Genomic DNA, 121896 nt, shown 5'->3' on the forward strand with positions numbered 1-121896 from the left:
TACAGGCACATGCCACCATGTCCGGCTAATTTTTGTATTTTTAGTAGAGATGGGGTTTCACCATGCTGACCAAGCTGGTCTTGAACTCCGACCTTATGTGATCCATCCACCTGGGGCACCCAAAATGCTGGGATTACAGGTGTGAGCCACCGTGCCTGGCTGCATGTGTTTCAAGCTATTGATTTTGGAGGGTTGTTTGTTCCCACTGTGTATTTCAACCTATCCTGATAATCCCATTTTATGGATGAGGAAACTTAGGCACAGGGAGGTTAAGTCACTTGTCGAGTCGCACAACTAGTAGCTGGTGAAGCCGGGATTTAAACTCATTCATTTATTAATCCATGCTCTCTAGATCCTTAAAACAACTCAGGTTTCCAACTTTTCTAAGGCCTGGGGCTTCAACTTCCCCACCCCTGTACCAGTGGTTCTCAGCTGGAAGTGACTTTAGCCTCTCCCACTTCCAGGAGACATTTGGCAATGTCTGGGAGACATTTTTGGTTGTCATAACTTGGAGGGGGAGGGGAGTCATCCTGCTGCTATCTCATGGATAGAAGCCAGAGAGGCTGCTAAACATCCCACCATGCACGGGACAGACCACCCTCCACCAAAACAAATAATTATCCAGCTTCAAATGCTATTAGTACTGCTGTTGAGAGGTCTGACTTAAGCTAAATTCCTCTGTTGCTTAAGTTAGCAACAGCTGATTTGTTTTGCTTGCCACCAGTCAGTTGGGTTATGATGAGTTAGTTAATTGATTAATTGAGAGCGGTGGGGTGTCGGTGCTGGGCCTGGTCTTATTTGACATTTGCCTAACTGATCTGGAGGTGTAAGTGGTAAGAGCTCCACATTTGCTGATGACACTTTGCTGTGCCAGGTAGTGAAATACCAAGCCGCTGGTGATAAGCCGCAGGAAGATCTCACCAGGCTGTGTGAGTGGGCAGAGGAGTTGCCAAGGACGAGCTTCAGTGTGGGTAAGTGTAAGGTGGCGCGCTTGGCAAAAATAATCCAAGCTATACATAGAGGTTCGAAGAGGATGGAACAGGATACAAGAAAATGAATAAGAATTAAAAGAACTCCAGAGTGATCCCCAACACTACCTGATTATAAGACTCACCTGAGCTCTAGCTAACGGCCCAAGTGCATAAGCTCTTGCCCTGGAGCTACTTGGTCAGAAGTCTGTGCCTTACTTCTCAGGCCTGCTTTTAATTTCCTGTGGGGATACAGAGCCAGCTTTTACAGATTTCCTGATTTTTGAAGAGAAGCCACAAATCCTGACTTTTATGTGTGTGTTCCCATTTTCTCTCATTTTTGGTCACTTTTAATTTTGATATAATTTGAATCTATAGAAAAAACTGCAAGAATGGTTATAAACAGCTTCCATATACCATTTACCCAGATTCACCAATTGCTAACATTTTGCCCCATTTTCTGCATCATTGTAAGTTTCTAAATTTTAAAATCACACTACGGATCAAGCTAAAAATGAAAAGGAAGGATTTTTTTTCCTTCTTGTGACAGGGTCTCACTCTGTCATCCAGGCTGAAGTGCAGTGGTGCAATCATAGCTCACTGCAGCCTTGACTTCCCTGGGCTCAAGCGATCCTCTCACCTTAGCCTCCCAAGTAACTGGGCCTATAGGTGCATGCCACAATGCTGGGCTAATGTTTTGTGGAGATGGAGTTTTACCATTTTGCCTAGGCTGGTCTTGAACTCCTGGGCTCAAGTGATCCGCCTACCTCAGGCTCCCAAAGTGCTGAGATTACGAGCATGAGCCACTGGGTCACTGCACCTTTCCTCACCAAGAGTTGGTGAGGAAAGTCCTCTCTCAGGATTGACTTGTCCAGCTCAGATATGAAGGATGAGAAGGGGCCAGTCATGTAAAGAGACTGAAGACATTTCAATCAGTAGAAATGGCAGGTGCAAAGGCCCTGGGGCTTGACCAAGGAACTGATAAAAGAAAGACAGCCTGACTGGAGTGTAGGTAGCAAGATGGAAGTATTAGGTTGGTGTAAAAATAATTGCAGTCTTTGCCATTGAAAGTAATGGCACAAAATAAAGTTACTTTTGCACCAACTTAATGGCACAGAATAAAGATTTTTTTTTTTTTAAAGAGATGAGGTCTCGCTATGTTACTCAGGCTGGTCTCAAACTCTTGGGTTCAAGCAATCCTCCCACCCCAGCCTCCTGAGTTGCTGGGACTACAGGTGCCCACAGCCATGCGTGGTTGTGAATGAAATTTATTCCTCACACTATCAATTAGTGACTTCTGAAGCCCAGTCTTACATCAGACTAATTAACTACGGATCTCTAGGGTGGAGACTGGACATTTGTATTTTTAAAGAATTCCCTCTTGGTGATGCTAACGTACAGCAAGGGCTGAGAACCACTGGTGCTGGTCCCCGATGGTAATTTTATTCCCCTTATTGGTGACTGCTTTAGGAATGAGCACATGACCCAACACTGTCCAGTGAGAATAAGGAGTCTAATGGTGTGCTTCTGTGAAAGCTTTTCCCACTCTTAAAGACAACTTTCTGCTGGATGTTGTATCTTGATACAATGGGATATTGCATTTAGATATGATGGTATACTGGCCTAAGCATGGAAGTGTGGAAAATAAAAAGACTTTGGGTCCTTGAGTTTCTTTGAGCTGCGGAAGTAGCTAACCCTGGGACCCCTTTACCTTGAGATTTCTTTTTATGGAGCAGACATTTTTCTTATTTAGGTTATATGGCAGACACCTGCCAAAGATTTGTGCACACTTTATATAATATAAAATTATTATTTGGAAGCAATTTTCCAGACATGGATGACATTTTCAGCATTCCTTCTCCTGGAATTTAGATGGAACTATGTGATTCATTCTCACCAGTGGATTGTGACATAAAGTGGGTTACCTCTGGGCCAAGGTTGTTATGTTTAGGTGCATGATCCTTCACATTCTTACCACCACTTCTTTTCTCTTCCCTCCATTTATCAGGAGGATGACACCAGGATAGCCCTGAAGCCACAATATGGTAGAACTACAAGACAGAAGCAGCTTGGGTCCCTGAGTCGCTATGTGGAGTGGAGCCATCTAGGAGTGTTACTCAGCCAGGAGTGCCTGCCTTGGTCTTTAGTAAGAAATAAAGGTTTCTTCTGTTAAGCAATTGAGATTTTAGGATTTATTTTGTTATGACAGATGGCCTAGTCTACCTGATTAATACGGGGTAGTTAAGTTGGAGTTAGGTGTTACTTGCAGGCAAAAGCATCTTACCTAAAGCATTAGAGAAGGACCCATAATTCCAGATTACCATCTCAAAACTGGTTTTTTGTTTGTTTGACTTGTTTATTATTTACAAAAATAAAGCTATTAACATACCATGAATTTTATATAATATCCAGGAATTCTTGTTTTCAACTTGGTGACTTGGCCTTGCCATTGCCTTTATGAGGTCTTTTTAGACTGATGCTTTACTAAACCCTCAGGCCTGACCACTTGTTTTCTGGTTACTGGTTCTCTCTCAGTCTTGACTCTTTCTGAGCTGAACTTGCTTTGAGGTTCTGATCTCTCTTCAACAAACATCCTGACTAAATACCATTCTGGCATGGCTTTTCTGTCTCTAAAGGGACTCTCAGCTATCCCCCTATAATTGAGTGTTCCTCAGTTCTGGAGACACAGCTTCTGACTAGTGTTCATTTGGTAACCCACTCAGGCTGGCTCAAGAAAAGGGAGGATTGTTGAAGGAATGTAGAAAAAGTGACCCAGGGATCTGAGGATGGCAACTCAAATTGAGATGGGCCTTGAGGAAACGGGACAGGGAAGCTATTAGAAATAAAGAAGAGGCCAGGAATGGTGGCTCATGCCTGTAATCCCAACACTTATGGAGCCTGATGCGGGAAGATCACTTGAGCCCAGGAGTTTGAGACTAGCCTGGGTAATATAGTGAGACCCCATCTCTATAAAAAAATAAAAAAAATAGCTGGGTGTGATGGCACACCTGTAGTCCTAGTTACTTGGGAGGCTGACGTGAGAGGATCACTTGAGCCCAGGAGGTTGAGGCTACAGTGAGCTGTGATCACATCACTGCACTCCAGCCTGAGTGACAAGGAAGCCACTCTCTTCCTCTCCCTTGAGATGTTCCTGCTTTCCTCTAAACAGTTCTTAATGCATTCTCCTTCCTTCTTCCTTCACTCAGGTATCTGAGCACCTACCACGTGAACAGCTCCATGTTAAGCATGGAGGATACGGTCAAGGACCTTGCTCTCATAAAATGTGTGTTCTCGTAGGGAAATCTATGCAAATAAATAAACAAATACAAAATAAAACATTACAAAATTTTGAGCTCTCAGGGGAATAAGGATGAACTTGAGTACAGAATAAGAGGTGATCTACTTTAGAGAGTTGGTGAGGAAAGTCCTCTCTCAGGATTGACTTGTCCAGCTCAGATATGAAGGATGAGAAGGGGCCAGTCATGGAAAGAGACTGAAGACATTTCAATCAGTAGAAATGGCAGGTGCAAAGGCCCTGAGGCTTGACCAAGGAACTGATAAAAGAAAGACAGCCTGACTGGAGTGTAGGTAGCAAGATGGAAGTATTAGGTTGGTGTAAAAATAATTGCAGTCTTCGCCATTGAAAGTAATGGCACAAAATAAAGTTACTTTTGCACCAACTTAATGGCACAGAATAAAGTTGAATAGGTCAGCATGCTCCTGATAATACAAGAACTTGGAGATCCTAGCAAATTTTTTTTTTTTTTTTTTTAAGATGGAGTCTTGCTTGGTCACCCAGGCTGGAGTGCAGTGTCATGATCTCAGCTCACTGCAACCTCCACCTCCCAGGTTCAAGCAATTCCCCTGTTTCAGCCTCTTGGGTAGCTGGGACTACAGGTGCCCGCCACCATGACTGGCTAATTTTTTTGTATTTTAGGTAGAGACGAGGTTTCACCATATTGATCAGGCTGGTCTTGAACTCCTGACCTCAGGTGATCCACCCACCTCGGCCTCCCAAAGTGCTGAGATTACAGGCGTGAGCCACCATGCCCGGCCAAAAATTTGAATTTTATTTAAGTACAATGAGAAGCCCTTAGAGAGTTGTCTTCTCTTTACCAAGCAGTTTTTTTGGTATAACTCTAACCTGCATTTGGCTGACTGTTGCAGCCCTATCCTCATGGGTCTCTCATATCCTCTCTGTTTTGCTCCTTGTAGCCAATTAGCAATTGGCTTCTGTGACTCTTAGTTAAAAGTCTCATAGAGATCATCTGATTGGACCAGCTGGCCTTTTGGAGTCTAGTTACAAATCCTAGACCACTGGGCATCCTATGACTGGATTGGCTGGCCTTGTATCAAGTGCAATCTTTGATCCAGTCAGCTGTGACCAAGGACAGGGTTATGCCTTCCTACCAGGGACTGTAGATAAAGCAGGCAATGATACTCCAGAGATAAGATCTAGGAAACTAGCATTTCACTGGGTGCCTAACTTATTAAACTTCTGAAAATACATGTTAGGTGGTGTCTAATGTATTCCTGATTAAAAATGTCAAATGGCTTCTCAATGCACTTAGGGTCAAAACTCAACATCCTTAGCATGCCCTTAATGCTGCTTTCTCTGGACCTAGCTTTATTTTTTGTTCTCACCAGTGCTACTCTTCCTACACCTTACTGGCCTGTCTTGTTGTTGTTGTTGTTGTTGTTTGATTGGTTGGTTGTTTTTTGTTTGTTTGTTTGTTTTTGGTCTCTCCAGTCTCAGGACATTGCACATGCTGGTTTTCTTCCCCTAGACACTATTTATTCCCTTTACTCGAAAAACTCTCAATCTTGCTTTTGCTCTGATCCTAAATGTCTTTTCCTCTTCTTTGACCTCCCCTCCACCAGCTAAATTAGAGGTCCCTGTTTATTTATTTATTATTTTATTTTATTTTGTTTTATTTTTTTGAGATAGAGTCTGGCTCTGTCACCCAGGCTGGAGGGTAGTGGCACAATCTTGGCTCACTGCAACCTCCGCCTCCCGGGTTCAAGTGATTCTCCTGCCTCAGCCTCCTGAGCAGCTGGGATTACAGGTGTGTGCCACCACATCTGGTTAATTTTTGTATTTTTAGTAGAGGTAGGGTTTCACCATGTTGGCCAGGCTGGTCTCGTACTCCTGACCTCAAGTGATCCACCTGCCTCGGCCTCCCAAAGTGCTGGGATTATAGGTGTGAGCCACCACACCTGGCCAGAAATCCCCATTTATATTTATATTTTTTGCATTACATTTTCCCTTCATGGTATAGATCACAATTTTGAATGATGTTGATGTGTATGTTCATTGTTCAGTGCTTATCTCCTCTACTAGACTGAGAGTTCCATGAGGAGAGTGGTCATATCTTTTGGGATTATTACTCCTTCTGGCTGTCTTAGTCTGTTTTGTGTTGCCGTGAAGGAATCTCTGAGGCTGGGTAATTTATATATAACAGAGGTTTATTTGGCTCACGGTTCTGCAGGCTGTACAAGAAACATGGTGCCAGCATCTGTTCTGATGAGGGCTCAGGAAGCTTTTACTCACAGCAGAAGGCAAGGGGAGCCGGCGTATGCAGAGATTACATGGCAAGAGAGGAAGCAAGAGACAGAGGGGAGGTGTCAGGCTGTTTTAAACAACCAGCTCATGCGAATGAATCCAGTAAGAATCCACTCATTCCCAAGGGAGGGCATTAATCTATGCATAAGGGATCCACCTCTATGACCCGTCTGCTTCTCATCAGGCTCCACCTTCAGCATCAGGGATCAAATTTCAACATGAGGTTTCATGGGGGTCAAGCATCCAAACGATAGCCCCAGCACACAGTAAGTGCTGTATAAATAAATGAATGAATAAATGGATGAATGCCCAGAAGTTAGAGATTGTGTGACCCAAGGAGTCACAAAAGACTGCATGGTGCTGGGTGCAGTGGGTCATGCCTGTAATCCCAACACTTTGGAAGGCCGAGGTGGGCAGATCACTTGAGGTCAGGAGTTTGAGGCCAGCCAACACGGCAAAACTCCATCCTTAATAAAATATAAAAATTAGCTGGGAGTTTTAGTGTACGCCTGTAATCCCAGCTACTTGGGAGAGTAAGGCATGGGAATTGCTTGAATCTGGGAGGTGGAGGTTGCAGTGAGCTGAGATAGTGCCACCACACTCCAGCCTGGGCAACAGAGTGAGACTCTATCTCAAAAAAACAAAAAAAAGACTTCATGGAAAGCATGAGGCTTGACCTTGGCCTTGAAGGATGGATAGGATTTAGAGAGGGCAAGTGAAAACATTTCAGGTAGGGATAACATTTATCAGGAAAGGCAGAGAATTGGGAGAAAGCCTGAGCTAGCCCAGGGTATAGTGTGGACACCAGCCTGATTAGCGCAGAGGCCTGAGCAGACAAGATCTGGAAAAGAAGATTGTCTAGGCAGAAAAGCACCCAAATGGGAAAAATGTAAATAAGTGAACTATATTAAATCACAATAGCTGACATCTATATGGTACTTAACAGTGTTTCAAGTTCTTTTCTAAGTGCATTATGAAGGTAAGCTCATTTAATCCTCACCATGAACTTCCGGAGTAAGTACTATATTTGTGCCCATATGATGGACGGCGAAGCTGAGGCAGAGGGCGACGATCTTGTCAAAGGTCTGTGGGTTGATAAATACAGAGTTGGGATCCAAAGTCATTGGATTCAAAGTCAAAGGAATCCAACTCTGCAACTGTCCGGATCCAGTTGCAGAGTTTGTGTGCTTGAATGTTGTGCAAGCTGCCTCTCTGTTCTCAAACGGCAGAGGCATAACGTGGCAAAAAGTCAGTTCCAGGGACCACACAGTAAAGCAGCAGCAAAGAGAAACTCAAGGGTTCTGGTCTTGAGCTTGGTAGAGGGATCTGCTAGTCCAGAAATGAGTCAGTCGGGAAAGGGAGCTGCATTTGAGGGAGAAGGAGATGGAGAACTCAGCAATGGAGCAAGAGATTTGAGCAGCATGGCCAGGAATGCTTAGTGAGGGTCTGCTGTATGGGCTTTCAAGTCAGGCAGACGTGGGTTTGTATATCGGCTTTGCTATCTACTTGTAAGTTTCACTATCTACACAATGGATTTAACAATCATACCTGCCACAAATACGAGGATTCAATGGGACAAGATGAGTGAAGTTCACGGCACAGCGTCTGACACTCAGGGTGGTGGCTTAGTGAATGGAAATACTCTTCCAATGGATTTGGATGGCAAGGATTGGCCTGAATCCTGGCTGCAACCCAGAAGTGGTAATATTAATATTTATCTGATGCCAGCCAGCGGGGTTCAACTGAGCAGCCTTCAAGCAAAGGTATCCCGAGGCTCCTGTGCCAAAGCTTTTCAGGGAGCAAACCTAGATGGTGTGGTGGGGAGGGATGTGGGGTAGAGGGGGAGTCCTTCCGGGGGTCACATGGCCGTTTCTCTCCTCTAGCACTCTGGCCTTTGCAGAAGGACTTTATTCGTGACTACCAGGGAAGATACCCTGCTAGTTAAGGCCCTGGGGCCTTTCTCTCCATCCCAGATCCACTTCCCAGATGCCCTGCTTTTGCACACTCCCTTCCGGGGTACCTGGATGCTGCTGCTTCCCCTTCACAGTGTTCTTCACCTGTTTGCTCCAGTTCTCAGATCCTTCCCTCTCCAAGGGTGGCTGGAGTCACTTGTCCCCAAGAGTAGGAGGAGATGCATGGCCCCTGAGCAAAGATGAATGCAAATTCATCTAGCATTCCATAGTTTTAAATAGCTAATGCATTCAGGGCTTAAGACCTAGATGATGGGTTGCTAGGTGCAACAAACCACTGTGGCACACGTCTACCTAGGTAACAAATCTACACATTCTGCACTTGTATCCCGAACTTAAAGTAAACTAATAATAATAAAAAATTACTTCAGTTAACATTCCCAAATATTTTTCACATACTTCAAAATAAAATCTACCTCGTCCTTCATCTTTAAAAAAATTTTTTTAAAGTAAAGTGCTCTGTAGCCTTCCATGAAAACAAGATTAGGAGATGATTTGATATGTTGCATGGCTGCAGTATCACAGAGCATCGAATCACAAGTGGGAAGGGTACTCCCTTTTGACTTCTCCTTTGCTCCTTCTGAGTCAACCAAGGGAAGCATCTTCTTTTGGTGCCAGAATATCCTTTAACACCTCTCTAACACTTTGGTTATATCCTTTTCACAAAGAACAGGTAGCGGGCAGCCGACCTTCAGCCGAACTCAGGAAGGTGGAGGTTGCAGTGAGCTGAGCTAGCAACAGCTAAAATACAGCATGATTGTTTTTGTTTGCATTGTATTTATTTTCCCAGTTACCATTTGATTATGGCAAGGAATTTCAGTTTTCTCTTTATAGTAGTGATATAAAGTTCCTTTTCGAAATATATGTATTAAAGGATTGAAAGCGAGTAGGCTTGAAGAAAGACATTAGGTAAACAGTTGTTGATGTGGGATGTGGATATAAAAAACTTCCTAGGAGTGGCACTCAAATGACTGAGCTTGGAAAATGCTGGAATACTGGGGAAGCCACGCAACGTAGGAAGCAGAGGCTTAGATACAAATGTCGCTCTGCTCATTAGCACCCAAGACACTTACTTTCTTTGAGCCTCTATTTCCTTACCTGCCAAAATGGAGATGATAATTCCTACTACACGTCGTTCTTTGGAGGACTAAATGAGATAATTTAATGTATATGCATGCCATTTGCATGCAATGACTCAAGTGTTGAACAAAATGAATTGTCCCTAGGTGCACTTTACAATGAAATTCACTGTGTGAGTTTGGCAAGGTACTAGTTTCCCAGTACTTCTGTCCCATAGTGGGAATAAAATTTGGGCAAGTCACAGCACTTCTCTTTCCTCAGTTTCTTCATTGGTAAAGTGGAGATTTTGGGAGGTATTTTCTTCATGGGATTACTGGAAGGATGAAATGATTTTGTATGGGTATGGCAGCAGAACACAGCCTGGTACCCACAGTATCTGCTAGGTGTGAGCTCTCAAGCCTGCAACCCTGCCTCCTAGCTTGCTGGAGTCCAAAGTGGGAAGGCTCCTCAGAAGTGTGAAGACCTGGGTGTATACCAAAAATTCTCAAGGAAATCACTGTGGGCATAGGTGACATATTTCTCGTACTTTTTTGTTTTCTTTTTTCAGACAGCATCTCACTCTGTCACCCAGGCTGGAGTGCAGTGGCATGATCACGGCTCACTGCAGCCTCCACCTCCCTGAGTTCAGGTGATCCTTCCATGTCAGCCTTTCAAGTAGCTGGGACTACAGGCATGTGCCACCATGTCCATCTAATTTTTGTATTTTTTTGTAGAGACAGGGTTTCATTGTGTTGCCCAGGCTGATCTTGAATTCCTGGCTTGGCCAAGTGATCTGCCCACGTTGGCCTCCCAAAGTGTTGGGATTGCAGAAGTGAGCCACCATGCCCGGTCAACATATTTCTTGTGCTTTCTAACATCAAATATTTAAAATATTCAAATCCTTCCATTCTCTCTTCCCAGAGCCCTCAGAGCCTGTGCGTATACTCTCTCTCTTATATAAATTAACTTCCATTTGGCTTTTATCTTGCTACAGTAACACTTGCTGTGGCCTGAACTGTTTCTCCATCCACCTTCCCATTCCCTCAAAATGCATATGTTGAATCCCTAATGCCCAGTGTGATGGTATTTGGAGATGAGATCTTTGGGAGATAATTAGGGTGAGATGAGATCACGGGGGTGGGACCCGTGGGACCCACACTGTGGGATCTGTGGCTTTATGAAAAGAGAAACTGAGAGAGAGAGAGAGATTACTTTCTTTCTATCATGTGAGGACACAGCAAGAAGGCTGCTGTCTGTAAGTCAGGAAGAGGAGCCCTGAGCAGAAACTGAGTTACTTAGCCTCCAGAACTTTGAGAAGTAAATGTCTGTTGTTTAAGTTACCAGTCTTCGATTTTTTTATTTTTAAGAGCTGGGGTCTCAGCTAGACTTGAACTGTTTAACTCCTGGGCTCAAGTGATCCTCTGGTTTCAGCCTCCAAGGCTGTAGTCCCATGAGCTGGGACTACAAGCTCATGCCACCTCTTCCGGCCCATTTTGATATTTTGTTGTCACAGCACAAGCAGATCAACACATGCTTACTCTGCCTAAAATCTACCCAAAACATTGAAAAATATGTATTGATTGTTTACAATGTGCTAATCATTTTACACACAATGTTTTATTTAAACCTCACAACTCTGGAGGAGAGTGCTATTATCATGTTCCATTTTACAGATGAGGAGACTGAGGCTTGAGGCTTAGGTGACTTGCCCAAGGTCATAGAGCTATTGCGTGCCAGATTTACATCTTGAAAACCAGCATTCACTCACCCACCCCCAGGTAGCCTCCAGGAATTCAAGCAGAAGGGCGTACTGATTCGGACATTTGTGGGAATACCTTACTAGCTTCCAAAGTTACAAGGTGAGCCTTCGTAGTGGCTCAAGTGTGGATGAGTAAAGTTCAGCTTCCAAGATGGACGTGAGCCAGTTTGGAGGCAGGGGAGTGAGTTTGTGTAGGAAACACCCAAAAGAAACAAAACACCCTCCGGCTCCTTTGGTTACGACAAGGCAAAACCTTTAATAACATGAGTGCTTATTACATTAGCTGCTTCGGGGCTCTGACATCTTCGATTTCTGGTCATGTTTTTCTAACACATAAAGGTGAATGCCTCCCTCAGGCCACCTGGGTGGTGGTTGGTTTCCTGAGGATTCGTGTGGGTAGACAATGGGGACAACTATGAACGCCTGATGGAGATTCGGAAATCCCCCCTGGCCACCACCCGTGACTTTTAGTAAAGTCCTCTTCCAAGGAGGGAAGAATGTGGAGGTCCTTCCAGTAAAGAAGGAAGAAAGGAAAACATCTGGCACAGATACACAGAGAGAGAAATGACATTAAGGGATTGGCTTGAAAAGTTAGGGAGGATGGAGGGGTTAGGACTTGGAGGGCGAGGGGCAAATGTGGGAGAGGGCTGAGTCCATTTGGTTTCATTCTTTGTAAAAAGTAATACCATCACGAGGACCATGCCATGCAACCTCAGAGACATCTCTGTACACTTCCCCAAGGCTGTGCTGGGCGTGGGGCAGAGGTCAGAGGTCAGTTCAGACGGGCGTGGTGCGCCTGTTGGCCGGATTATTATGCAGTGACTCTTTGAACTCTTTGGGTGTGGAATTGTGGAACTGTAGAAAAGCGTGGTCCCGGTCGGAGTTGAGGAGGGTCCCCATGGTGATCTTTGAGGGGTCCCGGGAGAGGGTGAACATCGAGATGTCAGTGGAAGGGATGGTGTGGAAGCCTTTGCTGATGGGGGACAGGTCTCGGGATCTGGGCTCGGTGGAGCGAGAACTTGACCGCCTCCGGAATCGATACCTGTAGGGTGGGAGGCGGGCAAAAGTAGATTTCTTCAGGAACTCCGAGTGAGATTTGGCTCGTAACTGCTGATGTTTTTCAATATAGATGTGCACGGCAACCACTCCTACAATTTCTGCGATGATGAAAGAGAAGGCTCCGAAATAAAAGGACCAACCATAGGAGTAACTTTTTTTGGAGTCACGCTGCCCGGGGTCTCCAGCGTTGGCTGATATATAAACTATGATGCCAATGATGTTGCTTAACCCTAAGAGAAGGGGAAAAGAAAAATACATCCTTTATAAACCTCAGCGAGAACTGTCACTTTCCATCTTAAAATATTAATGGGGAGAGAGGATAATGGATTATAGCTGGGAACTCCAACCACTGAGATCTTCTTGCATGGTCTGTCACTTGGGAAAGGAAGAATTCTGCTGCTCAGTTCCAGGCAATGTGTATTCAGCTAAAGAATACACCCTACTCCTACAGCAAGTACAGAAGAACTCAGAATGCACTTATTTTTCCCCATAGAAGCAATTCATCTCATCAACAATTAATCTTTGGCACTAAGTCATGAAGATTGTAAAACGAACAAGATACACGCCCCTGCCCTTGGATTCTTTACCATTAGTAGCAAAGACTGACATGTAAATGCAATTACAGGAAAATACAGTAAGGGTTCTACCGGAGACAGATAAAAATGATTCAGGAAGAGAAGGAGAAAGAAAGACTAAGAACCTGGCACTGAAGATGAGGTGACATTTGAGCCAGATCTGAAAATTCAACAGGGGTGAGCCAGGAGATGAAAGACTGTTGACGATGGCATGTGAGAGAAGGCAATGAGAATAACTTACTAGGGTTCTAACTTGGGTGCTTGGGAGGCTGGTGGCATTTTGAGCTCAAATAAGAGGCAACAGAGAATCCAGGTTTCGATAAAAGAGGAGGTTTGAACACATTAAGTTGGAAGTGCTTATGGAAAGTCCAAATGGAGCCGCTCAGTGGAAATGTATGGGTCTGGAGCTGAAATTTGGGACAATAAATAAACCCATGGGGAAGAGGTGGGAGCTTACCAAGTCTTTTTATCTGCACAGGATATGATAATGCTTCAGATCAGCTGTTGTTTGAGCACGAGGACACCAGGACTTGGGGAACGGGAAGCTGTTACCTCCAACAGGCAAGGCTTGCAGACTTAGCTTCCCAGAGTGCCAAAATTGTTGGAAATAGCTGCTTAGCCCACAGGAGAGGAATCAAATTCCTAGGTAGTGGTCAGTAGGAGCAGGAGATTTGTGGGGCTGAGCACATCTCTGCCTACCTTTCTCATGTTCTTACTCCGAAGGGGATATGTCTCTTTTTGTCCCTTTGTTTCAAGGGCCTCATCCAGGGCTTGGTGCCAACAATGACTCATGGAGGTTGTTGGTACACCAGCTGCCATCTCTTTGCCTCCAAATTTAGGCTACCTGTAGGGTGGTGCTAAATGGAGGTTGTCCCTCATTATAGTTTCCGACAACAGTTGGTGAGTAACCATTTCCAGGAGCCTCCTGAATTCTCTCTCTGTTCCTTGGATGTTCCATACTCTTTGTGGGCATCCCCAAGATCTCCCTACAGTCCAGCAACCAAAGGGTTAAAGCTTGGTAGAGCAGGAGACACAGGACTGGGCTCCAGTGCCACCCTTCTGATTAGCTGGTGCACATCCAGTAGGATTATTTGTTTTTGTTTTTGTTATTGTTGTTGTGTTTTAGAGATGGGGTCTTGCTCTGTTGTTACCCAGGCTGGAGTACAGTGGAACAATTATAGCTCACTGTAACCTCAACCTTCTGGGCTAAAGGCACCCTCCCTCCTCAGCCTCCGGAATAGCTGGGACTACAGGTATGTGTCACCAAGCACAGCTATTTTAATTTTATTTTTTTAGAGATGGGGTCTTGCTATGTTGCCCAGTCTGGTTTTGAACTCCTGACCTCAAGTGATCCTCCCACCTTGGCCTCTCAAAGTGTTGGGATTACAGACATGAGCCATCATGCCCAGCCTCAATATTTTGAATAGGACTTCTGATTATATTTCATCTAAAACTTGTCTCCAGAGTACATGGCTAAAATCTGCTGCTTCTCTCCTGCCTCCTCTTGGCTCTACCCAGCACAGACATTCAGCAGGTAGGCAGCAAGTTCTCATCACTGAGCTATTTCTTATGATGGGGGCTGACACATCCAGCTCTGTGTCAGGCTGCAAGAAACCACAGGGTGACAAACGGCTCCTCTTCCTGGAGCGTCAATTTGGCTTGAAGATGAGTAGGGAAGACATATTCTTTTATATTAAAATGAACATGGATATAATAAGGAGATGGCAGAATTCACATGAATTTTTAAGTCAAATGGGAGTCAGACTTCAAAGACGTCTCAGCTCAATGAAGGTGGCTTCTATTGATGTCCCCTGACTCCCCCGGGCCATGTTTTTTCTCTCCTCTGCCATGAGGAATATTTTGGTGGCAAAGTTTGGAAAGTCCCCAAAGAAGGTCTTTCTGGCAGCAACGCGGTGGGTAGGGGGGAGTGGGGGAAGGAAAGAAAGAAGTTCAAAGAGAGGCTCAGATGTTAGACTGGGCTGATAGGAAGCCAAGTGAGTTGCCAATGATTTACAGGGCACTTACCATGTGCCAGGCACTGTGTGAAATCTTGATATGCATCCTACCTATTAATCATTGCAGCAGGGCCACTTAAAAAATGCTTTCCCTTTTACAGATGGGGAAACAGACACAGAGAAGGTAAGTAACTTCCCATGTCGAGCACAGCTATTAAATTAAAAGTAATTGCAAAAACCACAATTATTTTTGCATCAACCTAATAGAAAATGGTTGAAATGAGATTTGAATCCAGAGCTCTTAGCCATGGTGGATTTAGATTTCAGTAACAAGGCTTAGGGAAAACAAGACGTGAGTAGGCAATTGCTTTGTCCTACTTTCAGACTGTAAACTCCCTGAGGGCAGGGACTAGGCTTATCTCCTTCATTGCTATGGCCTTAACTCCCAGCCCAGAGTCTGATTCACAGCAAGAGGGCAACACATATTGAATGAGTGAGTGAGTGGAGTTGATACGAGAATTAAATGGTACATTGTATGTGATAATAGCTACTATGTGTTGAACGCATACTGGATGATAGGCACCACTCTGCACACTTTATCGCTACCAACTCATTTAATCCTCTTAACAGCTTCAAGAGGTGAGGCCATTATGATTCTCATTTTTCAGATGGGGAAATAAATGGAAGCACAGAAAGGTTAAGTGACTTGCCCAAGGTCACACAACAGGAAAGTAGTAGAGCTAGATTTGCACCAGGCAGCCTGACCTCAGAGCTTACGCTCTTGGGCATTCTGCATAGTATCTGACACATAGTAGGTGCTCAAGAAAGGATTGTTTTCTCTTTTTTCCCCCCAGCACTCTTATTTACTGATTTCAAAGATTGTTAATTGCTTGCCTCAAATGATCAACCTTAGCGTAGATGAGCAAAGAAGAGCCTTCGAGAGTAGTGAATCCTCCAGTCCTTTCATTTTAGAGGTGGAAAAACAAGATCTTCAGGTTCTTTGGGGAGATCAGTGGAAGGGTCTGGGATTAGACCCCAAGCCTCTGCCTTCCCATCAGGCTTCCTCCACAGACTCACACGCTTTCTAGTTCCTACATGTCTAATTTACCTGCTATCCCTCACAATACCTCTTGTGAGAAGAAAGTTGCTGGTGACACACTCTTCCCTAACGATCCCCTTGGGGGACAAAATAATGATCTTCTCTTGTTCTCAGGAAACTGTCACATCAGCATGACACTGGAACTGATCCCCTGGATCGGCCAAGACCAAGCGCCTGGGAGGTCTGGACGGGGCCACCAGTGACAGGAGCGTGCCTCGAGACAAAACAAGTCCCTGGATTTGCCAGATGCTAATATCTGTCCACACAGAGCAAGGTAGGGGCCACTGCCACCTGTGGGCTGATCTCATTCCCCTGGGGCAAGATGGCAGTTTTCTTTCTGGTCTGTTGCTTGAATCAGTTCTCAGAGACTCAGCTTTAGATAGTCTCCCTTTCTCATCTTACGGAGGGGGAAGCAGTGCGGAAGGAATTCGCGCAAGATCTTGTGGGGCTCCAGATTTTGGAACTGTGTTGTTGCTGCTTTTCTAATGCTGGAAAATCATATTGTGCTTTCTCTGTACAGTCTCTGATATGGTTTGGCTCTCTGTCCCCACCCAAATCTCACTTTGAATTTTAATAATCCTCATGTGTAAGGGTGGGGCCAGGTGGAGATAATTGAATCAAAGGAGGAGTTTTCCCCATACTGTTCTTGTGATAATGAATAAGTCTCATGAGAGCTGATGGCTTTTTGTTTTGTTTTGTTTTTGTTGCTTGTTTTTGTTTTCATTTAGATGGAGTCTCACTCTGTCACCAGGCTGGAGTGCAGTGGCACGATCTTGGCTCACTGCAACCTCTGCCTCCTGGGTTCAAGCGATTTTCCTGCCTCAGCCTCCCAAGTAACTGGGACTACAGGTGTGCACCACCACGCCCAGCTAATTTTTGTATTTTTAGTAGAGACAGGTTTCACCATGTTGGCCAGGTTGGCCTTGAGCTCCTGACCTCAGGATCCACCCACCTCAGCCTTCCAAAGTGCTGGGATTACAGAGGTGATCTGATAATTTTATAAAGGGGAGTTCTCCTGCACGAGCTGTCTTGCCTGCTGCCATGTTAAGACGTGACTTTGCTCCTCCTTCGCCTCCCACCGTCATTGTGAGGCCTCCCCAACCATGTGGAACTGTGAGTTAATTAAAGTTCTTTCCTTTATAAATTACCCAGTCTCGGGTATGTCTTTATTAGGCAGTGTGAGAACAAACTAATACAGTCTCCTTCCAGCAAAGCCCATGCAGCTGGTACTATCATCATTATGATTATGACTATTTGGAGACAGAGTCTTGCTCTGTCACCCAGGCTGGAGTGCAGTGGTGTGATCATGGCTTACTACAGCCTTAACCTCCCAGGCTCTAGCAATCCTCCGACCGCAACCTCCTGACTAGCTGGAACTATAGGCACCCACCACCACGCCTAGCTAATTTTTAAACTTTTGTGCAGATCGGGTCTCACAATGTTGGCCAGGCTGGTCTTGAAGACCTATGCTCAAGTGATTCTTCTGCCTCGGCCTTCCAAAGTGCTGGGATTACAGGCACGAGCCACCAAGCCCAGCTGCAGTTGGTACTATTATTATTTGCCATGTTATAGTCAAGGAAACCAAATTACAGAGAGATGATCACATTTCCCAAGGCCTGATTGGTGGATCCAGGATTGAAATCCAGGGGGGTTACAAGCCACTCTTCCTCACCATTCTATGCTGTCCACCACTGTCCCCATCCCAATCAGTACTCTGCCATCACCTTGCAAAGTTTGAAAGTCATCACCAGAGTCCAGCCCGGTCTTCCTCCATCCCTGCCCTGTTCTTGGCTTCTCTAAAGCATTTCATCCAGATGGCACTGATCCACCCCAAGAGGAGTGGGGTAGGAAGAGATGTGAAGGGATGAAAGCAAGGATGAAGGATGAAAACCCAGAGGGAAGCAAGGAAGACAGGACAGCAGTGAAGGGATGGAGGTGGAGGGAGGTGAGAAAAGGCAGAGAATAGGACCCTTTTCTGAAGGTTGTCTCTCAGCGTCCTTGCCACCCTGTGCCTTCTTCTGGTCAGGGCTGCTATTGACTAGAGCATCTCGGGCTGCTAGTCTTTACCTTGTTCCCAGAGATGCATGGAATAATAAGAGAATTTGAGTACTCAAAAGCTGGATGGGGCTGGACTCTCGTGATGACTTTCAAGCTTTGCAGGGTGATGGCAGAGTATTGATTGGCCTAGGAACAGTGGAGGAGAGTATAAAATGGTGAGTAAGAGAGGCTTGAACAATAATTAGCTGGCAAACACATATCTCGAAGGGCCAGAGATAGTACATGAACATGCCCAAGTGAACACAAAAATGCACCTCTATATTTTTACATTTACTGATTTATTTTTTAGAGATGAGACCTCACTTTGTCACCCAGACTACAGTGGAGTGGCAAGGTCTTGGCTCACTGTAGCCTTGATGTCCTGGGCTCAAGCAATCCTCCCACCTCAGCTTCCTGAGAAGCTGGGACTACAGGTGTGCATCACCACACCCAGCTAATTTTTTAATTCAAATTGTTTTTTGTAGAGATGAGGGTCTCACTATGCTGCCCAGGCTGGTCTCGAACTCCTGGACTCAAACAATCCTCCTGTTTTAGTCTCCCCAATCAGTTCATACGTACCACATATGCAAGCAGCAAGCATGTATGTACACTCTTATAAATCTCTCTCTCCTTCTCTCTTTCTCTCTTCTGCCCCTTTCTTCTTCCCTCTCTCTGTTTCAATCTCAGCTGATCCTGCCATGCTGTTTCCTCCCCGTTTTTCCTTCATGCTGGCTTTAGCTAGAATTTTGGCATCTTTGGTTCTAATGAAATTCTTTGAGTTCTCATCCTTAGCACAACTGGAGCATTTTCTTGCTCCTTCCCTGGAGGGAGCCCTGAATAGCATTGCTTCCTCCATGTGGCCCTGGCTTCGGTTTGGTATCTGTGACGATCTCAGGGCTGGGGCCAGACACTCACCTGCAGAGACAAAAAAGATGCCCGCGCTGAGAATGACATTGTGTCTGCTGCGGTGGAACTCGCTGGCTGCCACGCAGAGCCCGCCGAAGAACAGCAGCGTGACACTGAGGATGGGGAAGACACTGGAGGCCCTCACAGCTCCTGCGGAGAGAAGGAGAGAGGCTTCTGCCTGTACCCAGCCAGCCCCTGGGGTCCTCCCACTGCAAGCGTAGGGATGCCTGAGAGGAAGGCAGCACAGGAGGAGAACAGAGCCCATGTCTAACATGAGCATGAGACCAGGCACTCAGGGCCTGTGCTTAGAAGGAGTCTTAGCACTTGGGGTTGATGCTCTGCAGTCACCATCCTGAGAGTCTTAACAATTTTATAATCGAATGTGTGTTTTATAAGTGAAGTCGGATGGGACAATGACACACGCGCTGGGGCTTGGAGACTTGACTTATGTGGAACCCCACTCCCCACCTCCCCACCTATCACCAGCACCTTCCCACCTCCCTGCCTCCCTGGAAAAGGCTCTCAAACACCCATTCTCCCTCCTCAGCCCAGCGACTACTGCTCCTGCTTTGCCCTTGGTGGGAGCCCAGGCACAGACACAGGGAGAGTCAGAGTTGGGTGCAAGCCCTAGGTCCCTGGGAGGGTTTGCACTCACCAGGAGAGTGTCCCCACACCCAAAGAGAGTGATATTAAATGGCAAATAGAAAACACCATGATAGATTGAGAGAGATCACAGAAAAAATGAAAAGTTTTTTGTTTTGTTTTGTTTTTTTGTCTGAGGTTTTTTGAGATGGTGCTTATTCTGTCACTCTGGCTGGAGTGCAGTGGTGCAATCATGGCTCACTGTAGCCTCACCTTCCAGGCTCAGGCAATCCTCCTGCCTCAGCCTGTCAAGTAGCTGGGACTACAGGCATGTACCACCATGCCTGGCTGATTTTTGTAGTTTCTGTAGAGATGGGGTCTCGCTAAGTTACCCAGGCTGGTCTAGAACTCCTGGCCTCAAGCAATCTTCCCGCCTCAACTTCCCAAACTGCTGGGATGACAGGCATGAGCGCCTGGCCTAAGTGCACAGGATTTTCATTTCACACTAGAACCTGCAAATGACGCAGCCAGCCCTGTATACAGGGACTCCCATCAGACCACATGCTGCTCATTAAAATGCAGAATCTTTCCCTGCACGCATCTACATTTGCATAGTAGAGAGTGTGACAACACCCATTGAATACCCATTTAGTCACGAATGAACAAATGAATTTGCTTATTCATTCGACAAATATTTCCTGAGCACCTAATAGATGCTAGGTGCTGTGGCGGGTGCTGCAGTCATAGCTGACATGTTTAAGCACCGCAAGGGTGCAGGCACTGCCCTTCAGAAGGGACACCGGCTGAGGAGTCGAAGCAGAGTCCTGGAGGTCCCTGTGTCAGCTTCTTACTAAATACTTTCTGGATCATGGAAGGCCCTAAGGTACTGGGAGAGGGGCCCCATGTGGTTGGGGTCCCAGTATTTACCCATCCAGTATAAGAGTATTTTCTGGTGGATCCAGGCCAGAACACATCAGCTGAATAAATTCTGTGCTCATTGGTTTACCAAGGAGCCAGGGGTCCTGTTCTCATGGGGCTTATGCTCTAGTAGCAATGACAGGCAGGACCAGCTACATAATTTACAGGGCCTTGTGCAACACAAAAATGTGAGGCCTAGCTGGGCATGGTGGCTCAGGCCTATAATCCCAACACTTGGGAGGCAGAGGTGGGTGGATCGCCTGAGGTCAGGAGTTCAAGACCAGCCTGGCCAACATGGTGAAACCTGTCTCTACTAAAAACACAAAAATCAGCTGGGCATGGTGGAGGGCACCTGTAATCCCAGCTACTTGGGAAGCTGAGGGAGGAGAACTGCTTGAACCCAGGAAGTGGAGGTTGCAGTGAGCCGAGATTGTGCCATTACACTCCAGCCTGGGTGACAGAGCAAGTCTCTGTCTCAAAAGAAACAAACAAACAAAAAATAGTGAGGCCTCTTGTTTCAGAATTGTTAAGAATTTCAAGATAGTGACAGCAAAGCACAGAACCAAGGGTGGGGCCCTTCTGAGGTCCAAGCCCTGTGTAACAGGTAGGACCACAAGAATCCTACGCCTGTAATTCCAGCACTTTGGGAGGCTGAGGCGGATGGATCACCTGAGGTCAGGCATTTGAGATCAGCCTGGGCAACATGGCAAAACCCCATCTCTACTAAAAAATAAAAAATTAGCCAGGCATGGTGGTGTGCGCTTGTGTTCTCAGCTGCTTGGGGGGCTGAGGTGGGAGGATGACTTGAGCCCAGGAGGCGGAGGCTGCAGTGAGCCAAGATTGTACCACCGCACTCCAGCCTGGGCAATAGAGTGAGACCTTGTCTCAAACAAACAAACAAACAACAACAACAACAACAAAAACCCCATAACCCAGACAAGAGCCCTTCATAGCTTGGACTTGGGGGTAGCCCTGAGGTGGTAAGATGTGGCCAGATTCAGGGTGTACTTTATATTTTGAAAGTAAAGCCAACAGAATTCGCTGATGGATTGGCCGTGGGCTGCTGGTTGTGTTTGGTCTTAGGTGCTGAGCGAATGGAGGAGCTTCTCCTGACCAACGACACATGCGAGGTATGTGGGCCAGGGAGGGACACGAGTTTATTTTGGCTCAGGGGTTCAAAGCTTAGTTCACATTAGTCAGTGTTCAAGCCTTTAACCTCTATATTCACTAGGTGTTTTTCTGCCTGTTTAGCTCTGGTCATTTTCATTTGCTACTGCACTTTCATTCGTTTGTTTGTTTGTGTTTTCAGTTTTCTGAAAATTTGGTAACTTATTTAACCTGTGGGCCTAGGAGGGATGAAGGGGGAGGCCTGAAGTGAGGGGCTGAAGGCATACAGGTGTGAGGAGGTCAGGAGATTGAGACCATCCTGGCTAACACGGTGAAACCCCATCTCTACTAAAAATACAAAAAATTAGCCAGGGGAGGTATCGGGTGCCTGTATTCCCAGCTACTCGGGAGACTGAGGCAGGAGAATGGCGTGAACCCCGGAGGTGGAGCTTGCAGTGAGCCGAGATCGCGCCGGTGCACTCCAGCCTGGGCTACAGAGCAAGACTCTGTCTCAAAAAAAAAAAGAGAAGATGGAAGGGATTTTGCTTTGGTTTTGAAACTGCCCAATCCTTCTTTCTTTCTTTCCTTCCTTCCTTCCTTCCTTCCTTCCTTCCTTCCTTCCTTCCTTCCTTCCCTCCTTCCCTTCTTTCTTTTTCTTTCTTTCTTTCTTTCTTTCTTTCTTTCTTTCTCTTTCTTTCTTTCTTTTTCTCTTTTCTTTCTTGCTTTCTTTTTCTCTTTTCTTTCTTTCTTTCTTTCTCTTTCTTTCTTCCTCTTTCTTTCTTTCTTTCTTTCTTTCTTTCTTTCTTTCTCTCTTTCTCTTCTCTTCTCTTCTCTTTCTTCTCTTCTCTTCTCTTCTCTTCTTCATGGAATTTCCCTCTGTCACCCAGGCTAGAGTGCAGTAGTGTGATCTCGGCTCACGGCAACCTCCGCCGCCCGGGTTCAAGCAATTCTCCTGTCTCAACTTCCCGAGTAGCTGGGACTACAGGCGCATGCCACCATGTCACCCTAATTTTTGTATTTTTAGTTGAGACTGGGTTTCACCATATTGGTCAGGTTAGTCTCGAACTCCTGACCTCATGTGATCCACCCACTTTGGCCTCCCAAAGTGCTGGGGTTACAGGCGTGAGCAGGCATGTAACCATGCCTGGCTGAAACTGGCCCAATTTTCTAATAGGCTGGATGCCCATGAACTGAAGCTTGAGAAACTTACATGTGTAAGTTTCAGTGAAATGAAATGTACCTGCTGCCTGTTGCCCAAATCCTATTCCTTAACCCTCCTGTTTTCCTTCCTAGCTATATCAACCCTTAACTTTAATTAGGCACGATTAGTGTCCTTGCTGAGTTCTGGTCTGCTGCAAAGTCCTGCAGTTCTGTTATGCAGGCTCGCAGGAGGCAGAGCTGGCTCCTGGTTCCTTTAGCTCCCAGATCAAGGGGGCCATCCCAGGGAGTGAGCTCTGGGGTTCTGTATGTGAGTGTAGCTTATTTTTAATGGGCCCAGCTGTGGGCACAACTTATTTATAATTTGTAAAAATGTACACATATGATCCATGGGTTTCCAGTTGGATTCTTGCCTTGGGCCCTTGCAAATATTAGGGGCAGGTCTCCTCCAGTGGTTTCAAGCACCTGTTTGGGACTTGTGGACTAACTTTTAAAGGGATCATTTGCATTGCATATTGACAAGAATTGCTTGAATATTCAATGTAATGAGTGTAATTAATAAAAAGTGAATACCTTTTAAAAAATCAAAGGATGGCCGGGCGCGGTGGCTCAAGCCTGTAATCCCAGCACTTGGGAGGCCGAGACGGGCGGATCACAAGGTCAGGAGATCGAGACCATCCTGGCTAACACGGTGAAACCCCGTCTCTACTAAAAATACAAAAACTAGTCGGGTGAGGTGGCGGGCGCCTGTTGTCCCAGCTACTTGGGAGGCTGAGGCAGGAGAATGGCGTAAACTCGGGAGGCGGAGCTTGCAGTGAGCTGAGATCGGGCCACTGCACTCCAGTCCGGGTGACAGAGTGAGACTCCGCCTCAAAAAAAAAAAAAAAATCAAAGGATGATTAACCTTTGATGTGTGCCCTAAGAAAATGATCTGAATGTTTGAAGCTATTGAACTGTGTTGGTTCCACAAAAGTGGATATTTGGGCCTGCCACAGTGGCTCATGCCTGTAATCTCAGCACTTTGGGAGGCAAAGGCAGATGGATCGTTTGAGGACAGGAGTTTGAGACCAGCCTGGGCAAGGCATAGGGGGACCCCAACTCTACAAAAAATGTAAAAAGAAATTAGCCAGACATGGTGGTGGTGGGTGCCTGTAGTCCCAGCTACTCAGGAGGCTTGAGTCTAGGAATTTGAGGGTGCAGTGAGATATGATCGTGCCACTGCACTCCAGCCTGAATGACAGAGCAAGACCCCATCTCAAAAAAAAAAAAAAAGTTTATGTTTGAAACATGTGGATAGGAGATATGTGAATGTGACTGTTTCCCAAGTGGTGCAATCATCATTTGGGAACTCATTGGTGGGGAGACCTCACTCTTTGTCCCACAGATGAGATGCAAGCAGATCCTGTCAATTCTGGCTATAAGTGTCTGCCTCAGACAGGAAATTTTCTGCTGCCATTTTCTCCTAAGTCAGTGGAAGTCCACCTTGCATTTGTTTTAGCCCAGTGGATACATGGCGACTTCAGATCAAAGAGGTTTTTACTGTCCTCCTTCCCTGTTTCTCCTTCCCAAACTATATGGAGCTAAGTTAAGGTCTTAAGGGTGGGGACATAAGCTTGTTCTAGTGTAGCCCCACCACTGGAGTCTGAGTAGGACTTTCTGAGTCCAGTGCTGTGTTGTGAGAGTCTCTAGTCAACAGAACCCGTGGGTTTTGAACCTTCTGCTGTAAGAGGCGCTGGAAACAGAGTGACTCCATCTTGAATAAGGGCTGGGTAAAATGAGGCTGAGATCTGCTGGGCTGCGTTCCCAAGCACAGGATGAGATGGGGGTCAACACAAGATATAGGTCACAAAGGCTCTGCCGTAAAACAGGACGCAGTAAAGAAGCCAGCCCAAACCCGCCAAAACCAAGATGGTGATGAAAGTGACCTCTGGCTGTCCTCACTGCTCATTATATGCTATTATAATACATTAGCATGTGAAGAGACACTCCCACCAGCACCATGATACTTTACAGATGCCATGGCAATGTTAGAAGTTACCCTATGGTCTGAAATGAGGAGGAACCCTCAGTTCCTGGAATCGCCTGCCCCTTTCCTGGAAAACTCATGAATAATTCGCCTCCTATTTACCATTAATCAAGAAATAACTATAATATACTAGGTCAAGTGGTCCATGCCACTGCTCTGTTGATGGAGTAGCCATTCTTTTGCTTCTTTACTTCTTGAGTAAACTTGCTTTCACTCTATTTTGTGGACTCACCCTGAATCTTTCTTGTGTGAGATCCAAGAACCCTGTTTTGGGGTCTGGATCTGGACCCCTTTCCAGTAACGCTGCTATGGGTTTATGCTGTAGCCTACCCCAAAGAGCACAGGAGAAAGAGGAAACAGCAGAAAAGAATCCCAGTCCCACCAGGGTTGTGGGTCAGGACAGGGAATGGCAGAGTGAATACCAGTGCAGGGAGAACCCTGCGGGAATGTGCTCCCAGCCCTACGTGGCTGGATCAGGCTGGGTCAGGAATTCCAAAACTCTCAGCAGGAAATCTGTGTGCTCATTAAGTCCTCTCCTTAACCTTAGCCAAATTCTGCTGCTACTGGTGAAGCTTAGGTGGACCCTGGGCTAGTGGTGAGGAGAGAGGAAGAGACATCTTCCCAGACCAGAGAAAAATACTTTGTCAGAAAAGCTATGGGCCTCTCTGAAGAACTTAAAATCAGCTATACAAGTTGTGAAGTAGAAGTCACAGTTCTGTTTAGTCTCTGACAGGGCAAGCGTCAAAATGTTTTATGAACATAGGAAAGAAAAACAAAGACGATAGGCCGGGCGCAGTGGCTCAAGCCTGTAATCCCAGCACTTTGGGAGGCCAAGACAGGCGGATCACGAGGTCAGGAGATCAAGACCATCCTGGCTAACACGGTGAAATTCCATCTCTACTAAAACATACAAAAAACTAGCCAGGCGAGGTGGCGGGCGCCTATAGTCCCAGCTACTTGGGAGGCTGAGGCAGGAGAATGGCGTAAACCCGGGAGGCGGAGCTTGCAGTGAGCTGAGATCCGGCCACTGCACTCTAGCCTGGGCAACAGAGCCAGACTCCGTCTCAAAAAAAAAAAAAAGAAAAACAAAGAAAATATATGGGCACTCTGGTAAAACCCCACTGGTGACTAACACCATTCTCTGTTGAGAAGATGCAAGTAATCTGTGTCATCTCTCAAAATTTGGTCAAGCTACATCTCTAAGTGTGGCTAATTTTGCTCTCCACACTGAATCTTTTTGAGCTGCTGATGTGAGGGGTGAGAAAAGAAAACAGCGTTTATCTGAGTAATGCAAGTCCTTTTAACGATCAGGCCCAGAGAGACATTAAAATGAGGCAGTATCACGTCCTTCCCTCCTCTTTGAGCTGCATGCTGATCTCTTGAAATTGCTTGCTTTTGCCACAAGTAGCATAAATTAACCTAATAATGCTGCATCTGACACTATCCTCCACACCTTATAGCCAATCACTAATCAATATTATTGATTAGTGCAAAGGCACGATCATGGCTCACTGCAGCCTCAGCTTCCTGGGCTAAAGCAATCCTCCCACCTCAGCCTCCCGAGTAGCTGGGACTAAAGGTGTGCACTACCATGCCTGGATAATTAAAAAAAAAAAAAATTATGTAGAGTTGGTGACTTGCTATGTTGCCTAGACTGGTCTTGAACTCCTGGCTTCAAGTGATCCCCTCATCTTGGCCTCCTAAAGTGCTGGGATTACAGGTGTGAGCCATTGCACTTGGCCTCATTATCCTTTTGAGTGAACTCAACACACATTCTTGCTGAAGAAATTACACTGAAATCCCAAATCAGGTTCTCTCTGTCCCTTGACCAATAGAAGGCTCATCTCTGCAGTGAATTTTGCTATTGCTAATCCCATGCAAGAAATGGGAGATAATGCATATTGTCTCCTGACTGTGTGTTGGGCCCTAAGCTAAGTGTAATATGCGTTAGTTTACTTAATTTTCATGACCCTGTCAGGTGGATGGCATTATAACCTCCATTTCAGAAAAAAATGAAGGAAGTTAGGAACTAGAGAGGTAAAGCCACTTGCCCCAGGTCCAACCCAGCTAGTAAAGTCAAACAAGGGTCAAAGCCCAGATTCCAGAGGCCTTGGCTCCAAGCCACCACACTCTCTTGGCTCCTACATGCTGTAGTTGTGACAGTTCATGTCATATCCAGGTTACCGACTTTGGAAAAATCCTACAGAGACATTGGCCCTATCCCAGGAGGATTGAAACTGGAGGGAAGTCAAAGGAAAGGTGAACTTGGGTTTGTATTTATTCTCCTAGGCATTGCCCCTTGGGGCCTCACACATTAGCATCTCACCTCACCCATTAGCACTCTGCCATTAGCACCTCCAATCCCCTCCTGGGAAGGTGAAAACCTGCATTCAAGTTGGAGAAAGTTCCTTAGATTTTTCTCCTAAACTGACTAAAAAGAACTTTTCAGTTTTGACTCACCTACTTTTTGGGCTCTTTTCCTTCCTCCCTCCCTCCCTCCTTCCCTTCCTGCCTTCCTCCCTTCTCTTTCTTTTCCTCTCTCTTTCTCTTTTTCTTTCTCTTTCTCCTTTTCTTTCTCCTCCTCTTTCTTTTCAGAGACAGGGTCTCACTCAGTCACACAGGCTGGATAGCAGTGGTATGATCATAGCTCACTGCAGCCTCAGTCCCCTGGGCTCAAATGATCCTCCCACTTCAGCCTCCTGAGTAGCTAGGAGTACAGGTATGTGTCACCACAAGCAGCTAATTTTTTAATTTTTTGTAGAGATGGGGTCCTGCTATATTGCCCAGGCTGATCTCGACCTCCTGAACTCAAGAAATCTTTTCTGGCCTCTGCCTCCCAGAGTGCTGGGAATACAGGCATGAACAATTCCCCACCCCACTCCCTGCTTCTTCTTTCTGTTTCTAATTCATTGAAACTAAAGGGGCTTAGCTCTCAGAACCACATGAATGTCTCTGTGTACTGGCACATGGGGCTTCTTTGCACTTGTCCATCTCTAGGGATGGATGCTGAGGAACCTCCAACTCAGAGGCAGCTGGGTGGTGGCAGGGGCCCATCCCTTCCTCCCAGAGAGACTCCAAAAGCCGGGAACTTACGCAGGAGATACTCAGCTGTGTCCTGTTCGTAGTCAGCATCTTCAGGGAAGTGATCGATTTTCTTGCACACACCTCGGAAAGCCCCTGTGGAAACAGATAAGGGTTCTGAGCCTGGGGGAGGAGACAGAGCTCCGGGGGCCCAACCTGGGTCCTTACCGCTACGTGCAGATCCTTTCTCTGGTTGTTGGGGGCGCTAGGGTTGTTGGGCTGGTAGGCCCAAGAGCACCTTTATTTTTTATTAGAGACAGGGTATCATTCTGTGGCCCAGATTGGAGTGCAGTGGTACAATCATGGCTCACTGCAGTCTTGAACTCTTGGGCTCAAGTGATCCTCTCACCCCAGCCTCCCAAGTAGCTGGGACTATAGGCGTGTGCCACTATGCCAGGCTAATTAAACATTTTTTGACAGTGAGAACAAAAGGTCTCACTATCTTGCCCAGGCTGGCCTTAAACTCCTGACCACAAGTGATCCTCCTGCCTCAGCCTCCCAAAGTGCTAGGATTACAGGCATGAGCCAGTGGGATCAGTCACCAACAGCATGCTTCTTTTTTTTTTTTTTTTTTTTGTGAGACGGAGTCTTGCTCTGCCACCCAGGCTGGAGTGCAGTGGCCGGATCTCAGCTCACTGCAAGCTCCGCCTCCCGGGTTTACGCCATTCTCCTGCCTCAGCCTCCCGAGTCGCTGGGACTACAGGCGCCCGCCTCGTCACCGGGCTAGTTTTTTGTATTTTTAAGTAGAGACAGGGTTTCACCGTATTAGCCAGGATGGTCTCGATCTCCTGACCTCGTGATCCGCCCGTCTCGGCCTCCCAAAGTGCTGGGATTACAGGCTTGAGCCACCGCGCCTGGCCAGCATGCTTCTTTAGGGCACAAAAAAGAGATGAGTGGAGGCCAAAGATAAACAGTACCAAGTGCGAGATGGAAATGTGCTGCTTTTTAGATTTTGCAGGATGTTGGGATCCACTTTACAGGGCGAAAACACCATGAAACATAAACACTAATTATGAGGACTATCTTATCTTTCCTCTCTCCTCCAGTCAGTGAAGGTAAAAGCAGGTAGAATTCAAGTACATCATTTTTTTTCTGCTCATTTTACCAACGAGGAAACAGGGCTTAAGAAATGTTCTTCAAATCACTCTGATAAGTAGTTATTTAGGTTGATGCAGAAGTAATTGTGCAATTACTTTAGTTATTCAGGTTGGTGCAAAAGTAATTGTGCAATTAGAGATGGGGTTTCACCATGTTAGCCAGGATGATCTTGATCTCCTTGTGCAACTGTGCAATTACTTTTGCACCAACCTAAATAGAACCGGCATTCCAACCAAGACCTGAATCCAGGCATTCCAGAATAGTCCTCTCTCCCCAGCGATGTTCATATCTGACCACAGGACCCTCCCTTTCCTTCTCTGCCCTCCCAAAGGATCACAGCTTACTGTCCCTCGCTATGAGTTTCACCCCTTCAGGAGCCTCAGATTTGCTGAACGTGCATCTTGAACATTTGTCCACATTTGCTGACTGTTTTGTTTTGTTTTGTTTGAGACGGAATTTTGCTCTTGTCACCCAGGTTGGAGTGCAGTGGCACGATCTCGGCTTACTGCAACCTCTGCCTCCCAGGTTCAAGAGATTCTCCTGCCTCAGCCTCCAGAGTAGCTGGGATTACAGGCACCTGGCACCACACCTGGCTAATTTTTGTATTTTTAGTAGAGATGGGGTTTCACCATGTTGACCAGGCTGGTCTCGAACTCCTGACCTCAGGTGATCCACCCACCTCGGCCTCCCAAAGTGCTGGGATTACAAGCATAAGCCACATTGCCCAGCCGAGGTGTGGATGTTTAATCATCATTTTGGGTATTGGTTAACTAGACAGTTAACCAGTCTCTGGGGGCAGTTAATAGCTCTGCCAGTTCTTTTAAAGGAAAACAAATTTTCCAGAAATTATGCATTCTTGTCCCTGTCCCCTGTCTGTGTAGCTGGAGTGGAATGTGGCAGGGTTGGGGGGGCGGGCGGGCATTGTGATGTCGTGGAAAATGGACAAGGTTCAGAATCAGACAGAGCTGCGTTGGTATTTCAGAGCCATTATTGTAAGAATGAAATAAGGCTATACATGAACATGAGATAATTTTTGCAAAGCTCTAGGCATGTCTTAATAATGGCTGCCACTTATTAAGTGCTTCCGATTGGCCAGACACATAGCTGAAACCTTATATCCCTTATCTCATTCACCCTGTTTACCACCCCAGGAGGTAGAGGCTATTAATATTAACTTTTGGTAATGAGACAATGGAAAATCACAGAGGAGATGGTGTCACAGCTGGTGAGTGACGGAATTGATTTTTGGAGCCAGGTTTCAAAGGCTGTGGTTTCACCATTACACTATGAATAGTAGTCATTATTATTATGGCTACTATCATGATGTCTATTATGATCTCATAAAAATGAGTGTCATATATTTAATTTCTTCTATAAGTAGGCTCCAGGCCAGAGCCATTTCACAATAAATGCCTTGGAATATGTAGAACATCTCCTTGGTTCTGATTCTCTGCTCACCAGGCAAAGAATAGACTCAGAACCAGGAAGGAGGTTCAGGAAAGAAGACTCAAGGAAATTCCTAGAAAAAAGACAGACCCATAATTTCTTCCCTGATACTGAAAAAAAAAGACCTTATTTATGCTTGTTCATAGTTTAGAGTTTCATTTATATATTCCCGTTTGGTTTTACGCCCCATCCCCTTCCAGTTGACTGGATAAGAAATCATAATAAGTAACACACGTGTGCACCTACTATATACCAGGTGCCATTCTAAGCATTTATGGTTTTTTTTTTTTTCTGAGACTGAGTCTCGCTCTATTGCCCAGGCTGGAGTGCAGTGGCACGATCTCAACTTGCTGCAATCTCCTCCTCCCAGGTTCAAGTGATTCTTGTACCTCGGCCTCCCAAGTAGTTGGGGTTACCGGCGCCCGCCACCACGCCTGGCTAATTTTTGTATTTTTAGTAGAGACGGGGTTTCGCCATGTTGGCCAGGCTGGTCTTGAACCCCTGACCTCAGGTGAACCACCCACCTCAGCCTCCCAAAGTGCTGGGATTACAGGTGGGAGTCACTGTGCCCAGCCACATTTACGTGTTTTATCCTCTTTAGCTATATCTAAATGACTTTACGAGGTGCCTAATGTTATTTTTTATTTTTTTATTTTTTGGTTTTTTTTTTTGAGACAGAGTCTCGCTCTGTTGCCCAGGCTGGAGTACAGTGGCGCAATCTTGGCTCACTGCAAGCTCCGCCTCCTGGGTTCACGCCATTCTCCTGCCTCAGCCTCCCAAGTAGCTGGGACTACAAGCGCCCGCTACCACGTCCAGCTAATTTTGGTTTTGTATTTTTAGTAGAGACGGGGTTTCACCGTGTTAGCCAGGATGGTCTCAATCTCCTGACCTTGTGATCTGCCCATCTTGGCCTCCCAAAGTGCTGGGATTATAGGCATGAGCCACCGTACCCGGCCTGAGGTGCCTAATGTTATAATGAGGCAAGGTTATTAATACAAGGAGGAAATTGAAGCTTAGCCAAGTCACTGATTTACTCAAGGACACAGTTAGACATTTACTAGCTGACCCCAAAGATAAGTTCCTAACTATTATTATGAATTGCAGTCTCTTCAACAAGTCTCAGTGTTGTGAGCTAAGTTCTTTGCCTGGCGGCTTCATGATCATTTTATAGCCCACCCCCTACTATTGATATTAGCAATGAACTGGACCAGTGGCTTTTCCATTAACTATGCTTCCCCATGGCACGTTCCCGGGGCGCCTGGGCAGGGGAGGGGTGTTCATAGTGACACCATCCATTGTTAGTTGATTTCCATACTCCTCGTTATTTGCTGTTTTCCATACTTGAATTCCAAGAAAGATTTCAAAGGAAGAAAGTGTTCAGGTGAAGATGGAATGGGAACACTACCGAATACAGACCAGTCAAAATTATTGAGGGAATTAGGAACTACATACGTGTGGGCATCTGCTTGCAAAATGGGCCTATTCATGGTGCCTTCAGGCAGCTTGAGACTAAGACTTAGAACCAGCAAATACCAGTAACTCCTGGAGACACAGTCACTAGTTTTGTTGTTGTTGTTGTTTGTTTGTCTTTTAGGCAGAGTTTCGCTCTTGTCACCGAGGCTGGAGTGCAGTGGTGTAATTTCAGCTCGCTGCAACCTCCACCTTCCCAGTTCAAGTGACTCTCCTGCCTCAGCCTCCCGAGTAGCTGGGACTACAGGCATGCGCCACTATGCCCAGCTAATTTTGCATTTTTAGTAGAGACACCGTTTTGCCATGTTGTCCAGGCTGGTCTTGAACTCCTGGCCTCAGCTGATCCACCTGCCTCAGCCTCCTAAAGTGCTGGGATTACAGGCATGAGCCACTGCGCCTGGCCTGCAGTCACCAGTTTTTAATGTTCTAAAGCAGCTTACTACTACCCATGTTTGTACGGCCCGTGAGCTAAGAATGGTTTTTGCATATTTAGATGGTTGAAAAAAAAAATCAAAAGAAGAATATTATTTGTGACCTGTAAAAAAATGTGAAATTCAGATTTCAGCCTCAGAAAACAAAGTTTTATTGAAACACAATCATGCCCATTTGTTTATATTGCTTCAATTTCCTGATTATAACATTAGGCTCCTCATGAAGCCATTTTGAGAACTAAAGAGAATAAAACATGTTGATGCCACTATAACAGAGTTCAGTATTTGCCACAGAGACAGCAAAGCTGAAAATATTTACTCTCTGGCTCTTTAAGAACAATTTTGCTGGTCCCTGGTTTAAAGATTTCTGTCCCAAGAAGGAAAAAGTGGAAAGCAAAGTGGAGTTTGGGCCTTCCTGGGATAGAAGACATAATCTAGACTGGTGTTTCTAAAGTAGATAATACTGGCTTCTGGGGCAAATCTGGGTTGCAGACTGTTTCATTTTATGGTTTTATCCGTGTGTGTTTGTTTCACCTGCAATACTCTTTTACATATTTTATTTTTAAAAATTAAGCTTCTGCATTTTATTTTATTTTATTTTGAGACGGAGTCTTGCTCTGTCACCCAGGCTGGAGTGCAGTGGTGTGATCTCAGCTTACTGCAATCTCCACCTCCTGGGTTCAAGTGATTCTCCTGCCTCAACCTCCTGAGTAGCTGGGATTACAGGTGCGTGCCACTACGCCCGGCTAATTTTTGTATTTTTAGTAGAGACAGGGTTTCACCATGTTGGCCAGGCTGGTCTTGAACTCTTGACCTCAGGTAATCTGCCTGCCTGGGTCTCCCAAAGCGCTGGGAGGACAGGCGTGAGCCACCGCCCCGGCCTATGCTGCTGCAATTTAAAATTCTGAATATTTCACGTTAAAAACTGATTCGCAGTTTCTCTTCAAAAATGGGGACCTCTGTCTCACATTTCCATGCGGGAGTAATGAATCCCTGGATGGCGTAGCTGATATCAGCAGCCCTCTTTAGACTGGGTATAAACTCTCCAGTTGGCCAAAGTCCCCACCTAGCTCTATATTCTTGCCTGGCCCTGTAGATATTCGAGTTTGCAACCCCTGAACCAAATGTATTTAGTAGGAGCCCAGTCTCTGGTGTCCCACGTGGGCATGAATCCTGACTCAGCCACTTACTAGTTGTGGTACCTGTGGCAAATTACCTCTTCAAACCTCAGTTGCTTCTTCTACAGAATGAAGATAATAATAGTAACTTCATGGAGTTGCCATGAGAATCAGTTGAGGCAGTAATAGCAGTTATTACGCCAGTTGCTGTTCTCAGCACTTTACACATAAATCTTTTAATTAGGCAATGACATAAAGCACTTAGTACAGTTCCTGGAGCATGGTAGGAACTTGATATATTACAGCTATTATTACCGTTGGTTTTGGTAGGTATTTTAGGATCGCAAGAGACACATTGGTGCCATGGTGAGATTTTAAGAAGCAATACAGAAGGAAAAGGAATCAAGAATTTTCCCCAAGGAAGACTCCACACTGAAAATGAATCTGCTGGCACCCCATGTCATACATGCATCACAAAGTGAGCTTGGACATTCATGTAAGTAGCATATTGCTGGCTCCCAGAAATAACCACTATTTAGCATTTTTGTATATTTCCTTCCAGGCTCTTTTTCCCCTGTGCTTTCGCACACAAATGGCTTTACAAAACTGGGATCGTGCTGTTCTTCTCACTTATATTTTCTTAGGAGTATCTTCCCATATCAGTAAATCTGAGAAAAGTAGAATGAGATTGGACTTGTCCACCCACTGTAGAAGATGGAACCAAGAGAAATGGTGAAGACATGTAGACTGTAAGGATGAAGTCAGGATGCAGAGAGGAGCACTACCCTGGCACAGCTTTAAGCTCAGGCATTGGAGCAGAGAGAAGTAGAAGCTAAAGCAGGAAGAGGATCAATGGCGTTTGGTCCAGGGGCCGGATCCTGTGGTTACAGGTGAGGGAGGACAGGAGCCCAGCGAAGGGCATGTGTGAGAGCTGGGCCCTGAGAATTCATAGACCCCAGGAGCCCGGGAAGAGGTTTGGAGTGAAAGACAGAGCCAAAAGAGATTTCCGGAGGTGCTGAAGTACAGTTGCAGAGACCAGCTTTTTGGTGGCTACAGCCTCATCCTGGGGAAAGAAGATCGTACCAATGGTTTATCTCTGGTTCGGACAATGGAAAAGTACTTCCTTCACATGAGGAGGGGTGCTGTCCTTAAGCGGACACTTTTTTTGTTTTTCTGCTCCTTTTTAGTTGACATGTAACAATCGTACGTATTTATGGGATACAGAGTGATACTTTGATATGTGTATATAACGAATAATGATCAAATCAAGATAATTGGCAAATCTATCTCTTTTAGCTTTTGGAAAAGATACACTAAATTATTTTATTTATTTATTTATTTTGAGATGGGGTCTCACTCTGTTGCCCAGTCTGGGGAGCAGTGTCATGCTTATGGCTCACTGCAGTCTCGACAGTTTGGGCTCTAGTGACCCTCCCACATCAGCCTCCTGTAGCTGGATCTACAGGTATGCACCGCCACACCTAGGCTAATTTTTATATTTTTTGTAGAGATGGGGTCTCATCATGTTGACCAGGCTGATCTTGAACTCCTGGGTTCAAGTGATCCTCCCACCTCAGCCTCCCACGTAGCTGGGACTACAGGTGTGCACCATCACACCCAGCTAACTTTTATATTTTTTGTAGAGATGGGGTCTTGCCATGTTGCTCAGGCAGATCTTGAACTCCTGGACTCAAGCAATCCTCCCACCTAGGCCTCCCAAAGAGCTGGGATTACAGGTGTGAACCGCCACGCCTGGCCACACTAAGTTATTGTTAACCATATTCACCCTACAGTGCTAAAGGACATTAGAACACATTCCTCCCCTCTAGCTGTAACTTCTGACACTTTTTCTCAAAGGTTAAACCCTAGAAATTTTCCTACTGAAATCAGCACTGAGATAAGAATGCTCACCATTGCCTCAATTATTTGTTATGGTTCTATATATTCTAGCACAAGAAGAAATAAAACAGAATTAAGAGTTACAAGCAACAGAAAAAATTTAAAAAAAGGAATAAAATTACAATTTTTCCAGGTCATAGAATTAGCCTACTTAAGAAACTGAAAGTAGACCGGGTACAGGGGCTCACGCCTGTAATTCTAGCACTTTGGGAGGCTGAGGCGGGTGGATCACCTGAGGTCTGGCGTTCGAGGCCAGCCTGGCCAGCATGGTGAAACCCTGTCTCTACTAAAAATACAAAAATTAACTAGGCGTGGTGGCGGGCACCTATAGTCCCCGCTACTCGGGGTGCTGAAGCAGGAGAATCTCTCTAACCTGGGAGGCGTAGATTGCAGTGAGCTGAGATGGCACCACCACACTCCAGCCTGAGTGAGACAGTGAGACTCCATCTCAAAAAAAAAAGGAAGACGCAGCTGAAGGCAATTAGCTGAAAAAACACAGTAGAATGAATGAAAGAGCTCAGTGAGGTGGTTTCTTACACGATACTAAGCCATACAATAAAGCTGTAATAATTAAGTCATTGTGGTACTGGTACTGGCATTTTAAAATCACATTTACCAGGATATTTTTTCAGTACAGAGAAATAATACAAACAAAACAAGAAACAGTCCATTACCCTTTATTCGGTTAATCCCTTTTAAATTAAAAAGAAATAGATGTACGTAGAGAATTAAAACAGTGTGGAAGGGATTAAACGTGCTTTCTCCACCACCAAAAATTCTCTCACCTGATAACTCAGCAGAAGAATTTTTTGTTAACTGCATGTGGAGTGAAATTACGTCTAAGCTGAGAGCTGAAGGTTAATTAGAAGTTAATCAGAGGAAGGGAGGTGTGTTTCTCGAAGCAGAGGGAATAGCATGTGTGACGATGAGAGAATGAACAAGAGAAAAACTCATTTGGGAGCTCAAAGTAGCTCAAGGTGTTTAGAGGATGAATGGTCTGGAGGACAGATCCAGTGGGTACAGGTGAGAGGAGAGGGGTGATGGGAACCGGGGAAGGTAAGTGTGAGAACTGGGTTGTGAAGATTGATTTTAGGTCCTAGGGATTCCCTAATGCCCAAGACAGATGGTCTTGATCCTCGGAACTTGCATTCTCATTGAGGAGAAAGACTATAGACAGTATATCCGAGCTTTGAAAGATACAAAACACTGGGGCTGGGCACGGAGGCTCATGCCTGTGATCCTAGCACTTTGGGAGGCTGAGGCAGGCAGATCACTTGAGATCAAGAGTTCGAGACCAGCCTGACCAACTTAGTAAAACCCTGTCTCTACCAAAAAAAAAAAATAATAATCCAAAAATTAGCTGGGCATGATGGTGCGTGCCTGTAATCCCAGCTACTCAGGAGGCTGAGGCAGGAGAATAACTTGAACCCAGGAGGTGGAGGTTGCAGTGAACCGAGATCTTGCCACTGCACTCCAGCCTGGGTGACAGAGCGAGACTCTGTCTCAAAAAAACAAAGAATAAAAAACAAAAAACCAAGAAAGATACAAAACAGGATGATGTGATGGCAACTCTTCATTGGGTGGGGGCAAGTGGAGGGCAACACTGGATAGGGTTGTTGCAGAACGGACACGAGCTCAGACCTGAAAAAAAGGAGCCAGTTATATGAAGAGTCCCGGAAAGAGCTTTCCAGGTAGAAGGAAATGGAAATGCAACAACCCTGGGGTGGGAGTGCACTTGGTGAGTTTGAGGAATGGAAGAGAGGCTAGTAGGAAAAAAGAGGGCATATTGCAGTCGTTTCACTGGGTCCATCAGCTGCCCTTCCAGCTGTGTTTTCAGCACTGGGATGTCTGTGTCCATCAGCTGCCCTTCTAGCTGTCCCTTCAGCACTGGGATCTCTGGAAAATCTAGGAGGTTGAGTTGCACATGGACATGGACCAAGGTCAGCCCCAGCTCTTTCTTAGGGTAGGGAGTAACCTTGAGGCCACCAGATTTGGGGTAACTGAAGGAACTGACCTGGTTCTGGGTGGCCTCTAAACATGCAGGAATGGGGAGGGAATCTAGAAATGGGATGTTTGTATTTTTAACTCTTTTTTAATTTAAAAATTATTATTATTATTATTAAACATGGGGTCTCACTACATTGCCCAGGCAGGTCTCCGGCTCAAGCTATACTCTCCGGCTCAAGCTATACTCCCGCCTCTGCCTCCCTAAGAGCTGGGGTTACAGACGTGAGCCACCACACCGAACCTGTATGTTTAACTCTTAAAGCCCTTTTCGTCTATCTCTGGGGAAAGTGGTGCTTCCCAGGTATTTGAGCTGAATAGGGGCTCAGAGTCCTCATTTTGAGTATTTCCTCTCAGATCTCAGCAGTGTGGGCTCCAGCCTGATCCTGGGAAGTGGTCATCAGCAATCACAAAGGGGTATGAGGCTGCTTGTCTGTGGATTTTTACAAATAAGTCATATGGTTGCAATCTGGGGGAGAAATCGGCTGCCTCTTCTTCAGCAGGTGCCTATCTGACCTCTAGAGAGGTAGTGTGGTGTACTGGTAGGAACACAAGCTTTCAGTTTGAATCCTTGCCCAGCCACTGAGTTACTAACTGTATGGCTTTGTGCAATGGACTGAATGCTCACTTCCTCTCAAAATTCCTATCTTGAAATCCTAATGCCTGCAGGGCATGGTAGCTCACACCTGTAATCTCAGCACTTTTGGAGGCCAAGGCAGGAGGATCTGTTGGGCCCAGGAGTTCAAGAGTAGCCTAAGCAACATGGCAAGGCCCCTCTCTACAAAAAGTTTAGAAATTAACTGGACATGGTGGCACACACCTAGAGTCCCAGATGCTCAGAAGGCCAAGGTGGGAGGATCGCTTGCGTCTGGGAGATTGAGGCTGCAGTGAGCTATGACTGCACCACTACACTCCAGCTTAGGTGACAGAGGAAGACAAAGGAAATCCTAATGCCTAGGATGATGGTATTAGGAGTGGGGTCCACTGGGACATGATTAGGTCATGAGGGTGGGGCCCTCATGAATGGAATTAGTGCCCTTATAAAAGAAACTCCAGAGAGCTCTCTTGTTCTCTTTCTGCCATGTGGAGACACAGTGAAAGACAGCCATCTGCAACCTGGAAGAGGGCCCTCACCAGTACCCCACCATGCAGGCACCCTGATCTCAGACTTCCATCCTCCAGAACCATGAGAAACAAATTTCTGTTATTTGCAAGCCACCCATCCTACGGTGCTTTGTTATAGCAGCCCAAATGGACTAAGACACCTTCTTCCCCTCGGCCTTGATCTCTTCATTTTAGTTTTTCTTTTTTTAATTTTAATTTTATTTTTTCAAGGTAGAGATGGGATCTTGCTATATTGCCCAGGCTGCTCTTGAATTCCTGGCCTTACACTATCCTGCCACCTTGGCATCCCAAAGTACTAGGATTATAGGTATGAGTCACAGTGCCTGGAGCTGATCTCCTCAGTTAGAAAATGTTAATGATTGACCAGGTGCGGTGGCTTATGCCTGTAATCCCAGCACTTTGGGAGGCTAAGGCAGGCGGAGCATGAGGTCAGGAGATCGAGACCATCCTGGCTAACACCGTGAAACCCCATCTCTACAAAAATACAAAAACAAAATTAGCTGGGTGTGGTGGTGGGTGCCTGTAGTCCCTGCTACTCAGGAGGCTGAGGTGGGAGAATGGCATGAACCCGGGAAGCAGAGCTTGCAGTGAGCCAAGATCACGCCATTGCACTCAGCCTGGGAGACAGAGCGAGAATCCATCTCAAAAAAAAAAAAAAAAAAAAGCCAATGATCTCCAGATTGCTGCAGTTTCTTTCTCTGTTTTTATTTTTGTTTTTGTTTTTGTTTTGAGACAGAGTGTCACTCTGCCGCCCAGGCTGGAGTGCAGTGGTGCAATCTCGGCTCACTGCAACCTCTGCCTCCCGGGTCAAGCGATTCTCCTGCCTCTGCCTCCCAAGTAGCTGGGACTACAGGTGCATGCCACTAAAATTGCAAGAGTTCAGGGTTAGACAGACCTTGCTTTTATGACTCAGTTTCCCCTTCTATAAAATTATGTATTGGGCTGGGCACAGTGGCTCATGCCTGTTATCCCAGCACTTTGGGAGGCCGAGGCAGGCAGATTTTTTTTTTTTTTTTTTTTTTTTTTTTTGTATTTTTAGTAGAGACAAGGTTTCACCATGCTGGCTAGGCTGGTCTCCAACTCCTGGCCTCAAGTGATCTGCCTGCTTTGACCTCTCGAAGTCTGAGGTTACAAGGATGAACCACTGCACCCAGCCTGTTGGGGGTTTCAAAAGAAATCATCATAGTATCAAATGTTTGTTGAGATATGCTCTACCAGGCCTTGGGTAAGGGCTCTTTGGGTATTCCCCACAATCCCATGAAGCAGGCACTGTTGTTGGTCATAGGATGGGCTGAGGAGCATGAATTTTGGAGTCAGAATGAGCGGGTTTGAACCCCAGCTCGGCAAGTTGCTTAACTTACAAGTGCCTCAGTTTCCTCCTTTGAAAGCTGAGAGTAACAATAGGAATAGAAGAGTCAGCATTCGTCAAGTGCATTGGAGCAGTGCTTAGCACATGGGAAGTGTTATGTTTGTGGATGTCAATTCAATAAATGTTTATTTTATTTTATGTATGTATGTATGTATGTATGTATGTATTTGAGATGGAGTCTCGCTCTATCACCCAGGATGCAGTGCAGTGGTGCGATCTTGGCTCACTGCAACTTCTGCCTCCCAGGTTCAAGCGATTCTCGTGCCTCAGCCTCCTGAGTAGCTGAGATTACAGGTGCCCACCACCACGCCCAGCTAATTTTTGTATTTTTAGTAGAGACAGGGTTTCACTATGTTGGCCAGGCTGGTCTTGAACTCTTGACCTCAGGTGATCCGCCTGCCTCGGCCTCCCAAAGTGCTGAGGTTACAGGTGTGAGCCACTGTGCCCGGTCCAATAAATACTTTTATAGAAGGGGAAGCCGAGTCATAAAACCAAGGTCTGCCTAACCCTAGACCCTGAGCTCTTGCAAAATCCTCTAAATAGCACTAACATAGTGCCGAGCACTGGGAAGAGGGTTAACAGGGGGCAGCTATTAATATCATTATCTCTATTTTGGGCATGGGGGTGAGAGGAAACCAATGGAAAACTGGAGGGTATGGTCTTCTTCATCCTGCCCTCACCCAGACATGGGTACACATGTGCCGACCTGTGCATGTGGGTGCATGCATGTGTGTGTATTCCCACAGAGCGCTAACTCAGGCAGGGAGCCCCAGGAACCATCACTCTCGGGAGGGAATAGACCTAGACCAACCTGCTATGCCAATTTTGGCCAAAGGCCAGACAGAGCTTTCTGGATCGTTGAAAGACAGCTCTGAATTTAGTGGGTTTGACTTCAAGTCAAGAAATACTGGATCCAGAGCAGAGAGGCCTGGGGAGGTGAGACTGTCATCCAAGGCCCAATCTTTCCAAGTTTGCAGTCCTGAAGGGAGATCCTAAATGGGGAGTGGAGACAGGTTTCCCCAGGATGTCCCCCTCCAGTGAAAGAAGAGGATATCAGTAGAGCCTCTCGATGGGCTTCTCACACCCATCTCCTCTGCACGGCCCACACAGAGGGTCCTGGGGCAGATTTTGGTGGCTGTGAATCCATGAATCTAAGAGAGAGACATCACTTCTGAGCAGGCTCTGGACAGTCATGATGTGCTCAGAGTGAGGGCTGGCACTCCTCACCAGTCCACCTAGCCCAGCGACAGTGCCCGGAACCTGCTCAAACCCATAAACAGGGCCAATTCTGTAGCCAGAGCTTGACATCCATCTCAGCATGAGTCCAGCCAGTGCAACCACATTCCAGGGGCCCCCAAAAGCCCAGCGTAGAGCTCAAAACAGAGGCCAACAGGAACCCAGGGTCCAGCGTTGTAGGTCTTTTGCTAGAACTCCTTTGTGAAGATTTTTGCTTCATGATCTCAGGAAGGAAGAGCAAATACCATGTGTGTTTATGCTTCCTGAGTACTTGGGTTAAGCCCTTGATTAAGAATGTTTGGGCTCCTGGTGCTACAGCAGATCTTTATTATCTGAGAATAAGGATGCCTTACAGCAGTGATTGTCAACATCGGTTCACATTGGAATTACCTTGGGAAGGGAGGCTGGAAAAACGCTGAGGCTGGGGTTCTACTCCCAGGGATTCTTTATCTGGGCATCTGAATTCCTCTCCTCTCCTGTCCTCTCCTGTCCTTTCCTCTCCTCTCCCCTTCTTTTCTTTTTGAGAGATAGGGTCTTGCTCTGTCACCAGGCTGGAGTGCAGTGGTGCAATCATAGCTCACTGAAGCCTTAAACTACTGGGCTCCAGCAATCCTCCTGCCTTAGCCTCCTGAGTAGCTAGGACTGCAGGTGCACGCCACCATACCTGTCTAATTTTTAAGGTTTTTTTTTTTGGTAGAGATAGGGTCTTGCTATATTGCCCAGGCTGTGGATTTTTCAAAGCTCCCTGGGTGATTCTAACTGTGCAGTTAAAATCAAGGACCACACCTTCAGGTGAGTCCACTCAAAAATAGGAACTAAAGCCTCTTTCTAGATGAAAATGGGCACTGTCGATCATAGTGTCTGAAAATTGTCAGTGGCTAAATTGAAACACAGGTTATGCTTCCATAACAGTGTATGTATTGCAGTGGGGACAATGAGACCTGTAACATTTTGAAAATTTTTTTAAAAACATAAAATAAAATAAAATAAAATAAACCCGGGGACTCCTATTCCATAGTAAACAATCGAATCCAAAAACGTGCTTCCAACTTGATCTGAAAATGAAATTATAATTCAGGAAAACATGCCGATTTTTTCTGATCTTCTTCATGCACTAGGGTGAACAAAAAAAGTAAGCTTTGTTGATTTCAGAACAGCAGGGGTGGGGCATGCATAATTTTTCTGATAAAATCACGTGATCCAGTATGAAATCTTTGCCTTCCCTGACAAGATCATGAAGTTTGACTTTCACAGCAGGATCATAAAATGGGTCATTTTTGCAAGAAATATTTGAGCATGTCATCAGTTTTCCTAAGGGCTCCTGTTAATCCTTTGATATTCAAATCATTGGATGTGTCTATCACATCATCATTCTTGTCAATTTTCTCTTCTTCCATTGTTAGCTTGTGTCCCTCCAGCAGGCTTTGTCTACCCATGGTTAACACATCACGTTTTGCCTCCTATTTTCGTTGTATTGTCACGTGTTGACAAGAGCTGGCAATCGGAAAGAGGCTGCCGGACAAAAACCGGGAACTGCAGAGTGTTAAATGGGGCAGGGGTGTGGAGTGGAGTGGGAAGGGGATGCCTGTGTAGAGAACGATTTTGTAACTGGTCTGGTCGCGAATGCACATATTCATATTAAGACAGAGTTTACTTGCCTGTCCGTGCAACCTTGCATACACAGGGATTTGGATATTGAATTCATAGTAACAAGGACCCTGAGCTAAACTTGGCCCCTGATCAAGATGAAGCACTTAGGGTATAACAATTACAAATTACCACTTCTCATAAGAGAACCACGAGTCAGTTTCTGAGAAATAACTATTTTCTTCTGGTGTACAGAACTGTGGTTGGTGCATATCCTGATTTATTCTTTTCTCATTCTTTTTTTTTCTTTTTTCTTTTTTTGAGACAGAGTCTTGCTCTGTTGCCCAGGCTGAAGTGCAGTGGCACAATCATGGCTCACTGCAGCTACCATCTCCCAGGCTCAGGTGATCCTCCCACCTCAGCCCACCAAGTAGCTGGGACTGCAGGTGCATGCCACCACCCCTGGCTAATCTTTTTATTTTATTTTTGTAGAGATGGGGTCTCACTATGTTGTCCAGACTGGTCTCAAACTTCCGGCCTCAATCGATCTGCCACCTCAGCCCCCCAAAGTGCTGCGATTACAGGCATGAGCCATTGCACCCGATCCCTGATTCATTCTTTTGTTCAACAGATATCCGGAGAGGCACCTACGTTACTTGCGTTAAGCACTGTTTCTAGCACTTGAGATTTATCAGTGAATAAAACAGAGCAGGCTGTTATATTCTAGTGGAGAGAGATCTAGAGTAAACAAAGAAATAAATGAAACAAATGCATCACTAAAAAGGAAAAGGTAATTTCAGTGCTAAGCTCCATGAAAAGAATAAACCCTGGAGAGAATGTGATTGGGATGGGAAAGGACAGTCGTGAGATTGGGTGGACAGAAAGGACCTATCTGAGCAGGCAACCTGAGTGAGAAGAGGAAGTCACCCATGGGAAGATTTGAGGGAAGAGCCTTCCAGGCAGAGTAAACTGCAAGTGTCAAAGCCTTGAGGAAGGATGACACTTAGTGTGTTTCTAGAACCAAGACAAGCTCAGGGCAACTGGAGCAGGGTGAGTGAGGGGGAAAGTGGGATGAGATCAGGCCCATGAAGGAGCAGGCACAGATCATGGAGCTTCTTACAGTCCAGGGTCCAGAAGTGAGACGGAGCATACACAGTCCAGGCTTTGGAAGGTTTTCAGCACATGAGAAACACAATCTGATTTATAGTGTAAAAGATCTCTTTGCCTGCTAGGAACTTGTGGAGGAACAGAAATGAAAGTGCATCTTAGAGGAATCATTGAAAGCCACCTTGGGCTTTTTGGAGAAGCCACTGGTGATGGGAGTGGAACAGTTATCAAGCCAGAGTCCACAGAGCTACACCTCATTGAGAGAGGGTCCTACCTTAAAACCAAGTATGGGGAACTTAATGAGGAACGACTGTCCATGCTACCTGTCATTTTTTGCAGGCAGTGAATAGGCTTGCTTCATTTCTAAAGAGCCTGGTTTTGAGCTCTTTGCTTGATCAGCCCATTGAATGGGTTTAGGAGGTTTAGAGTGAACTGTTTTCCTTGGTCCTTCATTATTGGGTTATTGAGGGTTTTGATTCAGGTCAGTCATGGAGCTCAGAGCCAAGTGCCCAGCCCTTCCTAGCCTAGACCACAGGGCATGTTCACCAACACAATACCTTGAAACTTTGTAGACGCTGCTGTAGGAGTCACCAATTAGGTAGAATAGTCATGTGTTTGGGGTACCAGCAAAGCAGGGGTACAGAGAGGCAGAGAGAAAGAGAGAATGACAACTATAAATTATTTGATATTTGACATTTACAAAAAGCATTGAAATGCTACGGAAAAGAACCAGATGTGTGTTGATCTTCCTTATTTAATAGCTTAGTGTTACTAACACTGGAGATGTATGAGGGTAGGGTGGCCACCCTGACCATTTCAATGCTTAGAGTGTCTGAAAGTCTTATTACTGCCTTGGCAGGCATTAAAAAGCATGCAGAACTCATCCTGTTTCCAAACCACAGAGGCTTCTGGGGTCTTTAGCAGGGATTCTGGGGAGAAGGGTTGAAGAGAGCAAGGGTCATAGATGTGGCTCCTGGGTCTTAGATGCTTTTTAACTGGTGACATCTCTCTTTCAGAGGTGCCTGGAAAAATTGGGTCCACCTGCATGAGAATCACCTGGGTTCTTCCTAAAACAAACAAACAAACAAAACAAGTGCATTCCTGGACACCTCCGCAATGCCCTGAATTACAGACTTTGACAACCTGTGTTTTTGAACAGGTTTCTCCAAGATTCTGAGGCTAGCAGAGTCTGAGAGCGGTGCTGTGACCTCAGGAGGTGCTCCAGCCTCTGTCATCAGATGGACACATACTGTCATCACATCACAACAAACTTGCCCTCAGGGAGTATTTGAGACCCTGCCTGGAGGATAGACAAGATAGGTTTGGGGGTGTGGAAGGTCTGTGGGGAGGGTTATTTCCTCTTAGAAGATTTGGGATTAAGGCCTTCTGAGACTGAACTGAGGTCTCCCTACAAACAAGCATTACAGCCATGGTGAGTCCTGAGTTCCTGACTGCAGCTGTGAGTGCAGAGCTGGTCCACACCTTGGACTTGTGTTTCCCTTTCATGGGACAAGAGAGTTTGACATCGTTCCCTAATGCACACGGTCACTGGGATGCTCCAACGGACTTGAGAGATGCTCATTGTGTGCCATTTAACTTATGCCCCATTACCAGATACTACTGGTTGTTTTCTTTTCTTTTCTTTTTCTTTCTTTCTTTTTTTTTTTTATTTTCTTTCTTTCTTTTTCTTTCTTTCTTTCTTTCTTTCTTTCTTTCTTTCTTTCTTTCTTAGACAGAATCTCACTCTGTTGCCCAGGCTGGAGTGCAGTAACTCAACCTCAGCTCACTGCAACCTCCATCTCCTGTGGTTCAAGAGATTCTCGTGCCTCAGCCTCCCAAGTAGCTGGAATTACAGGTGCATGCCACCATGCCCAGCTCATTTTTGTATTTTTAAAGTAGAGACAGGTTTCACCATGTTGGCTAGGCTGGTCTCAAACTCCTGACCTCAAGTAATCCACCTGCCTTGGCCTCCCAAAGTGCTGGGATCACAGGCATGAGCCACCGTGGCCCAGCCACTGTCAGTTGTTTTCTAATCCTGTAAGCAGCATGTAAATAGCACAATGACAGTATAATGTGTTGAGGTTCAGAGTTTAAAAGATTATTTTTGAGTCTAATTTGGCACTTTCTTCATTTAAAAAGGTAATACAGGAAGAGTTAAAAACAAAAACAAAAAAAAGTGACGTCTCAACTCCTCAGAGACCTGAGCTTAGATTTCTGTTCCCTGCAAACTCCATAAACATGTGCAGAATCAAACCCACAAAACTGGAGCCTATGTTTAACTGTCTGTATAAAGAGCCACGCTTTTTGACATTTTGTGAAATGTTAGCATTCTGACTATGCTAAGCTGAGAAAGAGAAGAGAGCCTCCTGGATCTGTCTCCAGCTACCCTGGACTGCTCATTTCAACCTTCACTGGTCAGCTCTGCCCAGCGCTAACAGATTTGCTCCCAAGCAAATCCATCCCGGTCCCTGACATTTATCCTGGGTGTCTTTTACTCTCTTCTATTCATTAAGCATGGGCGGTTGCCACGGCAACCATTAACTGCACCTGACATCCAGGAATAGTTCTGGCGTTTTGAGCAAACACCACACTGGGATTTAGTTCTGCAAGGTAAAGACCTGGACGCCTCCCTCCAACTTGCATGGACGTCCTGGTGGTTCCCACACCCCTGCTCGAATCTGAGCTATCCGCAGGCCTCTTGGCTGGAGAAGGGAACGAGGGTGGTGTCTCCTCCCCCAGATCCCCATTCTCCCTGCCCACTCAGCTCTCAGGATTTTTGCTAGTTGCCACATGATGGGGGAGTGGCGGGGGCTGTCTCTGAGTGGGGTGAGTCTACGGAAGGGTGTATGTGTGTGTGTGATGAAGTTGGGGTGAGAGTGGGGGCCATCCCAGGTTATCAGAGGTGGACGCAGACACATTTTGGAAGAGCAAGGAATGTAAATGGGCACACAATCCGCGTGTGAATGTGACTCTGTGTGGGTGCACTGGTGAGTACATGTCTTACGGCTGCCAGGCCTTTGCAGCTGATGCTCTTTCTGCCTGGACCACTTTCTCCCAGCCCTTCATGGAGCCGTCAGTTCCCCACCTCACTTGAACATCTCCAGTCACTTTCTTTGTCAAGCTTACGACGATCTGTGAGTGTGCTAAATATCTTGTTATATTTATTTCCTAGTTTATTTTCTGACTTCTTATTCCCTTGAATATAAACACCACTGAATCCCAAATGTCTTGCACCCAACCTGGTACACAGTAGGTGCTTTATAACTGTGCCCTGAACACAGTCTGTCTTTTGTATATGTCTGCAGGGATCTTGGGCAACTTTTTGTTGGACGGTGACAAAAATCCTTAACCTGGCCTACGAGATCCTGTGTGATGTGGCCCCAGCCCATCTCCAGATCCTTCTCACCCAAGTCCTGCCGCACAGGCTTGGTTTTATCTTTCCTGCCTCAGGGCCTTTGCACGAGCACCCTCAGCCCCCAGATATTCTTCCCTTTCCATCCTGCATTTGAGAATTTCTATCTGGGCTTCAGATCTTACCATAAGTATGTCCCCAGGCTGATGCCATCCAATAACCTGCCCTCACAGCACCCTGTGCTTCTCTTTCAGGCACATATTACAAATAATTATTTATGAGCTTAAAGATGTGTCTGCTTATTCCTCTCCACTGTAAATCCCAAGAAAGCATCTCTGTCTTGCTCACTGCTGTCTTCCCAGGACCTGGCACATAGTAGGTTGTTAAATAAACAAGTGGACAAATGAATGTATGGGATGAGTATTGAGTATTTCCTCCATGTCTGAATTGTTTTTATTTTGTTTGTTTTCTGAGACAAGGTCTTGCTGTGACACTCAGGAGTGCAGTGGCGTGATCATAGCTTAGTGCAGCCTCAAATTCCTGGGCTCAAGTGATTTTCCTGCCTCAGCCTCCCATGTAGCTGGGACTACAGGTGCCCACCACTATGCCCCATTACTGTTTTCATCTTTTGTAGAGATGGGGTCTCACTATGTTGCCCAGCCTGGTCTTGAACTCTCGGACTCATGCGATCCTTCTGTCTCAGTCCCCCAAAGCATTGGGATTACAGACATGAGCCACTGCACCCTGCCTGTTCTTTTTTTTTTTTTAGACAGGTTCTCACTCTGTCACTGAGGCTGGAGTGCAGTGGTACAATCATAGCTCACTGCAGCCTTGAACTCCTGAGCTCAAACGATACCCCCAACCTCAGCCCTCACACTGACTGGGAATACAAGCACATGCCACCGCACCCAGTTAATTAAAAAAAAAAAAAATATATATATATATATATTCATAGAAACAGGGTCTTATTTTCTTTATACACACACACACATATATACACACACATATATACGTATATACACATATATATACATATATATGTGTGTGTGTGTGTGTGTATATATATATATATTTGTAGAAACAGGGTCTTCTTATTTTGCTCAGGCTGGTCTCGAACTCCTGGTGGGTAGTTCGAAGTGAGGGCTCAAGTGATCCTCTCACTTTGGCCTCCCAAAGTGCTGGGATTACAGGCATCAGCCACGGCACCCGGCCTGGATGAACTGTCCATTAAGCTTTGTTTATTAGCATCTCATCACTGCCTGAGTCTCTCCTTTCATTCCAGAGCCTCTCTGAACCCGAGTCTTCTTTTCCTCTTCCTTCTCTCATTGCTATGACTTTTTTTTTTTTTTTTTAATTGGGGTCCCTGCCTTGGCTACTCCTTAGAGACTTAGGACTTCCCCTCTGTGCACGAGGAGGAAGCCAGGCTATCATCACATTGGCCGCCACCTCCTTCATCCCCGTCACCTGCTGCCATTAGCAGGGAGAGGGCAGCCTCTGTTTCTGGCCTGAGCCTTGAGGCTGGAGCCTCCAGTTAGGTGTCATTAGCTAGACCGGTTCAGGATCAGGTGGCAGGGGAGAGAGATCATGGAGTGTTTCTCTGTGATGGTCAAGGGGCTGAGGTTACTGGTCTGTGCCAGGCATCTGGAGGGAACATCTGTTTTAGCTGCCAGAGGAGCTTCCATTCTCCCTTCCACTGGTAAGGCTACCCTCATTCCACTGTAGGGAATGCCTTCTCTCCCACTTCAGCCTGTGCAGAGAGTGAGGTGAGCATAGGGCGACTCCATTGTCAGTTTCAGAGGTGGACATGTGATTCAGTCCTGGCCAATCAGAATTCTAAATTCTCCTGGCTACAGTGGTTGGCTAAGAGGGTGAGCACACAACCTAGATCTGGCCAATCAACATGCCTCACCACCCTGATTGGAGTGATTGGTTCAGGGGAGGGCAAGTGACCAAGTTTATCCAGTGAAGATAGTCTTGGAACCTTGGTTAGATATGTTGAGAAAGAAAAATGTTATTTTCCATTGAGTGGCTAAGCTAGTGGGCTGGGGCTACAGTTGCCAAGCCCTCCACCCCCTACCCTTGGAGACAGCAAGCTTGAGGGTGAAATCAAAGCAGAAAACACACAGCTGAGAGGTGGTGATGGTCTGAATCTTGCTAACATCATTTAAGCCCCTTGCTCCAGCCATGCTTGAAACAGGTAAACCTTGGGTATTTCAGTTCCATCAGCCAATAGCTTATGTGGCTGCTTAAGCTTATTTGAAATGAGTTTCTGTACTTTGCAACTGAGAGTCCTCACAGACTGAGAGTCCTCACCTGTTTGGAATAGCAGCACCTACCATTTATTAAGCTCTAACTATGTAATAGTCTCCCAGTCCCAGCTTTGCCTCCATGCCTGCTCTGCAAATCTGAGCAACTCCCATTACCATTTCTGATCTTGGTTTCCACAGTTGTGAAAAGAAGCTCATAAACTCTACTTTTCCTGCCTGTCGGGCTTGTTGTGAGCATCAAAGTGATGGGTATGAGGCGGCTCAGAAACTGTGAATCACCAGCCTGTGCTGCAGAACAATACTGAGCACCTTCTCCCAGCAGCAGAGCTCGGTGGGATTGGCGGGGCTTGCGCTTAGCAATGCATTCTAGCTGTTGTGCGCTATCCCTGGGGTCTGGCTCCTAGGACTTGGGAAAGGGAGCTCCCAGGGTCCTGAGTGGTCCTGGTTTCAGGAGTGTGAGAGAATAGAGTGGGCTAAAGATTGATGGTGGGTGACTGCTGAATGCTAACTGATGTCCCCCCAACCCTTGTTCCCATGTACCTGATGATGTTTCTTTCGTCCCAGGGAATGAGGACATCTCAGCAGATGCTGTCATGGATCAATGATCCAGACCAGATGTACCCACCTCTGCTGTCCCCCAGAATTTAGACACCCCTCAAGGGAAGGAATTGGCTGAGATTAAAGAATTGGTTGATATTAAATTCCTGCCCTCTTCCCCCAGCAGACACAGAACTCATAACAGAAATTCATTCACTCATTTCACTCAATAAATAGCTGCCACATGCCTGGCATCCCTGCAGGCACTGTGGCTCTGGGGGCATGACATAGAGCAGTCTTGGATCCTCCAAGGGGACAGGGAGGACAATGGAACAAATGACCTCCAACAGCAATCGGAGCTAAGAACACCCTCAAGATAAGGGGCTCGGAGTAACTGAGGGTGATGAGGCAGGGAGGGGTTCTCTGAGGGGACTGTGTGGCCTGAGAGCTGAAAGGGGAAAGAAACAGCCTCCTTGCAAATCAGGCCAAGTAATGCAGGCAGAGGGAAGAGGAAGGGCTGGCCCTGTAGCAGCATGAGCTGGTACATGGAGGGACAGAAGATACCCAATAGGGAACGGCAGAGTAGAGGGAGAAGGTGGGAAAGGCTGAGAGAAGGCTGAGGCCACGGGAGAGAGAGCACATGGGCCACTGAGGAGCATTTATTCCAAATGGGGGTTTCAGCGAGGGGGGTTAAGCAGGAGAGTAATATGATAGGATATGCATTTTGTTAATGGTCCCTCAGGCTGCCAGATGGAGAATGATCTGGGGTGGGGGCAATGGTGATTTGAGCTAAACTGGCAGCTGCGGAAGTGGGAGAAGCTGTTGCCTTTGGCTACGATGATATTTTTGAAGGCAGAGCCAATGAAACTTGGTGTGTTGGATATGGGGAGTGGGGAAAACAGGCACTGATGATGTCTATGCTTTTGACCTGTGTATGACTGGGGTAAGTAATGGTACTAGGAAATGAGGTGGAAAAACTAGGCAAGAGGCAGGTTTAGCAAGGAAATTAAGAAACAAAGTTCACTTGCAGAAAAATAAAGTTATATTCACACACACCTGGGTTTGTGGACTGAACTCTGTATCCATTAGAAATACAAGCAAGGCAGATGACGGTTCAAATCCCAGCTCCACCACTTCCTGTGTGACACTGGGACTTTACCTTTATCGAACTTCAGTTTTTTATACACAGGGATGGCAGTGTCTTTCAAACAGGCTTTACTGTTGTCTGGCTCTTTGAGAATTCAATGAAATAATGTATATAAGAAATTTAGTGGCCGGGTACATTATCTCACACCTGTAATCCCAACACTTTGGGAGACCGAGGCGGGCAGAGCACCTGGGGTCAGGAGTTTGAGACCAGCCTGGTCAACATGTTGAAACCCTGTCTCTACTAAAAATACACAAATTAGCTGGGTATGGTGGCGTGCACCTGTAATCCCAGCTCCTTGGGAGACTGAGGCAGGAGAATTGCTTGAACCTGGGAGGCAGAGGTTGCAGTGAGCCGAGATCTCACCACTGCACTCCAGCCTGGGCCACAGAGTGAGACTGCCTCAAAAAAAAAAAAAAAAAAAAGACGTTTGGTAAGGTGCTATACACATTCTGAGTGCTAAGTAGAAGTTAGTTTTATTCTTCTTCCGTCTGCCCTTCCAGGCAAGGGTAATGACTCCATTTGTGTATTGATATTTATTAGTATCAAACTGTGGGAATGATGATCTTGACTTACTGAGAGTGGCTGTGATCCAACCTCAGTATCAACGGCTTTATATAAACATGAAGTCAAACCGACCTGGGATTGCATCCTGGTACTACCTCGTAGTAACTGCCCCCCTGAGCTAGTTATTCTACCTTTCTGAGCTTCAGTTTTCTTTGTTTAAAATAGGCCTAATGCTGCTATCCTCAAAAGACTGCTATGAGTATTAAAAGGCCACTGTAAAAATCAAAAAGCTTGGGAACGTCTTAGATAATCTTTATTAGGGGAAGGATCAGATTCACTAAGGTCCATCCATACTAGGGTCTAGAATAGGCAGCAGTCATGAAGAATGAAGAAGCTCTGACCATATGCTGACCCGGAAAGATGTCCATATGGAAGGCCTCATCTCTTTCTCTCTCTCTCTCTTTTTCTTTCTTTCTTTCTTTCTTTTTTTTTGTTTTTTGTTTTCTTTGGAGTCCTGCTCTTTGGCCCAGGCCGAATGCAGTGGTTCAATTATGGCTCACTGTAGCCTCAACCTCCCAGGCTCAAGTGATCCTCCCAGCTCAGCTTCCTGAGTAGCTGGGACTACAGGCATTTGCCAGCATGCACAGCTAGTTAAAGTTTTTTTGTAGAAACAGGCTCTTGCCATGTTAGCCAGGCTGCTCTCAAATTCCTAAGTGCAAGTAATCCTCCCACCTCAACCTCCCAACGTACTAGGATTACAGGTGTGAGTCACCACACCTGGCCTTCATCTCATTTTGGAAGGCAAAAAATATATGTGAGTGGATTGCAAGGCTGATTATGTGAATGGTGGCCCTGGGAGTTGAGCAGTGCACCACCTGAGCAACTGTATGGAGGTATTTTGTGGCTTGATGGCAAAATAGGTAGATATTGATTTAGATTATAGACATAATCATAGATAAAGACATGAGTATAGATATGTCTCAATATGCACATGGAATGATTGAGAAAGTTACTTTAAGGAACCTCTGTGGGTTGGGGAGGGGGTAGAATTTGAGAAGCAGAAGGGGAAAGACTTGCTTCTTACACTCTCTTCTTAAAAGGGTTTTAGGAGGGAGTTTTACCTTTTTTTTCCTTTTTGGCTCCATTTTCCTGTATTTTTCAAATGTAAAAGTCTTCTAAAAACAGAGCTAATGCATAAGAAAATGTTTAGCTAAGCACTGCCTGGCACAAGATTTGTTTGTTCAATAAAAATGGCAACTGAAGAGAAAAAAGTGTGTGTTTAGTGGGGAGGGGGCAGAGGAGAAGACTAAGAGAAACTGGCTGTGAAGCATCCAGCTTCTCTTGGCAGCTTGTGGCAGGTACCCAAGGGTGGCCGGCGTTCCTTTGAGGTGCTAATGACCTGGTAAGAGTCATTCACAGGCACTGGCTGGGCGGTGTTCTCTGGGGCATCTGGAGACGGTGCTCCTTCCTCACCTAACAGAAGGAATGATGCTGATTTGAGCGTGTCAATCCAAATAGGAGAGTGAGAGTCATCAGCGGGGCACAGGGTGGGGGTGAGGGTGGCTATGTCTGAGTTCCAGGCTCTTCACTACTCTCCTCCCACCTGTCTGGTTTCCAATTCAGGTTCCCCCATTGAATTAGCTGTATAACTTTGGCAAGTGACTTAACTGCTTGAGGCCTCAGTTTCCTCATCTGATAAATGGGTATACAGTAGTCCCTTCTCATCCACACGGGATACATTCCAAGACCCCCAGTGGATGTCTGAAACTGCAGATAGTACCAAATCCTATTTATACTGATTTTTCTTCTACATACCCACCTATGACAATATTAATTTATCAATTTGGCACAGTAAGAGAGTAACAACAGTAACTAATAAAACAGCACAATTATAACAGTATATCATAAAAGTTATCACTCACTGTGGCCATAACTCTTGCAGTTTGAGATGTGACAGCAAAACTTGCCTGGATTTACTTTTCACAATTTCATGGATAGGAGATTCCTGCCCTAGATCTTAGCAACCTCAATAGATGATTTTCTTTTCTTTCCTAAGTCGAGGATTTTCACTTTTTCACTTAAAGGAATCACTTGACAGCTTCTCTTTGGCATATTCGAATGTCAAGCATCACTACTCTTGCGCGCTGGGGATACTATTAAGTAAAACTAGGGTTACTTAAACACAAGCACTGTAATACTAACACAATTAGTAACAGAGACAATGCTGATAACCAAGACAATTCTTTTAATTTTTATTTCATATTTATTTATTTATTTATTTTTCAGACAGAGTCTCACTCTGTTGCTCAGACTGGAGTGCAGTGGTGAGATCTCAGTTCACTGCCACCTCCGCCTCCCGGGTTCAAGCAATTCTCCTGCCTCAGCCTCCTGAGGAGCTGGGATTACAGGCACATGCCACCACACCCAGCTAATTTTTGTATTTTTAGTAGAAACGGGATTTCACCATTTTGGCCTCAAGTGATCCTCCCCCCTCAGCCTCCCAAAGTGCTGGGATTACAGGCATGAGCCACTGTGCCCAAAGTGCTGGGATCACAGGCATGAGCCACTGCGTCAGGCCTGATAACCAAGCCAATGGTTAAGGGACTAACAGGCCGTTAGCATGTACAGTGTGGATACTTGGGACAAGGGAGGATTCACACCCCGGGTGGGACAGAGCAAGATTTCATCACACTACTCAGAACAGTGTACAGTTTAAAACTCATGAATTGGGCCAGGTGCATTGGCTCACACCTGTAATCTCAGCACTTTGGGAGGCTCAGGTGGGAGGATCACTCAAGGCCAGGAGTTTGAGACCAACCTGGGCAACATAGTGAGACCCTTTTTCTACCAAAAATGAAAAAGAAATTAGTTGGGCATAGTGGTGCCTGCCTGTGGTCCCAGCTACTCAGGAGACTGAGGCAGGAAGATTGCTCGTGCCTAAGAGGTTGAGCCTGCAGTGAGGTGTGATCATGCCACTGCATTCCAGCCTGGGCTACAGAGCAAGACTGCATCCCTAAAACAATAAAATAAAATAAGAAAAACGTATGAATTGTTTCTTTCTGGAATTTTCCATTTAATATTTTCGAACCTCAGTTGACCATAGGTAACTGAAAACAAGGAAAGTGAAGCACAGAACACAGTAAAAGGCTCATTAACTTTCAGCTAGGATTAGTATTAGTCCTAATACTATATTAATAATATAGTATTAGTATATTAGTATTAGCATTATTTCTTTTTTCTTTTTCTTTTTCTTTTTTTTGAGATGGAGTCTCGCTCTGTCGCCCGGGCTGGAGTGCAGTGACCTCAGCTCACTGCAAGCTCCGCCTCCCGGGTTTATGCCATTCTCCCGCCTCAGCCTCCCGAGTAGCTGGGACTACAGGCGCCCGCCACCTCGCCCGGCTAGTTTTTTGTATTTTTTTTAGTAGAGACAGGGTTTCACCCTGTTAGCCAGGATGGTCTCGATCTCCTGACCTCGTGATCCACCTGTCTCAGCCTCCCAAAGTGCTGGGATTACAGGCTTGAGCCACCGCGCCCAGCCAGCATTATTTCTAAGACCCACAATCCCTTATCCAAGCTCCTGAAATCCAAAAAACTCTGAAAAAATAAAAGTTCCTTGGAGTTCATACAGCAGCAAACTGTGAGGTCGTCACATGGACTTACTTGGGAGCAAAATCTGACCTGAGCTGACTTGGGAAAGTATTCATGGTCTTCATTTATTTCACTTGCTATGATTATTTCTAAGTTTTGCTGCAGAGCAATGAATGCATTTGACAGCAGGGTGCTGCCCCAGGGGTGTTAAGTTATCTGTGGTAAATGAACCCTCATACCTTTGTCAAATCCTAAACATTTGAATTTCTGAAACACGTCTGAGTATGAGACTGTGGGCCTATTCCGTAATGGGTACAGCAGACCACACATTCCCCAGTTTTTATACTTTTCTCCATATATTTATGTCACATGCTTTAATATTTATGTTACATTTCTCTTGTGAAAGTTGTCAGAATAAAAATGGAGTCACTTGTGTTACAAACCCTGACAATCCCAGCACTTTCAGAGGCCAAGGCAGGCAGATCACTTGAGGTTAGGAGTTCAAGATCAGCCTGGCCAACATGGTGAAACCCCATCTCTATTAAAAATACAAAAATTAGCGGGGCATGGTGGTGTGCACCTGTAGTCACAGCTCCTTGGGAGGCTGAGGCAGGAGAATTCCTTGAACCCAGGAGGTGGAGGTTGCAATGAGCAGAGACTGCGCCACTGCACTCCAGCCTGGAGCAACAGAGTGAGACTCTGTTTAAAAGCAAAACAAAACAAACGAAAAACCCTGACAAGTCTGGGCATGATGACTCATGCCTGTAATCCCAGAATTTTGGGAGATTGAGGCAGAAGGATTGCTTGAGGCCGAGAGCTCAAGACCAGCCTGGGCAACACAGCAAGACTCTATCTCTACCGGAAAAAAAAAAAAAAAAAAAAAGCCAGGCATGGCGCATGCCTGTAGTCTCTGCTATTGCTTGAGGCCAGGAGGTCAAGTGTGCAGTAAGCCATGATCACACCACTGCACTCCAGCCTGGGAGACAAAGCAAGACCTCTTCTTTTGCAAAAACCATAACTTTGCGCAAAGACCACTGTAACCTTACACAAAAAAATACTTCTACAAGGACATCTTCCCAGCAACTGCTTGTCCAGCCTCGAACTGGCACCACCCTTGTTATTCATCCTTGTAGCCAAGGATAATTATCTCAAAACAATTACAGAATCCTCCTGATTTTTCCTTTAAAAACCTTCGTCTTCCTTTACCTCCCTGCCTAAATATGCACATAGTTCACTATGCCACCTGTATTCCCATTGCAATGCCTATTCCCTAATAAACGTCATTTTCTTTTGAAGCATTTTCCTCTCCGTTCGTCATTTAGGTTGACACTCTTTAAATCAACCCGGCTTTTTTTAACTTAAATTTATTTTCAAAGGAAACTTTATAACCCAACTGTAAATGGAAAGTGAGTATCTCTGGCTGTAAATAGAAGGCCACTGTAAAAATAAACACAATGAAAACAAAATGATGTTATTAAATTCCAGCTAGATACCGTGAATTGAAAAGGAAATAGCTTTCTCACCATGTGGTGAGATCTTATTTAATGCCTTGTCTGGATACCACATAGCAGCCTTGGTAGATGCTACCTGCAGCCAGGGAGCCTCGTACTGGTGGGGTTGCCTTCCTGGTAGAAGGAAGGCGCTAGTTAGCCCCCGACCCCTTCAACCTGAGGTGGGTAGCATGGATATTCCATGCTTCGAGGAACAGCATTAACAACTGCCCTTCCTCTGGTTAGAGCACCCGGAATATGCCCAAAGCCACTCGGTAACATATGCACCCACCTGCAACAGAAAATGTCCTTATGAACTCTAATCACAATGACATTTATTATCATTGAGCCAATACTGCTGGAAGGTGCCATAGTATGACCAGAGAGTGGTGAGCCTAGTAGCTTGTTTTGGCTGGAAGTGAGACCCCAGGGTCTGGGCACTAGGCAAGAAGCTGCTGTTTTTTCATTCATTCATTTGAAAAAGGATATACTGGCGGGGTGCGGTAGTTCATATCTGTAATCTCAGCATTTTTGGAGGCTGAAGTGGGAGGATCACCTGAGGTCAGGAGTTTGAGATCAGCCTGGCCAGCATGGTGAAATCCCATTTCTACTAAAAATACAAAACTTAGCCAGTTGTGGCGGTGTATGCCTTTAGTCCCAGCTACCTGGGAGGCTGAGGTAGGAGAATGGCTTGAACCTGGGAGGCAGAGGTTGCAGTGAGCTGAGACTGTGCCACTGCACTCCAGCCTGGGTGACAGAGTGCGACTCCATCTCAAGAAAAATGAAAAATAAAAACAAATTTGCAAAAGGATATATTGAGTGCCTCCTATGTGCTAAGCACCATACCTGACTCTAGGGATGCTGAGGGACAAAGCTCCTGCCTTTGTGGATATGCGAGAGATGGAGAAGGATCACACGAAGGAAATAAACACGGAGGCAGAATAGCCTGTCACAGCTGGAGGTTAGGGAAGCCTCTCAGAGAAGGGGCATCTGGGCTGAGAGCAAATGCCAAGCATGAGCAGCCACACTAAGATGAGCGGGAGAGTATCCTGGCTGGGTGGCCAGCAAGCACACAGGCCCAGAGGCCAGAATTCTCACCTCTCATTGCCCCATCTTCAAGGAAGCACTCACTTCTCAAGCTTCAGGGGGTGCAGAATCCCTGGGAGTGGGGGTCAGAGGGGGGTTGGCTTAAGATTTCTGGGCCATAGCTGGACAGACTCTGATTCAACAGGTCTGGGGTGGGGCCTGAGGTTCAGCATTTCTTTTTTCTTTTTTCTTCCTTCCTCCCTCCCTCCCTCCCTCCTTCCTTCCTTCCTTCCTTCCTTCTTCTCTCTTTCCTTCTTCTTTCTTTCTTTCTTTCTTTCTTTTTTCTTTCTTTCTTTTTTCCTTCCTTCCTTCCTTCCTTCCTTCCTTCCTTCCTTCCTTCCTTCCTTCCTTCCTTCTTTCTTTCTCTCTTACTGGAGTACTGGAGACAGAATCTCCCTCTGTCACCCAAGCTGGAGGCAGTGGCTTGATCTCAGCTCACTGCAACCTCTGCCTTCTGGGCTCAGGCAATTCTTGTGCCTCAGTCTCCTGAGTAGCTGGGATTACAGGTATGCACCATCACACCTCGATAATTTTGTATTTTTTAGTAGAGATGGAGTTTCACCGTGTTGACCAGGCTGGTCTCAAACTCCTGACCTCAAGTGATCCGCCCATCTTGGCCTCTCGAAGTGCTGGGATTACAGGTGGGAGCCACTGAGTCTGGCCTTCTTCTACACCTTCTTACCCATGTAACCTTGTTTGAATTTCTCAACATCTCTAAGCTTCAGTTTCCTCAACTGGAAAACTGGAATGGCCAATTACATGAGATAATATAAAGCACCTAGCATGTCCCTGAGACATGGGATGTGTGAGCAATAATGATGATGATGGTTATTATGTAGCCTGGCGGGTCACTCGTGGGACTCTTTCATTCACAGGAGTTCCCTACGTAGGAAACCAGTGTCATGATACCTCTGTCCCAGGTACTATACTAGACTTTCTCCATACTATGTGAGTCCCTGTGCATTCTAATCCATATTTCACTGGCAAGGACACTAATACTCAGGGAAGATAAATTATTTAAGGGTGACCCAGCCAAACAGCGAGGCTGGAATTTGAACAAAGATCTTTTTGAAATATGCTGTTAGTTTGGAATTTCTACCAGGTCTGTTTGTTTCCACACCACATGGAGCCACTGTGTCAGGAACTTGGGAGAAGCCAGATTAACTGGGCCGAACTGTGTCACTCACTCCCAGGAACCAAGGGCTGGGAAGGAACAGCCTGGGTCAGTCTGGGTCTGGTCAGAGGCCCTAAGGTCTTTGGGGAGTGCAGTGGAGTCTGGGGGTGTCTTAGCTGGGGCTGCTGTGAGGAGGACTGGGGAGGTGACCAGAGCACCGGGAAGCCACAGATGAATCAATCAGTTGATGCCCCAGTAAGCAACATGGTGCCTACGCCATGCTGGCTCTGTGGGGGACACAGAAAAGCAGGCCATGTCCTTCCCGCAGGAGCTTTGTCTCACTGGGGAGAAAGAACACAGACTCACAAAGACAGAGTCGACTTTAGAGCAGGCAGAGAATGCTCTCAGGGTGCCAAGCATTTGGGTGGGGCTTGAAGGACAGGCCAAGCCTGGTCCTCAGTGAGGGTGCCGCCCTGGGAAGGCGTGGGGGCATGTTTCAGGAGATGGCATAGCTCCGACAATGGGGAGGGCTCCTGCCACGGGTTGGAAGAGGAGGTGAGAAAGGATAGCTGTGCCTGCTCTTGATGCCCTGCATGATGGATGAAGTCCAGATGGTTCCTGAGAGCCTCCCAAAGCAGAGATATTAAAGTGATGGCAATAGCCTGGCTCCCAGGCTGTGTGATCTTGGACAACTTGCTTACACTCTCTGAACCTCAGCTTCCTCCTCTGTGAAATAGGGATAATAATAGTATGAGCTCTCTACTTTTGCTGTAGCATTAAATGGAACAATGTCTGTGAAGTGCCTGACATGCTGCCTGGCACACAGTATATGCTCAATAAGTGTTATTAATTAAGATGATGGGCCGGGCACACTGGCTCACACCTGTAATCCCAGCACTTTGGGAGACCAAGGCAGGTGGATCACCTGAGGTCAGAAATTCAAGACCAGCCAGATCAACTTGGTGCAACCCCATCTCTACCAAAAACACAAAAATTAGCTGGGCATGGTAGTGGATGCCTGTAATCCCAGCTACTTGGGAGACTGAGGAAGGAGAATTGCTTGAACCTGGGAAGAGGTGAAGGTTGCAGTGAGCCGAGATCATGCCACTGCATTCCAGCCTCAGCAACAGGGTGAGACTGTTAAAAGAAAAAAAAAAAAAAGAAAAAGAAAAAGAAAGAAAGAGAGAACGAGAGAGAGAGAGAGAGAGAGAGAGAAAGGAAGAGAGAGAAAAAGAGAAAGAAAGGAAAGAAAGAGAGAGAAAGAAAAAGGAACGGAGGGAGGGAGGAAGGAAGGAAGAAGGAAGAAGGAAGGAAGGAAGGGAGGGAGGGAGGGAGGGAGGAAGGAAGGAAGAAGGAAGAAGGAAGGAAGGAAGGAGGAAGGAAGGAAGGAAGGAAGGAAAGAAGGAAGGAAGGAAGGAAGGAAGGAAGGAAGGAAGGAAGGAAGGAAGGAAGGAAGGAAAGAAGGAAGGAAGGAAGGAAGGAAAGAAGGAAGGCAGGCAATGATGGTGAGGCTGAGGGTGGTAATCAGAGTAGGAAGAAGTGATGTGATAGGTGTGTTCTGGCAGCTTGGGAAGTAAACCACAGGAGTCCAAACATCCCTTCCTAGGATTTGGAGAAGACCTTTCCCCCTGCCGAATGTCTGGGTGAGATGCAGAGATGGGTAAACTTTGGTGAAAGGTGCAAAGCCAGTCAGCAGTAGAACAATCTGGTCCGCCTCCCAGATATATCATTCAGTGAATACTTGTTGATTTAATAGATTTCCAAAAACAATTCTGAGAGGCATTGCGAAGGCACCAGGGCTGCTAATGTCAGAGAAGTGGCAGCACCAGCCACTGGCTGGTCATTGTTCCCTGCTAGAACCAAGTCCTTTTGACTGTCAGGTGGGCAAGACGCCTCCACGTTCCAGGAGCCTCCTGAAGAACCCAGGTGGAGAATAAAACTATCTTGCACAAGCTCGCAGCTTCTTTATGCAGTGGCCCAAGGGACTCACAGCCTTGCAAGCTCAGGGACTCTGGTTTTTCAATCATCACAATGCTCAGAGCCTGCAGCCCCTATTTTCCATCCTCCCATCACCCACTTGGGTTTCCTGATTGTGTGGGACTCCTGGAAGGCATGAAAATGAAGGAGAGTAGGTGGAGGTTGGAGGAGGAGGAGGAGGAGGAGGAGGCGGCAGCGGCGAGAGTCCTAGGAGAATTTGCCAGGCTTCAAAATGAAGCTGCCACATGTCTGCTGGGAGTCGGTGGAAACACAGGGACATATATATCTATACCGTGAGGGCTGTGGCAGCCCACACATGCAGAACATTTTGATGGTTAATAAATCTTAGGGGAAAGAACTGGGCTTTGGTTCAGTTGTGCTGGAGACTAGGGAAGGGCCTGCTGTCCAGATTCATCCACGAGGACAAGTCTTCCTTCCTAACTTTTTCATATCAAGGGGCATTGGGCTAAAGGTCAAGGCTGCTCACAGCCCTTAGACAGCTGACCTGGAGTTCGATCACCTGTGGCTGCTGGACTGCCCCAAGGGCCAAGGGGATTCTTACTTCTGCGTAAGAAGCTGTGACTTCTGCCTGACTAGTCATGCGAGGTCCCACACTGAGAAGAGTCTCTGCTTCATTTAGTGCTCTACTGTCTGTTACTGTCTTGAAATTCTTAATATTTGTTTGAACCACGGGCTTCCCATTTTCATTTTGCTCTGGACCCCATAAATTATGTACTGGTCCTGCTCAGCACACCAGTAACCCATGACAAGCATACCTTGAGGAAAACTGTTTCGGCACGTGAAAAACTTGCTAGATCTGTCTTTTTGGCCAGTTTCATTCTTTCATTTATCCTGAAGGGTGTAGAAAAGTAAAGGTTTTTAAAAACATAAGGTCGGGTGTGGTGAGCACTTTGGGAATCCCAGCACTTTGGGAAGCTGAGGCGAGTGGATGACTTGAGGCCAGGAGTTCAAGACCACCCTGGCCAACATGGTGAAACTCCATCTCTACTAAAAATACAAAAATTAGCTGGGCGTGGTGGCGCACACCTGTAATCCCAGCTACTTGGGAGGCTGAGGCAGGAAAATCACTTGAACCTGGGAGATGGGGATTGCAGTGAGCTGAGATCGTACCACTGCACTCCAGCCTGGGCGACAGAACCAGATTGCATCTCAATAAACAAACAAACAAACAAACATAAAAGTCACTTTGGGAGGCTGAGGCAGAAGCACCATTTGAAGTCAGGAGTTTGAGACCAGCCTGGACAAAATAATAAGATCTTGTCTGTATATAAGTTAGCTGGGTGTGGTGGCATGTGCCTGTAGTTCTTGTTACTCAGGAGGCTGAGGCAGGAGAATCACTTGAGGAGGTTGAGGATGTACTGAGCTGTGATCGTGCCAGTGCAGTTCAGCCTGGGCCACAGAGTAAGATACTGTCTCTGAAAACAAATAATAAATAAGTAAAAAATCAAAAAATCAAAAATGTGAAAGTGCCAAAAGGAACTCTTGAGACAACTTAGTGTAGGGTTTACGAGCTTTGACTCTGGAGCCAAAAGGCCCAAGTTTAAATCCCAACTGTATGACTTCAAGCTGTGTGACTTCAAGCATGTTGTTTGGCCTTTCTGAGTTTCATTTTCCTCTTCTGTAAATTGGAGCTAATAATAGGATTTATCTCAGAGGGTTGTTTTGAGAAATAAAGGCGTTCACTATAAAAAGGTCTTGGAATAGTGAATGTTTTAATGAATATGTTCTAGCTACTGTTATTTTTTTAAAAGACTAATGGCTATACACATTAATTGCTGTTTATTCAGTGCTTACTGGATGACAGAAGCTTTATTTTCTTTCTTTCTTTTTTCTTTTCTCCTTCCTTCCTTCTTTCTTTTCCTTTTCGCCTGCCTTCCTTCCTTCCTCCCTCCCTTTTTCTCTCTCTCTCCTTCCTTTCTTCCTTTCTTTCCTTTCCTTTCCTTTTTTCTTTTCTTTCTTCTTTCTTTCTTTCTTTCTTTCTTTTCTTTTCTTTCTTTTCTTTCTTTTCTTTTCTTTCTTTCTTTCTTTCTTTCTTTCTTTCTTTCTTTCTCTTTTCTTTCTTTCTTTTCTTTGTTTCTTTCTCTTTCTTTCTTTCTGTCTTTCTCTCTTTCTTTCTCTCTTTCTCTCTTTCACCCTGCCCTGCCTTTTTTCAGAAAAGATCTCACTCTATGGTCCAGGGCTGGAGTGCAGTGGTGTGATCATAGCTCACTGCAGCCTTGAACTCCAGGGCTCAAGTGATTCTTCTGCCTCAGTCTCCCAAGTAGCTGGAACTGCAGGTGTGTGCCACAGTGTCTGGCTAATTAAAAAAATTTTTTTAAGAGACAGAGTCTCGGTATGTTTACCAGGCTGGTCTCAAATTCCTGGCCTCAAGCTGTCCTCCTGCTTTAACCTCCCAGGGTGCTGGGATTATAGGTGTGAGCCGCCATGCCTGGTCAGAAGCATAGTTTCATTTAGTCCTCACAACAGCTCCAGAAGATAACTATTATTATCACCCTTTTTTTTTTTTACAGTTGAGAAAACAGGCACAGAGAGGGTAAGGAACTTATGCTAGGAAGCATAGCTAACAAGTGACAAAGCTGGGTTTAGAACCCAGGTAATCTGACTTTGGACTTCATACTCTTTGTATTTCTTTTCATTATGCAATTCACCAAATCAGGAAAAGGAGCATAGACGGGGAGGATAGATGGGACAGGAGGAGATGCTCGGCTCAGTTATGACAGGAAGAGTTGGAGGGACTTGTGGAATAGCAGAGTGGAGACATCCAGTGGTCTGGGTTCTCACTCAGATCCATGTTAGACCTACAGCTTCCCCACCAGCATACTGTGAACCAAGCACAAACCACATTTCTTCACTGCTTAGTGCTGTTCAGCCTCAGCCACAAATGTTTGGCTCCACCACTCCTTCTCATTGACTCTGATTCCATATTGAGAGCAGACTGGTGCAGGCTGACTTTAACATTTTCTCAAATCAAATAGGGACAGACATGATGACTGATCATGACCAGAAATACCCTGGTCTGTGGACAGTAGTCCTGGCTTAGAGAAGCACCATCTCTTTCCTTTGTGCCCTTACCCTCCACCACTTAATTTTATTTATTTAGTTAGTTAGTTTTTGAGACGGAGTCTTGCTCTGTCGCCCAGGCTGGAGTGCAGTGGCACAATATTGGCTCACCTCTGCCTCCTGGGTTCAAGTGATTCTCCTGCCTCAGCCTCCCAAATAGCTGGGATTACAGGCACGTGCCACCACGCCCAGCTAATTTTTGTATTTCTAGTAGAGATGGGGTTTCACCATGTTGGCCAGGCTGGTCTTGAACTCCTGATCTCAGGTGATCTGCCTGCCTCAGCCTCCCAAAGTGTTGGGATTACAAGTGTGAGCTACCACGCCAGGCCCATTTAATTTCTTTATCACGTACTGTAAAAGCTTTTAGAATGTACTTGGTATTTTTTTTTTTTTTTTTTTTTGAAATGGAGTCTTGTTCTGTCACCCAGGCTGCAGTGCAGTGGCACAATCTCGGCTCACTACAACTTCTGCCTCCCAGGTTCAAGTGATTCTACTGCCTCAGCCTCCCGAGTAGCCAGGACTACAGGTGGCACCGCCATGCCGGCTAATTTTTGTATTTTTAGTAGAAATGGGGTTTCACCATGTTGGCCAGGCTGGTCTCGAACTCCTGACCTCAGGTGATCCACCCTCCTCGGCCTCCCAAAGTGCTGGGATTACAGGTGCGAGCCACCGCGCTTGGTACTTTTTAATGGCACCTTACACACACTAACTCATAATAACCCCATGGGATATTAACACTGTCCCCGTTTCACCGATGAGAAAATTGGGACACACACAGATCTTGTTAATGGCCTTGGATCTATCTGCAGAGCTTTTGCTCTTAACTTTTGCCTCACGCTGTGGCTAATGAAGGCAACCCAAGTGCCCCTGGGCTGGTTTCCTGCTTCCCAACGTGGAAACGGGTACAGGGACATTGTCTAGACTGTGTCCTGGAGGAATGTTTGCCTCCATTGGACCTCAGACATCTTCAGCAAGTAGCTCCCCGGAGCCAATTTGTGTATATTGCCTGAAAGGCTTAGGGAAGGATGCAGGGAGCCTGGAAAACTTCCTGTTTCATGAACATTGCTCTTTGGGGAGAATACAGAGTGAAATTCCGGTGTATAGACTCTAGAGGCAAACTATCCGGATTCACATCCCAGCAGCACCCCCTACCAGGTATGCGACTTTGGGTGAGCCACTTAACCACTCTGTGCCTCAATTTCCTTAATCTGTAAAATGGGGTTAACAACAATACCTATTTTACAGGGGCTTTGTGAGGACTAAATGAGGTAATACATGTTAAGTGATTAGAACAGTGTCAGGCATGTCATAAACAATATTTTGTGTTTGTTTGTTTGTTTTTGAAATGGAGTCTCACTCTGTCACCCAGGCTGGAGTGTAGTGGTACAATCTCGACTCACTATAACCTCCACCTCTTGGGCTCAAGAGATTCTCTTGCCTCAGCCTCCCAAGTAGCTGGGATTACATGTACACACCACCACACCTAAAATTTTTGTATTTTTAGTAGAGAGGGTTTTGTCATGTTGGCCAGGCTGGTCTTGAACTCCTGACCTCAAGTGGTATGCCCACCTTGGCCTCCCAAAGTGCTGGGATTACAGGCATGAGCCACTGTGCCCAGCCTAACACTGTTTAAATAAGAGCTATTTTCATTGCTGACTCACTCCGAAGAGTTTTCTTGGTATCTTTTCTCTGACTTTCAAACACTGAATTTGTCCACAGAGTCTGTCAACTCAATCTACAAAACATAGTCTCTCTTTGGAATCCTTCCCTTCCTCATGCTGGTCCAAGCCATCACCATCCCTTACCTGGATGGCCCCAGCAATCTCCCTTGTGATCACTCTGCTTCTGGTCTTGCTCATTTCTTTCTCATAGTGACATTTCACACACGCACACACAAAGCCACCTCACATGACTCCATGGCTTTAAAGCCCTCTAGTGGCTTTTTGTCCTATTTAAAATTACGTCTGAAGTTCCTGCGATGTAGCGTGACACCCTCCATGATCCAGCTCCTGTCCACTGTCCAGCCCTCATCTGGATCCCCTTGGTCACACTCAGGCTCCTTACTATCCCAGGGTCTTAGCATGTGCCATGCCCACTGCCTGGAATCCATCTCCTCCTCTGTATTCCCACTCAGGTCTCAGTTCAAAATGTCACCTCTTCAGAGAGGCCCTCTCTGCCATCCCATGGCAGGACATGATCTGATTTACTCTGTAAAAAGGTTATTCTTACTGCTTTGTGGAGAAATCATCACTTACACAGCATGTCCGTGCACTGTTTCTACCAAATCCCACCAGGCACCAGGCACCCTTGCATGAAAATACGTGAATTGTAATTCATCTGCTCACTCAGTAGGCATTGTGCTTGGAACTGCGTGCAAAACCAAGACAAATGAGTCATGTGGCAGCCTGCCAGGAGGTCACAACCTGAGCTAGAAGCTTATGTGGTGGTTCTCTTATGCTGGAAACATTCTGTGGCTCATAGCTTTTTGTAAAGAGTGAAGTGACTCTGACAGGTGCCAGGAAGCCTGCATTAGAATCCTGGCTCTGGTGCTTACTGTGATGACCTTGGGCAAGTTACTTAACCTCTCTGAGCCTCCCTTATCTCATAGCACAGCTGTTGGAAGTAAAAGACATAAAGTATGGGATGCACCTGGTGCATATTAGGCAGTAGATATTGTTTATTTGCTGCCTTCTTTTTCTATTCTGCATACTCATTAGTCCTTACCTCTGTTCAAATGCCTTAACTTTGTGCGCATTGGAGAGATAATCGAGCAGTAGTTAAGTGCCTGCACTCAAAGCCAGCTGCCACTGCTTTCTTAGCTGTGTAACCTCAGGCAGGTTGCTTGACACATCTGTGTCTTAGTTCCTACAACTGCAAAATGAGAATAACTATGGATAGAGCTGCTGTGAAGGTTAAGTGAGCCAATTTAAGAAATGTAGCCAGGCCAGTGGCACATAGTAAATATTGTTAAATTGTTCACTTTTACTAATGATAGTATTAATTCATTATCTTTTTTTTTTTTTTGAGACAGGGTCTCACTCCATCACCCAGGCTGGACACAGTGACGAGATCAGCACTCACTGCAGCTTTGAACTCCTGGGCTCAAGCAGTCCTCCCACCTCAGTCTCCTAAGTAGCTGGGAGGCACGTGCCAACATGACTGGCTAATTTTTAAATCTTTTGTAGAGATGGGGTTGCCCAGGCTGGTTTTGAATTCCTGAGCACAAGCAATCCTCCCACCTTGGCCTCCCGAAGTGCTGGGATTACAGGTGTGAGCCCCGACACCTGGCCTGATAATATTAATTAAGTACTTACAATGGGTTCAGGCCTGCACAAGAAGATGTAAGAATATAGAAGCAGGTAAATACTGTCCAGCTGCAAGAACAGCTTGCAGAGGTGATGGATGGAACCCAGCAGCACAAAGTTGCACAATTTCTACAGATTCTCAAGCACAGGGGAGGGAAATGGGAGTGCCCACCACATCTTGGATTGCTGCAGGAACTAGAAGAGCAGGCAGCTTCTGGAACAGGAAGCAATGAGGACTGGACCGGGTGCTTCCGCCAGGAGCACAGGCAACTCTCCTCAATAATATGGTGAGTGACCTAGGAGTGACCCACCAAGCGTGGTCATTCCACCATTAATAGACTTTTTCCCAGGTCCCCGCTCATCTCTTCATTCAACCAATGTTTTCTGAGTATCCACAGTCAAAGATCCTGTTTTTTGCTCAGGAGCTGGCTCCACACATCAACAGTTCAGAGTGCCGTGGGAGAGTCAGCCGTATCGGCAAACCCATTGCTCACTCAGATACATATGAGAGAGCACAGATCTTGCACCATTGGACCAAAAAAGATTCTTCTATTGCAAGCCCTGGGCTGCTGGAGGGACAATGGCCACCCCCGCCCACCTCATCTTGGGAGATACCACCAACCCCAAGAAGTAGAGTTATGAATCAGAAATGCAAAGGATGCAATGATGCAATGAAATTACCCACCAGGCAGGATTTCTTCCCTGGTCCCATGTTTCAGGCCACCATTCTGTTATGCATGGGGACCTCCAGTTCTTCCATGGGTGCACAGAGAAATGGAGGGGCTTGAGTGGCTCTGTTCGTCATCCGTGTGTTGGGTGCATGATGGAGAGAGCCGTGGTAGAGTTTACAGTGGAGCATACTTTAGTGTGTGGGTGACTGTTGTCTTAGATTGTGTCCCCAGAATACACACTCTAGGACAGAGATTTGCGTACTAGAGGTTTTTTGGGATGGATTCTTGGGAAGAACCCCCATGTTGTGGGCAGGGGGGAGCAGGACCAGACAGAGGGAGAGGAAGATCTGTGATGCGGCTGTCAGTTGTCACAGTGGGCTCAGCCAGTCCTGTGGGGACTCGAGTCAAGATGGCATTTGGAAGCTGGGTGAAGTGGCTCACGTCTGTAATCTCAGCACTTTGGGAGGCTGAGGTGGGCAGAGCACTTGAGGTCAGGAGTTCAAGATCAACCTGGCCAACATGGTGAAACCCCATCTCCACTAAAAGTACAAAAATTACCTGGGTATGGCGGTGTGTGCCTGTAATCCCAGCTACTTGGGAGGCTGGGGTAGGAGAATCGCTTGAACCTGGGAGGCAGAGGTTGCAGTGAGCTGAGATTGCACCACTGCACTCCAGCCTGTCTCAAAACAAAACAACAACAACAAGAACAACAACAAAGATGGCATTTGGAGACGTCCGGAACGAAGGCAAGCTAGATGAACCGCTATACTCCATATTGCCCAGCTATTGGATGTGGGAGGCCTCTAGGAAGCAGGTGCGACCTTGGCTGAGGCAGCTGCTTTGAGCTGAGACAGTTACCGGAGCGGCACTCAGCTGCGAACCAGTTGTGTCGGATAAGAACGGTGTTGCCCCCACATCTGCCCTCCGTGTCAAACAGACTAAGGGGCCAGTCTTGGTCTCTTACTAGCTGAGAGACCGGGGGCCAGTCAACTTTCTAGATCCTCACTTTCCCCATCTGTAAAATGGGGGTGAGGTCAGGAGGGGCTTCATGGGCTGGAGTGGGGGTGCTGAATGAGGAGCTGTAAGTGAATCTCTAGCAGGGCAGTGCAGGCAGAGGTTATTATTATTGCGCCCGGGATAGTGCAGAGTATCCTGCCTGATGCAAACTGTGGGTTATGTGTATGTGTTTGGATAAGGGTGGGCAGGAATTTGGCGTGGGGTGGAGAGTGTCCAAGAAGGCTTCTGTCAACTGGGGACAGTTGTACATTAAAGAAATTGTGGGCTGGGCGCGGTCGCTTAAACCTGTAATCCCAGCACTTTGGGAGGCCGAGACGGGCGGATCATGAGATCAGGAGATCCAGACCATCCTGGCTAACACGGTGAAACCCCGTCTCTACTAAAAATACAAAAAACTAGCCGGGCGAGGTGGCGGGCGCCTGTAGTCCCAGCTACTCCGGAGGCTGAGGCAGGAGAATGGCGTAAACCCGGGAGGCGGAGCTTGCAGTGAGCTGAGATCCGGCCACTGCACTCCAGCCCGGGCGACAGAGCAAGACTCCGTCTCAAAACAAACAAAAAAAGAAATTGTGGTACCTGGTGTTAGAGGCAAAGAAGTGGGCGAGGAAGATACCAAATGAGTGGAAGGAATCTTTATTAGTCCAGAGGTGGGAAAGAGCCCCTAACTGCCAGGTGTTCCCCGTCTTTTGGGGTCAGTGCCAGAACTCCCCTCTTTGTTACTCCATACTCTTGCACAGGAAACTATAGCTTAGCAGCTTTCTACTCCTGAAGCCGCTGTTCAGCCTTTTCACCTCGTTCAGTGTGGTCACTTCAGCAGCCAGGCGGGAAAAGACGAAAAGCCCGGAAGGAAGAATAGAAACCCTGAGGTTCCAATGGGCTGAATATAAGCTGCAGTCAAATGCAAATAAATCCAAAGGGCAGTAACCACACGGTGGCTTCAAGAAAAACCCACTGGTGTGACACGTCCCACTAATCTGTGGAGAGTTGTGGTGTAGCTGGGTGAATGTCACCGGAGGAAGAAAGCTCACCTGGTGGCTTCCATCAGGGCGCTCAGACCAGCCACAGCTGCTAAATGTACCTGTCAGTTGCCTTGGCTCTAAAGGAGGCTGAGGTCAGCTCTGAGGCCATCACTTAAACGTGTCTATATTATATACACAGGCCAGGCACAGTGGCTCAATGCAATCCCAGCACTTTGGGAGGCAGAGGGCAGAGAATTGCTTAAGGCCAGGAGTTCCAGACCCCAGCATGGGTAACAAAGCAAGACCTCATCTCTATAAAATAATTTTTTTCCTTCTTTTTAAAATTCTTTTTAAAATTTTACTGTAAGCTCTGCGATACATGTGCAGAATGTGCAGGTTTGTTACATAGGTATACATGTGCCATGGTGGTTTGCTGCACCCATCAACCCGTTATCTAGGTTATAGGCCCCGCATGCATTCGGTGTTTGTCCCAGTGCTCTCCCTCCCCTTGCCCCCTACCCTCAACAAGCCCCAGTGTGTGATGTTCTCCTCCCTGTGTCCATGTGTTCTCATTGTTCAGCTCCTACTTATGAATGAGTGTTTGGTTTTCTGTTCCTCTGTTAGTTTTCTGATAATGATGGTAAAATAATTTAAAAAAAATATTAGCTGGGTGCAACAGCTACTCAGGAGGCTGAGGTGGAGGATCACTTGAGTCCAGGAGTTGGAGGCTGCGGTGAGCTATGATCACCCTATTCCACTCCAGCCTGGGTGACAGAGCAAACCTGTCTCTAAACCTGTCTACGCACACACACAGACACACATACACACACACAGACACACACATATATATTTATGTATATAAGTATATATATTATATATACACATTTTAGTTTTTAGAGCAGTTTTAGGCTCACAGAAAAACTGAGCAGAAGGTACAGAGATTTCCCATATCGCCCGTCTCCATTCACGCATAGCATCCCCTATTATCAACATCCCCCACCAGAATGGCACATTTGTCACACGCAGCTGATGAACCTATATTGATACTTCATCACCACCCAGGATCCATCAATTATATTAGGGTTCCATCACTTTTTTGTTACTCAAATTTGACAGTTCAGCCCCTGAGAGCTACACTCTCTGGATTCTCCACAAAGGATGTGCGTGGAGACTAATGGAGGAAAGAAATTAATTGATTACCAATTAGTTTATTCAACAAACACTGATTGACATCTTGTTTTTGCCAGGCACTGTTCCAGTTACTGGGTCACAGAGGTAATAATGCTGGATTAAAACTTAAAAAAAGAAATCATGCTGGGCGCGGTGGCTCATGGCTGTAATCCCAGCACTTTGGGAGGATGAGGCAAGTGGATTACTTGAGCTCAGGAGTTCGAGACCAGCCTGGGCAACATGGTGAGACCCTGTCTCTACAAATGAATACAAAAATTATCTGGGCATGGTGGTGTGTACCTGTAGGCCCAGGTCCTGGAGAGGCTAACTTGAGCCTAGGAGGTTAAGGTTGCAGTGAGCTGAGATTGCACTACTGTACTCCAGCTTGGGCAACAGAGTGAGACTATCTATAAAAACAAAACAAAACCAAATACCCCAGTCTGTGCTGTGGGAGGTCAGGTTAGTGCACTCCCAGGGCTGGTAGTGACCAGAAGGAACATGAGAGAAGCTTCGATGGGCTTATCAGGTGCTATTCCTTGATCTGGGTGCTGATTATGCAGAGGTGTTCAGTTTATGAAATTTCATTGAGTTGTATACCTACACTGTGTGCATTTCTCTGTATGTGCACTTTAATTTTTAAAAAGCTAAAAGAACTTGAATGTTCTAGGCATTAAGAAGGTAATACTCTTTCCTATGCGTAATTAAAAAGGAAACCCTATCCTTAAAATGTATATAAGGAAGTCCACAAATATCTATTTTTATCCTTGATGACTGCTTTAATACGTTTTTGAGATAGCAAATCTCATTTTAAAAGACTTTTTCTTTTTCCACTCCCCGCTCCCGGCCACCACATAGTCTTGTCCAAAACACCTGCTTTCGTTTGCTATTAATCCAGTCCTGCTGATAGATAAAACCACAAGGCCACTATCTTCCTGGAACTGAAATTGTTTTTATTTTATTTACTTTTTAAAAATGGGGGTCTCTCTGTGCTGTGTCAAGGCTGGACTTGAACTTCTGGGCTTATCCCACCACAGCCTATGGGGTAGCTGGGACCACAGGTGTGCACCACCTAATTCTTTTGTTCATTTATTTTTGAGATGGGGTCTTGCTCTGTTACCCAGGCTGGAGTGCAGTCAGCTCACTGCAACTTCTGCCTCCCAGGCTCAAGCTACACTCCCACCTCAGCCTCCTGAGTAGCTGGGACCACAGGCACATACCACCAAGCCCAGCTAATTTTTTGTATTTTTGGTAGAGATGAGGTTTTGCCACGTTGCCCAGGCTGGTCTCAAACTCCTGAGCTCAGACGATCCACCTGTCTCTGCCTCCCAACCTAATTCTAAACAAGGAAGTTCTAGTGAGGGAAAACAGCCACTTCGCAAGCAAATACAGAAACAAGGTAACTGCAGAGAGCAATGAATCCTGAAGGGAGTAAAACAAGGCAAAGAGATAGAGAGGTGGTGGTGGGTGGGAGTAGCAAAGGAAGATTCCCTGAGAAGTTGACATTTAAATAGAGTCCTAGGCCAGGCGCGGTAGCTCATACCTGCAGTCTCAGCACTTTAGGAGTCTGAGGCAGGAGGATCACGTGAAGCCAGGAGTTCAAGACCAGCCTAGGCAACACAGTGAGACCCCATCTCTACTAGATAATAAATAAATAAATAAATACGAGTTCTAAATGATGAGTGAAGCCGACCATGAGAATTTCTTTCTAGGTAGTGGGAATGCGGTAACTGTGGACCCAAGGCTTCCCTAGAGTATGACAGAAAGGTAGGTGAGGCTGGAGTAGAGGAGAGAGTGAGGAATGTGGCTGAAATGAGGCTGGAGAGGGAAGGGGAAAATGGAGCAAAGCAGTTGTTTTTAGTCCCTGTTGCACCTTAATAATCACCAGGAGAGCGTAAAAAAATACTAGGCCAAGTGCGGTGGTTCATGCCTGTAATCCCAACACTTTGGGAAGCTGAGGCAGGAGGATTGCTTGAGCCTAGGAGCTCAAAACCAGCCTGGCAACACGGCAAGACCTTATCTCTATTTAAAAAAAATTAGGTCAGGTTCAGAGGCTCATGCCTGTAATCCCAGCACTTTGGGAGGTTGAGGCTAGTGAATCATTTGAGGCCAGGAGTTCAAAACCAGCCCAGCCAACATGGTGAAACTCCGTATCTACTAAAAATACAAAAATTAACCTGGTGTGGTGATGTGTGTCTGTAATCCCAGCTACTTGGGCAGCTGAGGCACGAGAATTGTTTGAATCTGGGAGACAGAGGTTGCAGTGAGCCGAGATTGCACCATTGTTCTCCAGCCTGGGCAACAGAGCATGACTCTGTCTCAAAAAGAACAGAAACAAAAACAAAAACAAAAACATTAGCTGGGCATAGTGGTTCATGCCTCTAGTCTCCATTATTCTAGGGGCTGAGGTGGGAGGATGGCTTGAGCCCAGGAGTTCAAGGCTGCAGTGAGCTATGATCATGCCACCGTACTCCAGCATGGGCGGCAGAGCAAGACTCCACCTCAAAAAATAAAAAATTGAAAACAAAAAATCAATACCTGGAACCCATCCTGATGGCAGATGCTGACTCCATTGGTTGTATTTTGTATTTTGTAGCTGCATTTCTTACAGACTCCCAGGTGACTCTGTATACTCCTGGTCCAAGGGCCACTCTTTGAGTAGCAAGGCTTTGGCTGTGATAAGGAGGCTTATTTTTACAGACCCATGGGAAGCTATTGGAGAATATTAAGCAGAAGGATAGCACTACCTTACAGATGTTTTCAAAAGATTACTTAGGCTACATTGTGGAAAACGGATTGGAGGCAGACAAGAGTGGAAGTCGGATGACAAGTGATGACAAATTAGAAGGAGGCTGAGTGACTTTTGCTGCTTTCCAGGCTGCCCAAGGCCATAGGGATTCTGGGCATGGGGATAGCAGGAGAGAGATTAGAAACTCACAGTGTCTAAGGCCTGGATCTAGAACCTTCACCTATGTCATCTCATTAAATACTCAGAACTATCCCAGGATGAATCACTCAGTCAAGTCATGATTTTCAGTTCCAGATCTATCCCCAACCACAGAGATCTCAGAAAGCAGAAAGGAAATACAGCTATGGAAAGGTCCAGAGAAGCAGAATAGGCAGTTGCTTTAAACTGTAAGAAAATGATCATTAATGTCTCCACTCTTTTGTTGCTAATGAATAGAATAGTGCTCTCTTGGGTGAGAGACGAATGCTGCATGTGAAAATGAAGAAAGGAAGCATGGTTTTTCAGAGGCCTGACCCTGCTGAATGGAGAATAATTCCCCCAGCTCCATTCCCTTGTGCCTTGTGCAAACCCCATAGCCCCAGGAGGGAGAGTCATGAGTCAGAAAAGCAAAAGAAACGATGATGACCTTAGGGAATGAGAAATGTATAATCACTGGGCAGGCTGAAGTCCTTTCCTGCCTGCACACTCTCTGTGACCATTGTGAGCTGCAGGACACCACACTTCTCCCAGCACCACATATGCCTCATAGACAAGTTGACTGAGTTGAGTCATTTTTGCCTTTAGTGGTTTGTTCAGTTCCAGTGTTAATTCTTCAACCTCCAGAGAATCTAGATTCCAAGTTGTCTGGAAGCTCATCAGCTCAGGAAAGAAAGAAAAGTGAATGTTGTTGCAAGACAAAATGACCCAATGTTACCCATATTTTCTAATATATGGGACCCCTTTTTAAAATAAAAAGATATTCATGGATCCCCATATAATTGAGCTCTTATGCTTTTTTTTTTCACAGAGTCTCACTCTGTTGCCCAGGCCGGAGTGCAGTGGCACGATCTCAGTTCACAGCAACTTCTACCTCCTGGGTTCAAGTGATTCTCGTGCCTCAGCCTCTCAAGTAGCTGGGATTACAGGTGTGTGCCACCACGCCCGGCTAATTTGTTTTTTTTTTTTTTTTTGAGACGGAGCCTTGCTCTTGTCACCCAGGCTAGAGTGCAATGGCATCATCTCGGCTCACTGCAACCTCCGCCTCCCGGGTTCAAGCGACTCTCCTACCTCAGCCTCCCGAGTAGCTGGGACTACAGGTGTGTGCCACTACATCCGGCTAATTTTTGTATTTTTCGTAGAGTTGGGGTTTCATGTTGGCCAGGCTTGTCTGAAACTCCTGACCTTGTGATCTGCCCCGCTTGGCCTCCCAAAGTGCTGGGATTACAGGCGTGGTCCACCACGCCCAGCCCGCCCAGCTAATTTTTGTATTTTTAGTAGAGACGGGGTTTCGCCATGTTGGCCAGGTTGGTCTTGAACCCCTGACCTCAAGTGACCTGCCTACCTTGGCCTCCCAAAGTGCTGTGAATATGGGCATGAGCCACCACACTCAGCCTATGCTTTTTTTTTTTTTTTTTTTTTAACAACGAGAGTTCAGATACCAAGATCCCAAACTGGCAATCCTGCCAGAGCACATATATTGGTTGGCTCTTGCAGTATTCTGGAAAGACTGACAATCATAGCCAACATTTCAAAACTGTAGGTGTTTACACAAAAATGTAGATTTCTGGTTTCCCCCCCAAAATCAGAAGACCTGGCAACAATGGGCCTGCATTTCTGTAACAGACCATGTGATTTCCCGTTTGCCAGAGTCCTCACCCAGCCCCTTCTCACACGTGTAACGTGCCTGGCCTCTGTAGGCAGCTTATCGGGGCCCCTGTGTACAGATTCGAGAGCCCACTGTCTCCCCCATGAGGTCTATGGCCCATAAATCGGGAACAAAAGACTAACTCTTTATCTGGGATGTGAAAGCAGTTTGGAAGCAGTTCAGATCAAAAGGTCTTAGTCATCATTCAAAAGAAGATGCTGCAAAGTAAAAAACAAACATAGAAATAACCACAGCTTTCCAGCTGGAATTCTTTGATGTTCGTGGTCTCCGGTTATCAAAGTGAGTGAGGTGTACAGGCAGTACTTTCAGGTTTTGATCCCTTCGAGCAAAAGGGATGATAAGACCCTCATATAACATGAGAAATGTTATCTTAGGACACATCATTCTATCATGTGTGTGTGTGTGTGCGTGTGTGCGTGTGTGCATGCATGCATGCACAGATAACTTGATTAAAACTTGATTGGCAGCAAATAGGTTCAGGGCACACTTGTCTTCCCCTACCCCCTCTCCCAAATTTCATGGAAGGCAGTATGTTAGTATAACTCAAAAACCTTTCAAATATGGCTATCTTCAAGGAGGGAGAAAGCTAGAATGAACCATGTCATACTGGATTTGGCTGAATGAACAGTCTCATACAGGTCTTCACACTGGACACATCACTATGAAATCATGGTTAGCTTAAGACAGATACAGGTAGATAAATATGGAAATAGTTATGAATGTGTCTATAGGCATGGGCTGGTATATATACACAGATTTCCAAGCTCTTTCCATTGATTGACAGGAACAACATTATCCCAGTAGCAATGAGCACACCCAGCACTCAGATCTTGGTTTCTAATACCATTCTCCAGTCAAAGGAACCAAGGATCCTTGCAGAAATGACTTCTTCTAGGGCTGGGGCAGGGAATGTACAAGATGTGCCTGGAGCATCTTGAGGTGCTGGAAAGCAAGGATGTATTCAAAATACTAATTGATGGGGGTTATTTCAAAGGGACACAGGAGGCAGCTGAAAGCATTCCCAGTGCCAAAAGTGGAACAATTTGAGCAATAAAATAAACAATGCATTATTAGATTATAACTGAAAGTATAAAATAAATGTCTGAGTCCATACTGATGTAAATAAATGAATAAATAAATAAGCATATGGGGGAGAATAGGCACATTTCCAGTACGGAAGAATCGCAAATAATTTATGTAGACACAGCCCCCTCAAGGAAGTGAAGCCTAATTTCCTACTCCTTAAGTATGGGCTGTGCATAATGACTACCTTCCGAAGAGTACAATAGGGAAAGGAGGAAAAAAAAAAAAGTAACTCTACAGTGGCGAGACCTGGCAAACACAATTTTAGACAGGGGAGCAAGGCTAACGTCATCAGTGGTGACTCATGTTGATAGCATGTCCTTGATTTGATGTGTTGAGAAGGACATTTTACCTTGGTGGACTTCCTCCCCTAAACCCATCGACCCTCATGTAATCATGAGCAAAACAGCTCAAGGCAAATTGAGGGATGTTTCACAGAATATCTAGCTAGCACTTCTCAAAACTGTCAAAGCCATCACAAACAAGGAAAGTTTGAAAAATCATCACAGTCCAGAGGAACCCAAGGAGACATGATGACTAAACATAATATGGGCTCCTGGATCAGAAAAAGGATGTTAGGGAGAAACTCAGGAAATCAGAATAGACTATGACATATAGTTAATAATAACGTGTCAATACTGGTCCATTAGTTGGAACAAATGTATCATTTTCATGTAAGATCTTAATCACAGGGGAAACTGGATGTGGGCAGGAACTCTATATTACCTTTGCAGATTTTCTGTAAATCTAAAACTATTCTAGAATAAAAAGTTTATTTAAAAATATGCTATAATCTTCTGACTAAATAATTTCAGTTTTAGAAAACTATGATGAGTGTGTGCAAGGATTTAATTACAATGATGTGTGTGTGTGTGTGTGGTTTTTAATTGGGAGCAAACTAAATACCCAATAACTGAGGATTAACTACATAAATTGTGGTAATTATAACATGAAATATTATCCAATCATTAAGTGATGAAGTAAAACATCTCATATAGAAAGCATGATCATGGTATTTTAGTAAAGGAAAAAGTACATTACAAAAAATGTAGAATATCACTCCATTTTGGTTAAAAACAAGGGCTAATCACATAGAATAGAAAATGTAAATATACATATTTGATGGGGTTTATCTTTGGGATAAGAGAATATAAAGATAATTATTACTTGTACCTTTCAAACTAATTTTAATTTTCTAAAATTTCTATAGTGAATAATGCATTGCTTTTGTAATAAAAAAGAAAAGCGGCCAGGCGTGGTGGCTCACACCTGTAATCCCAGCACTTTGGGAGGCTGAGGCTGGTGGATCACAAGGTCAGGAGGTTGAGACCATCCTGGCTAACACGGTGAAACCCCGTCTCTACTAAAAATACAAAAAAAAAAAAAAAAAAAAAAAAAACAGAAAAAACAAACAAAAAAAACAAATTAGCCAGGTGTGGTAGCGGGTGTCTGCAGTCCCAGCTGCTCGGGAGGCTGAGGTAGGAGAATGGTGTGAACCCGGGAGGCAGAGCTTGCAGTGAGCTGAGATCGCGCCACTGCACTCCAGCCTGGGCGACAGAGTTAGACTCCATCTCAAAAAAAAAAAAAAAAAAAAAGAAAAGCAATTACACACATACACACACACACACACACACACACACACGGAGATCTTTTGAAAAAGAAAAGAAGACACAGGCCTCCAGGCCAAGGCTGCAGACCCTCATTTAGGCCACTGTGACAGCAATTTTGGGGAATGATCCAGTCTTCACCTCTTTCTCAAGGTTACTAAAAAAATGCAGAAAAATCCTTTACAGTGTGCGGGTTTTCTTGCTGACCACGTCTAGGAAACAGAACAAATGGCTCACATGGGGTGGAGAGATTCTGAAACACTGCAGAGATCTTCTACCCACAGCACTCCTCCCCATCCATCACTTATGCTTCTGCTCTTTTTTTTTTTTTTTGAGACGAAGTCTCACTCTGTCGCCCAGGCTGGAGTGCAGTGGCACGATCTCCATTCAGTGCAAGCTCCACCTCCAGGGTTCATACCATTCTCCTGCCTCAGCCTCCTGAGTAGCTGGCACTACAGGCACCCGCCACCATGTCCGGCCTTTTTTTTTTTTTTTGGATTTTTAGTAGAGACGTTGTTTCACTATGTTAGCCAGGATGGTCTTGATCTCCTGACCTTGTGATCCACCCGCCTCGGCCTCCCAAAGTGCTGGGATTACAGGCTTGAGCCACTGCGCCCTGCCTGCTTCTGTTCTTAGATGACTCTGAGAGGTCTGAGTTTCAGAGGCTACAACATGTCAGAGCTAAACTGCCTAAATTATAGCTCAGAAGAGTTCTGTTTGCTCAGGCTGTAGAGTCTGGAGGACACTTCAACCTGCCTGGCAGGTAGTAGGTTCTCAACAAACACTTGGTGAGTGAGTAAGTGGGTGGGTGGGTGGATAGATGCATCCTCTGTTCAGCTCGTTCTAAGTCCTCTCTTGTTTGCAGTTCTAAGGTGAGAGGGTTTTGGCTATAGTTTTTGGAAGCTCTGCTTCTTGCAGCACACCAGTTCTCACCCCAGATGCCCAAGAGGATCCCCAGAGCAGCTTCAAAACAAGCTGCTGCTCAAAATTCTTGTTTAAATTGGCCTGGAAGAGGTGGACAGACATCAGTATTTTTTTTTTTTTAAAGAGATGGGATTTTGCTCTGTTGCCCAGGCTAGAGTGCAGTGGTGCAATCATAGCTCACTGCAGCCTCAGACTTCTGGCCACAAGCCATCCTCCTGCCTCAGCCTCCCAAGTAGCAGAGTCTCGAGACACCATGCCCAGATAATTTTTGTTTCTATTTTTTTGTGGAAACAGGATTTCACTTTGTTGCCCAGGCTGGTATCAAACTCCTGGGCTCAAGCAATCCTCCTGTCTTGGCCTCCCAAAGTGCTGGGATTACAGGTGCAGGCCACTGTGCCCAACTAAGGTCAGTATTTTTAAGCACCCCCACAAGGGAACCTCCTGGGCAGCAAGGACTGAGGTTCATTGCTTGTGGCTGCACTCTCAGCTCCTGTCCCTGTTGGAGGGGCAATTACAGGTCAATTCCACTTGCAGACCCAAAATGACTGGCAGGTTCAACATAGATAATGAAACCCTTTCTGGCCCAGGGCATCAGCTTCTTGGGACTTTAGTAACTCACATAGGCATCAAGCAGCCCCTCTCTCCTCCCTTTGCTGGTATTTTGAGAACCCTAGTTTTATAATATAAAGTTAATTCACTTATTCAAACACAGTAGTAGTTGTCATGTATACCAAAGAATGAGGAGGGTTAATTCTTTAATACTTTTACTTAAGAGAAGAGGGAGAAGAAAGTATTACGGGGGAGTCTGTAGTCCTGAAATATCTGCAGGATGAGCACACATCCCAGAAAGCCCAGACCTTCCTCTCCAGAGAATGGTTCGGGAGTGTCTTCAGAGATAACGGTAGTATTGCCACAGCCCCGTGAGCAGCTTCTTTGCAGCTCTAATCTCAACTGTAATTGATTAATTTTTTGTGCACAGCTGGGTGTCTGGTAAGGAAGAAGTTTAATTTTGTTTTCTTCAAGAAAGACAGTTGCTATGCAGGTCTGGAAGAGCTGCAAGTTCAGAGGACAAGTTTACAGAAGGAGAACAAGATGGAAAGTTGTAGACTCTCAGGGCAAACTGACTTAGTTCATGGTATGGGCAGGCAATGTAAATCCCTAGGTGGGAGTCACTCTGAGGGTGGAAGGAGGCAGGAGGAAGGACCAGGAGTCGGGTCACAGAAAGAGAATGACAACTGTGAGCTTGTGGACACTTGGGGGGCTTCTGACCTTGTCATCCTGGGGGCAGACTTGGACCTCAATCTACAGATCTGTATGTCTTATTCTGGTGTGATGTGCCTTGTACAAAATTGCCCTCCTCCTTAGAGGCAGTAGAGCAGGGTAGCTAAAGGGGAGGGCTCTGGTTCAAATCCTGGCCTATTGCCTGTTAGCTGTGACCCAGGAAGCTTTCTTAACCTCTCTAAGCCTTGGTTTTTTCATCTGTAAAATGGAGATAATCCTAATACCCTAATACCTCTTTGAGATTTTTTTGTTTGTTTGTTTTGTTTTGTTTTGTTTTTGACAGAGTTTTATTCTGTAGCCCAGGCTGGAGTGCAGTGGCACAACATAGCTCACTGCAGCCTCCATCTCCCAGGCCTAAGCAATCCTGCCACCTCAGCCTCCAGAGTAGTTGGGACTATAGGTGCGCACCACCACACTCAGCTAATTTTTTAAATTTTTAGTGGTGATGAGGTCTCACTATGTTGCCCAGGCTGGTCTCAAACTCCTGGGCTCAAGTTATCCTCCTTCCTCAGCCTCCCAAAGCGCTTGGATTACAGACATGAGCCACCACACCTGGCCTTAAAGTTGTTTCAAGGATTACATGAGTAATGTATAAAACATACTCAGAATAATACTTAGTCCATAAATTGCAAAATCACTCAATAACGATTGAATGTCAGTTGTTTTTATTATTAACACATTGAAGAGTAATAACAACCTAGGTAGAAATTGCACTGTCTCTAGAGACTGAGATCTAGCTGCCATCAGCACCAGGAGTAGCAAGTTGAGAATGTATTTGGGGTTTCCCTCTCTCAGTAGGTACACATGGGATGTCCTTGGTAGACTGAAACCCCATTCTGAAGCTAGCATCTCGGTATTAGTTTTGACATACCATAGCTCCAGGAAGCACATCTGGGTTCCAGTTCAGGCTACAAGTCTGGAGAAAGCTGGACTGACCACTTAGAGCCCAGAGTGACCTGGAGACTTAGGAAGAGACCCAAGGTGAGAGAGATTGGACTTCTTGCTCAACTGGCAGGTGGAGGTCTGGGACTTGGTCTCTGAGGGACACTCCTGAAAATTCCTTTAAAAGCACAGACTGTAGTTGTAGGCAGTCCTCCCCAACATGCATGTGAGGGCAGTTACCATGCCTCCCTAACACCACTGTATCCGCAGTACTTGACATCTAGTGGGTACTCACTATCATTAGGAGGAATGAATGAATGAAGTGCAATATCATTCTCAAAGTCCTTTTACACCTACTATCACATCTAATTCTCATAGTAGCTCTATGAAATAGGCAGGCCAAAAATCCTTTTTCTAATTTTGCTAGACAAACTGTCACAAGACTCTTATGGCAGGCAAGGTTCCAGATTTCATTCTCCTATGACCCTATGACCCTGTTCTTTCAACAACATGTTTCTTCTAAAATATCCTATTTGTACTGGGTACAGTGGCTCTTGCCTGTAATCCCAGCACTTTGGAAGACATAGGTGGGAGGATTGCTTGAGGCCAGGAGTTCGAGACCAGCCTAAGCAACATAGTGAGACCCTGAATTATCTTTTGCTTGTTCCTGTCGGGAGTTAAGGGCAATATGGTTTCATCATCATCATCCACCTAGACTTTGTGGAGTGTGTAAGTCACTTGACCTCCTTGCCAAGCATCCCCTGGCTATAAAGACAATTATCTCCTCCACTGCACTGGAACCTGGACCTTCTGCCCATCAGAACAACAGATTTCTCCCTCAGCCCGTGGGCAGCATTAATGAACAGTGGCTGGGGACCCCGAGGCCTTGGCACAGGCGACTCCGCTGCCAGCAGGAATGGTGTTGTGTCCTTTCATGTTGGCTGATTCGGGGATTTCTCATTCTCAAGCCAAGGGGAAACTGTCCTCACTGCCTGGAGGGGAGACGTTCTGGTGCCTTCTTCCAGCATCCTCTCTAAGCTAAGAGTTTGCAGATAAGCAAAAGGAAGTAATTTTGCTGCTATGTAGATTTTCCTTCCTGCGCCTGCACCTATGATCAGGTGCACAACGCCAGGTTTGTGGGAAGAATACATCATTTCAGAAGCAGCAGATTTTCTCAGAAGGGAGATAGGGTGAGAGCAATTCCCTACGAAAACACTTTCTTGCAGCCAAGGAAGTGGCTGGAGGAAGAGGATGATGGAGACAAAAAGCAAGGGGACTGGAATGATAAACAGTTCATACGTGGGTCTAGAAGATTCAAGGTTTATTTTTTTTCATCCATAATATTTCCAATATGAATCCCGAAACCAGACGCAGGGTCTTGGAGGAAGAGAGGATTTCCCCTTGCCAGGTGTCCCTTGGCTCTTTCAAGAACATCTGCTGACTGATGCTGGCAGATAGATTTGCCTCTCTGGTCCTCAGCTTGAGAAAGCTGAAACTGAAATGGAATTGGATCAGAAGAACAATAAAATCTCAGTTTCAGGCTATTTAACTGTTAATTGTAGAAGGCATCCCAAGAATCTTCTAGTGTAGGTTTTGAAGTGTGCAAGTGATCTGCTTTTGAGTTTTATAAATGAGGGCAGGTTCTATTGTCACTTAATTGTTTTCTGACATACTTTCTTAGATGAGAAGGGGAAAAGTGAAGAACCTTACTGTTATCCATTTCTCAGATGAGAGAACTGAGGGCCCTGAGAGCTCGAAGGAACTTCTTCAAAGATTTACAGCCACCAGGTGTGGAGAGGCAAGATTCAAAGGTAGGCAGCTCCCAAGTCCATGCTCTTCGCTGGCTGTCAAGTAGAGGGACAAGGCTAAAGAGAACTAGAGGATGAACATCAGAGTTGGAGGACCGTTGAGGTCGTCTAGTCCCATCCTCTCCTTCTGGAAAGAAGAAAACAGTGCCACTCCCCAGCAAAGGGCATGATTTATTTCAGGGTGCAGAGTAAGTTAGGGGCAGAGCTGAGACTAGAGCTAAGCTTCTGGTTCTTCCAACAGATAAGATTTCAAACAATTTCTTAACAGCTTTAGGACCTTGAAATTCAAGGGACAATAACTTATTGGCTTAGATGGGAGCTCACGTCCTCAGTGGCTCAGATCTAAACGACCATGTCTACACAAACTTTCATCCAGATGTTCCCAAGAGTCAGGTGTCTGTGACGGAATGGACTCAAGTGATTGGATAAATATCTTCTCATTTTCTCTCTGCCGCCTTTCCAATCTCATCAAATTCCTTCCTTTGGTTTTCTTTCCAACACACTGGTGTTCACATCCTCTCTGGTTCTTTCCTGTTCCCCATTCTGTCTGGGGGAGTTTAGGCTCTTTTCCCTAATCCATGTCATTTTTCAGAATAATTTTTTGGTTCATTCCGGCTTTGATTTTACCCAAATTTCTTAGGACTGACTCAAAGGAAAAAGCATTTTGTTAAAATAGCTGCGTTGCTTTTAAACAATTTGTCCTCCTACTCACTTTTTCTTTTTGGAAGACAGAAACTGAATATAGATTTGTGGGAGAGAGATAAAGAGGGAACCGGAGAAGAGGAGTAGAGAGGAAGAAGGGGAGAGGGAGAGAGTCTGGGTAGAGGGGATGGGAGAGAGAGGAGGAGAAAGAGAAGAGAAGAGAAGAGAAGAGGAAGGCAGGACTGGAAGGAATTTGAGCTCCAAGGATGATGATGCAAGGAAACTAGCATGGACCCTTTTCCAATTCCGGCCATCTACAAGCAATGATCGAAGACTAGGCTGTCTTTATGTCAAAAAGGAATCAGTGTCCAGCACCCTGCTGATCTAATGTTCCTCAATATGTAATTTCACTTAACAAAGGGAAGGAAGGTCCTTTTCCAGGTTCCTAAAGAGGCCTTTGGGGAAGCCAGTGGCCTGAACCCAGAAGGAACAGGCAGACTGCACTCAACACAGGGATTCCTACTGACTCTGTTTCTCCATTCATGACTCCCCCTGAGGAACGATTGAAAAATCGAGCTGTTTGGCACAGTGGGACAGTACATGCATATTCAAATCCCTCCCTTCCAGCGCTAAACTTAGCTGCCACCTTGCTCATCCTGAATGCCTTCCTCCTCCGCCTGCCCGGTTATCCGCTCCACCTGTGCCCAGAAGCCAGTCTCATCTGTTACCCTAACGTCCTTACCTCGTCAATAACCACCCCTCACTTACCTCAGTCTCTGTCTCTCCCCACTGGCTCATCCTAAAACAAACTTGCTCCATTCTGCCTTCCTTCAAACTTCCATCCTCCTTAACCCTTTCCTTCACCCCCATACTGTCTTCAGTTTCTCATCTTCCATTCATTCCTTGACATTAATAGCTAACACTTAGATTGGCTTTCCTGTATGCCCCTGTAGGATGCATCTCATGTGTGCTAATTCACTTAATCCTCATCCCAGCCATACACAGATGGTGCCATTATTTTCTCTCTCCCCTTTCTTTAACAGATGAGGAAACTGAGGCACAAGGGGTTAAGTAACTTGTCCTACATCACACAGCCAGTAAGTGGGGGAAGCAGGTCTTGAACCCAGGACTGTCTGACTCACTATACCATGCTTCTAACCATTTGGCTATAATAACTCAACCCATAATAACTGCCTTCCACCAACACAATTTTTCTAAGAAGAATCCTGAAGTGGACTTTCATTCAGCCCCAGGTCCTTATATGTCCCCCGCCCCACTGTCTTCTTGCTCTCAATAATACTGTTTCCACCCCTCGCTTGATGGTTTTAAACCTATGTGGTTCATATTCAATTGGCAGGATAAAATTGCTCCACTTGAAAGTTTGTTGGACAACACAGTCTTTAAGTGCATTTTTATACGGTAGTTGCCAGAAGTATTGTTGAGAAGAGCAATATCCAGTGAGGGTTGCGGGATGTGCAGGTCCCTGCTCTTCCAGGCATTCTGAGTGTCCCTCTGGATGAAGCCAGACAGGCGGTGATGACTCACAGTGTTGTAATCAACAACGAACAACAACAACATGGCCGTTGAGGGCTAACTACGTGCCAAAACTAAGCTAAATGCTTTATCACCCATAACCTTATTTGATTTCCATAAGAACCCTATGAGGGAGGTACTATTATTTTGCCCGTTACAGCAGAAGAATGTGCATCCCAGGAGAGTGAAGTGGCATGCCAAAGGTCACCTGGCAAGTAAGTGGCAGAGCTAGGATGCAATCCATCCTTCTTTCATGCTCCCAAGAACAGTGCGTTATTGCTTTGGGGAGTTTGCCATCTGTCTTCATTGGAGACACCATATTTTATTATGTGACACATCATCCTCTTAGGAAGGAAGCCATCCCTATCTGATCTTGGTATCAAGGAAAGTTGTGTGTATCTACATGTTCTAAATTTTATTTTATCTAGTATTTAGCAAACACTTGCTAAGTAGGTAGGCTGTGATAAACACTTTACATGTATTCTTTCACTTTACTCTAAAAAACAACCCATAGGCTGGGTGTAGTGGCTCACACCTGTAATCCCGACACTTTGGGAGGCCAAGGTACATGCAACACTTGAGCCTAGGACTTCAAGACCAGGCTGGGGAACATAGCGAGACCCCATCTCTATCTATCTAAATAAATAAATAAATAACCCACGACCACAATTTTATCCCCATTAGAGGTGAAGACACTTAAACTCTGAGACATTAAGTTATTTCTCCAGGGACACATCTTGGAGCCTGCTTGCCAGCTCAGGTCAGCCTGGCTGCAAGTCCGCTTAGCCACCAACTTTTCCAGTGTTCTAAGCACTGCAAATATGCAATTGAACAAGCTTCTCTTCGTGAAGGGGCTGCAAGGAAGCTCAGTTTATGGTCAACCTTATGAACTACCCTTATCAAGGATGTAGTTCTTTATGATATGCATATTCAGCATCATGCATGGCTCTGCTCTGTTCCCATGTTTTCTTCCTTAGTCCAATTTAGAAATTATCCTACTTTGTCTTAGTTTGTATAATTAGACTCCCTCTCCAATTCTTTTTGGAACTAGGTGGATATAAACAAATACACAAACAAATAGATAAAAGATGGGTATAAATCCACAAATATATGAAATGTTTGTTGATTCAAAATGTTAATTAGTAATGTTGACTTTCTGACATATAGTAGGTCTTCTCTGTCTATGATGGTCTTCATCTTAACCTTACGCCTGCTGTGCTAAGGCCCAAGCTTCTATAATACTCCAGGACTGGGCTTCCCGCTGTTCTTAGCCACTGCCCCAAATCTTTCTTCCAAGCTGAGCTTTCTCTGCTAATAAGTAACAGCCAACATTACTGAATGTTTTTCATATTCTCAGTACTGTTCCAGGGCCTTTTATAAGAATGAATTCACTTGATCTTCACAGCAATCCTATGAGGTAGTGATTATCCCCATTTTACAAATGAGGAAACTGAGGCACACAGGAATTAAGTGAATAAAGTCCTACAGGTAGTGGATCTGCAAATCCAGGCAGTCTGGTGCCACAGACTGTGCTGTGCTACCCACAGCTAGGAGGGCAAATGGGGTACCTTCATGGACTACCCTGGAGCATCTCTCAGAGTGAACTCCATAGGGAGCTAGAATGGGGATGGAGACCCAGGCATGAAGGGCTCTCTGCAAGTGGGTGGCCACCCATTGTGTTGATGGCTCAGACCCACAAGCTCATCAAAACCCTCTGAAATGCAAGGCTCCTACTCCTGTCAAATTGAACCTGCTTTGCAGATTTCAGTTTCAATCCTGCCAACTTGAAAGTTTTAGCATTTCAGCTGTTTCAGAATTATAAAAGCCTACAAAATGCTAAGGTGCTTTTTTTAGAGTTTAAAAAAATGTGTCTTTTCCCCACCATCACATAACAATCTGAAGGGATTTTTCTTTTTCTTTTTCTTTTTTTTTTGCAGATTCTTGCCAAATGTGTATTTTTAAAGATTGCATTTGGCCAAAGACCAGAAGTGGAAAATCTGAGAGGAACGTTGAGGAAGTTCTGAGGCGAATTCATCAAGGAGGAGAGGGGAAGCTCTTTCCTTTCTGCAGAGCCCTGGGTCGGTTGGGAGGGATGCTGTTTACTTCTGCTTTCTCACTACCTTTGTAGAAACACAGTGTCTTTAAGATGCTGACACTTCAATTGGTGGCCCAGAGGACATTTGAGCTGCATCCCTGGTCAGGAAAGACCACCATCACTGCATGCACAGCTTCCGGTTGGGTAACTGTCCTCAGAAGCCAGATGGCCCCATGATGGAAAAAGTCACCATACCCTTCGGGTCAGGCAAGAGATCAATTCTCACTAATTAAGTGTCTGGTGTGTGTGTGTGTGTGTGTGTGTGTGTGTGTGTGTTTATGTGTCACAGACTCTCTCCTAGTGTGAATCAGCTCAATCATCATTTTGCAGTGTTTCAGCTTCAGATTGCAAACATCCACCAACAAATGGGAGCCTTGCTTTCTAACGAGCTGGGGATGTGTGGAAAATAGAATCACTCACACTAGTAGTGAGCCGCAGATGTTCCATGGAGACAGCAGGCTGTGCCAAGCACAGACAGTATGTGTGGCCATGAGACAGGATGCAGAATCTTGCCATGAAACTATTGCCCACAGAGCCCAGAAGATGAAGGGGAAAAAACAGTAGATATAAAATCTGTTTTCTTTTCCCAAAGGCCTGGCCTCCTGTACAGTTGCATGACACCACATTTAGAAGTGGTCCAGGAAGCTGAATGTTTAAATTTGAATAACTGCCACCAAGGTCTTCACTTCCAAAGCAAGGATGAGAGATACTCCTAAGGAAGGAGAAAAATCTGGGTTCAATTCCGAGGTCTAACACTTACTAACTGAGTGCCCTTGTAACCTTTTGGGACCTCAAGTCTCTCATCTATAAAAGGGACTTACTTATTGGGTTGTGGTTGGGATTAAATGAGAGAGTGCGAGTGAAGCTGTTCGCATAGTGCCACTCATAGAAGATGTTCAGTAAACAGTAAGCTATCATCATCATCATCATCATTATCATCATCGCCATCACCATCACCATCATTTCTAGCTCTGCAACCCTAGCAAAGTTATCCTGATGCTGCTAAGTTTCATTTTTCACTTCTATACAATGGGAATAATTATACCTATTTCAAAGAGTTGAGTTAATGTTTATTAAATTCCAGAATACTGCCTAAAACACAGTAGGTCCTCAATAAAAGCGAATTCATTTTCTTTCTTCCCTTTTCAGGTCTCAACCTTACTTACTTACTTTGTTTATTTAATTATGTTTTGGAAAGATTCAGATTCACTATGTTGCTCAGGCTGGTCTCAAACTCCTAGTCTCAAGCAATTCTCTCGCCTCGGCCTCTCAAAGTGCTGGGATTACAGGCAAAAGCCCACTGTACCTGGCCTCAATTACCTTAAAACACTATTGAATTTAATTATTGAGAATCAACCTTTGCTTAGTGTTACAGAGGTTCCCTCAGGACGTGTAAGGCAAGAGGCATAGACATGGACCTGTCCCCAAGGAGGTGATGATGCATTCTCAGGTAAGACAAGACACTGGGTAGGATGGTTCTGTTGCCAGGGAGACCATGAGGCTTGGAGAGTCTCAGGAAAATTGCTCAGGGTTTAACAAGTTGGTTTCCTACCCAGGTCATTCTGACTCCAGAGTCTACACGTTTTCTTTTTTTTTTTTTTTTTTTTGAGAGTCTCGCTTTGTTGCCCTGGCTGGAGTGCAGTGGCTTGATCTTGGCTCACTGCAACCTCTGCCTCTTGGGTTCAAGTGATTCTCATGCCTCAGCCTCCTGAGTAGCTGGGACTACAGGTGAGTGCCACCACACCCGTCTAATATTTGTATTTTTAGTAGAGATGGGATTTCACTATGCTGCCCAGGCTGGTCTTGAATTCCTGGCCTGATCCACCCACCTCAGCCTCCCAAAGTGCTCGGATTACAAGTGTGAGTCACCATGCATGGCCCAGAGTCTATACTTTTAATCATGCGTATCTGTCGCCTATCACCAGAGAACGGGGAAAGGCCAAACCAAGGGTTCCCAGTGTCTCTTAATTGCTTCAGTTTGTTTTGAGAAAGCAAAAGAAAGAGAGCGGGAGAGAGAAAAGAGAGAAGAAAGCTAGCTTCTGAGTTGTTTGCAGGAGCAAGCATGCATGCCACGCATAGTGTTCTGGGGTGCCCATGTGCTCACTCAGTTATCTCTGAATAGGGAGGGTACTTCCTAGAGGTCAGCCTGGCTGCAAGGATCTTGCACAGGAGCCTTCCTCCTTCATGGCAGAAGGCAAGGTGTGGCCCTACCTGGGACTCTAATGAAAGTCTCAGTGACGGTATCCTTGGGGAAAATCCCACACAGTCGTTAAGAGCGTAGGTCTTGGAGGCAGGCAGAACTGGAATCAAATCCCAGCTATACCACCTACTAGTTGTGTCACGTTGAGCAAGTGACAAACGTTCTAGGCCTCAGTTTCCACTTTTGTAAAATGAGGATGGTAATAGCATCTATGTCTTACACAGTCATGAGAGTAAGATGGAAGACATGTACCTAAGGTACTAGTGTATTACCTGGGTGGGACTCGATAAATGGCTTTGCTGCTGTTTTTAGCATTCTCAGAGAGGTGTCCTCTGGGGGCCAGCATGGCGATGGCAACAGAGGTCCCTACTAGGAATGACTGAAATTCGGGACTGCTATTTGTGCTTCCAATCCATTCTAGGGGATCTCCTTTCAAAGCAAAATCTTTGAATTTATATATATATATATATATATCCTTCATTTAATAATCAAGACGTTTGTCTGATAATCACTCCCCTTGCTACAATCCTTTAGGATAATAACCTGTCAATATCTATTAAGATTATAACCCCATAACCTTATTGATCCAGCAATATTGCTTTTGGTAATCTAGCCAGAAAAATAAAAGCATTAGTGTATAAGGACATATGTTGTCATGGAACATATGACAAGAATGACAATGACAGCAATAAAAATTGGAAACAAGATGAATGCCCATGAACAAAGGCATGTTGAATAAACTGAAGTAATTCTATTCTATGGAACATTATGTAGCTATTGAAAAAATCAAGTTAGGTATTGCTTGAGCTCAAGAGTCCAAGACCAGCCTGGGCAACATGGGGAGAACCCATCGTTACCAAAACTACAAAAAAATACGGGGCATGGTGGCATGTGCCTGTGGTCCCAGCTACCTGGGAAGGTGAGGTGAGAGGATTGCTTAAGCCTAGTAGGTGGAGGTGGCAGTGAGCTGAGATTGCACCACTGCTCTCCAGCCTGGGTGACAGAGTGAGACCCTGTCTCAAAAAAAAAAAAAAAAATCAGTACCTATAGAACCAGAAGGATAACCATGATGTATTGAAAAGCAAGTGGCAGGCTGATATCAACAGTGTGATTTAATTATACACACACACACACACACATATATGTATCTGTATATATACACACACAATTATATATCTAATTGAGGATATGTGTATATACACATATATATATACACACACATATATATATATATATATATATATATACACACACATATATATGTATATATATACACATATTATCCTCAATTAATATATAATTATTTATTTTACACTTCAAAAAACTTTTATTATTACTATTATTTTTAGAGACAGGTTCTCACCATGTTGCCCAGGCTAGACTTGAACTCCTCCTGACTCAGCTTCTTAAATAGCTGGGACTAAAGCTGTGTGCCATTGTGTCTGGCTCTGATTCAGTTTAAACAAAAGCAAATGATGCCTCTTCTCCTGGGCATGTATGTGTGTATGTTTTGAGGATAGAAGAGGAAGCACTTTTAGCAGTTAATGATAGTTACTTTGGAAGGGGATGAGTTGGGGCAGGGTGAGAATAGAGTAGGGTGTATTATTACTTATTTTTCTATTTTTGAATAGTTTCACTAGATGCAGTAAACAGGTTACTCTTATAGTCTTTGAAGAGGGACCTTAAACAATCTGTGTTTGTAATTATTTAAAAAATGGTTTTGGTTATCTTGTGATATTGGAGACCACATAACTAAGAAAGGATTTTCCTCATACTCAAAGTCCCTGAGGGGAGAGGCCACATCTTTTTGGCTTTGCATGTCCAAGACCAGCACAATGCCCTTCCCAGAGTAAGTCCTGATGAGTGTGAGTCACAGGAGTGAACAACATTCACTCAGCTTGTGTTAGGGAATGTGGTTTTTCACTGAGCTCAGTGAACCTGAGGTGAGGTCACACTCTGGTGTCTCTTCTGATAGTGATGATGTTCAGCTAATTCTTTCCTTTTTTTTTTCCTTTTTTTTTTTTTTGATGGGAATCCCACAAAACCAAGTTGTAATTCCTGTGTTTATAAGGCAAGACCACTAGATGTTTGGCTAATTCTTTTACCACACTGCTATGTCTTTCAACCTTTCCCCTTCAATGATTTTATCAATGACTTGCTGAGAACTGAAATGGCAAGCTAGTTAATCACATTGGCAGATGACACTTATCTGTAAGGTCTAGTGACTTTGTTAGATAGTAGTTAGGATTCCAGAAGGACCTCTTCACATTAAAGCATGTCAACCTCAACAAGATGAGATTTTTAAATCTAGGTTAAAAAAATCCCAAGAGCAAAAACGTATTGCTCATAATGGCATTTGGTTGGCTGCCTTCAAACTGCTCTTCCAAGATTCTTAAAAAATGCGTTAAGAAACCCATGAAAGAGAAGAAAATTCAAAGCCTAAAAGTTAAAGACTGAAAGACAACTTAATGGCACCATCTTGGAAGAAATGACACCAATTATAAATGCAGTTGGAGACAAGTTTAGAAAATAGAGAAGAAAAAAGACAGCTTTGGAATAAAACGAATTATAAGCAATCACACTATTTAACCCTAGTCTAAAACATTTTTACATTTCCATGAACAAAAATGACTCTAGAAAAAGGCAAATAGATGTGAGAGAAATAGGCAAGAAATAGGCAAAGAAGATGTGAGAGAAATTGTCAAAGAACTACTTTCAAAAAGGCCCCAGGCCCAGAGGGTTTTATATGAAAATTTCCATGCTATTTAGTCTACGTCAGAGCATAGAAAATCATTTCAGCAAGTTACCACAACTCAGATTTCAAACCTTAACAAAAATAATACCCAAAAGACAAACCACAAGACAATTTCATTGACAAGTATATAGAAAAATCCTAAATTATATGTTAGCAAATCCACTTCAGCATTATACAATCAAAAACAAAATTGCCCCAAAAGAATTATTACAAGAGTGAAAGGTAGAAAGGCTAATATGAAAGCCATTAACATAACTTATCCTGTTAATAATCCAAAGAGGATAAAACTTATAATCTCAATAATTATCAAAAAATGTAAATCTCCATACCTGATGGGAATTCTTAGTTAAGCAGACATTGACAGAAATCTTGATAGTATGATAAAGAAAACCTATCTAAACCAATAACAAATACCATGCTTCTTGGTGAAAACCTGGAGGAGTTATTCACTTAAGTGTAGACAGGAACCACCTTAGGAGTTTGCTAAAACGCAGATGACCAGATCTGTATAAATTCTGGGATGTATACCCAGATCTGTGATCACACTTTGAGAAACACTGTTCATGAGATATCCATTACAGCTAAAAGCAAGGTGGTCTTTGACCACTACCATTATTTAACACTATTCTCTATACTTCAGTCAAAGAAAAAAAAAAGTGGAGGCAAAAATATTCCGCCTATTATTTGCAGATGTTATGATTGTTTTACCTGGAAAAGCAAATGAAATTAACTATGTAAGAAAGTTCCAGCAGCTTATAAATAATAATAGATCTATAATAGCTTTCTCACCTACCAGTCATACTAGGCTCTTAGAAAATATCCTGGAAAACACCACCCATTAATGTGAGTAAACAAAAAGCATTAAACACTACTTAGATATAATGTACACATCGATGCATAGGCTTGAATGATGAAAATGTTAAGATTTCTCTAAACAACCTAAAAGAAGATTTTAATAAATCGGAGATATATTATGTTGTTAAATGTGAAGTCTCAATATCCTAAAGGTGTCGATCACCCCCAAATAAGCCTGTTAATTACATTTTTAAATTAATATCTCAATATCCTACGATGAGACAGAATAGTCAGAATATTCGCTAGTAAAACCAAATGGTAAGAACTCAGATGTTTGGTAAAGAAGAATAGCAGAGAAGAAGGTGCTCTTCTAGTATTAAGAGTCCTTTGGGAGGCCAAAGGGAGCAGATCACAAGGTTAGGAGATCGAGACCATCTTGGCTAACAGGGTGAAAACTTGTCTCTATTAAAAATGCAAAAAATTAGCTGGGAATGGTGGTGTGTGCCTGTAGTCCCAGCTACTCGGAAGGCAGAGGCAGGAGAATTGCTTGAACCCAGGAGGTGGAGGTTGCAGTGAGCTGAGATCAGGCCAGTGCACTCCCAGCGTGGGCGACAGAGTGAGACTCCGTCTAAAAAAAAAAAAAAAAAAAGAATCTTGTGAAGCTACATGAATTCAAAAGAGAGTGTGGTAGTATCTCAGAAATAGAAATTAGAAATATAGATTAAAACAAAGAATAGAAGATTCAGAAATAGATCTGTTCATATGTACATAAATAAATACGTAACACACATACATACATATGTGTGTGTGAGTTTAATAAAAGGTAAATTCAATGTGGATAAATTGTTTCATAAACAACTTAATTTACAGTTTACATTTTTGAGAGCAACTTGGTGTCCGCGTTCTTGGGACTGTCATGTCCACCTGTAACAATCACAGAAGGAAAGTTAATGAGGCCAGGCGCGGTGGCTCACACCTGTAATCCCAGCACTTTGGGAGGCTGAGGCGGGCAGATCACAAGGTCAAGAGATCAAGATCATCCTGGCCAACATGGTGAAACCCCATTTCTACTAAATATACAAAAATTATCTGAGTGTAAGATTGCATCTCAAAAAAAAAAGAAGAAGAAATAATGAAGAAGCTGCACACGCAGATAAGTGTGGGTGGAGGATTAGCCTGCAATAAGCCCAGTGTGACTCTTCAGGCTGTGTGGTCTCCTAAACGTTTACTGAGCACTCAGGCTATATTACTGCAGGACCAGAAAAGACGGGCGTAGGATTCTAGTCCCTGTTCCACTGTTTAATTCATGTTTGACCTAGAGCAAATCACTCAACCTGAACCTCGATTTCCTCACGGGAAAGTGGAGATCATGCTTCCTGATCATGCATCCTCTCCTTTAAAGTTGTTGTGAGGAAAAATAGTCGTGTTTGAAAGCCTGCTGTCACTGAAAACTGCTGAGTTACAGTGGACACCTGGTAACCCTACCCTAACTTAGGATGGTGTCCTAGAGTAGTGGTTTAGAGCCTACACTCTGGTGAAAGCCTGCCTGAATTTGCATAGTGGCTCCATTGTTTACCATCTGTGGGTCTTTGGAAAGGTTACAGTCACCTCTTTCTACACCTTGGTTTTGTTGTTTACTGGCTGTGGGTCCTGAGCAAGTTAGTTAATCTTGTTATATAACGTTTTGTTTTCCTCATCATTAAAAGAGTGAAGACAATAGCACCTATCTCAAAGTGTTGTCATGAGAAGCACATGAAAAAAGCATTCATGCTGGTCAGAGCATGTAGCAACTGATCAATAATGGTTGTCATTTATCATCATAATTATCTTTGGGGATCTATGCCCCTCCCACTCCAAGATTGAATCACATGACTGGGACCTAAGCCAATCAGCCTTTGTCTGCAGTGATTGGTTCAATAACAGACATGTGACCTAATTGAAGCCAATAAAATGCACTGAGACCTTTGCCTGCTGGGAGAGAAACTCATGCTGTTATGCTGGGTTCAAGAATATAGCCCTCCTGTTCACAGTGGCTCATGCCTGTAATATTAGCACTTTGGAAGGCTGAGGTAGGGGGAGGATCACTTGAGCTCAAGAGTTGGACAGCAGCCTGGGCAACATAGCAAGACCCCTGTCTCTACCAAAAAAAAGAAAATCAAAAAAATTAGCTGGGTATGGTAGTGCCTGTCTGTAGTTCCCTGGCTACTCTAGAGGCTGAGGCAGGAGGATCACTTGAGCTCAGGAGGTGGAGATTACAGCGAGCTGAGACTCTACTATTGCACTCCAGCCTGGGTGACAGAGTGAGACCCTGTCTCAAACAAACAAACAAACAACAACAAAACAGAATATAGCCCTGGGAGCTGCTGTTCCCCATCTTGAATCCCTGAGTATCCCATCCATTACTCTGAAATGGAGTCAACAGAGAAGAAGCAGAGGAAACAATGGTGAGAGATATAGTGTCCTTGTGAATTTGGTTCCCGCATATAGCCATACCTCTATTATTTCAGTATATGAGCCTATAGGACTTTTTCTCTCTTTCTGTCTCCCCATTTTTAAGTCAATTAGAATTTAGTTTTCTGTCACTTCCAACTGAATGAATTCTAGGTTATACAACCATATTACTGTTCTGTTATGACCTCAGACAAAATGTTCCCAAATTCTCCAGAACAAACTGGATCTGTTTTTGTTTGTTTGTTTGTCTGTTTGTTTTGTTTTTTTGACAGAGTCTTGCTCTGTCACCCGGGCTGGAGTGCAGTGGTGCAGTCTTGATCTCGGCTCACTACAACCTCCACCTCCCAGGTTAAAGCAATTCTCATGCCTCAACCTCCCGAGTAGCTGGGATTATAGGCATGCACCACCACGCCCAGCTAATTTTTGTATTTTTAATAGAGACAGAGTTTCACCATATTGGCCAGGCTGGTCTCAAACTCCTGACTTCAAGCGATCCACCCACCTCAGCCTCCCAAAGTGCTGGGATTATAGGCATGAGCCACTGTGCCCGGCGGGGTCTGGTCTTGTTATTAGAATAAGCTCAGTACCTAGCACATTTTTCATCCCCAGTGTGTGGTCGCACAATTACGAATCATGATCCTTCATCTGAATGATGGGCATTTTAAGGACGAAAACAACATTGCCCTTTTCCAAATTATGGTTGAGAGCACAGGGCTAGAAACTAGTCAAGAGCTTCAAGCAGCGGCCCCAAGGCTGGAATGGAAATTAGCCAGAAACCATCATTTCAAATTCTAAAGGTCACCATTTATGAAAGGATACTTTAATGTTCACTCAAAACCAGATGACAAGTCAGAAATGGAAGGAGAGGGGGTTGAAATGATGGTTACACACAACTGGCTTTCCACGACCCAATAAACTCTATCTGTGCCTAATTAGACTGCCAGTGACCTCCCGATGTTGCATTCAGACTTTTAACAGCAGTTCATCTGTCACACAGAACCTTAGCTATTGGCCTTTCTCTGGTTGCCTCTGTTAGAATTAGCAGTGGTTGGAATGTACATGTTTGACTATTTCCTGATCAAAAAAGTATAGCTCCATATATATGGAAGTAATTAGACTAAATATCCCTCATGCGTTCTTGGGCAGTGCATTCAGTGGCCCTTTTAACACCCCCACTTGAGTGTTACAAAGGAAGCTGCAAACTCAACACTTTTAAAACCAGACTTACCCTCTCCCTATCACTAAACTTTTCATCCTAAAGGGGATCACTGTCCGCCCAAAGGTTAAAGGCAGAAACCCAGATGTCTCTTGAGCTCATTCTCTCTTACCTTTACATGCAACAATCAGGAAATTTAGTTGATTCCAGCTTTCAAGCATCTACCAAAGTGATGGCCAACGAGTCCATTATTACTGCCATCTCCCTCATATAGGATTCTATTATTGCTATGGGATTATTGCATTAATGTCTCTTAACCAGTCTGCAAATATTCCTCAGTTGGGTGAACTGGGTCACCCTTGTAATTCCAGCACTCTGGGAGGCCGAGGCAGGAGGATTGCTTGAGCCCAGGAGTTCAAGACTAGCCTAGGCAGCATAGTGAGATACTGTCTTTACAAAATAATAATAATAATAAATAAAATTATCCAGCTGTGGTGGAGCACCTCTGTAGTGTCAGCTACTCAGGAGGCTGAGGTGGGAGGATCGCCTAAGCCCAGGAAGTCAAGGCTGCAGTAAGCCGAGATTGCATCACTGCACTCCAGCCCAGTCAACAGAGTGAGACCCTGTCTCAAGAAAAATAAAAATAAGACTATTCCTTTTCCATTCCCTAGTCCATGTCCCACACTTCTGCCAGAATGAGTCTCAAAAATGAAAACCTGATTATGTCAGATCTTTAATTTTCTATTTTAATCTTTCTGTAGAATTTCTGTTTCCCCTAGAATAAAGTCTTACTTACCATGCCTCCCAAAGATCTGCATGACATGGCTGCTGTCTACTTCTGCAGTCTTGCCATTCTCCCCACTCACTGCAACTCTGCTCCAGTCATTACTGTATCCAGACCTTGGTACTTGCTGTTCCCTTTTCCTGGAACACCAACCCATCCCTTCATCTCTCTAACTTTTGTTCATCTTTCAACTCTTAAGAGTTGTAATTTTCCTTTTGGAAGATTTTTCTCTATTCAAGAAGGCAGCTTGGTAGATAAGAAGGAAAGCCATGGAGTCATATCATTTGAGTTCAAATTCTGTCTCAGATAATAGCTCCATGTGTGACCTTGGGCCAGTTGCTTAACCTCTCTGTGCCTAAGGTTTTTAATCTGTAAAACGGAGATATTAAGGGTTGTTTAAAAAGGGTCAGATGTAATCATGTAAGTTATTTAGCATAGAAGCTGGCACATCAACTCTCAAACAGTGTTAGATATTATTTATTTATTATTATTATTTTCAGACAGAGTCTCCCTCTGTTGCCAGGCTGGAGTGCAGTGGTGCAATCTCGGCTCGCTGCAGCCTTCACCTCCCAGGTTCAAGTGATTCTCCTGCCTCAGCCTCCCAAGTAGCTGGGACTACAGGCGTGCACCACCACACCCAGCTAATTTTTGTGTTTTCAGTAGAGATGGGATTTCACCATGTTGGCCAGGTTGGTCTCAATCTCCTGACCTTGTGATCCACCCGCCTCAGCCTCCCAAAGTGCTGGGATTACAGGTGTGAGGCACTGCGCCTGGCCCAGTGTTAGATATTATTATTATTTTACTTGTTATGCATGCATGTTCCCCCAAGGCTCTGTCTTTGGTCCTATTTTCTTATTTTTTACAGCCTTATTGGAAGCTCTTATTCACATTCAAGATTCTGCCTCTTACCACTGATGATTTCCAAATGTGCATTTCCCAGACCATACCTCCTTCCATACTCCTAGAGTCTTCTCTCTCTAAAGTTATTGCAATAGCCCACTGGCTTATCTCCTGCTTCCTTCTTATGTCTTAAAAATCTGTTTCTACCTGGGACCTGACCACACTTTAAAGTGATCAGTTAGCTAGGTGCTGTGGCTCATGTCTGTAATCCCAGCACTTTGGGAGTCCAAGGCAGGAGGATCACTTGAGCCAAGGAGTTGGAGACCAGCCTGGACAACATAGTAAGATCCCCATCTCTATTTTATAAAAAGTAAACAACAGCCATACATACAGCAAAAATACCATACATACATCAGTGTAGATCCTATTGCTCCTCTGCTTAAAACTCTTCCACGGTTTCCCTTTTATTTATTTATTTATTTAGTTGGAGTCTTGCTGTGTCACCCAGACTGGAGTGTGGTGGTGCAGTCTCAGCTCACTGTAACCTCTGCCTCCTGGGTTCAAGTGATTCTCCTGCCTCAGCCTCCTGAGTAGAGTAGCTGGGACTACAGGCTTGTGCCACCACACCTGGCCAATTTTTGTATTTTTGGTAGAGACGGGGTTTCACCATTTTGGCCAGGCTGGTCTCGAACTCCTGACCTCAAGTGATCCGCCCACCTTGGCCTCCCAAAGTGCTGGGATCACAGGCATGAGCCACCGCACTCAGCCTCCTTTACCTTTTGATCAGGGATTCTCAACCTTGGTACTCTTGACATTCGGGACTGGGTAATTCTGTGTTGTAGGGGCTGTCCTGTGCTTTGCAAGGTGTTTAGCAGCATTCCCGATATCACCTGCTAGATCTGGTTGTGCTTCCCTGATCTCCTAACCAAAAATGTCTCAGACATCACCAAATGTTCCTGTCAAGAACCACTGCCTTAGTCTAAGCTCCAGATGCCTAATGATAATCTTCAAGGTCATTCTTAGGTCACTTGCTGGTCCTGCTAGGCTGAAGTCAGTTCCACCCAAACCAGATGGACTTAGGACAGGGTGACATGACAATTCCCTCCACCCAAAAAAAAAAAAAAAAAAAATTAAGAGCACTGTTATCAGAAAAAGGAGGAATGGATGTGAGTTTGGCCAGAACAACAAACAAACAAAAACATTCATGGCCACATAACCCAGCCTCCCTTCAAGTGCCCATGTCTCCATTTCCAAGAACCAAGCCCTGGCATGGCCAAGAGAAATGTTTGTTCAGTGATAGCCCACCAGACCCTTCCATTCCCCCAAATTCTCCATCCTCACCCACAGTGTCTTTAATTATAGGTTAGAAGGTGGATAATTTATACATTTAAATTCCAATCCACCAAAAACTTGGTCAAAAATCTCAGTTTTTTTTGCAATTTGCTTCATCTCACATATGAAGAATATCACCACAGATCTCAACTTTTTGTGGAGTGGTAGCTAAGCTTTGTCAGTTTTCATGAACAAAGACACAAGATGCTATGAATCCTCCAGGCTCTGTCCAACTTTATACCAGCAGGGTTGCATTTTAATCAAAGATGTATCTTTCAGTGCCTGCTGAAATCTCATGTTGCCTCTTACATCCTAGTGATGACGGAACAATGACTTATCTTCGCTGCAACTAAAGAGAAGTCAAAAAGATACCAGAACCCACCAAGGGACTGTTTCATTTCCCACTGGAGAAGAAAAGACAGAACTAGAAGGAAATCTTCTGATGAAAGTATGGAAATAGCTCTCTTAGTTTCTCTCCTCAACCATCTGAAGTTAGTCAACAGAATTAAAATACAGCTGTAGCAGAGGCATCTCAAATTTTTTGGTCTCAGGACTCCTTTACACTTCTGCAAATTATTGAACTTTTGCTTATGTGGGTTATATCTATTTAATATTTCCTATATCAGAAATTAACCCCCCTAAAATCATAAAATATTTATTTTAAAATTCATTTGAAAATAATGATAAACTTAATTTCATGTTAACATAAAAATTTATATAAAAGTAACTATATTTTCCAGAACAAAAAATTGTAAGAAGAATTGTTTTTACACTTTTGAGAGTCTCTTCAATATCTGGCTCAAGAGAAGAGAGAGAGATTTTTATATCTACTTCTGCATTTAATCTGTTGCCTAATGTTGTTAGAGTTGAAGTATATGATGAAAATCTAGCCTCACACAAGTTTGACAAATAGAGTAGTATCTTAATAGCCTTTGAAATAACCATGAATATTCTTTGATACTACACCAAAACTCGACACGTGGTAGTTTCTTAAAGGCTAGTTGCAATGTGGAATCTGAAACCGTATTAACTTTTCATGCTCTACTACATGAAAATCCATTTTTCTTTTTCTTTTTTTTTTTTTTTTTTTTTTGAGGTGGAGTCTCGCTCTGTCGCCCGGACTGGAGTGCAGTGGCCAGATCTCAGCTCACTGCAAGCTCTGCCTCCCGGGTTTACGCCATTCTCCTGCCTCAGCCTCCCGAGTAGCTGGGACTACAGGCGCCCGCCACCTCACCCAGGAAAATCCATTTTTCTAATCCTACATGTTGAATGGGTCTTTTAGCCAGGCATAACTTTGTACCATCATTCATTGGTCATTTGGAAAGTATTGTTTCACTGAGTTACGCATGTCTTCTAAAGTTGGCACATTTCATTACACAGTATAAAAACAAATCACATTGGCTTACAGGGCCAGACACAAGTTTTCCAAAATCGTAATTATCACTTGAAACCTTGAATTTTTATCCTTGGCAACAAATACTGTCAGTTGCTTTCTTTGAAGTGACAGGCTCACTTAGCTCATTTTTGAGAAAATGTCTGCCAAATACCCAAGCCTGAATAACCGTAATTTACCTGTCATTCTTTCAAGTAAACATGGTGTTCCATGGAAAAAAGCAGCTAGTTCAGCTCGCAACTCAGTCGCACAAGCGCCTTTGCTTGAGACCACCAGCACAGCACACTCTGGCTGAGGTACTCAATGCATAGTTCTCACTTGGTTACAGACTGTATAAACCTAGCACTCAAGATTTGAGATTTAATAAAATTGATGCCTTTTTATGGCTTCATCAGGGACATTTTTAAGTGAGGCTAGCATTTTCTTCCCCTGTAAGTGAGTGGTGATGAATACAATGAGTACTGAGCTACAGCCTTCCTTTGTGGTCAGGCTCCAACAGTTTTACCTACCATTGTTTTTGCCTCAGAAGTGCAAATTCCAACACATTGGAAAAAGCAAATCATATCTTTTCTTTTTTTTTTTTTTTGAGATGGAGTCTTGCTGTATTGCCCAGGCTGGTCTCAAACTCCTGGGCTTAAGCAATCCTCCCACTTCAGCTTCCTGAGTAACTGGGATTACATATGTGCACCACAATGCCCAGCCATATCTTATTATTATTCTGAAATAATTTCAACCTTGCTAATCCCTTAAAGGATCTTAGGAAGTCCCCTTCTTATCCTAGGAATTAAAAGACCACCCTTTGAGGATGTTGAGCTATAACATCAGGATTGAGGACATTGGTTTTCAGATTTAAAGACCTAAGTTTGAATTCTACCTCTACCACTTACTGGTTCGAGAATTTGGAAAAATTACTTCTCTGAGTTCCATTTATTCATTGGTAAAATGAGTCTAATAGCCCACAAGGCTCTTGGGAGGACAAAGTGAGATTATGTATGTGAGCACTCAGTAGGTACTTACTCTTGTTAAGTGCTAATGGCTGCCCCATGTGGCTCATCTTGGGGATATTCTAGAACATCTATTCCTTAAGGTTTTGACTACCTTCATCAACCAGTAGGAAATCAGGCCCAAGGTTTGTCATCAAAGGCCACAAATCTTTTTTTTTTTTTTTTTTTTGAGACGGAGTCTTGCTCTGTCGCCCAGGCTGGAGTGCAGTGGCCGGATCTCAGCTCACTGCAAGCTCTGCCTCCTGGGTTTACGCCATTCTCCTGCCTCAGCCTCCCGAGTAGCTGGAACTACAGGCGCCCGCCACCTCGCCCGGCTAGTTTTTTTTTTTTTTGTATTTTTTAGTAGAGACGGGGTTTCACCATGTTAGCCAGGATGGGTCTCGATCTCCTGACCTAGTGATCCGCCCGTCTTGGCCTCCCAAAGTGCTGGGATTACAGGCTTGAGCCACCGCACCCGGCCTAAAGGCCACAAATCTTGTTCCATGGTAGAGGCTCCATTAACTACATCACTGGCTTTGCCTCAGTCCTCCCTAAGGCTCCTGAAGATTCTGGGGGACTAACAGAGCAGTGGTAACCATGACCCGAGTGACTCCCTGCTGTTTGGTGGAGCAATGCAGATGAGTAGATTCTGTTCAATCTATTTATCCCAGGAAAATGGTAATAACCAACACCAAAGTAGCACTTACATGTGCCAGGTACTGTTCTGGGTTGAACCAATATTAAGTGCCCATAACAACCCTATGAGTAGGTATAATGATAATCCCCCCATTTTATAGGTGAGGAAACAGAGACACAGAGAGGTTAAGTTATGTGCCAAAGTTGCACAGCCATATGTGGCTGATCTGAGATTTGAGCCCAAGCAATCTGGTGGTAGAGGTTGAGTTTTTTTGTTTTGTTTTTTTTTTTTTTGAGATGGAATTTTGCTCTGCCACCCATGCTGGAGTGCAATGATGTGATCTCAGCTCACTGCAACCTCCGCCTCCAGGATTCAAGGGATTCTCTTGCCTCAGCCTTCAGAGTAGCTGGGACTACAGGCATGCACCACCAAGCCTGGTTAATTTTTGTATTTTTAGTAGAGAAGAGTTTGTACCATATTGGCCAAGCTGGTGAGGTTGAGGTCTTAACTGCTATACTATACTGAGGAGGCAGAAAAAAAGGGAGAGGAGTTATTTTTCCAGAAAAGTGTTTCCTCCTGTACAGGGCTTGTGTTTATAAAAGCCTAATTTTGCTCTTAAATGATCTGTTAAAAAATTCCTTGAGTCCATCAGAAATGCCAGGAAAAATGAAAACTGTAGCAGAAAGCCCAAGTGTGATGCAAATAAATACATGGCATGATTTTGATCGACTGGTTAAATATTAGGCAACTCCATTTGGACATTTTTCTTGGAGTGACTCAGAGATTGTGACATTGAAACCACAAAGAGAAAAATGTAATCTCAGAAAATGACTCAGCTTCACATTGAACATTATCTACATAATCAGAATAACGTTCATTGGTTTTCAAACTTCAGAATCGATCCATGGCCCAAGCATGGAAGACATTGGTCTAGTTATAGAATAGGATGCAACCAGAGTGAATCGGATGATGAAAAAGTAAAAATACAGCTACAGGCATGGGTAGGTGGAAGTGAGGAATGTGAACTTTCTCATTCTATAAAATGGGAAGTTAAGACAGTCTGTGCAAGGTGAATGAAAAAAGAAATGAAGATGTACGTTATTTTAAAAAATTAGAAAGCTAATCAATACAAAGGGAGAAGCAAGTTAGCTAAATTCTCACCTATCATGGCAGGAAGTCAATAAATTATAAATCAAGAAATAGAGAGATGAACATATTTTGTAGGGATAAGGATGTAACCACCAGAAGGACTGAATAAAAAAATGGTTTAAAAAAGCTTGCTCTGGGCAATAGGACTTAGGGTGGGGAGACAGCAGTATGTCTGACGTGGATGCTTCTCATGAAAAGCCCTTCCATATGATTTGATGTTTAAAATAGTGTGCATGAGGAACAGGAAACCAAACACCGCATGTTGCCACTGATAAGTGGGAGCTAAATGATGAGAACACATGGACACATAGAGGGGAACAACACACACTGGGGCCTACTGGAGAGTGGAGGATGCGAGAAAGCAGAAGATCAGGAAAAATGGCTAAATGACTACTAGGCTTAATACCTGAGTGAAGAAATAATCTGTGTAACACGCCCCCAATGACACAAATGTACCTGTATACCAAACCTGCACAGGTATCCCTGAACTTAAAATAAAATTTAAAAAAAGCAATTGCATAATGAAATATTTCAAATTACTAAATAGGCAGCAAGAAGAATAAAGTGGACTTCTCTACTGATGTAGAAAGATCTCTAGGATGCTTTATTCAATGAAAAATAAATGGCAAATTGAAAAAATCTAATAAATTCAATTTACATGACAAAAATAAACAATGTAAAATAATGTGCATGATTAAATGTCTTAATAAATTGTAATATAATTGTAGGAAGATCTCTAGGACACTTGATTAACTGAAAAATAAATGACAAGTTGAAAAAATTGAATAAATTCAATTACATGACAAAAATAAAAATAAAATAATGTAAAATAATGTGCATGATTAAATGTCTAATAAATTGTAAGATAATTGTTAAAAAAGTTGTGGAGTGACTTATGAAAAATATGAACTGAAAGAGAAAAAAATGTACAGTCCCTAATCTCTTTGATTTGGTAGAGAAAAAAAAAATGAGATTTACTGGCTATTTACCAAACTAGAAGTAGCTGTCATTTTGGGGAAAGGAGATGAGTTTATAGTGAGGGTACAAAGGAAGCTTTGTCCTGGCTGATTTGTTTTAAACATTTACATTGAGAACATGTTTTTGCATTACTTTCATGTTATGAAAAGTGTTTTAATTAACAAAATACAATAGGAAAAATATAACACTGGAAAGAATATAACAATAAAATATCCAGGATTTTTTTCTTTAAAAAAGTTAAAGATAAAAAAAAAAGAGAGAGAGAGAGAAAATGTATTATCACTCAGTGTGTCTTCATGGATTTCTAGGGGTAGGCTATTTTCATGTTCTCTTTCTCCTCTGCTTAAGGATAAGAAATCAGGATCTCTGAGCTCTGTTCCAGACCCGAGTACTTGAAGAGGTCAGTTCTCCTCTGTGTATGCTGCACAAGCCTTTTTGTGTGTTTGGCAAATGTTTTTCGAGCACCTACTGTGGGCCACGGGCACCTTGGGGACTCACAAACCCTAAGAGAACACTTTTGTGACACCCCTGCCATGACTCATCTAGGACCGATACCCTCTGCTGCAGGAGCCCAACGCCCTGCTCACCTGAGTGCAGTCTATCAGCGTCTTTCCTACACAGTTGTGAGCTTACCAAAGACAGGAACCATATCTGCCTTATTTTCTGCTAAATCCTCAGGACCCAACACAGGGTCTAGCACATAGTAGCTGCTCAATAAGTACATCTGGTGCAGGGAACCCAGGCTGGAGTTCCCCCCAAATACAAATCACTCACTTTGCATCTCTTGTTGGATCTCCAGGCTGAGAGGGGGAAGCTGCACAGGAGGAAACACCAGCCAGAGCCAATGAAAGGTGAGAATCTGTGAGTTGGGAAGGGGCTGCCCAGGCGGAATGATGATTCTAGTAGCTTTGCAAGATTTGGTAAGGACTAGAAACTTCTACATCAATGTCATTTAAAAAAACCAATTTTTCCACAGCAAGAAATGAAATACTGAAAAATACTGAGGGACCACGGACTTCAGTGTGTTCAGTGAAAGAAGGAAGACGGGGCAGATGAGGTGCTACATCACTGCACCCAGTCATAGAGAGGGCGAGGCAAAAGTGTTAAAAGTCTAGAGCTAAAGTACTTGCCTGAGGGAAGCAAGGGAGGTCATGGGACAAAGTACTCTTCCTGTCAAGCAGCAAATAGTGCAGTCGAGAAGAAGACTCAGACATGGCGAACTCAAGAGCTGTTCTTGGGCTCAACATCCTTCAGAGGCTTTCAGTTTATTAAGAGTCAAAGTCCTTACAATTCCCTTCAGGGCTCTACATGACCCGGCCTGCAGTATCCTAAACTGATCTGCTTCTCTCCTCCTCGCTCCCCAACTTCAGTCACATTGGTTTCCTTGAACACTCCAGGCACATTCCCTCCTCCAAGTCTTTGTGCTTGCTAATCCATCTGCCTGGAATGCTTTCCCCCAGTAAATCACTTGGATTTGCTTCTCACCTCCTTCATAGTTTGAGTTAAATGTCACCTTCTCAGGGGAGCCTACCTTGACCACACTGTTTACAATTTCATCCCCGCCCACCCCAAAACACCTTCTCTGCTTTACAGTAATTTGGAAGAAGTCCATTGTGCTATGCTAAGATTCTCTCTTTCTGAAGCCAATGAGGGGTCACTGCAGCTGAGCCCCAGGGACTCTAACTGGAAAATCATCCTGGGGTGGTCCAGAACTAATTTCCCTGGTCCAGACCTTATTATCTCCTGAAACCCAACCCCTGCCATCTCCCAACTGCTCAGGAGCTAAGCCATCACTCACCCAAGAGTGAAAAAGCAGAAAAGAGCAATTATTATGCTGCACAGCAGACCTTTGGCTCAGATTAACATCATTGCCTCTTGATTTGATCTTTCTATTTTTCTCCAAACACCTAGAGCAATTTGATTGCCTGCCAGATTCATCTTTGGTGAAAAGTAACATTTTGAAAAATCAGGACTTACTTGGTAATACGTATTTTAGGGCACGTTAAGCTAATAAACAGCTAATTGGTTCTGCTGTCCTGTAATTTGCAAAGGGTCAAAATGATTTGTAAATATACATCTATATTAACTGCTCTATGCCAAAACCAGTTTCTGCAGGTGACAGGAGACTTTTGTAATGAATGAGGTGATGGAAGGCACCTCAACAGTTACCTCAACATGGTTTTTTGGATCACTTTAATTTAACAGGTAGGTGTTATTGTATTCCAGGGCAGCTATGCATGATGTCAAACAGCATATGGTACACAATACAGAGTGGTGGAAATTCCACTTCCTAAATGTGCAGGTGACCAAATGTATATACAGACTCTTAGCCACAAGGAATAGAAACAGTGTCTGTGGGATTTGTGCACAATATGTCCATACAACATATATTTTCTTTTTTCTTTTTCTGAGTTTGCACCCAGGATACTGAGGGAATTTTAAAACACGACTGTTGAACTACTCTGGATAATCTTCATGGATAAAATGGAAAAAAAAAAAAACAAATGAACAAATAACATTGAAATTTCCTTCCTTCCTTCCCTCCCTCCCTCCATCTCTCTCTCTTTCTTTCTTTCTTTCTTTCTTTCTTTTCTTTCTTTCTTTCTTTCTTTCTTTCTTTCTTCTTTCTTTCTTTTTCTTTCTTTCTTTCCTTCTTTCTTTCTTTCTTTCTTTCTTCTCTCTTTCTTTTTGAGATGGAGTCTCTCTGTTGCCTAGGCTGGAGTGCAATGGCACTATCTCAGCTCCCTGAAAACTCCGCCTCCCAGGTTTCAGCTATTCTCCCACCTCAGCCTCCCATGTAGCTGGGATTACAGGTGCCCACCACCACACCTGGCTAATTTTTGTATTTTTACTAGAGATGGGGTTTCACCATGTTGGCCAGGCTGGTCTCAAACTCCTGAAGTGATCCACCCGCCTTGGCCTCCCAAACAGCTGGGATCACAGGTGTGAGTCACTGCACTCGGCTGAGATTTTCAAGACTGGAGAGCTAGACTCTCTCAAACTACAGGCTGCTGAATTGTAAACAATTGTGGTTGGAATTATAGGATATATTATTAATAGGGTAATTTGTAAGCACTTAAGAGTAAAACAGTAATTGTTAGGGAGTAGTATAGGTTCGCTAGGAGAAGCTAAAGGTAATTGAAATATCTTCCTTCTGGAAAAAAATTCAAGGTATATTTATTGAAGATCTACTATACATCAGACTGTGGTTCTAGGCTGGTGGTTCAGGGAAATGTGGTGGATAGTTTTTTGGGTGGCAATAAGATACATGATAACATTTCCTACAGCCTGCAGGCTAAAAGGTGGATAGACGGTGCTGGGCCTTGCCTGCCCAAATCTCAACCTAACTGCCCATTCCTGGCCCACTCAAACCCAAGACCAAGTAAGAACCAGGCCTGGTGGTACATTTGTATATTGCAAGTCTTGTACTTTGTACTTGTACAAAAGACGGTTTTGACTGTCGGAGTGCTGCATGAGAACCTGGCTGCAGATTCTCACTGTCTATGTTACAGAGTCACCCAAGCCCAAAACTTGGAGGTGAGGGCAAGGGTAGGGTCTACTGATGCCTGACACAGAGTTTAAAGCCCAAAGAAGTCAAATAAATAATGTGCTCAAGTTTACTCCTCAGGAAGTGGAATAGCCACGGACCTGATGCCATCCCCACATTGGCAAACACCCCAACTCCAACGTAGAAGATGTGAGAACCTCAAATCGTTTGCTCACCTGCATCCCATCAGGCTCCCTGTTCTTCTCACTTCCAAATCATTAGTATTACCTTTTTAAAGAAAAATTTACATTTGATCTCCAGAGGTGGTGTTTCTTCACAGCCTAGTGCTATGACGTCTCAATTTTATTGGCTTTACCATTTATTTTCCTTGACCTTGCTTTCTGGATTAGGTATCAGAATTGGCAGAGGTTGGGTGAATTATTTTTCACAGTATCTCCAGTGGTTGAGTGATTCAGAACCTCTGACTGACGCTGAGCTCTCCTTGACACAGGATTGAGCAGGTTGGAGGAGACCCAACCCATCAACCCGGGTCCTTAAATTAAGGCAGTGTAGTGTGATGGTTAGGGTGGGACTGTGGTTTATATCCCAGCCTTGCCACCACCTAGCAGAGTGATCTTGTGCAGGCTACTTTACCTCTCTGAGCCCCCATCTCCTTCCTGGTAGAACAGGACAGCTAAGTAGTAGACAGTGCTATGATGAGGCTCAATTGAGCCTGTTTATGTGAAGGGTTTATCCAAGGGCCCAGAATACAGTTAATGAGAAACAGAAGAAGGTACAGTTTAAATCCCAGCCCAGCGTTTACTAACCATGTGCAGTTTGTAAAATGGAGGTAATAATAGTATCTATCTCTTAAAGAAATCAAGAGAGTTAAATAATAATTGTAAAGTACATGCTTAGAACAGTGCCTGGCATCTAGCATGTGTCTGTTAAATAAATGAATAAATGCTCAGGGCCTGGTCCAGATATGAGGCCGGGCATGGTGGCTCATGCCTGTAATCCTAGCAGTTTGGGAGGCCGAGGTGGCAGATTACTTGAGGCCAGGAGTTCGAGACCAGCCTGGTCAACATGGAGAAACCCTGTCTCTACTAAAAATACAAAAAATTAGCTGAGCATGGTGGTGCACGTCTGTAGTCCTAGCTACTTGGGTGACTGAAGCAGGAGAATCACTTGATCTCGGGAGGCAGAGGTTGCAGTGAGCCGAGATCACATCATTGCACTCTAGCCTGGGCAACAGAGCAAGACTCTGTCTCAAAAACGAACAAATGAATGCCCGATCTGCCACAATAATCATTGCTAGGCACATAGAAAGTATTCATGAAGTATTAGCTATTAATTATTTTTTCTAGGTGGGGCACAGTAGTTCAAACCTGTAATCACAGAACTTTGGGAGGCCAAGGTGGGGGAATTGCTTGAGCCAAGGAGTTGAAGACCATCCTGGCCCGCATAGTGAGACCCCATCTCTACAAAAAATTTAAAAAATAGCCGGGCATGGTGGCATGTGCCGGTAGTCTCAGCTACTCATGGGACTGTGGTGGGAGGATCCTTTGAGCCCAGGAGGTCGAGGCCTCAGTGAGCTCTGATTGCACCACCGAACTTCAGCCTGGGCAATAAAGCAAGACCCTGTCTCAAAACGATTTTGAAAAGTAAAAATTAAGAAATTAAAAATAATTATTTTCCCTAGTTACTTGGCACCTGTTTCTGGGGTTCTCATGGCCCATCCTCTCCCTCTCCAGCTTCCTCGGAAACAGCTCCCAAGATCCATAACACAATTTCACCTGCTGACTGATCCTAGGAAGAAGGGCAGACTTGCCCTGGAAGTGAGCCACCTCATGCAAATCCAGGAGGTAAGCTACAGGTGGGGTTCCTGCCTTGCAGAGAGCTCTCTTAGGCTGGAGGGCTTTTAGTAGTAGACATTGTCGTTCATCTGCACCGTTTTGGAAAAAGCTTCAGCAGACCCACAAAACAGTAGTCAAATCCTGAATTCTCCTTTTCCTCCTTTATCTCTGCTTTTCCAGAATCTCACTGGCTCATGTGTTCTTTGTCCATAATTGTCAATGCTACTTAGGGTATCATTTTCCCTCTTTGTCTTCCTTGTGTTTCTCTGGCATTTCTTGTGTACAGCCATACCTTTGATTACCATCTGTGTTTGGATGACCCTAGGTGTCACCCTCAGTTTCACTTCTGTTCTAAGCTCTCTCTTTGTGATTTGTTACATTTTGGAGTATGAGACTCTTTCATAGAAGTGCCCATTCATGTATCTTTCATGAAGTTTCATAAGCATACTGAACCTCATCCATGGAGCTAAATGGCACAGTATTTGGACCTAGACTCCCAACACCAGCTGCCTGTTGTGGGTCACCCACTGAGTAACCATGTCTTACGGAGTCTACTATCAAACTTATCTATAGTGTTCCTTTCTTTTTATTGTCAGTAGAAACACTGGCTCCCAAGGCTTTCTTCTTTTGTCAGCCCTAGCAGATACTGTTCCCTGTGTACCTGGACGGGCTGCATTTTCCCGGACACCATGAGAGAAGGGAAAAATCAGAACTATGTGAGAGTTCTCTGGGAAAGAAAGAATATCTGATCACATGAAGGGTCTGTGATAAAGGCAGATGGTGCGAGAAAAAAGAAAAGCAATTCAAAACTCTTGGAAAAACAAATAATCCTTCTAGAAATAGAATGTTATTATAGATTCCTACATGTCTCTGCAGTGAGATATAGCAGGGTTTGGCAAACTTTACTTTTTCTGGAAAAGGCAAGATAGTAAATATTTCAGGCTTTGCAGGCCAAGCAGCAAAACTGAGGATGTTATATAGAAATACAAATGACAAAAAAGAAAACAAGTTTCTATAAATTTTTTATTGACAACATTTAGGATTATGGATTCTGGAATTTGCATTTTATGTCTTTTTTATTTGTCACAAAATATTGCATATTACTTAGTTTTTCAACCATTTTAAAATGTACAAAATATTTTTAGCTATGGGCAGTCCAGAAGCAGGCAATGGGCTGAAATTGGCCTAGTCATAGTTTGTCAAGCCCTGAGACATAGCTACACATCATAATATATATATATATATATGTCACTGAGTGAGCTAGCTTTCTTTCTTTTTTCTTTCTTTCTTTCTTCTTTTTCTTTCTTTCTTTCCTTCTTTCCTTCCCTCCTTCCTTCCTTCCTTCCCTCTTTCCCTCCCTCCCTTCCTTGCTTCTTTTCTCTTCTCTCTCTTTCTTTCTTTCTCCCTCCCTCTCTCTCTCTCTCCTCTCTCTCTCTCTCTCTTTCTTTCTTTCTTTCACAGAGTCTCACTCTATCACCAGGCTGGAGTGTAGTGGCATGATCTCCTGGGCTCTAGTGATCCTCCCACTTCAGCTTCCTGAGTAGCTGAGATTACAAGAGCATGCCAGCATACCTGGATAACTTTTTTGTATTTTTTGTAGAGATGGGGGTCTCACTATGTTGCCCACACTGGTCTCAAAATTTAGGGCTCAAGTGATCCACCCTCCTTGGCCTCTCAAAGTTTGGGGATTACAGATGTGATCCACCGTGCCCTGCAGAGTTTTCAACTATTAAAATTTCTGAGACAAAGCATGATGACATTATTTATGTTTATTGATGGGTCTCAATTTAGTGGGATATAAACATGCACCAGTTTTAGTTTGGTTTTCAACTGTGTTATATCAAATCCTTCATTTCCTTAATGTCAGTTTAGGCAGATTTCATAACTTCCCAGTCACTTTTGGTTATTAAAACTTCCAGTTTGTCTAACATTTCAAATTGCATGTTGAATTCAAATCACTAGCCCTGCTCCTTCCTCCTTTAGATTCTAGCACCTTCTGTATGTATGTTTCTGCAGAGAGCAGGAAGAAAGAAAAGGCCAACATGCCACTTCGCTTAGACGGACAAGGCTGTAAACCTTTCTTGTTTGCTGCCACTGCTTCTCTGGCTGACATCAATGGCCAGGCACTCTGTGTAGCAGGGATCTGCATGCTGACTGTCTTGCAGAGTCACATGCATTGGTTATTGGAGGGTCCTATGGTACCTTCCCACTGCAACTTCCTTTCCTGGTGTGGAATCTCTGACTCTGGTCTAGTCTTTTCCATCCTGCCTGACTCCTTCCACTGAAAACATACAGCCCCATGTTGCTGAGACTGTAGTTGACCCATACAGTACCTGTGAACAATTATTATAGACCCTCCTCGCTCTGGATAGACTCAGTTCTGAACCAAGGTGCGTGGTTTGGTGAGCGGAGCGTGGGCTACCTCAGCCCCTACTCTACCCCTCAACCAGGTAGCCTCGTATAGGGCAACATCTTCACAAACATTATGCAGCCAGGTTAGGGTTTTCTTGGTTAATGGGCTGCTCTCTCAGGTGAGATATGAACACAATGGCGGCAGCTCAGCTACCCACTGCCAGATCCAGTCCACACATAGAGCTTCACCATTCCAAACAGGCTGCTCCACTCCCATGCCTCCTCTTAGCTCTGTGTTTCCTCCAAGTCCCTTGCTATGTGGGCACATGAGCAGCCATGCTGCTTAAGCAAGTGTCCAATGCAGCACCCAATCATTATGAATGATTCTTCTTGGAGCCACGGGTACCTCACTCAGGAACTAAAAGTATTGGGAGGAAGGAGAGAACTTGTATAAGAAAGCTAACTTATTGTTTGTCTTAGCAAATGGATCTTGTGTAGAAATGCATAAATCAAGAACTAATGGTCAACATGTTATTTAGAGGTAAGAAGGAATGAAGGAAACACAAGAACTAAAACAGAAACAGTTGATGGCACTTGCTACTTTCTTTTCACAGGTAAGTAAATTAATGCTCAGAGGGTAGGCAACTTTCATGGTCTCACAATCAGTAAACAACAGGATCTACATAAGCCCCCAGGTCCGCCTGCTCCAAAAGCCCCTGCTATATCCCATATTCTCTGTGGTCTTTTATTGACTTAGTAAAGACCTATTTGTTCCTATGCTGAAAAAGTGTGCTGTGGCAGGGTTATAAGATGGGAGAAAATTAAAACAACCTGTGGTTTTCTACACTTCTGTTTAAGCTCAGAAACATTGTTTTCATTGCGCGATGCCTCCATATGTCAAAGAAATTTTAAATTATTACAAACATAATTCTCCTAAAATACATAGTGAGCTCATGTCAAGTTTTGTTCAATTCAGCAACGAGGAAGCCAGCAGAATGACAAAACTAGTTCAAAGGGGATGTTCTATTTTTTTCAGTGAAAAAAATTTTGAAATAAGATCACTAAATTAATATAAAACTGATTAATATTCAGGAGAGGAGAGAATAAATCCACAACATTTGGGGTTATCTCCTCTAATGAATGAAAATCACATGCACATCTACTGAACAAAAAATTACGTGCATTTTCTCAGTTTTCTACAAGTAAATATCTAACTATGTAGCAACCAGGCCTGAATCTGTACTAAAAGCTAAGTCAATCAAAGTTGCATTTCCCCGGAGGGTCGGATGAACCTTTGGGTAAGCTTGTTTCACTGTGCTCTATGTGCACATTAAAAGAACACAGTCATCTTTTTGCCTAATTTCTTGTTTTATATTTTTCTTGACACACACTAGTTATCCATACAAATAACCTATGCTGGTCACCCAACCTTGGAATGAAGGTCACTTGCCTTTATTCTAATCCAGAAGATAAAATTTCAGAGAATGAAACAACTGAAAGTATTTTCAAGGCATCTACTTCCTAAGGTAGGTGGAATCCCACAGTCAGATAGAAGATTGGGAAGAAAGAAGAGGGGTGAGTTTCTTTTCAACAATGATGATAAGACTAGGAATGAGATCTAAAATATTTAACAACCAATGGGACACAAGACCAGACAATCAGAATGAATAGTTTTGTAGGGCCAGAGTAAGGTCACAATGACATCTGTGGGGCCAGGTCTCCACCCTTCACCTAATGGATCTGAGAGGCCCCAGTAAGGCCTAGGGTGGGTGCAGTGGTGGTGGGGAGTTTGTGGAAGACTTGGGCCAGATGTTGTTTATCAAGACATAGGAAAGTATTTTAACATTTTAACAACCAATATGGCACTATGGACACATTGTGCCATGACTATTAGTCATGTTCATACTCCGACCTCTACCACCTGCCCAATCCTGACTCAACCCTCAAACACAGTCAGGGTCACTCACACCCATCCTGCCTTAAGACACCAGCCCACTTCTCTCTTCCATCTGGCTTTCAGGCTTTAGTGGCAAGGAGGAAGAATACAGAAAAAGGAACTGGGAGAAGGTCAGGAGTAGGGAAGAGAGTTAAGAGAACTCCAGCACATTCTGAACCTATGTCTAAGGGAGGATGCAGCATTAAATCTAGGACTGCAGGTGCAGAAGTGATGACTGGGTACTGTTTCTAAGTTTTAGGGGTAGAGCAGTGCCCCAACAGACAAGAATCTCTGTCCTTACAGATTCTACATTCTACTTGGGGGAAGACAGGAGATACGAAAAGTATGAACTAACATGTACAAAAGCACCTAGCACAGGGCTTGGCACACAGAGAATACTTAATAAATGTTATGTCTCTTCCTCACCTCCATCCTCAACCACATCTTTGCAGCTTCCCTGAAGGTTTCCAAACACATAAATAAAGCTGGAACCCCATCTGGCTGAAAAAGTCAACCATCTGGAGATTTGGAAATATGGGAGAACTTCTAATGACTGGCTCATTTTTTCCCCCAGTTTTCCAGCCAGATGTTTGATGTCATCCCGGTCCATCTGTAGCAGAAGTATCAGTTATTGTACCTCTTCGTCATAACTTTAAGTTCCTTGTTTTAAAATCCTAAATAAGTAGTCTTTCTTTTCTTAGTATTTTTTAATGAATTGAGAAAGTGATTATTGACTAATAAAATTCAGGAATAAAATATAAAAACATCAGAAATTTATATTAAAAGTGTCATTTAGGTAATTTACAAGGCTGAAAACTGGCAGCCCAGGGGCCAAATTCAGCTACAAGGTAAATTTGGTTTGGCTAGTATCGTATTCTTAGGAAGTTGAAAGAGTTGCCTGCATTTTAAAAGTCAAAAGATTTGGCCGGGCGCGGTGGCTCAAGCCTGTAATCCCAGCACTTTGGGAGGCCGAGACGGGCGGATCACGAGGTCAGGAGATCGAGACCATCCTGGCTAACACGGTGAAACCCCGTCTCTACTAAAAATACAAAAACTAGCCGGGCGAGATGGCGGGCGCCTGTAGTCCCAGCTACTCGGGAGGCTGAGGCAGGAGAATGGCGTAAACCCGGGAGGCGGAGCTTGCAGTGAGCTGAGATCTGGCCACTGCACTCCAGTCCCGGCGACAGAGCGAGACTCCACCTCAAAAAAAAAAAAAAAAAAAAAAAGATTTTACATCTGGCTTTTCTTTACTTGGAATATTGGGCCACACTTGGTGTCCATTTCTCCAAGGTAAACGTCAACTCAAGCCAAGTAGTAGTCATCCTTCAGATGGGGCTTGTGCTTTCCAGTTTGCCACAGTCCTCACCACTCCCTATTGCCCCATACTGAGACCAAGTTTCAGTAACCATACATCTTCTCAAATCTACTGTTACCCACCTCCAAACCTGCTTAGAATTGAGCTAAGAGGATTGGGAAATGCTTGTTTCATACTTTACATTAGCTGCCTCAACTACGCAAACATTTGGATTTGTTACTCCCTAATCTTATCTGAAGTTCTCATTTTAGAATTGGGTAAACTAAGGTCCAAAGAGGGAAAATAACATTCACAATTCACATAACTGTTAGTGACGGAAATGGGATGAACACTTAGGGTTCCTCACTACTAGTCTGGTGGTCTTTCTGCTATCTGAATACATCGCTTTGATTGTCTCCAGGACTTCACGAGGTTTTCCTAATGAGGGAGTCACATATTGAACATGTTCTCATTCAAATTCACAGGTCGCTATTGAAAACATGCACAGGTTAGGGCTCTACTTTGTGAATGCCTCCCGTGCTTTCCAGATAATGAGTCAGCTGTTCGTGTTGGTTTCCCAGTGTGGGTGTCTCTACACAGGTCAATTGTCTCTCCATGCAAAGCGTGTCCTTTGCTGCCTCTGAGTTTGTGTGTGTCTGGTGGCTCCTGCGTCCCTGCCGATGCTGCACAGGCACACTGAGTGTTCTGAAATCTGAAACTTCTGAATGGAAAAACCCATGTGCCTGGGCATTTTCACAAGTTAGTGTTTGTACCAGTAGCAGGCTACCCACCAAAGCATGAATTAATGTTTTCTAGCAAATACTCAGAAAGGCAGCATGACTAAGGTTAAGTATTGCCTGCTGAGTTTAGGTGTGTGACCTTGGGCAAGTTATGTAAATTCCCCAGGGCTCAGTTTCCTCATCTGTAAAATGAGGGTAATAATAGTATCTGCACCACTGAGCTTCTTTGAAGAAGAAAGAGTTAATTTTTCAAAATTCTTAGAACAGTGTGAGCACATATTAAGTGCTAAACGTAACGAATATTCTGGTAGGGTAGCTTATCTTTTCTTAGGTATTTTTTTGAGGGTTGAAAAAGTGATTATTGACTACTAAAGAGTAATTCAGGAGTCAAATATAAAAATATCAGAAATTTGGATGAAAAATGCCATTTAGGTAATTTACAAGGCTCAAAACTGACAGCCCATGGGCCAAATTCAGTTACAAAGTAAACTTGGTTTGGCTGATCACGTCAGTCAAGGAGGAGAAGGATATAACCTACCTACAGAAATGAAAACTGGAAACATCCTTCTCCTCCTTGAGTGACGTGATCATCCTTATAACAGGTAGTCATCCTCAGGCCCAGTGCAAATATCAATACTTGTTGGCTTTAACATCATAATTGTTTGAAGCACCTTTAGAAAACTCAGATTTTCGTGGTATTCCTCAGACCTATGGAAGCACGGAATCTAGTTATGGAGCCCCTGATAATCTAATTTTTTAAAGTTCCTCATGAGAATCTGATGACCAGCCAAGTTGGGAAACAATTGATGTAGTTTGCTTATACTTGAATATCTTTGGTGTTGGAAGACCCATCACCTCCCAAAGCTTCCCATTCCACATTGGATAGTTATTTATATTGAGGTAAAACCTATTTTCCTCTAGCTCATACTTCTATCTTTTTGAGGCCACACAGAACATTTCAAATCTCTCTTTCATATGACAGCCCTTCAGATATTTGCAGACAGCTGTCATGTTCTCCTTGGCGTTCTCTTCTTTTGGATAAAATAATCACATTGTCTCATGGCTCTTTAGAAAAGTACAGAAGAATGAACTTTTTAAATTTGATCTCTAAGAAAATGGAGCTACAAAAACCTCCCAGTTTTCCCTTGACACTTAAAGCACCAGAAAATGAGGATGTTGAGGCTCGGGGGTAGGTAAGAAATACTGAATGGGAAAGGACTGTCCATCTTCATTCTACCAGAGGACGGAAATGCCTGGAATGGATGCTACCAACTGCATGTGTCTTCCCATGCAGAAATCAGAGGCTTCTGCAAATTCCTCAAACACTTGATGTGTTTAGTACATTGCAACAAATCTTGTCTTCATATTTCAACCGGGACCCATCTAGGTGTTAATTACATGAGTGCAGCCATAGCTAATATTTTATTATGATCCACTGTGATTTGTGCATCTTACTGTATTTAATACTTCAAAAAAGTGAACAACAACAAAAAAAGTCAGGCCAAGTTGTATGGGGACTGCAACACAGTTTCTTGATAGAATTCACCTGCCCAAGGATATGTCTTCAATTCATCCAATTTCTTCTTGATTCAGTTTCTCACTTCTCCCACTAAGCCTACAGAATGCCTGGGTGGGGTTTTAATTCCTTGTACAAACTGTGGGTGTAGGACATGATGTTGGAAAAAAGAGAAACCATCGGTTGAGAAATTCTTAGCAAGGGTTCAGAAATTTTAGGTCCTACCTCTGCTCTTATAGATATATTTTTTTTTCATAGATCATAAGGAGCAAAGTCAAACTTCATTTTTAATTGTGCATTCTCAGGTTTGATTCCCAGAGGCAGAAGAATTGGAAATGGCTAAAGCACAGTACACACATGTGCCATTTTTGGCTTGGAGGAACCTTAGCATTTTTATGCCATCTCTAGAACCGTGTAGATATTGCAACATCCACCAAATCAGTTTTACAAAAGATAATTCAATTCCTTATAGTCAATATAAGAAAGGGAAAATATGGAATTTCTCTGAGGTAAATGACTTCACCATACACAATCACAAATGCTCACAAATATCTGACTTTTGTCATTGTTTAGGAAATAATTATCTAGAATTTCTGTCAGTGCATTGAATACAGTATAAGCTTTAGCTAATGTTAATTCAAGACCACCTAGTCCAAACGTATCATTTCCCAGATGAATAAACTGAGAGTTGGAGAGGGTAAATGTCTTAGCCAAGGTCACAGCGATACTTTGCAGCATTACCCAGGTCTTCTAACTTCACATGATCCTTGCTGCATTAAAGGTGGCCCTTTCCTACATGGGCTTCCCACCAGTTGCAAATTTGTTTTAGAAACAGAATCAATTGTAGTAGCACTACAGTCAGGAGAGCAGTTGTTCAAAGTGTCAGGACATGGGAAGAAGGCCAGATAATGATGCAATATTACACTGGCAAGTGATGTCATAGCATGATTTCCTAAGCGATTTACATAAATGCAAGTTCTCAAGAAGCCCTGACAAATGCCAGCCAGTGGAAATGCAGTGTGAAGAACCAATGGCAAGCAGGGGAGGGGACCATACAGGAAACCCAGACTTCCTTGCCCACGACGGTGACAAGCTTCACAGATTTCTCAGAAGCCTAAGAAAACCCCTACCGCCCCTCTAATCCAGTGACTTCCCTCAGGCATGGAGGCTCCAAAGAGCTTTGATTTTCTTCCTTATCTTTCTATTTAATCCCAATGATATCCAAGCATTGCCTACTGGTGCTGAGAGTGACTTCTGGTGTGGCGAAAGCAAGTTTAATAGTGTGGTAGGCTACAAAAGGGCTTTACATTTTTTAATTGTTCTGTCTTCCTCATTATAATTTAGAACTACTCTCCTAATTTTTAGAACTAGAAGTGATGAACTGCTATTCTTGGAGAATCAGTCTTTTGTAAATGTCATGGAAATACCTTGTTTTGAGTTTGGGAATGATTTAGGAATGAAGACAGGTGGATACAAAATACCAAGACTTCAGTTTTGTTGTGATGCAAACTAATAAAACATGTATCAATAAGGATTTTTTTTTTCTTAAAATGTGTGCATAGGGTGTGGGTGGGAGTAGGGGTTTACATATGTTACCCTGTTACTGATTGGCAGTGGAAGTTCATGACAATATCTAGGTACAGCAAACTCAGGAGAAACTGATAAGTCTATGTTGAGAAATAAGGAAATAGCTCAGAATGTGCCAGACCAGGTCAGGATATGTCTCTCTCTCTCTCTCTCTCTCTCTCTCTCTCTCTCTCTCTCTCTCTCCCCATCTTTCCCTCTCCCTCTCTCTCTCTCCTCACTTCCTTCCTCTTGTCCCTTCTCCTCCCTTCCCTCCCCCTCCCTTCAAAATCCAATTTAAGCAGAGTTAAAGACCCCATCTCAAGCCAGAGATCCAAGCAATTGACAATATGCCTAGGGATTTTGGATTTGAAGACTTTTCTAAACTGCAGAAGCTGCCTAGAGTGTGACAAAATCTCATCTTATGAAGCCTATACTAAAAACAATCAACAAGACCCAACCCCTTTAGCCCACATGGCGTCAGTCTTGCTGTTAACAGAGTCTAGGCACCTGCACATTCTCAGCAATAATTTGAACTACTCTTCTCTCCTCATTACCACTCCCATCTCCTCCAAACACCCACCAAAATATCAGAACTGGATTATTCAGAGCCATTGAGAGGAAATTGTAAATACCTTCTAGGCAGCACGTCCTCCACAGCCCCGAATGGGTCATTACTTCTTCATTCTTCCTGCTGGTTTCATTATCACTTGTAGATTTAGTCCTGCACACACCTCTGGAATATAACCAGTAGTCCGTGCCCACTGCAATGGTCATTAAACTAAAAGCTGCAAAGGCTCCCACAGTGGTGATCAACATCTGGATACCTCTGTCACACATCCTCATAATTCTTCATGGTACTCTGGACGGCTGGGGGTTGGAGGGGGAGAGTCAGTGCCGGAGGGGAAAATCACTCTGCAGCCGGGTAACCTAGCACAGGCTCTTCCAAAAATTCAGGTCTCCTTTTGTCAGCATCCACAGAGACTTTGGGAAAGCTGGGGTTTCCTGTCTGGAGCTCTCTCCAGTTCCCTGGGTCGCCTATGGCCCTCGGAAGGGTGCAGGCTCCTGGGGGTTGGTCCGCATCACTGCTGCCTTCTGAGGGTCCCTGGGTTCCTTTCATTCCTCAGGAGCTTGGTAAAGACGAGGGTCCGTGCAGGGCATGGCTCCGGAGCCTGGAGCTGCCAGCTCGGTTTGAGATGCGCCTGGCTTCTCACAGCCCCGGGAGACTCAAGGCAAAGAAACCCAGAGAGGTCTCTGTGTGAGTGTGTGTGTGTGCGTGCGTGCGTGTGTGTGCGAGCGCGTGTGCTGGGGGTGAGGGCGGATGGCAAAAAATAGCACTGCTGGGAGGCGAGCCGCTGAGAAGAGTGTTCACTGCTTCCACAGCCTCGCAGGAAAGCTCTCCGCCTGCTCCCGACACCCCCGCTCAAACTGGAGAAAAGACAGAGTCCTGGGGCGGGGGCCGGCTGGTTTCCCCGGGGGCGCCAAGGTCCGTGGTGCTGAAGGGACAGCTCCCCGCCTGTTGCCCCGCCTCCGCCGTCCTAACGCCTAGGCTTTAAGGTCCGTGACGCTGAAGGGACAGCTCCCTCCTGCAGCTGCACACCGCCGCCTGAGCTAGAAACCCGAGGTGCTAAGGGTCTTTCTTCCCTCACCCGCCCTCCCCCGGGTCAATCAGTCGGCTCGGCCCTGCCCAGTCAAGCCCACTCTCAGCCCAAAGTTTCGGGAGACGAGGACAGTCAGCGCCCCGGCTCCTGGTCGCTGCAGCACGACCCGGTTTCTCCGCTCTGGGAAGCGTTAAGGAAAGGGGAAGGGGAGCGAAGCCCGTAGCGCACTCTGGCGCTCTCTCAGCACCCACCCAACGCGGCATTCTTCAATCCTCCCTCCCACCCCATGAGCCAGGCAAGTTTGCCTTTTGCTGCGGGCACCACTGGAGCCCACTGGGGAAAAAGAAGACCCGTAAGACCGAGTCTTCTTAAAGGCACCAGCAGCTCTGGGGACGACTCTATGGCTCACTTAGGCGGGCAAAAAGTGTTGTCACTATCACATCTGTGTAGAGTCTGTCTCAATTTGGTTCCCCAGCAAACAAACCAATATGTCTACCCTCGTTTCTCTGGAGCTCTGGTTTACACCGGAGACAACCTGCTCAGATCAGACCCGGAACTGTTCATATATATATGATCATGTATTCCTAAAAGATGGAAGGAGCTAAAAGTATATAGACTCTGTAATGCACATATTAGGGACCCTGGGCAAAAGACTA

General features: G+C 44.7%; 1 protein-coding gene and 1 non-coding gene across 2 annotated transcripts; one reads left to right on the forward strand and one right to left on the reverse strand.

Moving 5' to 3' along the window:
- Window positions 1–11555: 11555 nt before the first annotated feature.
- On the reverse strand, window positions 11556–121666 carry CACNG3 (calcium voltage-gated channel auxiliary subunit gamma 3). Its single transcript, XM_033217731.1, has 4 exons — window positions 120275–121666; window positions 27835–27918; window positions 18960–19100; window positions 11556–12608 (listed from the first exon to the last, which is right to left on the reverse strand). Exons 1-4 carry the CDS (start codon window positions 120483–120485, stop codon window positions 12097–12099), a joined length of 948 nt encoding a protein of 315 aa, XP_033073622.1. The 5' UTR covers window positions 120486–121666; the 3' UTR covers window positions 11556–12096.
- Window positions 41838–41970, forward strand: LOC117088891. The gene has a single exon (XR_004439407.1). It is a non-coding gene; the product is annotated as a small nucleolar RNA SNORA1 (small nucleolar RNA).
- Window positions 121667–121896: the final 230 nt, after the last annotated feature.

The sequence above is a fragment of the Trachypithecus francoisi genome, unplaced genomic scaffold (genome assembly GCF_009764315.1).
Source record: "Trachypithecus francoisi isolate TF-2019V2 unplaced genomic scaffold, Tfra_2.0 Lachesis_group10, whole genome shotgun sequence".
Taxonomy (NCBI): Eukaryota; Metazoa; Chordata; class Mammalia; order Primates; family Cercopithecidae; genus Trachypithecus; species Trachypithecus francoisi.

Bases quoted from the DNA above. Each gene is read 5' to 3' on its own strand.
- CACNG3 (XM_033217731.1), bottom strand. From the start codon at position 120,485: ATGAGGATGTGTGACAGAGGTATCCAGATGTTGATCACCACTGTGGGA. The intron at 27,919-120,274 runs GTATTTACAATT...CTGTTTCCACAG, and splicing joins GAGGACGTGCTGCCTAGAAG to GGGCTTTCCGAGGTGTGTGC. The intron at 12,609-18,959 runs GTGAGTGTCTGG...CCCTTCTCTTAG, and splicing joins CATCTTTTTTGTCTCTGCAG to GGTTAAGCAACATCATTGGC.